This window comes from Lepidochelys kempii, chromosome 1, assembly GCF_965140265.1.
Source record: "Lepidochelys kempii isolate rLepKem1 chromosome 1, rLepKem1.hap2, whole genome shotgun sequence".
Taxonomy (NCBI): Eukaryota; Metazoa; Chordata; order Testudines; family Cheloniidae; genus Lepidochelys; species Lepidochelys kempii.
The window spans coordinates 267,782,344-267,926,522 of NC_133256.1; the positions used below are offsets into that span (position 1 = coordinate 267,782,344).

Sequence of the window (144,179 nt, forward strand, 5' to 3'; positions counted from 1 at the left end):
TGTGGGTAAGAAATATTTAGTGAGCCAGATGTACTTTGCAAGAAAGCTATTTACTGAGTTGTGACAGACCATTAAGGTTTACAAATGAGGGTCCTGAGTATCCAGAGCTGGAGCATGAGCAGTCAGGCCTCGTGGTTGGAGCTGGAGTCAGAAACCAGGCAAGGAGTAAGGCTGGAGCAGACCAGAGCAGGAAAGGAGCAAGGCTGGGGGGGAAAGGGGGGGTCAGGCAGGCACAGGAGCGATTGCAGCTGCAGATGTATGCTTGGAGCAGCCAGTCACCTGCTACTGCTGCTAAGCTTCAAAGCAGGCCAGCTGGCTCCCCTCCAACAATCAGGCAGTTCTGCTGTAGCTCAGCTGTTGATTAATCTGCCTGGAGGCTGAGCTAATTAGTCCCAGGCTCAGCTGCAGGCCCTTATTCCTGACAGTACCCCCACTTCAGTGGTGCCTTCTTAGGGTTCCCAGGTGTCTGGTTTTTAACTGGAAAACCTGGTTGAAAAGGGAGCAGTGGTGGCTCCGGTCAGCACTGCTGACTGGGCTGTTAAAAATCTGGTTGGCGGGGCTGGCAGGCTCCCTACCTGGCTCCGTGTGGCTCCATGAAGGGGCTGGCATGTCCCCACTCTGACTCCTAGGCACAGGGGCAGCCAGCGGGGCTCTAGGCACTGCCTCCACCCCAAGCACCAACTCCGCAGCTCCCATTGGCTGGAAGCCACGGCCAATGGGAGCTGCAGGGGCGGTGCCTGTGGACGGAGGCAGCACAGAGCGCCCTGCCCCCTCCACCTAGGAGCCAGAGGGACATGTCCCTGCTTCTGGGAGTGGCCCAAGGTAAGCACCGCCCGGAGCCCACACCCCCTCCAATGCCCCAACCCCCAGCCCTGAGTCCCCTCCCGCACCCAAACTCCCTCCCAGAGCCCGCACTCACTCCTGCACTCTGAACCCCTCAGCCCCAGCCCAGAGCCCCCTCATGCTCCCCAAACCTCTCATCCCTGGCCCCACCCCAAGTCTGCGCCATCAGCTGGAGTCCTCACCCCCTTCTGCACCCCAACCCCCTGCATCAGCCTGGAAGCCCTTCCTGCACTCCAAACCCCTCATTTATTGCCCCACCCCAGAGCCCACACCCCCTCCAACACCCCAACCCCCTGCCTCAGACCGGAGCCCCCTTCTACACTCCAAATCCCTCGGCCCCATCCCCCAGCCCAGACCCCCCCTCGTACACGTCAAACCTCTCATCCCAGCCCCACCCCAGAGCCCACACCCTCAGCCAGAGCCCTCACCCCTCTTGCTCCCCAAACCTCTCATCCCTGGCCCCACCCCAAGTCTGCACCATCAGCTGGAGTCCTCACCCCCTTCTGCACCCCAACCCCCTGCATCAGCCTGGAAGCCCTTCCTGCACTCCAAACCCCTCGTTTATTGCCCCACCCCAGAGCCCACACCCCCTCCAACACCCCAACCCCCTGCCTCAGACCGGAGCCCCCTTCTACACTCCAAATCCCTCGGCCCCATCCCCCAGCCCAGACCCCCCCTCGTACACGTCAAACCTCTCATCCCAGCCCCACCCCAGAGCCCACACCCTCAGCCAGAGCCCTCACCCCTCTTGCTCCCCAACCCCTTGCCCCAGCCTGGTGAAAAAGAGCAAGTGAATGAGCATGGGAGAGAGCACCAGAGGGAGGGGGATGGAGTGAATGGGGCTCCATACAACCAACGCCACATGCATAAACTGGAACTGAGTTCAGGGAGCAGAAACCAGGAAATGAACAGGAAGCAGGAAGGCAACAAACATATACTAGTTATCACACCAGGCAGGGAGCAGGGCTGGAGTCATAGGTGCCGACTCTGTGGGTGCTCCAGCCCTGGAGCACCCATGGAAAAAAATTAGCGGGTGCTTAGCACCCACCGGCAGCCAGCTTCCCCCTCCCTGCAGCGCCTGTGCCTCCCACCCACCAGCGGCCCCCCTGATCAACTCCTCCCCTTCCCTTCCAGCACCTCCTGCACACCGTGGAACAGCTGTTCAACAGCGTGCAAGAGGTGCTCAGGGGAGGGGGTGGAAAGAGGCAGAAAGGGGTGGGGGTAGGGCGGGAAGAGGCAGGGCAGGGGTAAGGCCTTGGGGAAGGGATGGAGTGGGGGCAGGGTCTGGGGTAGAGCAGGGGTGGGAAGAGGCAGGGCAGGGGTGAGGTCTTGGAGGAAGGGATAGAGTGAGGGCAGGCCTGGAGCGGAGGGGGGGGTTGAGCACCCCCTGGATAGAGAAGAAGTCAGCACCTATGGCTGGAGCGGGACAGGAACAAGGCAAAGAGCAGGGTTGGAGCAAGGCTGGGAGTTCAAGGCAGGCACAGGTTCAATCACAGCTGTGTTGGTAGAGCAGCCAGCTACGTGCTGGCTGAGTTTAAAAGCAGGCCTGGTGACTCCCCTCAACTAATCAGGTGGTTCTACTGTAGCTCTGCTGAGCTAACTAGTCCCAGGCTCAGCTGCAGCCCCTCATTTCTGACTAAAAAAGGTTGAGAACCACTGCTTTGGAGAATAATTGTCTTGTGAGTTATATGATCTTCTACTTTTAAGGGCCCAATCAGCCAACCAGCTCTAAAAAATGAGCAACTAAAACAAAACTGTTTTGTGTGTAGTGTGCACCAATGTCCTGCCTCCCCCAGCCCTGCCAAAGCACTGCAAAACAAGAGGCTATCATTCCTGTCATGTGAAGCATCCATAGTTAGAGGCCCTGAACAGATAAGCATTGTACATTTCCATCCCGCAACTACTGTATATTTATTTAAATGCATTTTTATGGCTCACATCTGACCTCAAGGCAACTGAATAACATGGGAAGCTCAGTGAAAATATTTTTGCTTCCTATGGCCCAGGATGATTACAGAAGTAGCCAGAGAGGGCAAACGGCCCGTTATCAGGCTGTCTGGTTACTGTAGAAGGCTATGCAAAAGAGGAGGGGAGAACACAGATATTTTGTTTGTGGATACAGAGGGCACACCTGCCAATGGCACTTGACAGTAGCACGTGGCAGGCTTATGCAATTGTTAAGGTAAAGACATTACATTGGCCCACTCATTCTCCGTTTGGTGGCTTCGGTGGGATCCACTTTCCAGTGTGTTATGCAATCTTTCCTTTTATTCCTTCCACTGTTTCTGTGCAGTGCTGTACAATGGTGTTCCAACAGTGACATTACCAGTACTATAATGCATCCCCCCTCATCGTGCTGTCATAGTAGATTATGCTGCAGTTAGTTTGCTCCTCTTTCTTGGCCCCCTCCTGCTCTCATTCCCACTTCTCTCTCTTTCTATAATCTACTTGCTGGCTGCTACCCTTCAGAACTATGCAGTGTAGCTGTAGCCCTGTTGGTTCCAGGGTATTAGAGAGACAAGGTGGGTGAGTTGATATCTTTTATTGGACCAACTTCTGTTGGTGAGAGAGACAGGCTTTAGAGCTCCACAGAGCTCCACCCTTCAGAACTGTAACTCATATGTGGTGCTGTCTTCTGACCTCTGTGCTGCAATATTCCCTAGTGCCAGGATGGTGCACGCTGCTCCATGCCTAAATTAAAGCAGATATTTCCTGACTTTTGAGCAAGGGTGGTTATAATCCAAAAAGTGTCTATGGAAAATGGTACCATCCTAACTGCCCAGATAAGTTTTCTGTGCTTACTCAGTCTTATTTGCTGGCCAAAATAAGACACTACTCTGTTGGATCATATTAAAGAAGTTTTGTATTAAAATCACAAATGAGTTTGATTCCCCATAGTTTAAATTCCAGGGTATTACTAATTAAGAGGTCTCTTGGTTTTTGGTACTGTTTCTCTCCCTCTATGTGTGAAACTTGCAAGCTGCTAATTGTGTTAGTACATTCTAAGACACAGTCTGTTCTCAAACCAATTCTTTGTAACAATAACTACTCACACAGAGAGAGACTCAAAGCAATACTCTGTAACAACAGAAACAGCACCCAGAGACTCCCCGCCCTTTTGTTGTATTCATCTCGCTTTGTTAACAATTGTGATTAAAATAGAGATAAAGGATGTATGTGGATGGATGCTTGGTGTGGATAATAACTGAATGATCAGGGAGGTGCCAGCCTAAGAATCCAGTGTCCATCGGCTGAAGAAGGCTTCAAGTGGAAATAACCAGAGGACCCCCGGAGGGCAGACTGGAATCCACCCAACAGCCTCAAGAATGGGAGAACCAAAGAACAAGATAACATCTGGCAGCACGGAGCCGTCAGGAATGTGCCATCTGCTGATTGATTCAGCAACAGCATGATGAAGCAATTCCCATAGACTGGCATAGGAAGATATTCCTGTAACAATGGACTCTAGAAAGTGAGAACTTCGGGGTCTGATTCTGCAAACCAACTTCCAGGAGCATCAGATGAGTATCTGACAAGGCCCTGCTCCCTCCTCATGTCCAGGCCACCTGGCCAGTGGCTTGGCATGAGCAACTCTAAGGCTGGTAACTATGATAACAACCTTGCAGAACCTGTGTGTGTGTATGAATGAATGTGTGAATAAATATGAGATTGAATGGAATGTTATAGCTATAACTAACTGCTTACTATGATTCTTTCTGCATTCACAATAAATGTGGCATTTTGCCTTTTCCCCTTTAATAAGATCCTGCTGGTTTTTATTTTATTGGTATAACAACTCTTTTTGGTTTGGTTTGGTTTTGGTTTATTTTACTTTTGCAGACCCTGCAGACCAACACAACTGAGAGACAGTGAGCTGGATTCTATTAAATTGAAAGATTGAAAACTGGGGCTAAGTCTTCCTATGAGCATGTACAGTGTCTAGCATATTTGAGGAATACTGCAATATAACAAAATAAAAATAGTAATCCTTCTTATGCATCATCAATAGATTTGTTTACTAAGTGCCATCTAGTTACATTTGTGCAAACCTATTAACAATAATTTAAATGAAACCTGACTGGCTGATGAAAATTCCAATCCTTAAATTATATCCAGGCATCGGTGCTGGGAGTGGCTGCTGCACCCTCCCCCCACCCCTCCTGCCCTAGCTTGAAGTGGTTTCCATTATATACGAGGTTTACAGTTTGGTTCAATGATTCTCAGCACCCCCACTATATAAATTGTTCCAGCACGTCTGTACCCTCATTCTCAGTCAAATATGTCACTCTGACTTTCCACATATTTTTCAGTTTATTTTTTTAATTTGGCAGGTTCTAGTGGTAGACTTTTTAAATCATTTCAGGGACAGTAATTTATTGAAGTTGATTCCTTAAGTATTTTAAAAATAGAGAGTGCTTGTGGTCCAAACCATCCACTTTAGTTCTTTGCTGCTTTTCACAAGTTTGGGGACTATTTAAACTTGATCTCTATGATCCACTTATGTTGAAGTGGGTGGAGTGTTGTAATATATGGAATCAGTCTGTCTTAAACAGGAGGCATTTATTAAACACAACAACTGCTTACAGACTCAACAAACAGACATCCACATAACTTGAAATCCAGTTTTGTCTCCTTTGTTTACCAGGGACCAGAACCCTGTCTGGAAATCTAAACAGTACTTAGAGACATCAAGTGATTAAATAATACACTTCAAGTAAATATATTATTACAGAGAGATTCCAGGAGAGGCTGCTCGTGGGCTGGCCTTTTCCCCTTCTGGATGTCCTCCGCTGCTGCCTACCACTTTTGAAATTAATTGAGTCCAGACCCAACACTGACTACATATCCTTCTGATATTTCCTCTTTATATGACTTTTGCAGGACATTGATTTCAAAAGATGCCACTCCCTGTAGAGGACTGAGTGGCTCAGTCCTATACAGGGAAAGGTATCTTTTAAAATCAATGTGGATCAACTACACAGTTAAAGAAATGACTATTGAAAATACAATCTGACTTGTTAAAAAAACAAACCAACCACTATTCTTGATTCTCTATCATTAAAAAGTCTTCCTCTTATTTATTTCAAGTCTGTGTCTGTCACTTCAACTGAAATAAGCAGTCACTCCTGTTACCAACATGGCCAGCAGGGTGCATATCACAGTTTGTCTAGCATATGATACCACCAATAATGTCCATTACCATGTATGACTCAGTGACAGAATCATTAGATGTAGTCTTCTTAATGTCACAGAGAAGAAAAAACACAGGGAAAACACTTCTTATTTAGGATTCTGGCCTTCCTTATGCATTACAGGCCTGCCATCTATATTAATGGCAACACTCTCATTAACTCCAGTCATGCATGATCAGGCCCCAAATAGCAACTTTCCATAGCTAGTAGTTGCATTACTCATTAGCACCCCAAAAAGGGTGGAGGTTATACTTTTAAATATAGAGGTGATTTTTTTTTTATTCCTGACATTTAGATCAATTTAAAAGGAGGATCAAATTAGCCAGTGACCAAATTAAGAGAGAAACTGTAATTGAAACACTGGAAATGTTTCTTGTTTCATTGGTTTCTGGTTACTCTGACAGATTATGCAGAAGAACCATGTAAATTTCAAAGGTTTTTCCTACCTTCCTAGAACTAATATGCCATAATATAATTCATAGATTCTAAGACCAGAAGGAACCATTATGATCATGTAGTCTGACCTCCTGTATGTCACAGGTCATAGAGCCTCACCTGGTAATTCCTGAATCAAGTGTATAACTTCGGTTTAAACTACAGCATAATATGTAGAGAGCTCGCTGATCTTGATTTAAAGACTTAAAGTGATGGAAAATCCACCCTGTCCCTAGGAAAGTGGTGCCAATGGTTAATCACCCTCACTGTTAGACAAATTTAGATGCACATTTTTATTTTCAGTTTCCAACCATTTAATCTTGTTATGCCTTTTTCTGCTAAAGAGCCATCTACTATTAGTAATCTCTTCACCATGTAGCTACTTATAGCTCATTCAGGAACAAGCTATTTCTTAACCTTCTCTTGGATAAACTAAGTAGATTGAGGCTCTGAAATCTCTCACTATAAGGCATGTTTTCCAGACCTTGAATCACTCTTGTAGCTCTTTTCTGAACCCTTTCTAGTTTTTCAACATTAGTAGAATGGAATAGATCTTTGAAGAGGAAATACACTAGTAGGATATTATTTGCCTGGACTTTTGGGGTGGTGTAGTGGAAGAGGACAGTTGTGGTGTGCTATGTGAAAGTCTATAGAGATACTTTCTGGACCCATCGTTTATGGTGGAGGATGTGGGAATATTCTTGTAGCCCACCAGCCTTGGCTTTTCACAAAATATATATTTTTCTCAAATAATTACCTTTTTAAGTTTCAATTTCTGATGTTCATTCTCAGCACAGGAGGGCTGGAAGAACCAGCGTGGAAAGCTTCTGAACAATCACCTTTTTTAATTACTTGAATCTAACCTGGAAAGTGAGCATGTTGCAACCGTTACGAAATTTTTCAGCCTTTATTCTTTGCACTTTGAACTTGGATAAATTTATTTTAAAACAACTGCTGTCATATTTAGATCACCTTTCAGCATTCCCCTTCCCAGATAAAAACTGCTTTATAAATATCGCTCCATTGATCATAGGTTTTATAATCCTCATGTGTATGGGCTATCAAAATGCCTCTGGGAGGTATCTAGTCCTGTTATCATCCATTCTGATTGTAGAACTTTACCATTTGCCCCTGAGTATTCAATTATCTCTATTTCGGTAACACAACTAGGCTGATAGTGTTTGAATATCTAATTTTCAGTGCAGATTTACATAACACAAGAGGAGGCTTCTCATTTCCATTGCTGATGTCATTTTCTTTAACCCTCAGCTAGACAAGTGCAGTATGCAAGTGTGTGTCTAGACAGGAACTCACTGTCCCATATGCACCAGGCTAATCTCTTGTGTGCTTACCACTTGACAGTGCTGCAGACGGACTGTCACCTCTCTGAGAGGACTGGATCCAGACTTCTGTGTATCATCCAACTGATGGCTGTTGAGGAGACGGAAAGTCCTAATGATTTCTAGTTCACACTTAGCAGAAGGGGAGGTGAAATGCTGGGGTGGGATGAAGGGAATCACTTACAGGTATGTTATGATGAGCACTGTTTTATGTTGTCACTCTGGTGCAGGGATTATCACGAATGTGTGTGTGTTTAAAGCACAAGCAAGCAAATGGCTTTCAGGGCAGTGCAGTCTCCAATCCAGCCCTACTCCCCCTTATGTCAAATAGGCCCCAGCCGTGTTCAGGTGGGTGCCTAAAGTGAGTTGTCTCTGCTTCATGGGCCATTTGACACAAGGGATGTAGGACTAAAGGATGGCTAAGCTGTGGGGCTGGGGCTTTGGGGGGAGGGACAAGGGATAGGGACTGGGAAGCAAGAGGGGGTGACTGGGAAGGGGGCTGGCTGATCTGGATAGGAGAGGGAAATTGCTGGGGCAAAATGGCTGGAGCTAGCGATGGCTGAAGGAAGGAAGGGGGTGGGAAGGATAAGTGAGCTGGAGACAGATGGTTGGGAGAGCTATTGGCTGAGAGGGAGGAAGGATAATGGGTGGCAGAGGGGATGTCTGGAAGGGCGAAGGGCAGGAGGGCTAGCGGGGCTGGGCGGGGAGCAGGGGGCTAGCTGAGCTGGAGGGGGAAGGGGAGAAGGGCTAGCTGGGGCAAGGGGAAGAACAGGACTAGCTGGGCTGGAGGGGGGAGAACAGGACTAGCTGGGCGGGGCGGAGCGGGACAGAGGGGAGGCTGGAGGCTGAGGCTGGCCGGGCGCCCCCTCCCCGCCCCCCCAGGTTGCTGGCCTGTCCATCTGACTGGGGAGGCCCCTGGGCACGCTCGGGTCTGAGGCGGGCGAGCCCGGGGCTCCCCGGAACGCTCCCGCCAAGAGCTGGCAGTCGGAGCTAGCCGCTCGCCCCCGGCCTGAGGGAGGCTGCTCCTGGGGGCACAGGGAGGCGGGGTGCGCGGCGGGCGCCGCTGGAGGAGATGTGGCTGGGGGCGGTGTCAGCCCCCAGCCCCCTGGAGCGGCAGCCAGTCCCTTCGCGCTGGCTGGCTCCGTGCTCCCTGTGCAGCACGGCGAGGCTACAGGCTGCAGAGCCAGGGGCTGTCAACGGAGGGGAGAGCCAGCGAGGGAGGGGGCCCGGGAGCCACAGGCACAGAGATCGGGATCAATGCAATAAAATGCACCTCCTGCAAGTGCCCCTTGGGAGGAAGCAGCCGCAGGCGGCGGCGGCAGCCGGGAAGTGAAAGGTCCGGAGAGTTCAGCTTGCCATGCCCTGCACGGGAGCAGCAGGAGCCCGGCGGGTCCCCGCGGGGAAGTGAAATGTTCTCAGCGAGGCACGCGGCTCCCCGGGGGCTGGAGGAGCCATCAGCTGTCCCGCGATGTCACTCCCCGGGGGAGACTCGGGGGCTGGAGCCTCCCTCCTGCCCTTAGCACGCCAGTGAGTGGCGAATGAATGACCTGCCGGGAAGGATTTGCTCTGGAGAACCGTCTTCATGTGCAGAAGAGATTCCAGGCTCCTGGTCCTCCTCCTTGATTCATGCACTTTGACCAGGAGTTTGGCCATGGAGAGCTGGGTCTGGCTCATTGTACTTCTGGGCTGCTCTGCTGTAGCTGCAGGTGGGTCTTGATGTATTTTCATTCCTTCTAAACCTTCTCCCCATTGCTTAGCCTCTAGGAAGGAATAAAGCCCGAAGCTGCTGGGAAGCACAGTTTCAGACTATGAAATCGCTTCATATTCCCTATCTTCCTCCTTCTCCAGCAGTAAATATATGTAAACCGATGGTTAAGGGCAGTATTTACCCTTAACGATCAAAGTTTATCTTTGTAGCCCGATTATCATTTTCAGAGCGAACAAAGAAGGGTTTTACTTGCAATGTGTACACCACCGTGTATATCAACAGACACCCTTGGACTTTTCCCGAGCAGGTTTCGGATCCTAGTGATCCTTCGTAGCCTCTCAAGTAAAAGATGTAACATTCGCTTTTTAAAAATGTGACCGTCTCTTTAACAAGCTCATAAGAGAGTGTGAAAAGTCAAGTGGACTGGGAAAGCCAGGGAAGACATCAGGAAGGTGCAGTGAGTTCAAGAAGGAAAGATGACAATGTAGCGTACTGATTAATGCCATTAAGCAGCGTTTTTAAACTCAGCCCTGCTTCTGCGTAGGGCTACAGGGAACAGGAGCTTCCTGAGCAGGAAAGAGAATAACCAGCTTGGATTATTTTAGCTACAGCTGGAATGACCTGTAAAGGGGAAAAGTGCTTCTTCCATGGTCAAGAACAGTCAGTGTTGCTGAGAAGTGTCCATTCACACCTCAGGTTCTTTTGTTTGGGTTTTTATTGATTCCTCAGAAAGGGGTAGAATGTCCTACGTTCAAGTCACCTTTCTCCCCCTTTTTCACCTTCCTTTCCCGCTAGTTCCTGGACATACTATTGGATGTATTTCCCAAGTCCGTTCTCGTTTTGCCAGAATTTATTTTCAGGAATGCAAATTAAATTCCACATGAGGCAGCTTGTCACACTGCTTCCCATCCAACACTGCAGATGCACACCAGCCGTCTTGTGTCCATCTCCTCAGTCTCAGCTGTAAGGGGAGTTTTCAAGGGCTAAATAGGTACAGACTGGCTAAGCAACGTCTTAAAGGGGACATAGTGACTGTCTGGAATAGTTTGGAGAGGGATATAACTAGGAGGTAATAAGAATGAAAGTGGAAAAAAAAGGAATATTTAAACAGAACACCAAGAGAAGCTTCCTGACACTGAAAGTATAGGAAGCTCCCCAATGTGAGACAGCCAAAATTAGACTGGGCAAAGCACCAAACAGTGCCCTGTAGCTGCCCTGGTAGGTGACGGAGTGGGTGTTCTGATAAGTGTTTTCCAGCTGTAATTTCTGTGTGCTATCCCTTTATCACATCTGACTCAGAGGGAAAAGTCAGACGCGTGCATTCTTTCTGAAGTAACTGCTATTTCAAGTTTATGCACAAGAAAAGCAATCTAAAGATCTCAAATAAGATAAACGTGCCTGGACTTTACTGACCCTTAGAGCTGACACCCCACAGTGCCTACGCTCATGTTGCTCACAGCACCTTTACCTGAAATAAAGATAAGATAGATTTCATTCACTCCCTTGGGCTGGCTTATTTATTTAGAAGCTCCTTGGTATCAACATCGCACCACTGAGATTGTTCCTTACTGATTGTTCTGAGTCTTACCAGCTAAGATCTACAAGATAATGTAGCTCTAACAATCTCGGTGTCAGTTACTATCCTTGTGGTGTGGAAACCATTACTTCAGTATTGGAAGGGAATGAGGAGAGCAGAATTCACAATGTAGTAAATAAAGTTTTTAGTCATGCTTGTAATGATCTTTGCAGTACTGATGGCAAAACTAGCACACAGATAAACCAAAGCTTTAAACCCCTTTCCCACCCCTGCCAAATGTATTTAGTATAATAACCACTTTGCACTTGTAAGAACCTCAAAACACTTCACAATTAGGCTTTAATATTGTGTTCAAATATTAATATTTAATATTAATATAAACTGTTTATATAATGTTTTCTTGGAGCGTTTTCCAGCTGAGGGCTGATTTTTCTTTTTGAACAAACCTCATTATTAGCTTGTTATAGAAAAATCATATAATCAATTGCAAGGGTGTAAGTGAAATGTTACAAGGCAAGTGTGTCAACTGAAAAAACGCTTAAACAGGAAGCATATGATAGGCCTGGATATTTTACAGGTGAGTCATGGTGTACCTTGTGTGCTCTTGTCCATTATTAAAGATTGCTGTTCAGTGGTATGTACAGTATATAGGGTGTGAAATAGCATAGGGTTAAGCATAACCATTAAGGGGTATGGAGAGGCACCTCTTTCTGGTAATCGAAGAGCTGACGTGAGTTTGTGGCTGACAATGCGAAAATCTTTATGCTCCAATCTGTCAATTTTGCTGCATTCTTGTGGTAAACAGCACTAAGCCAGAAAACTGTCACATCTCACAAATTGCAACACTCTGCATTGATCTTTCTAATTTTTTTTTCATTTGAAAAAAACCTATTATTCAAAGGCTTTGTTTTTTCCCCCAGTGTAAGAGGCAATGGCTTGTGAATTCCAACAGCCTGAACCTGTTCCCATTGACTCCAGTGGGAGAAGGATCCACTCCCAAATGAGGAATGAAAACTATGGGCCTGATTCAAAGCCCCTGGGAGCATAGAAGTTAGGCTTTGATACTAGCAGGTGCTAACCACTTCTGAGTTTCCTCAAATCCCATGGACTTTAATGGGAGTTGTGTGCTCAGCATGTCATGGACAAGCTCAGACCTCTGCAGGAGAGACAGGCCTACCAAAGGACTACAGAAAGTGTTGTATTTACATTAATCCGTTTGTCAATTTAAATATAATGCATTTGCCTCTGAACAGTTACTGTAAGCTCCTTGGGGCAGAACTTCTAGGTGAAATCCTGGCTCCATTGAAATTCCCATTGACTTTAGAAGGGCAACGATTTTAGTCCATGTTTTCCTCTATATACTATACAATACTGAGCACAAAGATAGTACTTGATCAATATGGATATTAATTAAAAATCATATTGAAGTCCTGACTAAGAACTGACTTATTTATTTAGTCACAAAAGTGCTTTCTATTAGAGGTAGTAATTTGAAATGTAATGGTGGAGGGTACTACAGTAAATATTCACCTGTTTGTTTAACAGGTAACTTCACTACAATAATGTAGCTAAAGAATCCAAGAAAGCAGCCAACACATAAATTAAGTCATCCCATGGTAGACCTAACTGATAACGCAATGGTAAAATACTTCCCTACCTCTCAGGAGAGCTGTGTAGATTAGTTTATGTTTGGACAGTGCTTTGAAAAGGATCTCTATAAGGGATAAGTGTTGTTCTGTGAATTTTACAGTTGTGTTTATTCACTGTTATAGGTATAAGTGTATTTTGTAAATTTGAGATGAGACTGTCTTATTTTAGTTATTGCCTGCAGCTGTCCTTTTTAATGCACTTAATTTCTTATCCCTGTAGGGGATTCATTATTTCACAGAGTATTTTGATCATTAAAATCTTTCCAAGATATTTTTAGCCAATGCAGTCTGCCCATTTGTAAGTGCTTTATAAACAATGTTCCACAGCTTTTCTGAGTAATCTGTATAAAAAACCTGCATAGATCCTTGGTATTAGAAATGGGGGGGGGGAGGAATCTATCAGATCGTTAAGTCTACCCCGCTGCTAATGCAGGATAGAACTCCAGTGCAACTACTATATACCAAAGCTGAATAACAATAATAGCCCCCAGATAAAGGGATGTATTGGCTATTAAACCAAAATGACACTTGAACTTAGCAAAAAGATCAAGAAGAAATCATAATCATTAGTGCATAAAGCTTATTGTGTATGTTTGGCCCAGTGATAAAGAACACATTATGCACCTCAGATGTTTTGGCATGCCCATTTTCAAGTCATCAGAGCTGTTTTGTTTATTTTTTTTAAGTTAAATGGCTATGGGTCATAAAATACAATCTAGTTCCTGACTGACTGCCAGCTTCATTAATAGGTGGAAAGTTTATAATAAAAATTACTAAACCATGACTGTAACTTTGCTAAAGGTTTCATACTGAACCCCTGTGGTGATTTTATTTTCTGTGTAGACACTGTAATTGCATGAGTTTTAAATCAACAAGACTTCTAGACAAACCTGAACAAAAACCACATAGACTAAATTGCAGGGCAACTTGCCAGCACCATTTCAACAGTGGAATTTTTTCTTTACACACCATTAGTGACAAACTTCCAAAATATGAACCAGTGTACTGACTAAATCCTGACCTCTTCAGCACCTAGGGAGGGGATGCTTCAGTGTTCCTACTGTGCAAACAACCTCCAGGCTCAGTAGGAATACTGAAGCACCTTGCTTGAATATCCCTCCACAACTCATCTCCCTGTCTCCTACCGAAAACTCAGCTACCTCATCTGCCCAGTAAGCCCTAGCACCACCCAACCTCCACTAGGGTGACCAGATGTCCTGATTTTATAGGGACAGTCCGGATATTTGGGGCTTTGTCTTATATAGGTGCCTATTACCCCCAGCCCTTGTCCCGATTTTTCACATTTGCTGTCTGGTCACGCTAACCTCCATGCTACTTAGTGCTTTCTTCATGGCCTCCTCCCTGTCCTGTGATGGGATGGGTCTCTTTCTGCAGTCTTGAAGAGAGGGGTTGTATGGCCATACACTGAGATACGAATATATCTTTGTGGGTATTCAGACAGGGTCACTGCCCCACTTTAAATCCTCAGGGTTTTCTGGGATAGCTCATGAAGCAGCTTGGTTTCCCCTAACACAGGGCAGCAAGAGAAGGGAATATTCCCTTTGCCCACTGAGGTGGCTGCGATACCAGGGAGTGCTCCATAATGCTTATTGTGGTAACTAAAAAGCTCTCAAGGTTCCCTAGAAACTACCCAATAGGACTTTTTCCTGCATGTGGTTTCCAGGGAACCCTTGAGCGTTCCTTGATCTACCACACTAAGCATTAGGGGGCATCTACTGCCCCTGGGCTTAACGTAGCATCCACTGCAAAGGGAGAGCGAGCGAGGCTGAGGCAAAGGGGCTCTAGTGGAATAGCCGGGGACATATTGGGACCAGGAGGAAGTATGGCTGGGGATGGCCTGTGCTCCAGGTTTTCTCTGGCTTGCAGGGGCCACTGAAACAGGTGTAATCCTGAGGGCACCCCTAGTCTACAGCAGCTCCCTTCAGCTCCTGACTCTGGGCTTCTCTCCTTGTTCTCTGTGTTGGCCAGTGCAGGATTTAGCTCCACTTGTGTTAGGGTTACACAGGGAGCTGTTTCACATGGTAAACTGAATGCAGTTGTCTGAGAGCAATGCCGTTAAAGATAAATTGCTTTAGATTAACACGTACTTTCCTCCACCTAGGACTGAGCAGTGTTGTCGGAGTTGGGTCCCATTGCGAAAAAGCGTGCAACCCTCGAATGGGAAACCTAGCCCATGGACGAAGATTGTGGACAGATACCACATGTGGGCGCAACTCCACTGAGTTTTACTGTTCATACAGTGTGTATGCAGACCTGACATGCAAGCGGCCCAAGTGTGACAAATGTAATGCTGCTCACACCCATCTGGCTCACCCACCCTCTGCAATGGCCGACTCTTCCTTCCGTTTGCCTCGCACATGGTGGCAATCAGCTGAGGATGTGCACAAGGAGAGGATCCAGCTGGATTTGGAAGCTGAGTTTTACTTTACTCACATGATCATGGTGTTTAAGTCAGCAAGGCCAGCAGCCATGGTTCTGGAGCGATCCCAGGATTTTGGGAAAACATGGAAGCCTTACAAGTATTTTGCCACTAACTGTTCAGCAACTTTTGGTCTAGAGGACGATGTGACAAAGAAAGGAGCAATTTGCACTTCAAGATATTCAAGCCCATTTCCTTGCACTGGGGGAGAGGTAAGTTCACTGGCATGTTAAAGGGATACTGTCAAGTAATGTTGGCCCTGAATTCAGGCTCCTTATAATCCTTATAACCTTTACTCCAGAATTTATATTTCTCATCTTAAAATGCCACTGTCAACTTGAAATCTAGTTAATTTCAAGAAATGAGTTAAAAGTAGTTGCAAGTACTACACCTGTCCCTGATCCCCTCTGCCAATCTCTGAGGTTTTACAATCACATTTTCCTACTTTTAAAAATGTTTCTCTCTCCACTGTTGCTTTGTGAAAGACTCACACAAGCAACAGGTGAATTGACTATACTGGAAAAATGTTGAAACTGGCAAACACACAACGATATTGTTAATTTCAGAAAGTAAACAAATGGAATGGAAGGAGAAAACAGAGAAAAATATTTTTTTCCATTCTCTTTCAGTTCTAGTCATTTTAAATGTTACTTGTAATAATAGGTCAAAATTTGACAGAAATGGGGTTATTTTTCAACTGATGGTGTCCATGTCCCTGTTAGATAACTACCACTGTCACCAACAAATTAAAGTAAAATAAACCAAAAAGAGCCACTGCTAACGTTGACCCTATAATTTTCCTGTAATTCTGTGGAAGAAGGACATACTAGTTAATTAAGAAACCCCACTCCCTCATATATGCTATGTGCATGGACGCTAATATGAAAAAAAGAGGTAAACAAAAGAAAAGTAGAAGGGAAAAATCACATTTGCTAAAAGAAAAATGACAGTATTGAAAAGAGGTTATTTTTATACATTACAAATAACAGAAAATAAAGAACATATGCCCAATGCACTGTTTCGCTTTGTTGTTTACACTGATAATTCAACTAGTTTTCTGAGAGATTCCCTCTAATGAAACCCTAATACAGAAATTAAGATCTGTTGTGTTGCTATCTCTGGGTTTACACTTTCATTAGTGGTGAGATATCCTCAGTGGACTGTTGGTAAAATCTGCTCCCTCTAGTGGTCTTTCAAGAGTTATATGATCAGTTTACAGTGCTTTTCAGATGTGTTTTGTTTGTTAAATCAAATTTTTGATTTTCCTTTGGAATAAAATAGAGAATGGAGTGAGCTATTAACAAAAAGAAAGATCAGTTTTATTCTGTAAGACAGTGTTGATTATTTTCTTTGAAGTAAGGCTCCCCATGCCATCATGCGGGAGATCAGTATACTGTACATCTCCAAGTAAATAAGGCTTGTCACTACAAAAGCTTTGTTGGTAAAGCTATGCGAGTAGAGCTCTCTAGTGTAGACACAGCGTATACAATAGAAGGAGTTTCTCTGCTGGCATAATAACACCACTTCCCTGATTACACTAGTTATGCCAACAGAAGCATTCATGTCGGCATAGTTGCAGCTACACTGGGGTTTTTGCCAACATAGCTATGTGAGTTAGCGGTATGATCCCCCCCCCCCACTTCTAGCCAATTTACCTGTGCTGGCAAAGCTTTGTGGTGTAGACTGAGCCTCAGTAAATCATCTGTTGATATACAGAATCCTCACAGTTTCCCACCCTCATCCCAGCAGTTTCATGATTCAGTTCATAGACATTTAGGGCCAAATTTCTACTCTTGGATATGTTCATGGAATTCACACTGAATTCAGTGAGAATTTTGCTCTGAGATAGCCATATGTGGTTCTCACTGAATTCAGTGAAAATCACATATAGATATCCCAGTGTAAAATCTGACCTTTAAATGAAAGGATCAGATATGAATAAATTAAGTTGTGATTTAGTTTCCCTCAAATTTTGCATTCAAAGGGAGGATTCTTTGTACAGTTTTTTTACTTTTTGTTTGTTTTCTTCACAGAAGAATATGTTAGCTCCATAGCAGGGCTTTGATAGTATTTGAATTTAAAGGGCCAGAACCTCAGCTGGCATATATCAGTGTTCCTTATGCCTGTTTACCCCAACTGAGGATCCAAGCCACAGTCTGAAAGCAATTGCCTTGCTAAACGGTCATAAGGATTGTCACTGTTAAAAATTAACAATACACGTGAAGAGTCAAACAATATCAGCCAACACTGGAGTTATTCAGAGTCAGCTTTCTCCAGGATTGGGCCCCGGTTTGGTTAAGAAAGGAATAAGGAGTACCTGTCCAAAGGAATACATAAGTCTATTCACTAAAATACATCTTCCTATGTAAAAAGTCAAGGGAGGGCAGCAGCTGTTCTGGTCTGGAGAGAAACTTTTAAGTGCATTCTTTTCATTGAAGGAATGAAAGCCTCTAGGCTCACTGAAGAGGCCGGTGTCCTTAGCACTTACTTTATTAATCCAATTAAGGGTTAAAATAAGGGGACCACAAGGGAAAACTGCTTCCTGCTCCCCCTCCTTTGGTAAAACCAGAGAGAGAGCTTCCCCTCATGCTGGGGTTGGGACTCACTAAACAAGGGAATCTGCAGTAGAAGTAGCAGGAGGTGCCAGGCTGAGGAGTTTCTGAGGCTCTCAGCATCTCCACCAGTTGTGTGCCATCTCCATATGGTTATGTAATGCCACATTACCACGTAATGTTGAGCTCTATGACGATAGCCACACCAGGATTGGTGACCACTCCCTCTCTAGTTTGACCACAGAAGAGTGTGATTTATGTTTTCTCATTCACACGATTCCTGGTGAGCCTTTCTACAAGTGATGCTCAGAGAGAAGAAATTCAGCACTGACTTCAGTGGGTTTGCAAAGAGTGTAAACCAGGGCAGGATTTGGCTCATCTGAGGTTGATTCTGTAGCCACTATGTGTGTATACAGTTCCCACTGAAGTCATCCCAGTAAAGTGTGTCCACATAGAGGTGTGCAAATAGAGGCCGAGTCAGTTTACATGCGTGTCAGTGGAATTTCTGCATGTGCAGCAGCTAGGGGATTGATAGCCCCCTGTGTGGACACAAAATTTGTTTCTGTGTCCGATCTGCGATCCGCAAACATGGTCCATGGATATCTGCAGGTTTGCTGGGCTCTGAATATAAAATTTGGATCCACATCCATCCTCAAATATGGTCCACGGACATCTACGGATATAAAGTGGATACCCGCAAATTTGCAGGGCTCTAAGGATTGAGACCCCTACATGTAGAAATCAGCAAATACCTTAGGTAAGGGAAGGAATTCAGTATTATTCCGTGTATTTCAGGTAGCATGCTACAAAGCAATCCATTCACAGAATGGCCTTATTGTTGCAGTGTCTAATATGTTGGCTTCATTTTATTGTAGTTTGTGATAATTGCAAAGAAAGGAGACCTCCAATTCCAAATTGTCTTATTATTTCATATTTTAAAACAAATGTTGAGTCGAGGGGACTGGAGTCCTAAATCATTTGGGAGTTTATGCATGTGGCACACTTCAGTTCCCTGCATTTAAACACCACTTGTATTTACGTGCAAAGTAATAACAGCAACTCTCTGGCAACCAGATGGCAAGCATGCATGCTTAGCATATATCACATTTAATTTATTACAGCGTGCTACATTCCAGCAATTACTTCTAACTGCCAATAGCAATGTGTATCTCACCTAAAGCAATACCAGAGTTTTGTGTGCTGTTTTGAATTATGCACTGCTGACTCCCACTAATCGTAGCACCTAATTTCAGACATATGGAAACAGTTTCAGTTGAAACGGTAGTTTCAAATATGCAGCCATCTTAAAATATCTAGCTTGAAAGGGTATTATTTAATTGCAGCTAAGTTGGGCCAGTATTCTTTAAAACATCAGTGTAAACTCTGAACTGCTAACAGGTCTCTTTAATATAAGGCAACTACTGTATAGCATGACAGCCAACTGCGCACAAGCCCCTTGGAGCACCACTTGAAAAAGTTTCAGTATCATATATAAAAAGTCAAGGTACAAAAACACAGGCTGTGTGCCTGTGTAAAAGCAGTGTGGTCTAAAGGTAAAAAGAAAGGGAATGGAAGTCAAAGTACCTGGGTTCTGTTTGTGACTTTATCACTGACAGATGTGACCTTGGACAAGTTACTTGGGGCCAAATGGTTAAAAGTGGCCTTTGATTCTGGGTGTGGCCACTCATATCCTGAGGCCTGATGTAGAGCAGAGATTGGAACCTGGGTCTTCCAGATGAGTGTGTAACAACTAGGCCATAGGCATTCGGATGTTTTCACTGGCTCAACGCCTAAAATGGAACAACTTCCGCAGGACAGCTTGGGTGCTCCTCCTCAGGCTAAACAAGTGGTTAGGGCACTTCTGTAGGAGGTGCAAGACCAGTGTTCAAGTCACTGCCCCACTTCAGGCAGAGTAAGGATTAGAATGTGGGATCTCCCACATCTGAGATCGGGGCTCTAACCTGTGGGATATTGAATTAGAGGGGGGTGTACCATCATCTCATTTTCAATGAGAAAGGCTTAGGTGTCTAACTCCAGGAGAGGGTTCTTGGCTGTGAATCTCAAGTGGAGTCCCCAGATAGGTGACTCCCAACCTAACTCCCTTTGACAGGTGAAACTTAAGACCCCCCCCCACTTCTTGGCATTTCCTACTGGGTAGCTTAGATGGCTTCCTGCTCAATGTGCTGGCTTTTGTGACTCCCGTTCTTAGGTGCTAACTCTCCAGTTCCCATCATTGTAGAAGGAGCCTACACACCTAATTTAGAGCTGAAGATTTCAATGGGCATCAGGGTGCCTAAAATTGGTCATGCCAATACCAAGCCTAAGTTCTCTTTGTGGATCTAGCCTTGAGTACCTAGAAGAAACAGGGATTTGTGATACTGTGTAAGAAGAGCTTGCCTGAAGGTGGTAAAATCAACAAGCTTTTCAACCCTAGATTCAGAAAACAGAACCAGGTAAGCAGTACGGGGGAGGGGTCAGTGAGAGGCTAGATAGAGAGGAAAATCAGGATCAGGCCTGGCTCAAATGGATTAGCAGATGGGCCCTGCCCTGAGGAGCTTACAATTTAACTGAAGATTCTGTGCACTTCCATGCTACGTAAATAAAGGATTTGTTTTTACTCTATACTTTTTATACAGGTGAAAGCCTATTCCAAGTCAATGTCCTGAGTATATGCCAGCGATGGCTTTAGCAACTCAAACCTTTGCACACTCATTGAACGTTTCTTTTTAAGGAGAATCAAGCAATTAATTGGGAAATACAGATTTTTTTAAAAGACAGGGCTCTATGAATAAAAACTGGGCTAGTAACAGGCCTATCCTGATTCTTATGTCAGAAAACCTCCCTTATTTGCATCTTTACCTTGATGCTGATTCTCAAAAGAGATTTATGACACCACAAGAGGCAAAATGCCAAGTCCATAGGTTCATTTTTAAGGCACAAAGCTCAACATTTATGGAGAAATAAGAGATATTGAATTGGCCCTGGGAGCTGCTTTTCATCTTTTTTCTTTAATAGAGCAGCTTTGTGTTTCCCTTTCTGGCACTGGGACTGGGAGCTGAGCACAGGGATGTTGAAAAAGTAACAGGACTTTACTAAGAAAAGAAGGCTGGGTAATGGATGAAGCTTCATTCTTGTTCCAACCCTGCTGGGTAAGTCTTGGGATCCTCAGATGTTTCTTGACTTTAGCAAAGCTTTTGATACGGTCTCCCACAGTATTCTTGTCAACAAGTTAAAGAAGTATGGGCTGGATGAATGCACTATAAGGTGGGTAGAAAGCTGGCTAGATTGTTGGGCTCAATGGGTAGTGATCAATGGCTCCATGTCTAGTTGGCAGCCGGTGTCAAGTGGAGTGCCCCAGGGGTCGGTCCTGGGGCCGGTTTTGTTCAATATCTTCATCAATGATCTGGAGGATGGTGTGGATTGCACTCTCAGCAAATTTGCGGATGATACTAAACTGGGAGGAGTGGTAGATATGCTGGAGGGGAGGGATAGGATACAGAAGGACCTAGACAAATTGGAGGATTGGGCCAAAAGAAATCTGATGAGGTTCAATAAGGATAAGTTCAGGGTCCTGCACTTAGGATGGAAGAATCCAATGCACCGCTACAGACTAGGGACTGAATGGCTAGGCAGCAGTTCTGCGGAAAAGGACCTAGGGGTGACAGTGGACGAGAAGCTGGATATGAGTCAGCAGTGTGCCCTTGTTGCCAAGAAGGCCAATGGCATTTTGGGATGTATAAGTAGGGGCATAGCGAGCAGATCGAGGGACGTGATCGTTCCCCTCTATTCGACATTGGTGAGGCCTCATCTGGAGTACTGTGTCCAGTTTTGGGCCCCACACTACAAGAAGGATGTGGATAAATTGGAGAGAGTCCAGCGAAGGGCAACAAAAATGATTAGGGGTCTGGAACACATGACTTATGAGGAGAGGCTGAGGGAGCTGGGATTGTTTAGCCTGCAGAAGAGAAGAATGAGGGGGGATTTGATAGCTGCTTTCAACTACCTGAAAGGGGGTTCCAAAGAGGATGGCTCTAGACTGTTCTCAATGGTAGCAGATGACAGAACGAGGAGTAATGGTCTCAAGTTGCAGTGGGGGAGGTTTAGATTGGATATTAGGAAAAACTTTTTCACTAAGAGGGTGGTGAAACACTGGAATGCGTTACCTAGGGAGGTGGTAGAATCTCCTTCCTTAGAGGTTTTTAAGGTCAGGCTTGACAAAGCCCTGGCTGGGATGATTTAACTGGGAATTGGTCCTGCTTCGAGCAGGGGGTTGGACTAGATGACCTTCAGGGGTCCCTTCCAACCCTGATATTCTATGATTCTATGATTCTATGTCTACTTGTCTTCCAGAGAGGAACACAAACACTTCCAGCCCTGTATTGTAATACACCCCAGCCAGGGCCGGCGCTAGGTTTTTTGCTGTCCCAAGCGCCAAAAAAAAAAAAGGCCCAGAGTACTGCCCCTTGAAAAGTGCCACCCCAAGCACGTGCTTGGTTTGCTGGTGCCTAGAGCTGGTGCCTAGACCCCAACCACTGCAGCCTGTCAGCCTTGCCACCAGTCCCTAATCTCCCTGATTTTGCAGCTTGCTCATTTCATTTCTACAATTGCATCCTCCGCTGATCTCATTCTAAGCCTTGTAATTGTTCTCTTCCTCTGTGTCTCTCCTCCTCTTGCTTACTTTCTATTCTGGCAATTACAAAATCACTGGATCTAATTCTTCACTACTTTGCATCTTGTCAATTTAATTACATCCACTCTGGAGAGACAAGGGTGGGACACTAGGGAACAAGCTGGAGAATAAGAGATGAGACTGGAGAAGGAGAGGGCAAAGTGGAGGTAAAATAAAGCTGATGAACGTTTTTTCATTGAGAAGCAGAGGTAAACGGCTTTCCATCGAAAACTGTCATAGAATTTTCATTTTTGATAATTTTTTGGTTTGTTTTTCATGAAAAACTGAAATTTTTGGTAAAATCTTTTGGAGTTTTTTTTAAACCAAATATTTTAAACAAAAGATGGAAAATTATAATAAAAATGTTTTTTGGAAACCAAATATTTATCAGGTTTAGATTTATTTATTTTTTATTAAGAAACCAAAACACTTCTGCAGGAAATTTCAGAGGAAATGGGGAAACAAATTTTTTAATTTCCCGTGAAAAGAACTGGTATATTTTTATCCAGCTGTAATGTAAAATGTTACTGCTGTTTTGAGTGGAGAATTTTAGTTTGGGAATGTTTTATATTCACTGCCATTTACACCTGTGCACAATGTATATGAAACACCACCAAATCAGAATTCTCTGCTCACACTGGTGGGAGCATTTCACGCCCATTTTGCACAGGTGCAAATGACTCCCAAAGGTGCAAGGCAGCAGAAAGTCAGATCCCTACCCTTGGAGATTCTTCATAGATTCTCCCTCCTCCCCTCCAGCCTCAGCTCTTCCTCTCCAGTTTGCTCCCTGCTCTGTCCAGGTACCAGTCTCCTATTCCTTTTCTCCCCAGAGTGGGTGTAACTGACAAAACAAGGTGCAAGCAATGAAGAATCAGGTCCAGTGCAACTCAAAGAAGTGAGTGCATTGGCTCTTGAAGTTCCGTGAGCACAGCCACTGCTTCACTCCTTAAGAAAGTACAGCATGTGGCCAGTGTAGAAAGTGATGGGGCACAGGCTCTGTCTCCTCCCCATCTCAGTTTGGGTAGCTGACACTGGTCTTGTGCAGTCCTTACACTCATATAACCAAAAAAAGACTTTATTTGTGCTCTGTCCCTATTTGGAGTAATAAATTGGGAAGCTTCTTGCTCACAAACTCCTTTGCAAAGGAGCTGGGCACAGTCTGACCTTGTGTGATTTATTGTAAACTATGTAGTTTACTCCTATTTGCACATGTAGACTGTGATAAACTGAAGTGTTCTGCAATACAGTTACTGTAAAGCAAGGCTACTTTCTAGAAGGCCTGGACATACAAGCTCACACCTGAAAAACCCTGAGCTGAGGGAGAGCAAGGGGGAGAAGATCTCAACCCTAATTCTAATTCCACCCAGTGCAGAGATGATGATCTGCAGACCTTCTATGACAGGAGCCCTGGAAAGGCATCACAGGGTGAGTTCTTGGGTCAGAAAGCATAGTCTAGGCATTTTGACAGAAGTAGTCTGGAGCGGAGGGACTGCAAAGGGTACACTGTTGGTGAAAATAGAAGCACACAATATTATTATTATTTATTTCTATACCACTATAGATGTGCATGGTGACAAATCAAAGAGGAAGTCCTCAAATATAGTGCCCATCTATAAAAAGGGAAATAAGGAAAACCCTGGGAATTACAGACCAGTCAGCTTAACTTCTGTACCCAGAAAGATAATGGAGCAAATAATTAAGCAATCAATTTGCAAACACCTAGAAGATAATAAGGTGATAAATAACAGTTGGCATGGATTTGTCAAGAACAAATCGTGTCAAACCAGCCTGATAGCTTTCGTTGACAGGGTAACAAGCCTTGTAGATAGGGGGGAAGTGGTAGATATGGTATATCTTGACTTTAGTAAGGCTTTTGATACTGTCTCGCATGACCTTATCATAAACAAACTAGGGAAATGCGACCTAGATGGAGCCTACTATAAGGTGGGTGCATAACTGGTTGGAAAATCGTTCCCAGAGAGTAGTTATCAGTGGTTCACAGTCATGCTGGAAGGGCATAACGAGTGGGGTCCTGCAGGGATCGGTTCTGGGTCAGGTTCTGTTCAATATCTTCATCAATGATTTAGATAATGGCATCGAGAGTACACTTATAAAGTTTGCGGACGATACCAGGCTGGGAGGGGTTGCAAGTGCTTTGGAGGATGGCATTAAATTTCAAAATGATCTGGACAAACTGAATATCACAGAGTAAGAGAGGGAGCTGTGCAGTCTTAAAACCCGTGGTCAGGAGGGAGAGAGATGTGGGTCTCCACCCAAGAGTGGTGATAGCTGAGAGCCAGAAGCCTAAATTTGGTGCCCTTGAACCACAAAGGCAAATACAGGTGCAGCTGCCTGGAAACTCTGACAGTCCTCTCTCTCTCACTTCTCTGCTTGCTTTACCCTGGGGTAACTTCATTGGCTCCTGATATGCACCACTGTAAGAGGGAGGAGAATCAGGACCTTGAAGTACAGTCTACTAAGGGCAGGTCTTTACTACCTGCTGGATCGGCAGGTAGTGATCGATCTATCGGGGATCGATTTATCGAGTCTTGTCTAGACGCAATAAATCAATCCCCGAATGCATTCCCCGTTGACTCCGGAACTCCAGCTCGCAAGAGGTGGAAGCGGAGTTGATGGGGGTTGACTTGCCACCATCCTCATGGCCAGGTAAATCGACCTAAGATACACCAACTTCAGCTATGCTATTTGCGTAGCTGAAGTTGCGTATCTTATGTCGACGCCCCCCCCCCACCCTGTGTGTGTGTGTGTGTAGACCAGGACTGAGAGAAGAACATTTGGAGCTTAATACAATGTAGATTATGTTAATGTGGTAATGATGAAACAGATTTCCATAACAATGGACAGCAGCCTGAATAATGTTAACATCTTTCTGTCAATTAATTAATGTATGTCTAGCGATCACAGTTTATACAACAGAATACTCCAAAATATACACAAAGGATGCACTGATGCATTATAAATAGGACTGCACAATTAAAAGTTAACCATTCTTAAAATATTAAATTTAGGAACATTAATGTTTGAATAAATGTTGACTGAATCTTCATAGAAATATATTGCATCTCAAGGGGTGGAATCAAACTGACAGTAAATTCAGTTTCTTGTAGAGAGTCATTATTAGGCACTTCATTGTTGTCATGATGCAGCTTGCATTTTGCGGTTTAATTGCTTGCTTGCAACATATTTTCATGGGCTTTGCATAATGTCCGATTGCTCTATTTTGCTTCAGCTTGAAAAACTATCTGCTGATTCTGAAGAGTTGTTTATACTTAATCACAGCCCCCAAAGAACATGTGAGTACAAAGGAATAAAAATCCCATGTGGACTGATCCATTATTCTTCAATATAACTTACCATACAGCCACCTTTTATTGAGTGTTGACAAGAAAAAGCTGTCCCCTTTCTCCTGGTTACTGACTAACCTTTTCATGCAAGAAACATATATTAGTTAGTTTAAAGGGACCTGTTGGTTAGGCATGAAATTAAGCAAGTATTGCATTTTCTTCATTTTGGTTCCATCCTGCAGTAAATGAGACCTTTTTCTTGTTTATGAAATATAGGCCTTTCAGTAGAAATATTCAAAATCTCTAAGAATAAAGTCTCACAAAAATGATAGTAAATGGAGTTTTTTGAACCAAGTTGGCATAATTGCACTGATTTGGAACTCACTGATTTCACAAGCTGAGGAGGGTGGTGTGGGGGAGAAAAGCAGTAGCACTCAACTGTGAAAGCATGATAATTATGGAGACTGTCACTGATTAGCTCTTCATGTTAAATATGATTGCTGAAATAAATAAGACTTTTTATTGATCTGTAAAATTATAATGAATCATAATCTAATGAGGGCAGAGGGCATATTCTGATCTCACTTATATCACTCTAGATCATCTTAACGCCAGTGAAGTCAATAGGGTGAGTGTGGAATCATTGCAATGTAAGGTCCTGATTCAGCAATGCACATGAACACATGCTTAACTTTAAGTGCACATTTAAGTACTTTGCTGAATAGGGGTGGACTTAAGCATGCACTTAAGTCCTTTCCGAAATTGGATTCTAAGTGAGAACAAAATCTGGCCTTCAATTTGGTAGCGTGTGTTTCTATTTTCCCACTTCAGTCTGGTCTCAAATAAAGAGGAAGTATTTCACGGGCAAGATAAAACAGTGTATGCTCTAGTGAGCCAAGGAAAGTGTTTTAACTCCTTCTTAAGGAGAAAAGAATGGAAATACGAAGAGGTAAGTGGTGGCCAGCTCCTGCACAGAGTCCACAGATCCTCTCTCTTCTTGTGTACCCTGTGCAGGAACTTGTTTCAGTTGCAGCCCTTGTACTCTTCTGGAAGTTTTGCATGAATAGAAACTGAAGGCCAGATTCTCCTCCTCTGTAAGGGGAATTTTTGGGACTCTACAACCATTGTTCCATCAGACCTGTGCTACCAGGGAGCAAGAAGAGAGGAGGAGCCCTGCACAACTGGTTTGGGCTTCCATCAGATCCCAGAGATCTGCCAGTTTGATGGATCAAACCTCTGGCCAATTCCATGGTGGGTGCAGAGGACAATCTCTGTCCCCAGCCTGGAACAATTTGGTTAAACTCTGTGTGTGGAGGGAAATCTCTGCAGAGTTGCTGACCTCCAATCCAATGGTCTTTTTTCATGGGAGTGGGAAATGTGGCCTTGGTAAAGTGTTCAAGTTTGACCATACGTTATACTTGTAATAAGATTAGTATAAGGAGCCAGGTTCTGATCTAAATCATGCTAGTGTGTTGCAAATCCAGAATAACTTTACTGCCTTAAGTCAAGCTACTGCTCGGTTACATTGATGGAGATTGGAACTGGATGCTGCAGTCAGAGATAGTCAAATACAAATTAAAATGTATTTCCCCAAAGACTCAGCCATAAAATCTTTCAGTTGCATGTTCAGATTGAAAAACCATCTCTAGTGCACATGAAAGTCTTTTTCTCCCCCTCCCATCCACTCCTCTCGCGCCCCCCATACAGGGTCATATTAATACTTCTTAATTATGGTTCTCATCTTAAACTTATCCTAGTCCAGAGCTCAGCATTAAGATAAAAGGCCTCAATGTAGCTGAGTTCCCACTACAGTATTTTAATAAGTTAATAACTTGTATATAATTGTTCATGAATTCATGGGGGTGCTAATAAATCACTTTGAGAATATTACTCATTGTCACTGTGTGCTGTTAGAGAGACTCTTCGGCAACAAATATTGACGCACTAGCATCTTTTGAAGCATCACATATGCACATTTTACTGGTGTGTGTTTGTGTCTTTGAATGGTTGATTAATATTATATATCTGCTGTGACAGATTAGCCTTCAGATGATTTCCCTTGTAGCATTATTGCATCCAGCCGGTCTTCATTCCTCATGGATTTATATACCAGCTCCTACAGATTGTTCCTGGAACTAACTCTGATTAGAACAGAGAACAAAAATAAATGGTGTCCATTTACCCAAGGGCTTGACGCTGCAAGGCACTGGTCACTTTTAACTCCCATTGGCACCAGTGGGAGTCCAGAATGCTCAATGGGATCATGTTTGGATTACGTAAACATCCCACTCTTACCTCAAAAATATTTGCCCATCTCTTAACCCAAACTCGTACCTTCTTTTAGGCTTTGGAAAGTTTGCCTAAGAACCCATCATATCCCTTCTTAATTAAATCCAAATCTCATGTGCTTTGGGACACACAGGCCCCTAGGGCATGGCGAATTTGGATTCAGTAACTTGCCGGACTAAAATGAGCTGTGCAGAGGAGAGGTGGATGTGGCCTTGAAACAGGTGTGGCCTTCAAACCATGAGAGGTTTGCTCATCACTACTAACATTTCTGTTGGCCCCATTTGCTTGAGTTTCCCTTGGCAGCTGGACAAACCCAGAAGACCACAGCGAATGTTAACATGTATGAAAGGAAACGTGTTTTCAAATGTCCCCAGTGTATGCTGGTATTTCACAGAAGAATTTAAACTCACTCTTCCTGATCTTCCATCTTTGGAACAAAGGCACTTCATGCACTACACAGAGGTGACATTACAGGACTGGACACAGCACCCACTTGAGTCAATGACAGAATTCCCCATGGTGCTGGAGCAGGTCTATTTACAGGGTAGTCCTGACTAGGTAAAAAGTAGCTGGGGGCTAGGCACAGCACAACAGTGTTACATTATACCAGAGAGACCAATAGAGGGTGCAGGTACTTAATTCATTTAGAAAAGACAGGGACGGACATAATGATTTTCTAGGAAAGCGATGAGGGGGAGGAAGACATTGAGCCTGTTTAATGGTGTATTTGTTTTCTCTGTGTGAAGTGCCTTGGATGCTATTGACAGACAAGTACTTCGGGCCAGGTGGCGACAGGGCCTATACTGCCCTCAGCGACCTTGGAGCCCATGCTCCTTTGTTATACCTCCAGGGGTGCCCAGGGGAAGAGGCTGGACTATGCCTCACTTGTGGAGAGCAAGCTGCACCATCTAAAGAACAGTGCATCCTGCCCAGTGCACCTTTGCAAGGGGCTCCTCAGATAGGGATTAGGCCTCGGGGAGTCACAGTCACCTTCTAAGCTCTGCCCGGGGCAGTATGACTACACTGCTCCCTACCTAGGCCACTGGCTAAATGCACCTGATCTTCCCCAGGAGCGACCCTCTGCAACTTCTGTTGTACTGGCCTGCAGCATGGTCTTTTTGTCCTATTCTATCCCTGGGTTTTCTGGCATGCACCCAGGTTTATGGCTCTTGGAGTTTGGCCCTTCACTTTACCAGCTGTTGAAATGCAGCCACCTCTGGGATGGAACATGGTAAATGTGTGACTGTGTTCAGCCACACTTACCCAGCGTAGAACAGGAAGCGAAGAACATTGTATCCAGCTGAAACAAGCCCTGATCCCGGGACTACCACTGACAAGTGGCTTGGAATTTTCTACAAGAAGTCAGGCCCTTGGTTTTACATCTCATCTCATAGCTAGCATCTCTTGCAATGTTGTGCGCCAATGGTCCAGTATTACCACACAGGGAAGACTGATTTGCCTATTCAGATTTTGACAGCACACTAATTTAACTTGGAGGGCTCCCACTTTGTAAGATCTAGTGAGATGATAACCCAGATTTTACTGCTGCTTCCCAACAAGACCACCAGTGGGCTGAAGTAGGACCATATCCTGCCACCAAACTATGTGCAAAACTCCCAGTGTTCCACATCCCATGTCACCACCTATGTCAGCAGGTTGGAAGATGGTGGCATCCCACTTCTTTAATACATTTTCATTTTTATCCTTTCATTTGCATTTAACATTTTTTCCTTTCCTATATTAGATGTCACACACCATCAACTGGATGATTCTCAGACTTGCTTTAATCCTGCAAATTATAGTCACAAAACTTCCAATTATATGCATTGACATTCTATATGATATTTCCCAGACCTGAAGAAGAGCTCTGGGTAAGCTCGAAAGCTTGTCTCTCTCACCAATAAAAGATATTCCCTCACCCACCTTGTCTCGCTAATATCCTGGAACCAACATGGCTACACCAACACTGCATATTATACGGACTAGCATATTAAAAATATTTTGGGAAAATGTATTACTCTTGGGTTGCAAAGGAATTCCCTTGATCCCCTGGTCCCCTTGCAGGTGTTCTCACTGAACCTCTCTAACTGAACACCCTATCTCGCAGGCTTGTGAAGTTGTGTGTCATGCTCGGAGGTTATTCTGTGGTTCTGGGGAGCGAGCCAGTTTTTTTTAATGGCACTGTCTCTGAACAAGCAAGTGCAGCTCTCTATCAGTCTCATTCTTGGGATGAAGCTCCAAGCTTAGTTGATCTCACATACACTAAACAGGTACCGCAGGCAGGCCAAACTTGAGAACATAAATCTTACTGGGGGAGGGCAGGGAGGGAAGAGAAAGCTGCCTGAGGGAAGAATATTTAAATATCATTTTTCTTGCCAGGAGACCAAAGGGGTTCTTCTGTGTCTGTTCTTTTTCCTATGCCATACAGTGCAGCCTTGAAAATTGTAACTTTTGAAAAGAAGACTCTGGATTAAAAGACTAACTGAAATTAAAACTTTGCCTTAATTGGTGCATATCTGATGATGCTATATATCTAAAGGGATTTGCAAGACAGGAAACTAAACCTAAGTGTATCTATATGTGTTTGATTTAGTCTCACGACAGTTACAATAAAAAGATCAAGCATTTTTATTTATTTATTTATTTATTGTAATAGTGTCTTGTAGGAAATTCTTGATTAAGCAAACTAAGCCATTTTGGGAACAAACTCTTTGTTCAAGGAGCAACAAAACTTAATCTGAGGTGAAGAAATCCAATAGTTTTGAGCTATCTGTACTGAACTGATATTTCTGTGGTGTGAATGTTATTCATATGTGCAGTGTTGTAGCTGTGTCAGTCCCAGTCTATTAGAGAGACAAGGTGGGTGAGGTAATATTTTATTGGACCAACTTCTGTTGCCGAGAGAGAGAGAAAGAGAGAGAGAGAGGCTTTCAAGCATACAGAGCTCTTCTTCAGGACTCAGTCCTGAAGATGATCAGACCTGAAGAAGAGCTCTTTGTAACCTTGAAAGCTTGTCTCTCTCACCAGCAGAAGTTGGTCCAATAAAAGATATTACCTAACTCACCTTGTCTCTCATTTATATACGTAGCATTTGAATGAAGACTAGCATGATGTAGCACTGTGCTATACTGAGATTGTACCAAAAAACCAGCGTGATCTTGAAAGGAAGGGATGAAGAAGAAGTCACCTATTATTACCAGGTTACAGAGATTTCTAGGGAAACCTTGAGGATTTTGTGTAGCTTTTACTCATGCGTTCCTCAGGCAAATCCCTGTTTGTTTGTGTGCATGTGTAAGGATTTTCAAGATCTGACCCATAAATGTTATCGTCTTTGAGGCTGAAAGTACTTTGAGTTTCATAAACGGCATATGGGGTGGTCCTTAGTATGAGTTGCATATATTATTTCTGCTTATTAACTCACCTTGTTGTGACAGCTCCTGATTGACCCATTGCTGACCACCTACAGCCCTGGACAGCTCTGCAAATATGTTATTTATGATACAGAGCATCTGTTACCCTAGATATTTATTTACAAAGTTGAGATATGTTAGTTCCTTAAAACTATGAAAACAAACAAATTCAAACACACAAACTAAATAAATAGAATACTGTGATGAATCTTCTAAAGCCACCGGAAAGATGACTTATTTCAAATTTATGGAATTTGCATCTGATTTTTGTTAAAATTGTTTAACATTTAAATTGTGAGGCAGGAATTATGGTTTGTTTGCCTATTTTTATCTCTGTGTTATAAAGGTTACAGAAGGGATTGGTGGGAGTTGTGTGAATGGTCGTCTTTGTCATTGGATTAAGCAGCCACCTATCATAAAGACCACAAAATGTGTCATCTCTATGGTGTCTCATTGACGGATTTCAACGAACTGCCTTTGGTCATGCAATAGGAATTCTGCTGTGCCGTAAATAGGGGTGCCTGCAGAGATCTAGTGCTTTCCATGAGGCTACATTTATGGTCCACAGTGAGCTTAGTGATTTCTCAAAAAGTGCAATCTGTATGATTAATCAGTCTTCTGATTTTTTTCCCCATGGTGTCCGATCTCTCATTAATAATGCTGAGGTGCGCAATGTGAGTGTGCAAACACAGGTAATATTAATACTTTTCACTGGAAAAAGAGAAGCATCTCTCCTGTAGAGTCCACTTTATCTGACAGGCCGGCAAATAAATCCTGTATTAGAGGAGGACTCTATGAGCAATACCTGCCCACTTTAAGCTCTCTAAACCTCACACATCTTGTTAATCATTTACAGCTTCTGCCAACATTTTTTTTTTTACCCATGATGTACATTGCATAAGTTTCTCTTTTAGTTGCATTTAAAGTTCAGGTGGATGTACCAAGTTAGATAAACCTTTGGTACTTGCAAAGAAAAGTTAATTGCTGAGTGGGAAATGTTATAAGTATTTTATTAATATCAGCATTATTAATGAGAGCAGAAATTCATTAGGTTAAATTTTTGCTAAGACAAAAATGGTTTGACAGGAAAGAACTAAACCAATGTAAAATAAAACTGTTGAGAGATGCTGTTGAGTCAAGGGCAAGATCTTGGCCCTTATCTTCAAAGTACTCAGTGACCTGGGCCCAGCATATCTAAAGTTTGCCTAATGTTCTAAGATGACAACCATGGGTAGGCCCCATGGAGCTTTCAGCCATAAGGGTGAAGCTTGTCTGTGCAGGAAACAGAGTTCTCAGGGGCCGGTCTGAGACTGGAACAAACTCTCCCAGGAGCTAAGGACCATCACAAATCTCACCACGATCTGCTCCAAGGGCAAGGTGTACTTCTTCAACCTGCCTTCTCTAATGTAAACAGTTAGCCAGTATGTACCTTTTAAAAAAATATCCAAACCCTCCCACAATGAAACGCTTCACCTCTGATACCGTGGTGCTGAGAGTAATATAAAAACCTGTGTAAAACAGAATAGAACTATGCTGGAGGAAATCATTTGGCTGCTTTCTAAGAGCCATTTTGGTCTATGGTCAGAACAGGAGACTGACAGTGAGGATGCCTGGGTTCTATTCCTTGATTTGGGCAAGTCACTAAACTTCTGTGAATCAATGTACCCATCTGTGAAAAAGGGAATGATCATCTATAATTCACAGGTGTGCTGTGAAGGATAACAAATTAATACTTGTCAAGCGTTGTGTGATGCTTGGATGAAAGGTGCTCTACATATGTATCCATTACTATGTATTATTACTACAGTGGAAGTCTGGCTCCTGGGGACAGGGTGATGCAGCAGAACTTGGAAGTCATGCTGTTTACAGAAGATGTCAGGATGTCCACTTCCTTTAACAATCCCAATGGAGACTATCATAGGCTTGCTCCTAGGTAAATACCTTACCCCAGCTACATAGTGACCAAAGTGTATATTTTGTGATTGGGGAGATATGTCAGTCCCTGATTTTGCCAGGGCAGAGAAGTCTGCAATTCTTGTCACCCATGATCAAGAAAGATTAATTTAAACTGGAACAGGCAAAGAGAAGAGCTACTAGGATGATCAGGAGAATGGAGAGGAAAGAGGTTTGCTTGTTTAGTCCAGCAAAAGGACAGCTGAGAGGGGATAGGACTGCCCTCCATATTAGTGGGTAAATACCAAGGAAGGTAAGAACTAATGTATATAAGTTGGCCATGAACAAATGCAGGCTGGAAATTTAGAAGAAATTTTCTAATCATCAGCGGGGTGAAGTTCTAGAACAGCCTCACAATAGGAGTCATGGGGGGCAAACAACTTAATTAGTTTTAAGAGCAAGATGAACAAATTTGTAAGTCCACTTGTATGACGGGATTGTGTGTGATGGTAGCAGGGCTCTATAGCCCCAGCTTACTTCTGGTTTATGTCTTATGTTCCTACAAGTTCATGCTTCTGGGTTTCAGGTGGCCACCTGCAGGGGTCAGGAAGGGATTTCTCCCTTCTCCCCCCATCCTTTGTCCCTCCCATGTATTCAGGGAAGGGTTTTTTTTAAATCTTCTTCCTCTGAAGCAACAGGGATGGCCACACCTAGATATGGGACAATGGGCACGTGGGCCAAGTTTCTGAGGTGGCTTTCTCTCGCTCAGGTGTTTGATTGGCTGGTTCTTGCTCACATACTCAAGGTCTAACTGATTGCCATATGTGGGGTGGGAGGGAATTTTCCCCTGGGTCACATTGGCAATGACTGGGCGGGGCGGGGGAGGGGGGGATGTTGCCTTCCTCTGCAGTGCCTGGGTGCAAGTCACTTGCCAGCATTTTCTGTGTACACTCACTTAATCATTTTGCTGCCATTTCAGGGGCCTGAGGCACTGGTGCAGCTCCATTCCTCGTATACTCTGCCTGGGGCACATAATAGCCTAGTTGCCTGTGGACTGTAATACTTTGATCTAATTTCAGTTGTTGGGTTTAGTGTGTGATGCTGGTGACCTGTGAGATACAGGAGGTCAGACTAGATGATCTGATGGTCCCTTCTGGCCCTAATCTCTGTGACTCTAAGTCTCAATTCTTGATTACCCAGAGATTTCCCACCCCTTATTTACAACTGTATAGTTTCACTTTTGTCTTTAGTTAATGTGCTGGTAGGTCTATGGTCGTAATTACCGCTAACAGCCAGGTGCAGAGAGAGGAACATGGAAACAATCTCACCTGTGAGGCTATTTTGCGTCTATACAAGAACTAAACAAGAAGCACAGATGTGAGGCCAAACTTACATTTTAATTTGGGGAGGGGTGCAGTAGAGGGGACAGGAACCCCTTTGAAGTGAGACTGCCTGATTGGGATGGGTTTCCCCAGTGTTCCCTCACCATGGTGGCTAAGCTTACATTTTACTTTCTATTTAAAAAGCTTGATCAGTCTTTTTTCCCTCTCGAAATCCAATTTCTTTGATGAAAGTTGAAAGCAGCCACTGCTGCAGGCTCACATTATGTAAAGTTCCCATGAGCACACAGGTTGCACCAAAACAATTACTATTTCTACAAATCACCTTAATTACCAGCTGGGAGATTTTCCATCACGCGCACCCAGGGAGGTGATTACTTTTAACTTTTACATCTCTTTTTATAATAAGAGTTCAATTGGTCCAATAAAATCTCCTGTTTAAGCTTTTTCAAATAAGAAAAAGTAAAGGTTAAAAGCAGTTGCCACTCTGGGCTGTTGCTATGGGGAAACTTGCGTTATTGTAAGAGGAGCTCTGGGATGGGGGGAGGGTGGTATCTGTGGGGCAGCGGCAGAGGAGGTAGTCTTTAGGGTGCAGAGCACTGGGAACCTGATTTTTAGAGGAGCTGAACACCCACAGCTTCAGATGACGTCCTTGGCCAGTGCCTTTTGATACACTTGTGAAGCCCAAGAAGACTAGGATCAGGTGTTTATGGGATTAGCATCAGGACAAATCCAGAGGAAGAGTGCATAGGAGAAAATGGGTTTCAGGAGGAAAACCATGAATTACCATAGATTACTGTGAATTAAATGGAAATACTCAACTTGCTTGCCGGGGCACACTGGGGTGTCATTTATGCTGGTGTATAGGCAGTTTTGCTATAAATTTCCCATCATTGCCATCACTGGTGGTCGTGCCGCTGGTGGGAACACTAGTGTAGAAAGGGCTTCAGCGGGGCGCTGACACTGTAAGCCCCATTGTAATTAACCACATCCACCATGGTAATTAACATGCTGGTGGCTGCGGGTGCCGTGTGCATGGGCTCATCCTAGCAACCGCTGGCAGAAGCAGCAGTGGGAAATGCATGGTAAAAAATCCTAGAGTCGACCTGACCATGCTGTAAACCTGTATTTTTATTGCGGAATGCTGTTGGTATCATCTAAACTACAAAAAAAAAGTCTTGAATAGAAATAATAACCTTACTTAGGGCAAAGCCTGCCCCTCTGTATTGGGGCCTTGGATCGCAGCCGAGCTGCACCAGTACTACTAAGCAGGGAGTGGGAGGATGTGGGGGTGCATGCAGGGGTCTGCACACCCATTCACTACCGAGGAGTCGGGGGGCAGGCCAGGAGGACAGACTTGTGTGCAAAGTATTTGCACTGAACTGCAAGCTGCGTCAAATTTAGCCTTATCTTTACAGGTTTGTGCATTCACAAACTCAAGCTTATGGCAATGCACAGACATAGGCTGGTGCTGTTCACACAGCTGCAGATCCTGTGGCCTGGGGGTAAGGATTCCTTCTTCCCCTGTCCCCTGCAGAATTCCTTAGCACATGGCTGACTTAGTTACCTACTGGGGCTATGTACAGGGCTCAGGGATTTAGGGGGAGATTTTTCAAGGCCTGAAAGGGAGTTATGTGTCAAGTACCCACTGAAAGTCAGTGGGAGATGGGTGCCTAATGCCCTTTCTTTGCTTTGAAAATCTTCTCCTCAGCCGTTATTGCTTCACATGTTCAAGCATTACACAGACTTTAACTAAACTAGAGATGTCACAACAACACGGTGATTAAATGCAGCCCAAAATCGTGGTCAGGTTAGGTATATTTATTCCTAATGCCAGGGTACCAACAAAAATGATAGATTCCTGTAATGTAAACTTGACAATTTTTGTTAAATAATTTACTGTACATTATATTCCCTCTTATTTTTTGGTGTATGTTTCTTATTTCTTCTCTCAGGCCTGGTCTACACTTAAAATTTATACTGGCATAGCAAAGTCAGGCAGGGGTGTGAAAAAATTACACCCCTTAGTGACTCAGCTATGCTGACAATCCCCTAGTGTAAATGCAACTGTGCCAGCAAAAGAGTGCTTCTCTCTGCATAGCTAATGTCATTTGGCAAGGTGGTGTTTGTACACTGGAAGAAAAACTTCTGCCTGCATATGCTGCATCTACCCTGGAAGGCTATGCCATCATAGGCTCTGTTGTGTAGACATCGCTTCTCTCTCTCTTCTGAGAAAATAGAAAATCTTACATACTTTTTTTATTGCAGTTTTTTCCTGTGTTCATATAAGATACATAAAAGGCAATAAAAAAAGAATGAAAACTAAATGGGATCAGCATTCAACCGAACCAAATGCCAAGGATCCAATTGGGAACATCTTTAGTAGAACAAAGTGTTTATATTTAAATTTTCAGCATGATCTTTGTTTACTATTTGGTACAGGTGAGATTACACAATGCTGGCACTTGCCTGCATCCTTTTGGATCCTGCAGCATGCTCCTCCCCATTTATATGAAATACACTGATATGTGCGCAGTCTCTCTCCATTGAGTCTACATGTACAGGACAAGTTGTGAAGAGGAAGGCGCCTGAGGGAGCATGCCGGTCTCTTAAAGTGATGAATCCCGAGATAGAGCATGTGCATCCAAAACCTCAGGGCCCCCATTTTCCCCCTGTAGTATGAATTCCTCATGTTGGTTTCGATGGCAGTCCCTGATATCCTGCCAGGAAAGAATCAGGCCCCAGAAGGTTAGGTTAATGGACGCTCTGGTGACCTAAACACATCTATGATTTATCTGGAAAATCTTGCTAGCTGTACAGTAACTCCTCACTTAGTCATCCCAGTTAACATTGTTTCCTTGTTAGGTAGCTGATCTATTTGAGAACATACTCATTTAAAGTCACGCAATGTTTCGTTATAAGATTGTTTGGCTTGCCCCATTTCACCTGCCCGCCTGGCACTCCTGCGGGGAGCAGTGTTGGGGCATGGGGGCTTGCCCTGCTCCACCCACCTGACATTCCAGCAAATCTTTTGTTGTTTTTGTTGATTTCCTCAAGCGACTTTGACTTCAGAGCCTATTTGTTGTGTTCTCAGTGCCATTTTCCTTGCCACTATAAAAAGCTGCCCTGTTATTGCTTCACAAGTGTAAACATACTTGGATGCTTGCAAAAAGACTTTTATGTATTTGTAAATGGAGATTATTATGGTACAGGCTGGTTACTTGAATGTAGCACATTATCAGACATTGTTTTATTTATATGTTGGGCTGTGTTGTCACATTTGTGGAACTGCAAGTAGATAAGGCTCTTTGTCTATGAAAAAGATGAAATAATCATTAGCTCAAGTGTCACCCATTCAAGGGTGTGAGGGAAAGGGCTGCTCTGCTGCATATGTAAGTGGGGGATTGGTCCCGTTATTATGGGGAACTTTCCTGGCTTATACACTACCCTGGTGGAATTGGCTAGTGAAAGGATCCGAGTCCTCGCTCTCACTCCCTTTACCCAGAGGCCTGCCTGACGTCAAGGATTCCCCTGCCACTCTCCTATGTGGCAGAGTCCTCATAACCCCGACAAGGCTGGGTCCAGGATTCCTTGTGGGCTCAACTCCCAGTCTTGTTGTGGTCACTTAGGACATGGGCCAGGGTGTCCCCACTCCAGGGTGTTCTCTCCGCTCTGGACGTTTCCCTAACCCCCTGATGATTGCCAGGGGCGGCTGGTTTGTATAACCCATTGAGATTATGTTCTGGTCCAACTTCTGCCCCCACAGACTGCCTTGTAAGACTATATATAAATGTAAAAATGTGAGGGCTCTGGGGTGGGGCTGGTGATGAGAGATTTGGGGTATGGGAGGGGCTCAGGCAGAGGGTTGGGGTGCAGGGGTGAGGGCTGTGAGGTGGGGCTGGGGATGAGGGGTTCACGATACAGGAGAGGGCTCAGGGCTGGGGCAGAGGGTTAGGTGCAGGGGGATGAGGGGTTTTGGGTGTGGGAGGAGTTCAGGGCTAGGGCAGAGGGTTAGGGTGAGGGCTCTGCGGTGGGGCGGGGCTAGGGATGAGGAGTTTGGGTTGCAGGCAGGCTGCCCCAGGGCTGGGGCCAGAGAGGATGACTCCCCCCAGCCCTCTCCCCACCGGCAGCAGCGAGCTCCAGGGGAGGGGCCCCCCTATTTCCCCCTGGCAGCACACTCACCTCGCACCATTGTCACTGCATGTGCTCCTAGGGCCCCTCTTAGGCCCAGGAAGCCCCCTGGCCTCCCCTGTGGTGAGTGCCGGGGAAAGAGGGCTGCATCCCATGTGTACCTCCTCCCCTGCTGCTGCCCCTCACTGTAGCCTCACTGGGGGTGGGGATGGGCCTGCCCCTTGCCCAGCGTGGGGCAGGAGCAGTGATTGTGGGTGGGGGGCTCCCCTGTGCTGGTGGAGGGTCCCGCCGGAAAAGGAAATGGCCTGAGGCAGAAGGGCAGGGGCAGCCTGCCCTGGCACTAGTGGATGGGGGGCAATAGGACTCTGTGGCGGCAGTTGATGCTAGGAGCCAGCCAGGAGAGTGGAGGCAGTCCCCAGCTGCAGGGGAGAGGCAGGGATGCTCAGGTGCTAGGGAGAGGTGCGCAGGGGCAGCAAGAGGGGACCGGGGGACACTCGGGGGAAGTGCGCGGGAGTGGCAGGTGGGGCCGGGGGAGAGCCCCGACCCCAAACATTGGTGGAGCTGGGCCCCGTGCCCTGAATGTTGCTGGAGCCCAGGCACCACGGGCCCATATAACTCGCCGCCCTGATGATTGCATATAGTTCAAACAAATACAATTTATTAAACAGCAATCAATTTTTAAAAATAAGGGAAAAAATGGGATAGGTTAAAGGAAAACACATAATGCTGCTCTGTGGCACAGGAACGTCACAAACAGCTGTCTCTGGAATGTAAGGGCAGTTCACAGCCTGTTCCTCACACGTCCCCTCCCAGGCCTCCTTCCCAGGCCCCGGCTGTGCTGCAGGGGTGCCGTGGATCAGTCTCTTGCTCTGGGGGTGGCTAGATGCCTTCAGGCTCTACGTAGCAGGACCCTTCTTCCCAGTGTCACTCCCCCAACCCCCACTGGGGTATGATTCCCCTCCCCGGCTGCCGAGTCTGGCCTGCATGGACTCTTGGCTGGGGCAACTCCCTGTGCTGGGCTCTCTGCCCAGGGTCCCCCTCATTCTCTGTAAACTGCAGCCCAGTACAGCTGGGGTTGGTTAATTTCAGCTGAGCCTCCCTTTCTTGCCAGCCTGGATTTGAGCCAACAGGTTAGTGAAAGGAAGAGCCAGAGCCAGGGGGAAGAGGACATTCACCTGACCTGAGCTCGGCGCTGCAGGGAGCCAAGAAAGTAGGTTTAAAAACAAAAATCCGTTAGCCAGACCCCTTCCCCATCCCCCCGCTTCCAGGGTTTGATTTCTGAAAACAATTGGGCAGCTAACCCTGGCCAAGCCTGGGGAAGGAGTAAAGGGGAGCCGAAATCAAGCTAGCTCCACCTTTGATCCTGTAGTAAGGGCTTTATCTCTGAAGGCACGGTGCCCCCCGCCCCATTGGGCACATGGCCATGTCTCATCCCATTCCACCCCACCTTTCATCTGTGCAACTCTCTTCGCCAGCTAACCTGCCTTCCCACCCACCCCCCGCCCTTCCTGCTTCATTAACCATCTTTCCCTGTATCACAGGGTGCGCTACCTCCTACGGAGCAGCGAGAAAGAACACATTTGGGTAAAAACAAGCCCTGGCTAATGTGCTGCTCTCTCCAAAGTGTGCCTGGCTTTAGCAAAATATCTAATTAGCCTCCACAAACTTCTTTTCCTTGCCTGCAGATTATGGTGATCTCAACCCAAGAAGCCCTGGAATGCGATTCCTTCTGAAGACAGGCTCAGTTGAGACATAATGACATTGACTTGGTGTGCAAAAGAATGTAGTAAGAAGAGTGTGGAATGGATTTTATTAACACTATTGAGCTGCTTGTGAATGATTTTGTGACTATACTTGCCTGGGCACATACACATAGATACAATTCTGTGGAAATTTTGTTTAGAGACATTTTTGACTCCTTTGGAGTGCTTAAACAGCTACATCTAGCGACTTTTCAGGGTTTGCCTGGTGACTTCCAGCTATGTGGAATTGGCAACACTGCTTTCTCCTTAGCTCAGCCCCACTCTGGCCCAGGCAGTTTCAGCTTTCATGGAGATGGGGCCCTCCTGGCCTCCTGACTCCTTCATAACCTGCCTACCCTGTAAATCAGGCTGACCTGAAGCATTGGCCTCTCCCCATTGTCCCTGGGGACTGTCAGGGGCAACTCCCTGGGGAGTCCGAAATGCTGCTGCGGTGCATTATGGGAGTTGTAGTTCATGTTCCTGGTGCTCCCAGTTTCCTCTGTGGGCTTGGCTTCCCAGCTGGACTTCACCTACTCTGATGCACAACCTCCCCTCACTAAGAGGGTGCATCCTAGGAGATGTAATCCAACCTGGGAGCCTGGCCTATAGAGGAAAATGGGAGCATGAGGCACCAGAACTACAACTCCCATGAGGCACCTCAGCAACATTTCCAAATTGAAATATTTCAGGTTGTGGATGAAATATTTTGGATTTCAATTTTTTGCTGAAACTTGAATATTTTTTTCACTTTCAATAAAATACTCCCATGGGGAGGGGGGCATTTTCTGACCAACTCTGCCATGAGGTCTTTTTAAAAACAGGTTTTGACTGTATGTAGAGGTTGCTTCCAAGAAGATGGAAAATCTCATCTCAATTTCAAAGACTGCTGTATCGACATTGCTTTATATCTCATTTATAAGACTAATGATTCAACAGAAGAATTTCATGTGATGTGGGAGGAATGCATCTCTTATACAAAGAAAACACAGATGTTGAACTGACAGATGCACAAGATTCATTGATTTCCATGGAAATGCTCCAGATTTACACTGGAGGGAGTTCAAAATCAGGCCCCACAATAGGACTGACATGCAGGCAGGAAAGACTCTGCATGCCTGTACTCATGATCCTGGTGAATTCATGCCGCTGGGTTTACGGTTGAGGGTTACCCAATGAATTCAATTTTAATAGTTGCAGTTCTTGTTTGGGGGTCCAGATAAACAGACTTACAGACATGGTGAACGCAGTATTGCCGACCCCAGCTGTTCAAAAATCATGGGTCAGGAACCAAACATCATAAGATTGGTTTAAAAATTAAGAGATTTTTTAAAAAATAGTACGCTTGAGGCCTTTTGGTTTTTGAGCCTTTAAGGGGTACTCAGGTCACATTTCCTCTGCAAACATGAGGCCTGGAAACTTACTTTTTAAAAAAGAGAGTTGAGATTGTCACAACTTGGAGCTGAAAGCTTGAAGGAAAATACCTAACGTCACAAAACTTGCGATGCAATCATGAGCTTTGGCAACACTGTGAATGGAAATGTCTTTATGATAGGTTATATTTTGGGGAGTCTCTTTATTATTTATGTATTATGTGTTAGGTGCTGCACAAAACACAAACATAAAGGAAGTCCCTGCTCTGAACAGCAAACAATGTAAGGATCCAATCCTGCAAATACTATCTATGAGGTATAGTGCTTTCAAACATGAATAGTCCCATTATCTTCACAGTAATGAGCACTATACTGGTATTTAGTATTTACTGAATCAGAGCCTGAAAGACAGACACGCAAAGATGGGATGCATTGGGAAATACAGTGGCGGGCATGGCTTAATAGTGGTTTGGGGTTTTTTATCATTGTTTTAAATTATAAGAGCCCATCTTGTGGGCCTCACTGAATAAGCATTTTTAAGGGAGTCTTGAATACCAAGGCCACCCTTATTCAGAACTGAGTAATACCTCACCCCATGAGTAAGTTCCACTGAAATCAATGGGACAGTCCTCAGAATAAGGGACTATTTGATGTAAGAATGCCAATGTCTAGCTCCCACAGAATGGTCTTCTATGGCTGTGCCCCTTTATTACATAATTTCCCTTTTAATCACACAATAGCCATCATTGCATGAATGCTCGTGGGCGGGACCCATTCTCGTATTTTTTGAGATGGAAGGGTGATTAACCATAACTCCTGCAATAAGAGACTTGCATAGTGGGTGTGGGGAATTTGTTGTTCCTCTCCCATGTCTGGAACCAGTGGTGTCATCTTAGTCAAATACTGAAATTCTCCTGAGTAAATCAGCTAAGAATAGCAAGATTGGTGTGGAGTTGCACTGTTATGATTTATTAATACTGTGTGTTGTCCTGGTGATTGGGGTACTGTATTACTATATTGGGTTAACTCAACAGGGATGTTGGGAAAACAAGCAAAAAGTGGAAACAATGGTTCATAGTAAGCCACCCACAGTAAACACTTGAGGGTTGTTACAAGATAATGGCAGAACCATTGACTTTGAGGAGTCTGGCTTGACCTCTTGTGGAGCCTACAAAACTGGTTCAGACAAGAAGGACAAAAGCCTGGAAACTCACAAGAACAAAGGATCCCTGGTGGGTTTTAAAGGGACTCCCTCTCTAGAGTTGTTGTTGAGGAGCTGTAAGTCTGTCTATATGGGCATTGCTGGGGCATCTGAAGAAGTTAGGTCTGCCTAGGCTATCATGAGGCATGGGAAGCAATATAGGTAGACCTGCATGTAGATTGTTGTTTTAAAATCCTTTTATCTAAATGCTTTGTTTGTACTGTTGAAATTAAACAAGACTTTGGTTTAAGAAGGCTATGTGGTCGCTATACTCACTTTTGGTCACAAACTCTTGAAGGGGAAAACCTTAGGTGCCAGAACCCAATCAGACCTGCAGGGTAAGCACAGTCAATCCTCCGAATACTGAAGTCCAGGGCCCATTTTGCGAGTTGGAGAATCATATGATTCCATCCCAGAAGTGGTAAAGGTCCGAGGCCTAAGACCTGAGGGGGTGCACACAGAAAGATCAGGAAGGAGACATTGGAGCAGCTAGCCCTGAAAGTGTTACTACAATTACAGGTTTCAGAGTAACAGCCATGTTAGTCTGTATTCGCAAAAAGAAAAGGAGTACTTGTGGCACCTTAGAGACTAACCAATTTATTTGAGCATAAGCTTTCGTGAGCTACAGCTCACTTCATCGGATAAAGTCTGCTGCAGTTTCCACGGTATGCATCCGATGAAGTGAGCTGTAGTTCACAAAAGCTCATGCTCAAATAAATTGGTTAGTCTCTAAGGTGCCACAAGTACTCCTTTTCTTCTTACTACAATTAGTTATTAATGAGACAGGATGGCGTGAACCAAGGGGTACACTAGAGTTATTGCTGAGAGGTGATGGAATTTGTCAAGGAGCTTGACAATTGAACAGAAAAGTCCAGCCAGGAAGTGCATTCTTTTTCTTAATATACTGCATCTGGAGGTTCCAGCTCGATTGGCTAGCACAGAGAAGAGGATTACTGTTTATATGGCAATTTGGGTTTTATTTTGCATTTTATTACAATGAACCTAGTAGTGGGGGGTGTTTATTAAGTTAATGATTTTAAGGCCAGATCCACTAGGATGCGCCAACTGGTCTGCACTGCTCCAATGATGAAAAGCAGCAATAAACCTGGTGTAACTGGCCAGTTAAGCTGAGTTTATGGCTGTTTTGCATCACTGAAGCAGCACAAAGCAGCCAGAGTATACTGATGAATGTGGTCCTTAAAGTCTACTGGGAATTACAGATAGGAGATCATGTTTAGCATCACTATACTCAAGCAATCATAAAAAGAAATGATTGTAACCTTTTAAGAACCAGGATGAAATACTGGCTCCTCTGAAGTCAAAGATAAAACTCCTATTGACTTCAGTTGAGTCAAGATTTCACCTAATAATGAGAGGTTTTTTCCCTTTTAATTGTCAGTACTACAGTTGTAAATATTGACCACATGCTTGGTTTCAAATGGGCTTGACAGGCAAGAATAATTGAAAACGATGGGAATAAAGAACCATGCCTATAGCTACGTCTAGGATGAATTCATATTTTCCTCACTACTCTGATCTGAACCAGAAAAGACTTTCAGAAGCTATTTGTGTTGGTCTTTAATCATGAGGAACTCAGTGTTAGTTTTTACTGAAAATTCTCAGCCTGCTTTTTCCATCACCTCAGCTAAAAGGAAATGAATGTCTAGAACCTGGATGTTTTCCAGCCAATTTTCTTTCCATATCTGAAGGCATCTCATGTTCATGAAGCCCCTAAAATGCTATTGTGATCAAAATTAAACAGTTTTAGATTTGGGTAAATAATAAATCCTGGGGATGTGTGCAGGTCTTGACATTGGGATATGTTTGGGTTTGTGTTCGTACCTGCCTGATTTAGTTTTTTCTTCTGGAGGAGTGTAAAAGAGGTGGGGTCTTACTGAAAGAGAGACAAAGGCCTTTTGAAGCGTGTAACTAATTATTTATATCCCTTATCCCAGGCTCAATGCTTTTACTCATGGTGAGCACAACTCACCGACCAGCCTGTCCTCCCACTGCCTCTCCCACCCTAAACCAGTCCCTTTCTTATGGTCTGTTAGGTAAAGGGAATTAGGTGCTTGACTATCTTTAAAGCTGCCAATTGGATGATGCGTTCAACTTAGCACAAATGTACTCTAGACGCAGAAGCAGCACACGCACCATTGTTCACTTTGCACTTGTCAAAGCCCGAGCTGTGGTATTATGCACTTTCTAATGTCCAACATCAGGCACCGGGATGTCCAAATCACTGCTGTTACCAGCACACTGATTGCTGCCACAAATGGCACGCTGACAAGGCGAACAAAGCACACTGCTCAGAATTGTAAAGAGCTCTAAATCTCCTTCCATCCCCTGACAAGGCTTCCTCTGGCTGGAATCTGGCAGTTCTGGAAAAGTGCCAGGTCATGGCCAGGAAGGGAGCCCAGGCAGAGTCTAGAGATGAGAGAGCCAGGAGAGGCAAAGCCAGCAGTCTCATGAGTCGGCAGCACCAGGAGCCAGTATTATTATTTTCTGCATAAAGTCATTTTAAAGTTACAGTGAAACCCTGGTTAGCTGAAACAACAATGTCCTTCAACAACAGTACGGTTGTTTTTTTAAAAAGGCATGGATTATCTATATAGCTTGTTAGCTGATTCTCAATTATCCATCAAGGGTGGAGCCCAGGAAAAAGAGACGGGACCAAGTAAGAGGCAAAGTGCCAAGGACTGTGGGGAGAACAATTTAGCATCTGGCGTACCTAAAGTGCTTCAGCTAGATTGCTCCTCTCATGCATCTTGTATTCTGCCTCTTCTCCAGCTTCTTCCCCCTGAACTCCCCCACTTCTGGGTAATAACATACTTCATGTTTACAGTTGGGGAAGCTGAGGGTTAGAGAACTGTGCTTATTTCCCAAAAGTCACACAGGAAATTTGTGGCATGGCTGGGAATTGAACCCAACTTTCTTGATGCCCAGCTCTGTGGTTAACTGTAAGGCCTCCTTGCCTGAAACCTTCAGAGAATCAAGATCATACTGTACATTGAAAGCTGATAATAATATTAAAGAACAACAAGCTTCTCCGTCCTCTGGGTTTACCCGTATGTCTGTCTATGTCTGTCTAGGTTAGGCCTGCAGCTGTTGGTATGAAGGCTAATTGCTACATACACATGGACCTCCATTGATTTCAGTGGGGGTCCATCCAAGCAGATTAGTCCACGTACATAGGTGCTATCAATAGCAAGATCAGGATCTGTGATTGTAAGGTCCCTGGGTCAGGTTCTATCTCACATTACATCTTGTCGAGTGCTGAGCATATAGTCAACACTACAGTAACGACAGTGTTCATGATCACACTTTATATTAAGGGTATATGTGGACATTTATGAATGGTTCATAAACGACTAATATCTTATAAGCACGACACATATAGGGGTAGTAAAGGTTATAGATGGTATAAACATATCAGTAAAAAGGTTTTTAGATTTTATAAACAATTGATAAACGATTCATTCAAATATTATTTTTAAAATATTATTCATTATCTCGTTATTTAGAAATGTACCCTTAATATAAAGTGTGATATCATACCAATAGTAATCAATTAATAGATTAAATACCTTGCATGCTTGCTGTTTCTGGTATCACACTGTATAGACAACTACGTTAACAAGTTCCAAATAAACCTCTTAAAGAAAACTAGTTATTTTTATCTAGTGCTCTCCAGTTAAACCAATTTTTGCCTGTTCAGTCCTGTTGAAGTTAAAATAAAGTCTAAATGGTATTTGCTTAAACCTAAAAGGCCCCCAATTTTTCTTTCTTATCTCAGTCCTCTGGGTTATCTTCTTGCTGTCATTACTCACCACACATAATCACTTTCACACTAGGAAGCACCATGGGTCAGACATGAGCCAAATATTTGGAAATCTGCTTTATTTGCCAAAAAATACACCCAGTTTTGGGAGTGGGAGTTAATAAGCCAATGGACAGAAGCTTTTTACATCCTTTTTACATCCAATGCTCATGGTAGTGCTTACTGTTGTGAGTAAGCCCATTGACTTCAATACTATTCATGGTAAAGTACTATGCCAAGTAGTAAGGGTGAAATCCTGGCCCCACTGAAGCCAATGGAAAAATTCCCATTGACTTCAATGAGGCCAGGATTTCACCCTAAGGGTTTGTCTACACTGCAATTAAACTCCAGCAGCTGGCCAGTGTTAGCTGACTCGGGCTCATGGGGCTTGGATTCACGGGGTTGTTTAATTGCAATGTAGATGTTTGGACTCAGGCTGGAGCTCAAGTTCTGGGACCCTACCCCTTGTGGGGTCCCAATGCCTGGGCTGCAGCCCAAGTCTGAATATGTTCAACTCAGTTAAATAGCCCCTTAGCCTGAGCCCCATGAACCCAAGTCAGCTGGTACAGGCCAGCTGTGGATTTTTAATTGCAGTGTAGACATGCCCTAAGTGTTTCCAGGATCAGGCTCTGCCTTTTTAAAAAGATGAACAAAAATGCTTCTCCTCTGGATAAAACTTACTTTGCTACTCCACTTTCTTGTAGACAGGACAGAGCACACTGGGAATCTCATTACTCAACTCATTACTTTCTTTCATGCACCATGGGGGACAGCTGTTCCATAACATAACAGAGGGCAACCTTTCCCCAGGTGTGATCAAGCTCTAAAAACCTCATCACATCTTACTGTCATATCAATTCCAGATGTCACAGACAGTCCTGTAAATCAAACCAGAGGAAAACTTTTCAGAGAGTGCAGTTTGCAGACAATACACTTCAAACCTTTCAAAAGACTCCAGTTCACATCCCCAGTTCTTCTTTATTTATTTGTGTCTGCTTTTCTTTGTTCAGGTTATATACCGAGCTCTGTCACCACCGTATTCGGCTGAGGATCCGTACAGCGCTGAAGCTCAGGCACAGTTGAAGATCACCAATCTTCGAGTGCAGCTGCTTAAGCAACAGGCCTGTCCCTGTCATGGCAATGACCTGAATGCAAAGCCTCAGCAGTTCATACACTATGCAATCTACGATTTTATTGTAAAGGGAAGCTGCTTTTGTAATGGCCACGCTGATCACTGTGTACCTGTTGCTGGATTTATACCTGTCAAGGCGGCAGGAGTCTTCCATGTGGTATGTATGATCTGTGTAAGCTTTACCCTAAGAGAGACAAGAAATACAGCAGAGTTGCTTTTTGTTTTCTTGTTTTTATACATAATATTCATAGATTCCAAGGCCAAAAGGGACCATTGTAATCATCTTGTCTGACCTCCTCTATAACACAGGCCATAGAAATTCCCCAAAATAATTCCTACAGCAGATCTTTTAGAAAAACATCCAATCTTGATTTTAAAATTGTCAGTGATGGAGAATCCACCCCAACCTGTGGTAAATTGTTCCATCAGTGGTTAATTACCCTCACTGTCAAAAATGTACACCTTGTTTCCAGTCTGAATTTGTCTAGCTTCAACTTCCAATGTAATTTATTTGTATAACCCTAGTCAAATGGTATTCCCCAAAATCAAAACAAACTGAACCAAAGCAATGTTCTAATAAGGGATGGCTTAGTGATCTAAGCATCAGGTTTGAACTACTTTAACTTCCTGGTGCCATAGTTGAAAGCTGGGCAGGGTCGATTCAGATCCTCATCCTTTCAAAGAAGATAAATAACTTATCTGCAGTATATTATTGTGTCTCTTTCAGATGAAACCTTAAAAACTAAAGTCACTTCCCGCCCCCCAACCTTCCACCTAAACCCTTACTAAAAAAAGAGGAAATTAATACAATCCAACCAAATAAAACCTACCCAAAGCAGAGTTTAGACTCCACAGAAGACAGAAGAGACAGGGACTCCATGAAGTCTGCTTGGGATTTTGCTTTGCTATTACATGGAAGGCACTCAGATACTACAGTGATGGGTGACAATATAAAACCCTAAGACAGATAGATAAGCTAGATGCTGGCTCTATATAGACTTTAAAATTCATACAGTACTTCTTGTAAGAGTCAGATTTTTCACATTATTCTGCAGCAGGCTGTGCACCAGTTGGCTGCCATCCTCCATCCCAGAGATGGCTGCATATGTGTAGTTTGTGAAAGGTTTTGGGATCCTGTAGCGGCATAGGACGTAGCAAACAGAGCTGTAAACAGGGGAGTTTCAGTGGGAGTTTGTAAGGGGAGTTTGTATTGTGGTACTTGTTTGGGGTTTGTTTTTGCTGTGGGTGGTGGTGTTTTGGTGTGGTTTGTGTTTCCCAGATTAACAGGATTTAGGTGGGAAGGCTATGACAGATACAGAGGCAGCAGTGGGAGTGACTCATGTAGTGGAAGACACAATGAAGATGACTGGATGTGGAAGCTGCGGTATGTACATGATCCTGGAGGGGGTACCTGGTAAGAGTTTTGTCTGCATGAAATGCCATCTGATAGAGCTGATGGAGGAAAAGATCTGAGGTTTGGAGATGCAGGTGGAAAGTCTGGTTGAGTTTAGAAAGGGGTTCGAGCAGATTGTGGAGCAAAGACATGAGGTATCTGAAGGGGAAAGCTCAGACTTGCAGGTGGAAGCAGGACTGAGGAATTCTGAAGGGAGACTGAGTGAGGAAAGTGGTCAGTGGAAGCATGTGACTAAAAGAACCAGGCAGAGGAAAAGATGGGCTAGTGAAGGAGAAATAGAGCTCAAGAACAGGTTTGCAGAGTTGGAAAATGAAGAAGGGGCTCAGCAGGTAGTCACTGAAGGAGGACAGGCAAGGAAGAAGAGAAGAGTGGCTAATCCTATAGGAAAAGGGGAAGAGTCAATGGAGACTACATCAAATATGAGCCCCAGGAGGATACAGGATGGGTTCAAGAGGATTACAAGGGAGAATAGGAATGGAAAGAATTTACAGCCAGAGGGAACAGGGGATAGACTGGAGAATAGCACCGTCATCAGGAAAAGGTAGGTCTATGTGATCGGGGACTCTTTACTGAGAAGAATAGACAGGCCTGTAAGCAGAGCTGATCCAGAGAATAGAAGGGTGTGCTGTCTTCTAGGTGCTAAGATACAGGATATAGACCTGAGGTTGAAAAGGATCCTAAAGGGAGCAGGAAAGAATCCCCTAATTATCCTTCATGTGGGAACAAATGATATGGCTAGATTCTCACTGGAAAGTGTTAAGGGAGACTATGCTAGGCTGGGGAAAATGTTTAAAGAAATTGAGGCTCAGGTAATCTTTAGCGGGATTCTGCCTGTTCCTAGAGAAGGGCAACAAAGGTGTGACAAGATTATGACTATCAACACATGGCTTAGGCAGTGGTGCTATAAGGAGGGCTTTAGGATGTATGGCCACTGGGAGGCATTCATGGAGAGAGGACAGTTCTCTCGGGATGGACTTCATCTGAGTAGGGAAGGAAATAGACTTCTAAGATGGAGGCTGGCACAACTGATTAAGAGAGCTTTAAACTAGGAATTTGGGGGAGATGGTTGGGAGATGTCCAGGTAATCTCCACACAGGATTTTAGAATTGAGAGGGAAGAAAATGAAATAAGAAAGGATACAGCCATGGGTAGGAGAATGTACATAAGGACGAAGGGCAGTGTGGATACCAGTCTAATAGGTTATACTGGCTGTAGAATGACCGTGCCTAATAGGGTACAGAATGTGAGTGAGGCCAAACAGCAAAAATTAAGATGTTTGTACACCAATGCGAGGATCCTAGGTAACAAAATGGAGGAACTAGAGCTACTGGTGCAGGAAGTGAAACCAGATGTTATAGGGATAACAGAAACATGGCGGAATAGTCGTCATGACTGGACTACAGGTATTGAAGGGTATGTGCTGTTTAGGAAAGACCGAAATAAAGGTAAAGGTGGTGGAGTAGCATTGTAGATCAATGATGAGGTAGCCTGTAAAGAAATAAAAAGCGATGGAATGGATAAGACAGAGTCTGTCTGGGCAAAAATTACATTGGGGAAGAAAACTACTAGAGCGTCCCCTGGGATAGTGCTTGGGGTGTGCTATAGACCGCCGGGATCTAATTTGGATATGGATAGAGACCTCTTTAATGTTTTTAATGAAGTAAATACTAATGGAAACTGCATGATCATGGGACACTTTAACTTCCCAGATATAGACTGGAGGACAAGTGCTAGTAATAGGGCTCAGATTTTCCTAGATGCGATAGCTGATGGATTCCTTCAAGTAGTTGCTGAACCGACAAGAGGGGGATGCCATTTTAGATTTGGTTTTGGTGAGTAGTGAGGACCTCATAGAAGAAATGGTTGTAGGGGACAATCTTGGTTCAAGTGATCATGAGCTAATTCAGTTCAAACTGAACGGAAGGATCAACAAAAATAAATCTGCAACTAGGGTTTTTGATTTCAAAAGGGCTGACTTTCAAAAATTAAGGAAATTAGTTAGGGAATTGGATTCAACTGAAGAATTTATGGCTCTAAAGGCAGAGGAGGCCTGGGATTACTTTAAATCAAAGCTGCAGAAGCTATCGGAAGCCTGCATCCCAAGAAAGGGGAAAAAATTCATAGGCAGGAGTTGTAGACCAAGCTGGATGAGCAAGCATCTCAGAGAGGTGATTAAGAAAAAGCAGAAAGCATACAGGGACTGGAAGATGAGAGGGATCAGCAAGGAGAGCTACCTTATTGAGGTCAGAACATGTAGGGATAAAGTGAGACAGGCTAAAAGTCAAGTAAAGTTGGACCTTGCAAAGGGAATTAAAACCAATAGTAAAAGGTTCTATAGCCATATAAATAAGAAGAAAACAAAGAAAGAAGAAGTGGGACCGCTAAACACTGAGGATGGAGTGGAGGTCAAGGATAATCTAGGCATGGCCCAATATCTAAACAAATACTTTGCCTCCATCTTTAATAAGGCTAAAGAGGATCTTAGGGATAATGGTAGCATGACAAATGGGAATGAGGATATGGAGGTAGATATTACCATATCTGAGGTAGAAGCGAAACTTGAACAGCTTAATGGGACTAAATCGGGGGGCCCAGATAATCTTCATCCAAGAATATTAAAGGATTTGGCACATGAAATTGCAAGCCCATTAGCAAGCATTTTTAATGAATCTGTAAATTCAGGGGTTGTACCGTATGATTGGAGAATTCCTAACATAGTTCCTATTTTTAAGAAAGGAAAAAGAAGTGATCCGGGTAACTACAGGCCTATTAGTTTGACATCTGTAGTATGCAAGTTCTTGGAAAAAATTTTGAAGGAAAAAGTAGTTAAGGACATTGAGGTCAGTGGTAAATGGGACAAAATACAACATGGTTTTACAAAAGGTAGATCATGCCAAACCAACCTGATCTCCTTCTTTGAGAAAGTAACAGATTTTTTAGACAAAGGAAATGCAGTGGATCTAATTTACCTAGATTTCAGTAAGGCATTTGATACCATGCCATATGGGGAATTATTAGTTAAATTGGAAAAGATGGGGATCAATATGAAAATTGAAAGGTGGATAAGGAATTGGTTAACAGAGAGACTACAGCGGGTCCTACTGAAAGGTGAACTGTCAGGCTAGAGGGAGGTTACCAGTGGAGTTCCTCAGGGATCAGTTTTGGGACCAATCTTATTCAATCTTTTTATTACTGACCTTGGCACAAAAAGTGGGAGTGTGCTAATAAAGTTTGCGGATGATACAAAGCTGGGAGGTATTGCCAATTTAGAGAAGGACCGGGATATCATACAGGAAGTTTTGGATGACCTTGTAAACTGGAGTAATAGTAATAGGATGAAATTTAATAGTGAGAAGTGTAAGGTTATGCATTTAGGGATTAATAACAAGAATTTTAGTTATAAGCTGGGGATGCATCAATTAGAAGTAATGGAGGAGGAGAAGGACCTTGGAGTTTTGGTTGATCATAGGATGACTATGAGCCACCAATGTGATATGGCTGTGAAAAAAACTAATGCGGTCTTGGGATGCATCAGGCGAGGTATTTCCAGTAGAAATAAGGAGGTTTTAGTACCGTTATACAAGGCACTGGTGAGACCTCACCTGGAATACTCTGTGCAGTTCTGGTCTCCCATGTTTAAGAAGGATGAATTCAAACCGGAACAGGTACAGAGAAGGACTACTAGGATGATCCGAGGAATGGAAATCCTGCCTTATGAAAGGAGACTCAAGGAGTTTGCTTGTTAAGCCTAACTAAAAGAAGGTTGAGGGGAGATATGATTGCTCTCGATAAATATATCAGAGGGATAAATACCAGAGAGGGAGAGGAATTATTTAAGCTCCGTACCAATGTGGACACAAGAACAAATGGATATAAACTGGCCACCAGGAAGTTTAGACTTGAAATTAGACGAAGGTTTCTAACCATCAGAGGAGTGAAGTTTTGGAATAGCCTTCCAAGGGAAGCAGTGGGGGCAAAAGATCTATCTGGCTTTAAGATAAAACTCGATAAGTTTATGGAGGAGATGGTATGATGGGATAACTTGATTTTGGTAATTAATTGGTCTTTAATTATTCATGGTAAATAGGCCCAATGGCCTGTGATGGGATGTTAGATGGGGTGGGATCTGAGTTACTGTAGAAAATTCTTTCCGGGGTATCTGGCTGGTGAATCTTGCCCATATGCTCAGGGTTTAGCTGATCGCCATATTTGGGGTCGGGAAGGAATTTTCCTCCAGGGCAGATTGGAAGAGGCCCTGAAGGTTTTTCACCTTCCTCTGTAGCATGGGGCACGGGTCACTTGCTGGAGGATTCTCTGTTCCTTGAAGTCTTTAAACCACGATTTGAGGATTTCAGTAGCTCAGACATAGATGAGAGGTTTATTGCAGGAGTTGGGTGGGTGAGATTCTGTGGCCTGCGTTGTGCAAGAGGTCGGACTAGATGATCATAATTGTCCCTTCTGACCTTAGTATCTATGAATCTATGAATATGGATTTAAGATTTTTAAATGTGTGGATTATCATATAAAAGCATGTATCTGCCTTGCCTAGAGTGGAGTAGAACATGGACACACTCAAAACAGGTGACACCTGGATCTGCAAGTCTAACTGGACTCTTTGAATGTTAACTGAAGGTTAAAGTAAATAAGATGTTGTTCACCAGCATTTTAACTATCTTGTCGCCAAATTTAATCTGAAAACAGTGCATTAGTCACTAGAGGTCTGATCCAAAGCCCATGGAAGTCAAAGGGAATCTTTCCATTGACCGCAATGGACTTTGGATCATGCCCTTGCTGAGGATGCCCTCTGCTTGCTATCAACAGCACAACATCTCAGGAAGTATTAGTGGGGAAAGGCAGGTTAACCAAATTCTGTCGGTGAGGAAATCTGGCATCTGGCCAGCTCCTTGAGAAAAGAATAGAACACTCTCATTTGAGTTAAATTATAGCCTCAAACATGAAGAAGATGGCATGTTTCCCCATAACAGAGCTAGTCTTGTCATCTGAAGATCCACAAATCTAAAAGCACGCCACAGTTTGGTAAGTCTGTTTCAAGTAGCAATACTCTGGTCTTCACAGCTGTTTTTAGAGTGACATTCTTTGAAAGGAGCTGTTTCCTTGGGATTATTTTATTACAATATAGTTGTGTGGGAGCATGTCCAAAAGCATAGTTGAGAGTTATAACAGAAGTTGTAGCCATACACACTTCATATGTAAGCAGAGTCTGGATGAGCTCTCCCCTGACATCGAGTGGTGAGCTGTGGGAAAAAAAGACTTCAGAAGCTGATCTCATTTGCATGGACACATCCACCCGCCCTAGGTGCTCAGATGATGGGACTGCTTGCCCAAATGTTGGATTCCCAGTCTCCTTGTTATTGGGGCAGGAGTAATAAAGGGTTGCTATCCTTGTTGTGCGAACCAAAGGCAGCAGAACTGTACCTGGCATACCCCAATGGAGGGACTCACCCTCAACTGAACAGCACTCGCTAGGCAGGGGACATGGGTTCCAAAGCCCAATGAGTTGAGAGAAGGTAGGGACAGGTACTTGTATCTGGTGGTGTGGGCTCTGTTTAAGGGTTCTAGATACCACTTGACCCTTCCTCTCTCCATGGTATAATAAAAGAGCGAATTTAGACTCAATTGAGAGTCGTGTTACATGCTACAGAAATGAAATCACTCATACCTAGGTCTAAGTCAGAGGTGGGCAAACTACGGCCTGCAGGCCTGTCCTGCCTGGCTCCTGAGCTCCTGGCCTGGGAGGCTGATCCCCCTTCCCTGCAGCCACGCTGCCATGCGGTGCAATGCTCTGGGTGGCGGGGCTGCAGAGCCCAGCCTGACCAGGTGCTCTGTGCTGCGTGGTGTGGTGAGACTGCCTGTCCTGGTGCAGCCATGCTGCCGGCCACCGGTGCTCCAGGCAGCTTGGAAAGGGGGCAGGGAGCGAGGGGGTGGGGTTGGATAGAGGGCAGGGGAGTTCGGGGGATGGTCAGGGGCATGGATAAGGGTTGGAGGGCAGGGAACGGGGGTTGAATGGGGGCAAGGGTCCCAGGGGGGCAGCCAGGAAGGAGAGGGGGGTTGAATGGGGTGGTGGAGGGCAGTTAGAGGACTGCCCCCCCGGGACCCCGACCCATCCAACCACCCGGGAGAAGGGGTGGTTGGATGGGTCAGGGGTCCCGGGGGGGCAGTCAGGAAGGAGGTGGGGGTTGGATGGGGCCGCGGGGGGCAGTTGGGTCGGGGAGTCCGGGGGCGGTCAGGGGACTGAGAGCTGGGGCGGGGGGGTGGATGTGGCACGGATCCCTGGGGGACTGTCAGGGAATGGGGGGTGAATGGGGCAGGAATCCCAGGGGCGCTGTAAGGGGGTGAGAAGCAGGGGGGGGTCGCATAGGGGGTGGGGGCTGGGCCATGCCTGGCTCTTTGGGGAGGCACAGCCTCCCCTAACCGGCCCTCCATACAATTTCAGAAACCCGATACGGCCCTCAGACCAAAAAGTTTGCCCGCCCCGGTCTAAGTATTAGACCTACTTTGGAACAGTGTCTCTATTGCAAGAGACTGCCCAGTGTGCACCTTCAGTGAGGCTCCCCTGCTAACAGCTGAAATCACTGAGAGCTGTGTTAAGTGTGAGGGTGGGCCCTGAAGACATCTTACCAAGTGGGCAACTGGTGGAGGGGCGTGGTAAGCGCCCAGCAGAGAGGCTGGTGGAGAGAGCCAGAGCAGAGCCCCGCAGAGGTGTGGCAATCAGCCATTGGGGTGATGAGTGAGTGCCTGAGCAGTGCATCATGTAAGGTGCCTCCTGCCTTCCACACAGGGTGGGAAGTGAACTCTGTGGATGAACCTCTGAACTCTGGGGCTGCACTGGCCAAGGACAGCAACTTTGAGTGGGGTACAGAGAAGGGACAGGCGCATTAAAGAGACTTTTGGATTGCTGGACTTCAGACCCTGAGGAGAAAAGGACACTGCCCAACTTACTTGGGGTGGGTCTTTTGCTCATGGTTTGTGTTTATGAGCCCTAGTTGTGGTGTTTTCCCAAATTAATGTTGAGTTAATTCCCTCCTTTTATTAAAAGTTTTTGCTACACTCAGAAGCTGTGCTTACGAGAGGGGAAGTATTGCCTCTTAGAGGCGCCTGGGGGTGGTGTGTAATTGTCCCAGGTCACTGGGTGGGGGCTCAAGCCGGTTTTGTGTTGAATTTTTGAAAAGGAACCCCTAGATACTGAACCCTGCCCTTGTTGCTGCTGGCTTCACCTGGCAGAAGGGTTACACATATATAAATATATTCTGTAGAAATAATAGTGCACAGGTAAACGTGTGTAATAAGGGAAGAAATCAAAGGCCAAACCAGAAGAACACCTCCCCACAAGTGAATGGGACATTAAGAGCTGGTCTTCACTACGGGGAGATCGACACTGCTGCAATCGGTGAAACAGGGATCAATTTAGCGGGTCTAGTGAAGACCTGGTAAACTGATGGCAGAGCCCTCTCTCTGGTCGACCTGGTACTCCAGCTCTCCAAGAAGATTAAGGTATGTCAATGGGAGACCGTCTCCCGGCGACGCAGCGCAGTGAAGACACCACAGTAAGTCAACCTAAGCTATGTTGACTCCAGCTACATTATTCATGTACCTGGAGTAGCGTAACTTAGGTTGACTCACCCCCATAGTGAAGACAAGCCCTAAATTGACCATTTAAATACACAAATGTCAGGAAATTGAAATATAAAGTTCCTACAGCAAAGTTAACTCTTAGGGCGTATTTTATTAGTCCATTCCAGCCAGCATAGGAGCAGCCACAAGGCTTGCATCAGGCACTGTTTCAGCATCTGGCCAGCCTAGGACAGGGGAGTTGAAAAGATGGTTTAGAAGCACCCATGTGTTTCCCACCAATAAGACCAGTTCAGTTGAGAATTGAGCCTCATGGGCCAGATCCTTATCTGTGGTAAATCAGTTGAGTTCCAAGGACTTTAGTGGAGTTACATCAGTTTACACTAGCTGAGGATCTGGCCTTGTGTTTAATTTTAATATTTCAAAAGGGCCTGGTGTCTGAGAGATTACCTCGGGTGGGTGCGGGAGAGGGGAGGTTTGTGGGGTCTGTGGCTCTTTAGTTAGAACCCAAAGAAATATCAGGAAAATAAATTCATGGAGAGGAAGCATTTTACTTCAAAATGTAGACAGAAAGTTTATGTATGCTCTGAAGAGTTATTGTGCCAAATTAGAAGACAAAATTCAATCATTAAAGTTTGAAACAGAGGGATGTCAGTCCTGCTTTCAGTGCAAATCTTAACACAACTTTAGCCTCATATTCGTCACTAACATCTGCATGGTAAAAGCAGTTACCAAAAGTGAAAATATAGAGGCTTTAGTTTTCCAATAGTACTGCAGAATTTGACACAAAAGCTACTTGTCACAGCCAGAATGCTCAAAAGGGGATGTCTGGAGTTAGGGACCTTCATCCATATTTCCAAAAAGTTTCTTCTTAAGATAAAACTTTCCATGCTTAGAATCTAAGGTGAAGTTTTTTAGGAAGGTTCATGTAGAATCTATTCAATCATAGACATCAGGGGAAATTATACTCTTGCTTTAAAATATTTAGTTGACTTGGTTACACATATATCTTTAAAAAATGGCAAAATTTTAAAACTTCAGACTTCACATGAAGCTAGTTCTCAATGGGAAACAGCTGTTTGGCAAGTGTGAATTTTTGTTTTTTAAATAACAAATTTTAAATTATTTCTAAACTGCTTTTTGTGACTGTGCAGTAAACCATTCTAGTAAGTTTTTTACTTACATTTTGTCTGATTTTATATTATGTATAATATATGTAGTGTAGTGTTTAAATACGCATGTGAATGTATATATCTGTAAATGCACAACATAGTACAGTACTTACTTATATGTTTATGACATGCCATGCATCAGAGTGGTTCACTCTGTAATTGTGTCTGCTGCTGGAAATTGTCAATGGTTTAATCTCATCACCATTAAATCAATCCCATATAGATTATATTGATGAAAATGGGAAAGAAACATTTTCAATTCTACAAACATCTAGGCTTTGTTTCAGCTCCTAGCTAATTATGGCTTTCAAAGCTGGACAGTGATAGAGCAGGATGTGGTGCTGGCAGTCTCTGTTCTGCAGTTCAAGGGGAGTGAACAGAAGAATAACAAATGTGTGTTTTGGAAGCTCAGGGTGTATTTAACAGGTCTCAGATAGATCTAGCAAAGCAAGTTGAAGTATTTCGGTCATGTCACACTCAGCAATCTGGAAGAGATGATACTACAAAGCTGAATTTCAGATGCATGGGAAACTGGTGGACAAGTGCTAAGGATGTAGGTGAAGACTAATATTTGAATTGGTCTGGGATTTGATATGGGACGTGAGGACTAAAATTCAGATTGTTAATATTCCAGTGTGGCTACAGAGCTCCTCCTTATTCCCTGAAAAACCCTTTTTTGTGGCCTCATGAGTTGGGAGCCCAACTTAAAAAAAAAATCTTCTGTGTAGGTGTTTCCTTTTTTGGCTAGAAGGATGGCTGGAAGACTAGCTCAGGGCCCTGGGGGTAGGAACAGATATTGTCAGTACCTGGGTCATGGACATACAAAGTTCATTTCACTCTTGATTGAAGCAGATGTAATTCCACTGAAGTTAATGGAGTGACATTTCTTACATCACAGCTGAATCTGGAGCAGAATAGACTCTGGGTCACTTTTCTACATCAGTCAGGACAATTGACTACTAAGATGGCTAACATGGATATCTGATAAGCTGCTCCAAGAAAAATACTTTCAAGTTAGCTTCTAATATATAAAACAGTAGTCAAGAATGATATAGAACAAGAGGCTGTACTCACAGGTATTCATTTTTGTCTATATGCAGAGATCTGTATGTTCTTCACTGGACACTCCATTAACTTTCACTTTGTGGGTGTTGTGGTAGCCATAAGTTTCAATAATTACTTACAAATTTACCTTACCCAATAGGTAATTTCTCTGACTGCAACTTGGATCAGCTGGTTAGTATTATTCTGCATTCATCTGCTTCTGCTTGCTCATGTAGGGCAACATCACAGGAAGACCTAGGCCTCTTAAAGAGACTTCCATTTAGGTAGAAAGGCTAAGGTGAAAGGCTTATGGTAGATGTACATGTACATAGTAAATAAGAAATAAAGTTGGATATGAAACTATTAGGTCTGTTTGGGATTTAGAAACAGCTTTATTTCAGTCTTAGCATCCAGGACGGCTATGGCTTTGACATGCAGATCAGTATCATGATTTTGGTCATAGGAATGAAGGAGTGTCAATTGATTACTTAATTATTTACCATTAATAAATTAGACCTAATGTCAAATCTGGTTACATTATTACTGCAGATTGACTAATGATTATACGTCTCAAGTAAGTGGCAGTTTTTTTGTGCTGATAATTCTTAATTGTTCAAGCTGACCTATTGATTTTATGAATTATCTTCAATGGTCTACACATTCTTAAAGCAAAGTTGTTCATATCCAGTGTGTACATTTGCTATTGCTCCTACTCTGTTTTTAAAAAGCCTCTGGAATTACATGGAATTACACTCAAGTTTTACCAAATAATCATGGAACTTAGAGACACAAGAGACTTGTTAGGTTATCTAAGTCATTCCTGGCCAATGGAACATAGTTTCTGACAGCACATTTAAGTGCTTGGCACAGTCTAGTTTAAAATAATATAATAATACCTGACTCTTATAGAGTGCTTTTCAACCAAAGCTTCAAAGCACTGGGCAAAGGAAATGAGCTCAGCCCAGGCTCTAGGAGCAGAAAATTCTACAGCCACAAGCCCATCATCAAGACCAAGCTGGACTCAGTTATTATAATGTATACCCAGGGCTCCACCAACCAAAGGGTCCCTGCCAGTTGGATCTGCTATGAGAACCAGAAACTGGGCCTCAGCTTGACAGATAATAAGCAATGAAGAACATCTCTCATCGGTGCTTTGTGCTCTGCATTAGTTATCTGTCCACTCCTGGGTCCTGTTCAAGGTACTGGAGTTCTCATCTGCAAAGCCCTAAATGAACAAGAGCCCAACTGTCTCAGGGACTGTCTTATTCTCCATGATCCAGCACAGCAGTTGCAACTTCTGAGTGGCCTTCGGGGTTAGCCCAAGCTATCAGCCTCCAGAGGTTGGATTTTTGACATGTAGTTGTCACGCTGTCTGGAGTGATTCATGACCATGAGTGCCAATCTCAGGGCAGACTGTCAAAAAAACAAAGCAGACACCCCAAACTGGTGGTATGTTCTATAATTAGATTTCACCAGCCCAGTAACAAATGTGAACTCCTGAAGGACTATTACAGTCTTACCACAGAGTCACAGACTGTCCCCTTGGGCATTCCAGTCTAGCTTGCCACCCAGGCAAGTTGGACTAGAGATAGTTGGTTGCCATGCACCAAAGATCGCAAAATGTTCAGCTTGCTTCCAATCCCAAGAGCCGGTAGTCACTTATCCCATGTCAATTTGTACTTCAGATCTCACACCAAAGACAATGCTTGTAGCCAATCCTGTAGGAAACTAACTAAGGATTTATTAATTAGGAAAAAGAAATAAGAGTTATTTACAGGTTAAAGCTGGCAATGTTTATACACAAATGAGCTACAGTCTATGCTTATAAAGGGTGACAGAGTTGTAGTAATCTGTCAGCACTGAATGTTTTGTAGGGCTAACCCAGGTTGGCCTGGCGATCTCTGCTTTTGTTTTTAGCTCTGGCCCTTGTGAGAGTCCAAACAGCAAAGAGAGAGAGAGAAAATTTTTGTGTGTCCATGTTTTATCCCCTTCTTCCAGCATTCAGGCTGATGGGAGGGGCTTTCTTGCACATAGCACCTTAATAGGTGTGAGAGGGCTATTCACCCCATCTTTGTATCATGGTGTTCAACAATGGCCCACTTGATTTTCATAGTCCTTGGTGGGCGGGGAGCCAGAGCAAGCATTTTTACAGTTATAAAACAAAACTTATATATTACCTTATAGCATGGGAACAGACGTTACAAGTAAGATTAATGCATGCGGCAACTTACGAGCATTTTATAAAGTCTAAATACTAAATACATCTTTACAAGTCTAAAGACTATCTTGAACAATACTATCATACAGATGAACTGGTCTGGTTTCCAGCTGGAATCTGTCTTTGATGTGAATTACAAGGGCCAAAAATCCATCCTTTCGTCAAGTCAGTGATCCCCAAAGAACAAGCAGGATTCCAACCTAAACGCAGTTGTTGCAGCTGAGTTTTGGTCCTTGTAATGCACATCAAGGCTGGATTACAGAGGAAATTTAAGACCAGTGCAGCCTTTGTAGACCCGTCATCAGCCTACAATATGGTCTGAATTAAAGGCCTGATGCTGAAGCTTGCAAGGATCATCCCATGCCACAAAACACGATGCCTGCTACGGACGATGCTGAGCAAGAGGCAACTACATGTCCACTTGGGAAACAAAGTCAGTTCGCCCCAGTTCCTCAACAATGGACTTCCATAAGGCTCAGTACTTGCAATGATGCTTTTCAGTGTTTATATGTTCAATGAAGTCACGCAAATTGGCATATGCCGATGATCTTACCCAGGCAACACAAGCAGCCACCTTCAGCGACATCGAATCCACCTTGAACAGGGACCTAAACACCGTGGAGGAATATTTCCAGAAATGGAGGCTCAAGCTAAATCCTTACGAAACAGCAGTCACTGAATTCCATCTTGATAACAGGAATGCTGAGCACATCCTGAAAGTGACCTTCTGTGGCAACACTGTGCGACGTAACCACTCTCCAACCTATCTCAGAGTGAAGCTGGATCACACTTAACCTTCCAGGACCATCTGAAGAAGGTAGCTGCCAAGACAAAGACAAGGGTCAACCTGGTCCAGAAACTGGCAAGCACAAGCTCAGGAGCATCGGTGTTACGGACATCAGGGATGGCCCTTGTGTACTCCGTAGCCTAGTACTGTGCACCGGTATGGACTGGAAGTAGCCATACTTGACTTGTTGATGTCCAGCTGAACACTGCAGTGCAGTACATCAATGCAGTACATCAAGTGTACTCCAGCACCTTGGCTGCCAGTGCTATCGCACATCGCTCACCATCCGTTCGCCACGATGCCGCAACCCTTTGGGAATTCCAGAGGACCACGGAAAGTGAAGTCTTCCCATCCACCAGGGCCTTAACAACATCCCTCAACACCGCTTGAAGTCATGTTAGCCCTTTTGGACCCAAGCATTTAACCTTCAGCAATGCAACTTCAACCCTGCTGGAGCTTCAAAGCCAAATGGAGTTCACAAGAAGTCACAAATAAACCCTGCGTGAAAGACCCAGCACAGAAGATCCCTGGCTTTGATTTCCCACAAAGCTCATGGGCAACCCTAAACTGCATCTGCACAAACCATGGCAGATGCGGATACTTGCTGCACAAATGGAAAATTAAAGGCTCTCCAGTGTGCAACTGTGGTCACCCAGAGCAGACCATGGAACACGTCATGACTCCATGCCCGATTCACAGATACGAAGGAGGCATCACAGCGATACGCTCTGCTACTCCAGACACAATTCTCTGACTTAACCATCTAAATATAAAATTATAGTTGTTGCTCTACATCTACATCAAGCATATCTACATATGCAAGCTAGCTAGCATAAAAGAAGAAGTGCTCACCTGATGTCTGCAGGTAAGAGCTGGTGTCACAGTAGTGTTTCCAGTGTTCCTCCCCACACAAAATCAGATACCCTTTTTCTTGGGAGCCAGTATTATCCACCATGGTCATCCCTTCCTGTAAGTGCTGCCCATCATCCCCATCTTCCCCTGCATTGCAGTGGGAGAGTAAACAAGGTGGATGTACAGATTTGTTCTCTTATTGCTTGAAGAGGCATCTCTAATAATGTGATATAGTATTTTTATATTTACTCTTAATAAGAGAAATGAGAGACATGCACACGCACAGGATCAGAACAGAGTTTGGCCTTACAACAGTTAAAAATTAATGGTAGGATGAATAATGTACGTTTTCAAAGCTATAATCAAGGTGTTGACCTCATAGCTCTGCTTAATATTCTGAGGCACTATGTCAATCTACCCCAAGGATTTTTTCAAGATGTGTTTCATTTTCAAAGTTGAGCAGAGAAACTGACAGCATCTTTTGGTCTGTCAGCGAGCACAGCTTGAAAACTGCCTGACTTGACAGGTGGAAGCAAACCTACATGTAACACAACAAGGAGCATCAAGCTAGCACCACCCAGCATATCCTAATAGTGAGACACTGAGGGCAGATCCTCAGCTCGTGTGAGTTGGTTTATTTCCATTGAAGTCAGTGGAGCTATAAAATTTCACATCAGCTGAAAATCTGCCCCTAAACCACTGAAAACATGTCTGTTCCTCTGCAAAAGGCTCTTCATTTCCTAGCGAGAACAAGGGAGGCTGTGAGAATTAGGGCACTCTCAATAATAAGTTTAGTTGCATGGGCCCAGGTCTGCCAAGGCTCCTAACTTCTTTCAATGGATCTGGGCCATGGAGTTTAGATGCCAACAATGTAGGTGTCTTGCTAAATACTGAAGATGGATACAAAACCGGAATTGGGTCTCAAATCAGGTCCCGTGGTGATGAGCTAATTATAAATGTCTAGCTAGACTAGACTAGGATAGAGGTCAGAGAATAATTTCAGTAAGTGAACAGATTATAAAACTGAGTGGCACATTAATTAGTGTAAAATGTACAAAAATAAAAGCCATGTTGGAGAATGACTATGTGTTAAACTCTTTTCCTCTGCACTGGCATCTTGCCCTCTTCCTGCAAAAAAAGATATACATTTAAAAATTAAATAAAAGAAACAATCTATTAACGTTTGTTTTCCCTCCCATCCATTGTCCATCTTATCTATTTTGATTGTAAGATCTTTGAGGCTAGGATTTTCTCTTACCATGTGTTTGTGTTGGGCAATGTAAAGTTGGGGCTCTGATCTTGGAGGCACATCTAGGCACTACTGTAGGTATATCTACACTGCAAAAAAAGGACCCACGGCAGCAAGTCTTAGTGCCTTGGTCAACTGACACAGGCTTGCACTATAGGGCTCTCACTTCAGGCTAAAAATAGCAGTGTAGATGTTCCCAATCCCATAAGCCCAAATCAGTTGACCCGGGCTGAGACTTGTTGCCAATGGTTTTGGGTTTTTTTTCAGTGTAGATACAGCCAGAAATACAAATTAATAAATAACAAGTGACCTGACACATAGGTTACTTGTAGACAGCACTTTCTTTTTGCTCACTGCAGTGAATTCTGGAACGTAATAAATCACAGAGAAAGTATTTTATAAAGATTTACCAAAACACAAGCATATTTGCAATCTGAAAAGAAGCATTGGAAGGTATTAATTCATCAACAAAAGGCAATGGATGGAAACATGCCCTAGCCACTGTCTTTGTGCATAGAAATCAGTCGCTCGTTTATCTTACACAAGTCAACTTTTGTAATACTGTTTGCACTGTCTGGCATAATGAGTGACATTACACAGAGCTGTCAAGCTAAGAAGGGAAATAGTGTGAAAGTGAACTAGGACATAAAGACTCCAGGACAGAAAGAAAAATAATGGGAAAAGGAATTTCTGGTTAAATGAACCAATGACTGTGTGAATGCTTGAAGCAGTGAAAGGTATTGAGATTTGTGTTTGTGTATTTAGCAATGCTCCATAATAATCCCAGATGGAAAAGCCTTATAGTTGCAAATGGGTCAGCCCAGGTGTAAGGGGGGAGGGTGTTGTTAGGAATTCTAGTGCTATTAGAGCAGATAGATGAGTCTGGAGGCCTCTGTTTGTCCACAGAATTGTACCACACAGGAAGGACAAGCTTCTCTGCACTGCCGTCCCTGATCTGAGGGATGATCCCTAAGGGTGATCATAGAATATCAGGGTTGGAAGGGACCTCAGGTGGTCATCTAGTCCAATCCCCTGCTCAAAGCAGGACCAATCCCCAACTAAATCATCCCGATAAGGATGATAAGGGCCCTTAAGCCCTTTCAGCCGTTGGCCTTTCAGCTGAAATTGCCAATGGGGGCTAAGTAGTGCCAATTGTGTTGGTGTTTTTGGTAAAGTAGACCCCGGTTCATGCCAAACTAGACAGAGCCCAGCAAACTCATTTCACTCAGGCCCCCAAAGGTGGTAAGAGCTTCCAGTCTCCACTGCCCTGAGCTGGATTTGAAGAACAGATGTTCTCATTTGGAAAAGGGATAATGTAGGGGTGGTGGGAAAGTCTTCTTAAGATGCTCATTCAGCACAACCTGATAAGTCTTGAAAAAGGGGATTGCATGGCAATATGCCCCTGATGCCTAAAGGAACCCCCAAAAAAGGACTCACTGGGAGGAAATAATGGATTTACAATACGGGACAAAGTCAGGACCCAGGGGCACAATTTGAGACTTAGAAGTGTGGAGATTTTAGTGGCTATCAGGAAAGACTTGGTGTGAGATTGAGTTCACCTTGCCACATAGCAGGGGCTGATAGTGTCAGCAAATGTCAGTGGGAGTGGCACAGGTGAGTTAGGGCGGTGTGTGGTCCTACGTTTTCTATGATCTAAGACAGGGGTCGGCAACCTTTCAGAAGCGGTGTGCCGAGTCTTCATTTATTCACTCTAATTTAAGGTTTTGCTTGCCAGTAATACATTTTAACGTTTTTAGAAGGTCTCTTTCTATAAGTCTATAATGTATAACTAAACTATTGTTGTATGTAAAGTAAATAAGGTTTTTAAAATGTTTAAGAAGCTCCATTTAAAATTAAATTAAAATGCAGAGCCCCCCGGACTAGTGGCCAGGACCCAGGCAGTGTGAGTGCCAATGAAAATCAGCTCACATGCCGCCTTTGGCACGCGTGCCATAGGTTGCCTACCCCGATCTAAGATAACAAGTGAGCTCAGCAGGGCTTGGTGTTTCATGTTTTGTTCTGAGACACAGGCACAGCAGCAGTGTGGCCGAAACAGCAATTCCATTCCCCATTCTTTCTTCTTCCTTTCTCCCTTTTCCCCATCCCACTTTCTGGCTCCCCTCCCTCACCCTAGTACCCTGAAAAAGGGTTCCTCCTTTTGTCCATGGAGAGCAGGGCATCAAACACTTTGTCTTTGCAGTCTCACAGCTGTTCTCTTTCTGAGCTGGTGTCACTTCTGTCTGGCTGCAAACAGCTGACCAGCATTGTGACCTCTGAATCCTTCCTCTCTGAGCTGCTGTAATGTCTTGGTGCTTCTGCAGGATAGGCCAATGCTGGGCTGTCACTACACAGGACGATGCATCCCTTGTGCTAGTGGGCTAGTTAAACTGCAACAAGCCTCCAATAAACACACGTACTGCACTGTGATGTCACCGAACAAATCAGGCAGCAGCAGGAGTCTGCTATAGAAGAGAAAGCTTCCACCTCTGGTTAATCAGACAGAGAAAGCGCTGCCAGTGCACCTCAGCTCTCATCAACAATTCAGCCTTTTGCCTCTGTTGTTGCAGTTCTGGGGCTGTCGGAGGCTACTAATTCTACTTCGTGTGGTACTCCCACTGCACCCCCCACCACCTTTCTTCTGTAAGGCATTGTTCGGCATTACCGTTTACCACACAAGAGAACTATGCCTTAAAAAGGAAGTCGGTCACACGGGAGTCGTGCGTCTACTCTGCCACTTTGTCTCTATCTGAACAGGAGTTGTGCCAATTATACCACCTCAAGAGCTGGCTCTTCTGGGGTGCTCATCACCATAGCACCTGAAAGATCACAAAGCAGTTCTCATGACTGCAATAGAAAGGCCCTCACACTTGCTCCTAGCCCTGGTATTTTACTCCTTAAACTAAGGTTGAAAGCTCATTTAGAAACACTGTAAGCGCAATGAGTGCAAAGTACTTATCTAATGAAGCCATTCAGAGAGCTCTTCTAAACATGACCTGTTTATCACTCTGATCACAACAGTCTCTCTCTGTTATACCGAGGTTTTATGACTGCGCACACTTTCCTGATTAGAACCCTTTTCTCCAAAGGTCAAGTGCAAAGTAATTCAGTGGTTGGCATTCTTGCTACATATACCATATAAATGGACAAGTATTGGGACACACAACCCCATGCTGTTTATCTCTGCCCCTTCTTTCCTCATGTTCTGGCAGCATAATGTAATGTATTAGAAGACACTGACACATACAATTTGTTACAGAAAGGGGGTGCTATACTTTGGGTCCACCTGTCCTTTTCATGGGGGTGGGTGGGCATGATATCTCTTTGTTGAAGTTCAAGGGTGCTTGATCCTTCCCATTATTTGTAACTGCTGTTTTGCTCTACTGTTGTGAATTGTTGGCTGATTGTTTGAGTTGCCACTTTTTTTTTTCATGGCCAATGGGCATGGGAAGAATTGCTGAACACTTAGGCTAGACTGTGGCTTTAGGCACAGCCCTGGGCAAGGTGTGGTACCTCAGGATTATGTGCCCCAGGAGTATCAAGGAGGCATAATGTCTCAGAGACAAATACCAGCAGCAAACCGTGACACTTCCCTACAGCAGCTCAGCCGTGCTGGCTGGCAAGGAGAAGGTGTGTAGCCAAGGCTACACTCAATCTTCACCCACTCCCTGACTGCTAGATCTAGAGAGGTGAATGCTCAGACTGCCCAGGTAGGAGAGTAAGAGAGGTTTTTACACCTTAGTTTCCTGCGCAGGTGTGAAGTCCACGTCAGAATCTAGCCCTAGATAAGTCATCCTCATGCAGTGTATGTTTGTAAAGGTCTGTACGCTAGCTCAACAGTGCTAACCAGCCAAAATGTGGCATCGTGGCTACAAAAGTCCTACAGACTCATCATGCAAAGAGTCTAATCCTGACTCAAGAGACACTGTTCTTTTACCACAGCCACAGAACAGTAGTTTCTGTTATTTCTCTCCCGCCACCAAACACATGCATCCACAGATCTTGTGGCTCCCTCTTCCTTGATAGCTGTATGAGTCACATGAGGAACTCCACTAAACATACTCAAGGATTTCTTTGACACAATCATGGTCTAAGAGGTTAGTTACAGTCTAATTGTCAAACAGTCAAAGTCTTACATAATACTCAGCAATAGAAATATCATCAAAGTGTTACACACTCAAACAAAAAAAAACACAGCCACCAGATCCAGGTAATACGTTTCTCTCACTGTGCAGCTGGATATTTCTGAGACAAACAGTATTTACATAATACCTGCTTGCCCATTCCGTGTGTGTGCCAAGCAGGGGTTGTTTACAGCATGTTCAAGGCCCCTTTCTGATTAGTTTCTTTCAGAAGTACATAATAGTTCCATGTTTACATACACATTTTTCTCCAGAATCTTTTATTTATTGTGAGGCTCAGTGGCAAACAGTGCACTGAGAACTATGGTTATAAAAGCACAAACAAAAGAGTTTAAGGTACCATTTTACAGCAGTAATTAAAAACATATTCAGCTATTAAGCCAGATTCATCAGCACACTTTGACTGCTTTCAGTTGCTCCTGCGACCTAAAGCAACCATAAATCTGGCATAACTAGCCAGTCAGGCTGGCTTTGCAGCTGTTGTGCAATGTTGGAGCAGCACAAATCAGCCAGAGTGGACCAGTGAATCTAGCTCATTATCTTAATAGGAAGTAATCTGAGCAAGCTCATTTGATTTATTAGCTTCTGTTCTATATAATTTTAAGTGTACCTGAAGAAGGGAAAAAGCCAAGTAATTAGGTGGTGTTCAACTCTCATTTTGAGCAAAAATGAAACATTGAAAGATCTTTTGAGCTTGGATATCAGTCAGACATCTGAAGAAAGACTCTCATTTGAAATGCCCTGAATACTGTTTTACATTAATTTTTCTATTACTGCTCTTGGTAAATTTTTATTTAAAAATAAAACACCTCTGTTTGGTCAACTCAATTTAGATACTAGGAGGCCTTTACAAATTTCATCATATGGAAGTTAGGAAGGGGTTGCAAGCACCCTGGAAGACAGGACTAAAATTCAAAACAAGCTAGACAAACTGGAGAACTGGTCTGAAATCAACAAGATGAAATTCAATAAAGACAAGTGCGAAGTACTATACATAGGAAGGAAAAATCAAATACACAACTACAAAATGAGGAATAGCTGGCTAGGTGGTAATACTGCTGAAAAGAATCTGAGGGTTAGAGTGGATCACAACTTGAATATGAGTCAATAATGTGATAGAGCTACACAAAAGGCCAATACCATTCTGGCATGTATTAACTGGAGTGTTGTATGTAAAACACAGAAGTCTTGCTGTACTAGGCACTGGTGAGGCCTCAGCTGGAGTATTATGTTCAATTCTGTGTGCCACACTTTAGGAAAGATGTGGACAAATTGGAGAGAGTCCAGAGAGAGCAATAAAAATGATAAAAGGTTTAGAAAGCCTGACCTATGAAAAAAGATTTAAAAAACTGGGCATCTTTAGTCTTGAGAAAAGAAGACTTAGGAGGAACCTGATAATAGTCTTCAAATCTGTTAAGGGCTGTTATAAAGAGGATGGTGATCAATTGTTCTCCATGTCCCTTGAAGGTAGGACAAGAAATACTGGGTTTAATCTGCATCAAGGGAGATTTAGTTGAGATATTAGGAAATTTTTTTGACTATAAGCACTGTAACCGGCTTCCAAGGGAGGTTGTGGAATCCCCATCATTGGAGGTTTTTAAGAACATGTTAGACAAACACCTATCAGGGCTGGTCTAGTTTTATTTGGTCCTACCTCAGCACAGGGGCTGGATTTGATGATCTCTCAAGGTCCCTTCCAGCCTACGTTACTTTTATTCTAAGTGCTCCAAAAAGTATGTATTGATTACAACAGCAAAGTCCTCATCAATGTTTTTTGATAACATGGATGATTGATGAGGTTGCTTCCCATATTAAGAGATATGCCTGGCACACCTGCAACCTCTTGCAGATCACCTTTGATTCATGGGCTGGTTACAACTGAGCACCACACCACATTTTCAGTTTGCAGGTATTTATAAGGCTCAAGTCTTGTTTAACATGTGTCTGACTGCAGTAGCTATCAATGGGCCATGCTGGTATCTGAGCCCTCGTCTACACTACGGGGTTAGGTCGAATTCAGCCGCGTTAGGTCGATTTTAAAATGAATGTGTCTACACAACCAACCCCATTCCATCGACCTGAAGGGCTCTTAAAATCGACTTCTGTACTCCTCCCCGGCGAGGGGAGTAGCTCTAAAATCGATCTTGCTGGGTCGAATTTTGGGTAGTGCAGACGCAATTTGGTGGTATTGGCCTCCAGGAGCTATCCCAGAGTGCTCCAATGTGAGCGCCCTGGACAGCACTTTGAACTCTGATGCACTAGCCAGGTACACAGGAAAAGCTCAGGGAACTTTTGAATTTCATTTCCTGTTTGGTCAGCATGGCAAGCTCAGCAGCACAGATGACCATGCAGTCCCCCCAGAATCGCAAACGAGCTCCAGCATGGACCGAAAGGGAGACACTGGATCTGATTGCTGTATGGGGAGAAGAATCTGTGCAGGCCGAACTCCGATCAAAAAGAAGAAATGCTAATATGTATGCCAAAATCGCATAGGGCATGGTGGAGAGAGGCTACAACAGGGACACACAACAGTGCCGCGTGAAAGTCAAGGAGCTCAGGCAAGCCTACCAAAAGACAAAGGAGGCAAATGTTCACTCTGGGTCAGAGCCCCATACATGCCACTTCTATGATCAGCTGCATGGCATTCTACGGGGGGACCATACCACTACCCCACCACTGTCCGTGGACACCTGCAAGAGGGGAGTCTCACCCAACAGGGAAGAGGATTTTGTGGAGGAGGAGGAGGAGAAGGAGAATGCGCAGCAGGCAAGCGGTGAATCCGTTCTCCCCGGCAGCCAGGACTGTTTCATCACCCTGGAGCCAATACCCTCTGAAGGCAGGATCCCTGACCCTGAAGCTGGAGAAGGCACCTCTGGTGAGTGCACATTTGTACCTACACTACAGGGTTTAAAAGCAATAGTTTTTAATGTTTGATTTGCCCTGAAGAATTGGGATGCATTCGCAGCCAGTACAGCTACTAGAAAAGTCTGTTAACGTGTCTGGGGATGGAGCGGGAATCCTCCAGGGACATCTCCACGAAGCTCTCCTGGAGGTACTCGGAAAGCCTTTGCAGAAGGTTTCTGGGGAGGGCTGCCTTATTTCATCCTCCACGGCAGGACACTTTACCACGCCAAGCCAGTAGCAAGTAGTCTGGAATCATTGCTGCACAAAGCATGGCAGCGAATGGTCCTGGGTTTTGGTTGCATTCAAGCAACATTTGGTCTTTATCTTTCTGTGTTAGCCTCAGGAGAGTGATATCATTCATGGTCACCTGTTTGAAATAGGGGACTTTTTGTAAGGGAACAGTAAAAGAACCCCGTTCATGCTGGGTTGTTTGTGCTTCGCTAAAAGGGATCATCCAGGAGAATAGCCACACAGCTGGGGGGAGGGGTGAAGGGATCATCCCAGAGAATAGCCACCCAGTGAGGTGGGGGGAGGTGTGTGCCTCACATCCAACCGAAAACCGCAGCCCCTCCTTTTAAATGTGAAATCCAACCGGCATTGCTTGCTATGGGAAAGGATGGCGCTGCCATTCCCACATGTTATGAAGGCGTAAGAACCCAACCCCACCTACCAAAAGGCTTACCATGGCTGCCTGGAAACCAAATTCTGTTGCCCAGCCGTTTATGATGTGTCACCACACCGGCAGGCGCTCAATGTAAAAGGCAAAATGCAACCTTGTACCTAAAGCACATGTGCTGTCTGTTGTGAATTGCTTGGTTCACTGTGAAAGAGTCTCCCTTTTGTTCTCAGAAATGTATCATCTTAAATTTTACTCTCCCTTTTTATCTCCCCCCAAGTGCAAATGTTTCTAGGCTCCCCCTATCATCTCCGTCCCTGAGGTTATCGCAGATTAGAAGGCGAAAAAAACGCACTCGCAATGACATGTTTTCTGAGCTCATGCAGTCCTCCTGCACTGATAGGGCACAGCTTAATGCATGGAGGCATTCAGTGGCAGAGGCCAGGAAAGCATTAACTGAGCGTGAAGAGCAGAGTCAGGAGGTGATGCTGAGGCTAATGCGGGAGCAAACGGACATGATGAAGCATCTGTTGGAGCTGCAGGAAAGCCAACAAGAGCACAGACCCCTGCTGCATCCATTGTGTAACTGCCTGGCCTCCTCCCCAAGTTCCATATCCTCCTCACCCAGACACCCAAGAACGTGTCGGGGGAGGCTCCGGGCACCCAGCCACTCCACTCCAGAGGATGGCCCAAGCAACAGAAGGCTGTCATTCAAACAGTTTTGATTTGTAGTGTGGCTACAATAAGCAATGTGGCCTTGTCCTTCCCTCCTCCCCACCCAGGCTACCTTGTCAGTTATCTCACTTTTTTTTTAATTAATAAAGAAAGAATGCATGGTTTCAAAACAATAGTTACTTTATTTCCTTTGCCAGCTGCGATCGAAGGGTGGAGAGTGGCTGGCTTACAGGGATTAAAATCAACAAAGGGGGCGGGTTTACAGCAAGGAGAAACACACACAACTGTCACACCGTAGCCTGGCCAGTCATGAAACTGGTTTTCAAAGCCACTCTGATGCACAGCGTGCCAAGCTGTGCTCTTCTAATCACCCTGGTATCTGGCTGCTCAAAATTGGATGCCAGGCAATTTGCCTCAACCTCCCACCGTGTCATAAATGTCTCTCCCTTACTCTCACAGATATTATGGAGCACACAGCAAGTAGCAATAACAATGGGAATGTTGGTTGCGCTGAGGTCTAACCTAGTCAGCAAACTGCGCCAGCGAGCTTTTAAACGTCCAAAGGCACATTCTACCATCATTCTGCACTTGCTCAGCCTTTAGTTGAACTGCTCCTTAGTACTGTCTAGGCTGCCTGTGTACGGCTTCATGAGCCATGGGAACAAGGGGTAGGTTGGGTCCCCAAGGATAACTATTGTCATTTCAACATCCCCAACGGTAATTTTCTGGTCTGGGAAGTAAGTCCCTTCTTGCAACTGCTCGAACAGCCTGGAGTTCTTAAAGATGCACGCGTCATGCACCTTTCCCGGCCATCTCTCGTTGATGTCGGTGAAACATCCCTTGTGATCCACCAGTGCTTGCAGCACCATTGAGAAGTACCCCTTGTGGTTTACATACTGGTTGGCAAGGTGGTCCGGTGCCAAGATAGGGATATGTGTTCCATCTATTGCCCCGCCACAGTTAGGGAACCCCATTGCAGCAAAGCCATCCACTATGACCTGCACATTTCCCAGAGTCACTACCCTTGATTGCAGAATGTCAGTGATTGCATTGGCTACTTGGATCACAGCAGTCCCCACAGTAGACTTGCCCACTCCAAATTGATTCCTGACTGACCGGTAGCAGTCAGGCGTTCCAAGCTTCCACAGGGCTATCGCCACTCACTTCTCAACTGCCAGGGCTGCTCTTATCTTGGTATTCTGGCACTTCAGGGCAGGGGAAAGCAACTCACAAAGTTCAAGGGAAGTGGCCTTACGCACACGAAAGTTTTGCAGCCACTGTGAATCATCCCATACTTGCATCACTATGTGGTCCCACCAGTCTGTGCTTGTTTGCCGGGCCCAGAATCGGCGTTCCACTGGATCAACCAGCCCCACTGCCACCTTGATGTCCCAATTGCCACAGCCCGTGTTTTCTGGAATGTCTTTGTCCATGTCCTCATCACAATCGTCTTCATGCTGGCGTCTCTTAGCCCGGTTCTGCACATACTCCAGAATAATGCGCTAGGTGTTTACAATGCTCACAACAGCAGCAGTGAACTGAGTGGGCTCCATGCTTGCCGTGGTAAGGCATCTGCATGGGCAACCCAGGAAAAAAGGTGCGAAAGAATTGTCTGCCATTGCTTTCACGGAGGGAGGGAGGGAGAGGAGACGGACGACATGTACCCTAAACCACCCGCGACAATGTTTTTGCCCCATCAGGCATTGGGAGCTTAACCCAGAATTCCAGTGGGCAGCAGAGACTGTGGGAACTGTGGGATAGCTACCCACAGTGCACCGCTCTGTAAGTTGATGCTAGCCACGGTATTGAGGACACACTCCACCGACTTATGTGCTTAGTGGGGACATACACAATCAACTGTGTAAAATTGATTTCTAAAAATCGACTTCTATAAAATCAACCTAATTTCCTAGTGTAGACATACCCTGAGAATAGTCACACCAAAGTGGTACTCTGGCCACACCCGCTTTCCCTTGTTCACACCTCCAACTTGTTCCCTATGCTAGTGGCTAGAAGAGAGGTTGGTAGAGAACTGACTTTACATCATCTGAGGGTTCCCCTTGCACTAGGCTTTCCAGCTGTTATGCATCACTGGAGCAGTGCAAAGCAGCCTGAAGGGCTGCAGATCTGGCCCTGAGTGTGTACCCATACCTATGACTTTCATATAATGGCACATGATAAACTATGGGAGCTCAGAAAGTATGCTAACTAAAACTACTCTGTATATTAATAATCTATCTGTTCTAGGGTTTTATACTGTCACCCGTCACCATGGTATCTGTGCACCTTCCACATTAAATCAATAGCCAGAGCATCCTGAGTGCATTTCACAGCATCTCTGGTTCTTCTCCCTTTGCAGATAAAAACTCTGCTTCTCTCTCTCTCTCTCTCTCTCTCTCTCTCTCTCTCTGTGTATGGTGGAAAGATTTTTTTCAAAGAGGAAAGTTCTGGAGTGTTTTCAAAAGCCAGTCAGACTCGGGCTTCACCTAATCTCCTCTGGAAGTTCATTCCATAGCCAGAGCCCCTCAACGAATAGTGCTTTGAAAATCACAAGAAGAGTTTGGGATGTTATATATTGGTATATATGGTTGAAAGTGCAGACTATTTACCCAATGACTAGGTTCAGACTAGTGAGGCAGACACTATGCAGGCCCTTTTTCTTTTTTATCCATTATTATTTAACTATTGCAATGGTGCCCAGAACCAGGGTCAGGACTCCATTGGACTAGCTGCTGTACAAACACATATAAAGACACGGTCACTGCTCCCAGAGACCTTGCAGTCTATGCTGTGAATGATCCTGGTTCTGTTTTCCTTCACTAGGTCCATGGAAGGTGCATGTGTAAGCACAATACAGCAGGCCACCACTGTCAGCTCTGTGCTCCACTCTACAATGACCAGCCCTGGCAGGCTGCAAATGGCAAAACTGGAGCCCCAAAAGAATGCCGATGTAAGTAACTGATTGATGAAAGTGCCTCAAGACTGTCAGCATAAATGAAATTCCTTATCACACCCCTTTCTCTGATATTTCAAAAAGGTACCCAATAGCCAGACGACAGACAGCTGTTTGTGAAGTAACTTAGTGAGTAGAGAACCAACGCCAGCACCCACCACGTGTTTAAACATTGGTAACTGCTCTGTTTGCAAAGCTGCTAGCATGTAAATTCTACCAAGAACATGTTAGGTATTTGCTTAGCTTTCTTGTGGAATCAAAGCATAACTACTTGAGATGCTGAGCTTCTATTGCAGGCACAGTGCCGTTAAATAGACTGTACTGGACACTGGATGAGAGACAGAACTACAGATAAAGCGTTGGCACAGCTTTCAGTGTCTGGCTTTTCAGTATAAAGTAGAATCAGCCACAACTAACAACTGTTTGTATAATACACTATAAATTAATGAAGATGTACTTTTGTTGGGGGGAGGGGAGGCGTTATTTTTCCATTTTAGGTATTGCCAGGAGATTTTAAATGTTGGTATTTAATATCTAATGTTAAAGATTAAGGCCAACATTGTTTAAAGTGTCCACTAATTTGGTGTGCATGAAGTTCTGGGTGCCTAACTTGTCACTTTTAGGGCTGGGTTTCAGAGTTTCTAAGTACTCGTATTTCCAAATGAAGTGAACAAGAGCTGTAGGCACTCAGCAGCTCTAGCAGAATCAGCTCTGAAGTGTCTTAGCTGGTGCCACTCAATAAATCCACAACTCTAGTTGTTGCTATATACACAGGGCGTTCTCCAGAAAGGCCTCAGGGCTTCGGAATGTCCTCCTGCCCCTGGTCTGAAATAGCTCAGATTTGCCATCTTGCATGTTTTCCCTGGCTTTTGAAGGCATTGGGGTAGACTGAAATACTGGCCAGTGTGTTGATGTAGTATTATTTGTATTTAGAGCTGCTCCTGGATAGAAGGGTGAGCTGACTGCAATTTGTGTTTCATTTTGGAATATTCAATGATTGGCGGATTTCTCAGACCCTGTGTATGTGTAACCCTTGTGCTTTATACTGCAGTCGTTTATTTTTCAGTCCAAAGTTTCAAAGCCAAACCTTCTGCCCGTGAATCATGTTCTCTTCCTCCCTCCCTCTCAGTCGCTCTTGTATTTATAACATTTTCTGCTGAGCTCTGGTTGGCTCATGTCTCAGACAGAAATTCTGTAAGACCTGCCTGACCATAATGATGACTTTCTATGAAGATTTAAGAAATCTACTGAATATGCTCAGTAGATACCACATGCTTCTGGATGTCTCTGGACATCTGCTCTCTGAATATGTGCAGAGACACAGATAATTTGGACATATCCATTCACCTTGCCAATGCTACTCTCTTTTTCTTTGGACTTAAAAATAAGATGTTACTTTATATAGTATATACTTGCATTTGGGCCGTCTTTTATTGTTCTAAATTGAAAGAAAAAATAAAATAATAATTAAAGAATTTGATGAAAGTGTCATTCTCTAGAAGTAACAAATTCGTGATTGAAAATCATAAAACTATAGAAATGTAGGGCTGAAAGGGACCTCCAGAAGTCATCAAGTCTAGCCTCTGTGCTGAGGCAGGACCAAGTATACCAAGACCATCCCTGACAGGTGTTTGTCCAACATGTTCTTAAAAACCTCCAATGATGGGGATTCCACAACCTCCCTTGAAAGCCAATTCCAGAGCTTAACTATCTGTATAATCAGAACGTTTTTCCTTACATCTAACCTAAATCTCCCTTGCTGAAGATTAAGCCTATTACTTCTTGTCCTACCTTCAGTGCACACAGAGAACAGTTGATCACCATTCTCTTTACAACAGCCCTTAATAGATTTGAAGATTGTTATCATGTACCCCCATCCATCTTTTTTTCTCAAGGCTAATGTTACCCAGTTTTTAAAATCTTTTTTCATAGGTCAGGCTTTCTAAACCTTTTATAATTGTTGTTCCTCTCCCGGGACTCTCTCCAATTTGTCCACATCTTTCCTAAAGTATGGCACTCAGAACTGGACACAATACTCCAGCTGAGGCCTCACCAGTGCCTAGTACAGCAAGACTCCTGTGTTTTACATGCAACACCCCCGTTAATACACACCAGAATGGTATTGGCCTTTTGTGTAACTGAATCACATTGCTGACTCATATTCGAGTTGTGATCCACTCTAACCCTCAGATTCTTTTCAGCAGTATTACCACCGAGCCAGCTATTCCTCATTTTGTAGTTGTATATTTCATTTTTCCTTCCTAAATGTAATACTTTGCACTTGTCTTTATTAAACTTCATCTTGTTGATTTCAGACCAGTTCTCCAGTTTGTGTAGCTTGTTTTGAATTTTAGTCCTGTCTTCCAAAGTGCTTGCAACCCCCCTCCACCCCCCCCCCCCACATATCTTGGTGTCATGTGCAAATTTTATAAGCATACTCTCTACTCCATGATCCAAGCAGGGGTGAAAGTAGCACAGAGGACTTACCAGTACAGGGGCCTGGCTCCGGGCCCTTGGAAGGGTTGGGGCCTCGTGCGGAATGGGCGGGGCTGGGGTGGTCAGCCTCCCCCAGCCAGCCCATCTGCGCTGCCTGGCCCATGCTGCCCGGGGTTCCGGCGGTGATTTAAAAGGGCCCAGGGCTCCAGCCACTGCCATGGTAGCAGCGGCAGCTGGGAGCCCCTGGGCCCTTTTAAATTGCCGGGCCCAGGGGCAGCCGCCCCTTTTACCCTCCAGGTCCCTACCAGCAGGGCTGCCGCCCGGGGTTGTGTGGCAGCAATGTTAAAGCACTGCTGCGGTAGCACTTTAACATTGGCAGCATACAGGCCAGTACCGGCAGCCCCTTCTTACCGGTACTCCCAGCCCCTACTGGCCTACTTTCACTCCTGTATCCAAGACATTATGAAAATATTGAATAGTACTGGACCCAAGACATCTGTGAGATCCAACTAGATATACCCTCCCAGTTTGACATCAGAACATTGATAACTACTCTTTGAGTACAGTCTTTCAAACAGTTGCGCACTGACATGATAGTAATTTCATCTAGACCAGGGGTGGAAAAACATTTTGGCCTGAGGGCCACCTCTGAGTATAGAAATTGTATGGTGGGCCATGAATGCTCAGGAAATTAACAATTCAGAGATATTCAAATAATCTTTATTTAATAAAGATACATTTTAGTGGAAATAAACATTAAACCTCACTTACTATTATAAATATACTGTCATAAAGTATTACAATAATTAAACCAAACTTACCTCCTTTCCAATCCCTCTTTGATTAATGTGAACAATGCAGCCTGCACTCCCTGGCCAACTACTCTTTGGTTTATCTTCAACAATGGAAAATTAACACTATTAAAACAGCAGAGTCACCTAAGCCAACAAGTAGCAGACACATGGGCTTGCACCTTCCAGGCTCTGGTAGCACGTTTGGGTTGTGCAGCTGCAGTAACATGCATTCCCTCACGTAGGTTCCACCTGAACACGTGGGAGCGTCGGGCAGGCAGAGCGGGGCAAGCCCCCGACCCCACTCCCTGGCAGGAGTGCCTGAGCAGGGCCAGCTCCTGACCTCGCTCCCGGGGGGCCAGATTAAAAGGGCTGAGGGGCCGGAGTTTGCCCACCTCTGGTCTAGACCTCATTTTCCTAGTCTGCTTATGAGAATGTCGTGTGGGACTATGTCAAAAGCCTTACTAAAATCAAGATATATCACATCAACTGCTTCCTCCCATCCACTAGGCCAGTAACCCTGTCAAAGGAGGGAATTAGGTTGGTTTCCATGTTTTGTGATAATGTGAAAGTTCTTTATATATTTGAATTTATGAAGTTTTTATAAATGAGGCCCATTGTTCTAACATTTGGTTTTGAGTGCTTTATTTTTTATTTGCAAGGACCTTCAGCATACATCAGAATCCATATTATTTTCTTCCATGAGCATTCTGCATGTTACTCAAAACCATATCTACCGAGCCTGAACATAATCCGGTTAAATAAGAATAGGTGTTAATTTTGTAAATTTAAAGAAGTGTACCTAAGAAAATGAAGAAAATAAACAATATTGACAAGATGTTGAAGGACTTAAATTTTATTAAAATATGAATCCCTAATTCATTAGACTCAAACCAACATAACTCGCCTATGGCCCCCCAACAGGGCATGGGTCTCACTTGCAAGATTCCGTGAACAATTAGTTACACTGGAAATGCAAGTGCTGGTATAACTGGGTACTTTTTTTTAAAGACATCTGCTGGCCTGTATGTACATTTGATTTTCTTTGTTGCTTCTGCTACTGCTGTACTGTATGTTCATTTTTCAGCATTTGCATTAATCTTTTATACACACCACAATCTTTCCTCTTTTTAATGAGTCTTTTTGTTTCCTTTGGCTTGATCCCAGCATGTAAATGTAATGGGCATGCTGACATGTGTCATTTTGACATGGATGCATGGCTGGCCTCAGGGAATCGCAGTGGCGGAGTCTGTGATAATTGTCAACACAACACTGAAGGGCAGCATTGCCAACGTTGCAAGCCAGGCTTCTACCGAGATCTCAGAAGGCCTTTCTCTGCCCCAGATGCCTGCAAATGTAAGTCACTGTCAATTAACTGATAAAATACCAACTGAAACTTGAGGGTTAAATACTAGAAGACAAGATCCTCCCATCTTTTATTTGTGCTGCTTTAGCAGAGGGCTATAAGTTCTTAACAGTATATTTATTTCTTCATCTTTGGGTTTGTTTAATGCTATTTACAAAAACCAGTAGAGTTTGCCAGACTAGGGGTCAGCAGATGCTGTTAACAAATCAGCACTCTGGCTCTCTGTAATTTAGTATTATTTATACACTGGATTGGCTGACAGCTGCCTCTTCACTTAAATGAGGATTCCTGAGCATTCTCCTGCTGGAGAATTTTGGAGAACAGATCTCCGTATCGGCACATCTTCTTCATTAATGTTGGCAGAAGCCCTGAAATGGATGGTTTGACCAAAAGTGGATGGAATTAGCAAAAACCAACAACCCTAATTCATCTGACTCTCAGAAGCAGGTGGATCTGAAGGGGGAAATTTCCGTGTGAGTTAACATTATTCCAGCAAGTTTGACGCTGGTGGGACTCCTGAGTTATATAGTCCACAGGGAGATCCAAATGCAAAAATCACCCAGGAACATTCTGAGGATTTGTGACTTGTAGAGAACTTCAAATCCACAAACCACATTCAATGGATTACACTGAGAGAGAAATGTAGTGAGCCAAGTAATGCTGTCAGCTACACAGCTACAAACTCCACTGATTTCACGAAATTTACACTGGCATAAGAGAGCATAATCTGGTGCTGTCAATTCATATGTGGCAGACAGAATCTGGCTCCTGTACTGTTAGTGTTGTTTAAGGGAAAATTGTATCCATCTTCTTCAGAAAGCACTGCAAGAATCCCTTCTCAGAGGAGAGAAATTGGCAGTATCCTTTGAAACTGTAGAGTTGCATTCTGTGGTTGAATATGGCATGTGGCTCCCATTGGCTTCACTTGGAGTTGTGTGGCAACTAACCTTTTCATCTCACTGGGCACTTACTTGTTCCACTGTGGCTTTCTGCTGCCCCAGCCAGCTAGCAGAGGGATCTAGTCTCCTCTGGATGTTTGATTTCACTAACTGGAGAGATGTGTGTCTAGCCCAGATAATACACCTTGTATAGTTTACCAACCTGATTCCTCTTAGAATACATTTTATGAAAATGTATGTGACCTCAATCCTTCATTACACAGGTAAATAATATTTTCATGTTATAATATATAGACAACACATTTCTTAAATACTTTTACTTCAAATATTTTCCTAGTATCCCTTTGCCTACTTCCATTACCTACTTTGCAGTCTCTAGTCTCTTCATCTGTGATATCAGATATTTTTCTTCAATAATTATTGCCAGGTCATATACAAGGGTGTTTTTGTTTTGTACTCCCATTCAGAAAGTACGGGTTAGAACCCTGGATTCAGCCACTCACTTTCTAGGGGTCTTTTCCAACTCCCATCTTCACTAGGAAAAAAGGTGCATTCTTACCTCATATTAACTGACACATGGCAACTATCACGAGGTAAAATCCATGAAAAGGCAATTTTCAGATGACAGCAGATCACACTAAATGCTTTGGGGGAACCTAGGATTTATGTTGGCCTGATGTGTTAGAGGTACAACTGCCATGTCTTCACTAGGATTTTACCTCATGTTTGTTACCACACCTTTTTTTCTCGCGAAGACAAGGTCACTGAAGCCAATCTAAGTTTTTGCATTGACTTCAATGGGAGTTGAATGTGGCCTTGGGAGCACTGGAGAAGCAGCAAAATCCACCTTGGAGATAGAAGGAGTGGGTTGTATCTGTACACTGGTAGTGCCCGTTGCTTGACAAATCTAGGAACTGAACTGAAACGTTTTACAAAGAGAGTATCATTCAGTCCTCCCAGGTCTAATAGTTCCAGTGCAAACCTTGCCTAGTTTGGGAAGGGCCATTACTGACTGGGGTCTAGCACAGAGAAAACCTGCTTGCAAAAATAAGTATCAGTGTAATTATTGGAAAGTTCCACTCCAAAATGGAGATCATGATTCAAATGGAAAAATTCCAGTGTGTATAGAAAAAATCAAACTAACAATCAACCGTCATGTCACAGAATTAATTATCTGTAAGTATTACCGCTGACACTAAATCCTAAGAGACTGCTAAGATCCTGGCTAAAAAGCTTAGCAATCTTGGCAGGAGGCAGACTTATGCAGATGATATGATTAATGGATATTTTTACTGACACAATGGTGGACATAAGCCCTATGTCACGTCAGTCACGTCAGTTTCCTTCATCACTGACCCTAACGTTCTACTTTTTTCATGCATTTCATTTTTAAAAAGTGCAAAATGTTATATGCCTGACATCAAGGCTAGGATTTTGTCCCCTAACATTGTCTCTTAAAAAATGTCTCCAGAAAATCCATTTAAAGAACCCTCTATGTTTAGGAACTCTGTGGTATTTAAATCCCAAAGATAATGTATGTTTAAAATAACCCATAAGACAGCAATTATTACAGTAAGACAAAGTCTTAATAATTTACCTTTTTCATTAATAGTGTCTACTTTGCTACTGTTATTATTTGAGAACATATTAGGGCTTGTCTACATGGAGATTCAGGAAAATTAATCCAAATTAACTAAAGGTGTGAATTTGAAGTGGATTAGTTAAACCACATTAAATCCCTGTGTGTCCTGAATGCAGTTTCGTTTATTCACTTTGGAAGTGAATTAAGATAAACTGAATTAAGGTCAGTTTATTTCTGAATGACGGCGTTCACTCAGGGGTTTAATGCAGTTTAACTAATCCACTTCAAATTGGCTATGTCTACACTACCACTTAAATCAGTATAAGGGCTAATCTACACTGGCAATGCTAAAATGCTACCACAGCAGCGCTTTAACGTGCCTTGTGTGGTCGCAGCGCAGCGCTGTGAGAGAGCTCTCCCAGCGCTCTAAAAAACCCACCTCAATGAGGGGTGTAGCTCCTGGTCACTGTCTACACTGGCACTTTACAGCCTTGCAACTTGCTGTGCTCAGGGGCGTATTTTTTCACACCGTGAGCGAGAAAATTGCAGCTCTGTTAATTGCCAGTGTAGACAAGCCCTAATTTATGTCGCTCAGAGGTGTGAATAAGCCACCCTCCTCTGCGGCATAAATTACACCAACCTAAATGCCAGTGTAGACAGCACTATGTTGGTGGGAAAGCTTCTCCTGCCAACAGAGCTACCGCCGCTCATTGAGGATGGATTAATTAAATCGACAGGAGAGCTCTCTCCCATTGACTTACAGCCGCTCCACTGCATCGATGCAGCTGTGCCACTGCAAGCTCTCTAGTGTAGCCATAGCCTTAGTTAATTTGGATTAATTTTCCTGTGTAGACAGGCCCTTAGTTACAGAACATTGAGTATTTGTTCAACTCAATAAAATAATTTTGACAGAATTAAGCTGATTTCATGAAGATTTATATAACTTTAGAATGTTACACTTCACATAGGACATTACAACAAACTCAAATTAATAGGGCAAAGGTGACTTTATTTGGGGGAGGCAAAGACTTGAAATCTCCTATAAATGCTCTTCTGGATACCCCACAACTCCAGATTCCCCTTAGTGCTTTCCTTTTTGACCTCCTCCTCTTGGCCAGTTTACTTTCCATTCCAGAACGGGCCACGCAGCTAGAGCTGGGCAGGAAATTATTTTCCCCATCCTGTTAGAGTTTGAGATTTCAGATTTTTTTCTCTCTTCCGGAATGGTACGAAAATCAAAATCTCAGAACTTTTCACTCACTGATAATCCAGATAACTAACTAAATAGATACATTTGGAGTGGATCAATTGGAACATTGTGTTTCAATAATTTTGAAGCATTTTGTTTCAGTTTTGACTTTTTAAACTTCTTTAGAATAAACTACAATTTTAAAACAAAATCATTTCAAATAAAAAAACTAAACTTTTTTTTTAAAAAAATAGAAATGGGGCCTTTTTGATAATTTTTAAACTTTTTTTTTAATTGAAGCAGGAAGTTTGTCAAAACTGACCCTTTCTTGCAAATAGTTTTGGTTTCGATGAATCAGTGTTTTCTGACAAAAAATATTTCTTTGGAAAATTTCCAATCCTGTCTCAGCAACTCCTTCTACGCCCTCCATTCCTGTCTTCACACCCATCAGAGCCTTACAAGCAGCCATCTTCATCTGTGGGGAGCTCACAGTGCAGTACTGGGGGATGGGGGACACAGAGAGTGTAATGTTTCAGGTGAGACTGGTGTTTCCTGTATGGAATATTTCAGTGCCCCAAAAGTTTTCAAGAGTCTTCCTCATAGAGGGTTAGTGGTATTTTGGTTAGCTCCAGTGAATAGCAAATGAATGAACATGGTTAGATGAACCTACATAATTCTGATTAAAGTCTGTGCATGAAACGTTTCAAAGTCTTGTGTTGTGCATGGTTTGTAGTAACAAGGGACATGTCTGATAACCTTATATTCTTATAGAGAAGACTGTAGAATGCTGTACTTAGCTCAAATCAACATTATTGCTCAACCACAGAGTAGCAATGAAAATTAAAACAGCACCAAGGTCAAAGTAAATAAAGGAGTTGTTAGGCCATAATCTTTAAAGATACTTTTAGGTTAGTAATGTATAATATTTGCTCAGGAGAAGGTGTGTACCAGATAAAACAAGGCATTCTACCATTTAACATAGCAATCTGACTGAAGGTAACTCCCTTTCCCTTCCCCTACCTCCAGTTTTATTTTATATCCCTCATGGATTTTGAAGTCCCAGCTACAGTGTAACCAGGGACAAGAAATCAAGTTTCATAATTGCTGAGTTTCTTTTTGCTTTTGCAATACAGGGCTTTTAGGGTAAATATTTGGTGTTTCCAAAGGTCACTGGCAGCTCCAAAAAACAAAACCTTCATTCATAACACAGAGCTAAGGAGGAACTCCTGATCCTCATTGAAGTCAATGACAAAACTCCCATTGACTTCAACAGGTGCAGGATTTCAGCCTAGATGTTTCCCCACACAATCCTATTCCCATACAGCACCTCCCAAGCAAAGACAGGCAGCTGATTAATATTTTCACTTTGTAGATGCTGAGCTCAAAGTATTCTTATGTATTACACTGTGTGTTGCTATCTCAATGCCACTACGTTTGAATATGAGGAAGAGAATGCTCTGTCTCCTGGTGTATTTCGCCATAGCTAGCCCTGGAGCACAGACTGACAGTCTTGTTGAGGGGGCCAGGTCAGATGACCTAACAGCCTTTTCCCCTCTCTTACTTCCATGATTCTATGGTCCTTTGCATTGTGCATGGTACAGTCTCCGCAATGTGAAAGCCACATTTTACCCGTGTGATAGGAATTCCCCTGAACCATCTCTCTAAGGTTATAAATATATTCTCCAGGAAGCAGCATCCAATCTACCCATGTCCACAGATTCTCACTGCTCCATGCTCCAGTGGCCTCTGCTGCTTTATTGTTTTCCCCAGCTGCTTCAGCTTCTCCAACAGACTTCTGTATTTGGGATAGGATAGTTGGTTGGAGAAAACAGAGTCCAGAAGCAGCTCTAAGAGGAGCAGATCATCAGGCCACAGACAGTAATAGCTGTAACTGCCAAGCTCCAAGTCATCAGTATTGCTTTAGAATTAATTTCCTGCTGTGTCCCAACCCTACACATACTGGGACATTTACCTTCTTCTTTTCATGATGTCCTTGTTTTGTCTGGATATTTAGCTGTTTGTTTGTCTCTGTAATGTGAAGTGTCTCATAGACTCATAGATACCAAGGTCAGAAGGGACCATCATGATCATCTAGTCCGACCCTCTGCACAACGCAGGCCACAGAATCTCATCCACACACTCCTGCAATAAACCTCTCACCTATGTCTGAGCTATTAAAGTCCTCAAATCATGGTTTAAAGACTTCAAGGTGCAGAGAATCCTCCAGCAAGTGACCCGTGCCCCATGCTACAGAGGAAGGCGAAAAACCCCCAGGGCCTCTTCCAGTCTGCCCTGGAGGAAAATTCCTTCCTGACCCCAAATATGGCGATCAGCTGAACCCTGAGCATATGGGCACGACTCACCAGCCAGATACCCAGGAAAGAATTCTCTGTAGTAACTCAGATCCCACCCCATCTAACATCCCATCACAGGCCATTGGGCCTATTTACTATGAATGTCTATTGCATTTATTCTGTACCGTTGTGGGGTGCACTTTATTTCTTTATGGCATTTCACAGTATGTGCCTATCCTAGGCTCTAATCACATATACATTACACACAGTTATTGTATTTTCAGAACTACATGCAAACTATCCACATTAACTCAGCATCAGCCTTTGTGTTCCCCCTCAATATTGAAACCAGCTGGAAGCTGATTAGGCTCTTAGTGCTACATAGAACAGCTTCAAAGCTACTCTAAATTGCACCATCTGCTCCTGTCCAAGAGAACATTCTGGGATTTAGCCTACACTAGAAAAGTTGGCCAATCTAGCTGTCCTGGGAAACCCTCATACTGTAGACACACCCTTTTCTGGCAAAGGATGGCTTTAGGTAGCGTAGCTTGTACCAGTTTCCCAAACATGAGCTGTGCCAGCAAAAGCACCTTTTTGCCAGTATAAATGCATGTACATTAGGGTTTTTGCCAGTATAAAAATACCATAAAAATCACACACCCCCAACTGACCTTGGTATGCCAACAAGCAGTCAGGGATCATCAGAATGATGGGACAGTAAAGCCTCATCCTCTTTCCCCCAGTCACACCCCACAGGCTGGGCTCCAGCATAGGAGATGGTGTAGCAAATCCCCAGGTAGTGGGCTAAGCCAGTGTTATAGCTGCTTTCCACTACCAAAGTGGCAGAAGGGGGCCATAGCAGGACCAAGGGTCAGATCCAGCAGGTGTGAAAAAATATTACCGACATGCCAAGGAGGCAGAAGAAGATGTATCTTGGAAGGTAAAGAAGAAAGCAACTAATTACCCACCTCCATTTTATCACACACCTTCCTGTTGCTTTTCTTGATAACCCACCTTCTCCTTCTTGGCCCTGTAACTTACTCATTTTGTGCAACTACTGGGCCAGACCTTGGGGCTCACTTTTTGTGCACCTGGTGCAACTCAGGAGGAAAAGGGTTACAAAGGATTGTAGGACCCTGGGTGGGTGCCAAGCATAACAGAGAACAGCCTCCTAGGCCAGGCCTTTCCAGCTGGGAATCACCAAGGCATACCCTTTACACTGGGGGCGCTAGCAAGGGGGTGGCTTACGTCACCAGTGAATTCCCCTATGCATGGGGAATTCTCAGGGGGCCTTTCAGATAGGTCTTGTAGCTGTTTTGCACTGGTACGCTGGTACAAAGCAGCCTTAGCAGATAACAGGCCTGATGGTCTGACTCCCTGAATGCCAGATCAGTGGACTTTACACTATTTTCCTGCTTACATCATTTTCTGACCATATTACATGCAACGTGTAGCTTTTGCACAACAGTTTGCTTTCTCCACTGAATTTGACCCTAAGGGTTCTGTGGGAGTTGCATCCAGTTACACCAGGTCTAAATTTGGTCCCATAAGTATGTAATTACCTTTATTCTGTGGTTATAGTAGCGCTGATCTTCATCCTAGTTAAGATTAGCAAAGAATAGTGTGAATTTGCTTGAATAATCTTTCTGGCCCTTAGTCTCTAGGAAATGAAAATATTTCGTTTTGTGGGAGAGGGGAAGTTGAAAGTTTGCAAGGCCTCTTTTATAATTTGCATGGCAGTTTCCCCAGCGTCTAAAGGCAACTCTGACATGTCCAAAAGAGACTTTTAAGAGAACCCTCCCTCAGGTGGCTAAAGGAAAAATGATTCTGCAGTCCAGCTATACTTCTGAGCTACAGTGTCAAGAATACTTGTGAATGCTGATTTTAGGGGCAAATTGCCAGGAGCTATTTCCAAATCTCAAAATATAAATGCACAAAAATGTAGGTGAGCAAATGTGAGGATGAGGGGTCTTTGAAAATTTGGCACTTACTGGGTTGTAATATGGAAGTTAAAAATAAAATCATCTAAATGTGCCTCTCTGATTCAGTCAAGTTCCCTCTTATGCTCAGACTGGATCTTTGCTAACAGCTTTCGAAGGAGTAATTTTAGCTGCTAGCCATGGTATTGCAGAGTCCATTAAGTGATGGGAACTGGGTCTCCAAACTGCAGCTCTTAGGAAAAAATGGAGAAAATTTTGGCTAAAATGTAACATACTCGACCAGATTCATCCCTGGCCTAAGGCAGTACAATTCCATTGACTTCAGCAGAGTTGAATCCATGTATGTCACTGGTAAATTTAGCCCATTGAGTGCATGAGACCAGAAGAGTGTAGGACACTTTCTTTCCCCCTAAGGGGGTTGAGAAATTCCATAAATATCCATGGCATCAAGTAAGAAAATAGCACGTTCGGATGCATGTGTCAAGTGTAAAATACCTGACAGCCTTGAGGAGAAAGATATGCGAGCCTCAGTGAGCACTGCTGAAAACTATGCTATTAGAGGTACTGGAGTCTATTGCCTGCAGCTAGTTATGCAGTTTGTGGAGAGGATTTTTAATCTTATTTTCTATAATTATATTTTGTTTGGGAAAGAAGGGGCGGAGCGGGGGTTATTTTATTTATTTTGGCGTTGTTGGGTTTTGGGGTTTTTTTTGCAAACATGCTGGAGCCACAGTCAGTACTGTCAATTGAGTGCCAATATTAAAGGCTGACTTAGTATGTTAAAACTGCAGTTCAGATACGTCAAAACCTGGAATTTCTGGAAACCACAAAAACGTCATCATGTCAGAATCAAAGATACGTGCATAACAATAAGTGTTCTAAGGCAAAGCATGGCTGTGCTCTATATAGTGCCTTTCTTTGTGCTGCCTCCACAGCAGAAAAGGAAAAACCCCTTGGCTGGTTGAAAACGTTCTGCCCAAACTGTTTTTGATAGAAATTTGCGGTTTTGGATAAATGAAAATTTTCACTTTCTGTGAAAAATGTTGATTTTTTTTTGTCAAAAAAAGAATGCCTGAAAACTGAAATATTTAGCTTTGGAAATGATACTGTGGTGCCTAATGGATTTGCCATTCGGTTGACTCATGTCCCAATTCTCCTGTATGGGCTGGGCTCCCTGGCTGGACTACATCTCCCATGGTGCACCACAGCTAGGGACTCCCATGATATACAGCCTCCCCTCTCTCAGAAGACTGTAATGCACCATGGGACTGTAATGCATCTGACCAGGGAGCCCCAGACTACAATGGAGAATGAGAGCATGAGGCATCCAAATGACAAGCCCCATGAGGCACCCCAGCCAGGTGTTTCCAGATCAAATTATTTTGGTTTTCAGCCTAAATTTTTTGGTATTTGAATTTGCACCAAAAAAAAAACAAAAAACCCCTTGAAAAAAAAATCCCCTATTTAAAACTTTTCCAGCCCTCTGTATGTTGGATGCCAGCGACAGCAAAGGGAGGCCTAGATTACAGATGGAAAAACATGTTAAAGGGGAGAAGAAGTCCAACCCCTTCCTATGTAGAGTTTCCTCCAAATTTTTTCATTCTGGAATGTGGGATTTGTCCAAACCGCCCCCTCTCTTTCCCCAAGAAGAAAAACGTCACCTTGCTCTCTAATAATCCCTGTGGTTGCCACATTGACCCACTCTGATGGTCTTCAGAAAGAGCCACATCTAGCTCTTTCCATGCAAATGGAGAGAAGCTGCAATGTGAGGCTGTTTAGCAGGGAAGAGGAAAATGGAAGAAGAGTGAAGAGGACCCTTTCCTTGTTCAATAATAACAATGAGTCTTTTCAGTTTTTTGGCAACAAAACCTTACACAAACGCAGAAAAATCCATGTTTAAAGGTCTGTACAAGAGCTGGATGGCGTTTGTATACAGCCTGACCCTTTGTTATCAGTGCCCTAATTTTTTATTCAGCATTTCAAAATAGCCACTTTGTTTTTAAATGCCAGAAAATAACTAAATTTTACCCATCACTCATCTAAGTTAAAATGACTTTTTCAAAGCTTCTTGCAGCAAGAGAATCATGAATTGTTACTTAAGAAAGCAGTTGTGTTAGGATTCTTTTTTGTAGAATATACAATAATGATCCAAGTCCTGATTCAACAAGGTACTTCGGTGCAAACTTTAAAGTTAGGCATGTGCTTAAGTACCTTGCTGAATTGGGGCCCTGGAGTTATAAGCTAACTGACGTAGTACTTTTCACTTTTGGCAAAACATGACACGAAACCAAGCTAGCTTGACTAATTATAATACAACAGAAGTTAAAGTCTTGTCATTTCTAGAGGGAATTCCTCTGGTCAGGTTCATACAAGTAAGGAGAATAAAGTCCAGAAACAACATGATTATTATTAGAACCGCAGGAGGTTTGGCATGTGTCTCACACTATTTCAAGCAAAAGTTTTGTTTTATTGTCAGGTCACATTTCATGTAATGATTGGAAAATGTCTGTGTTGTGCCAGTCCAGCAACTCTGGGTAAACTTTCAGTAATGTAGCAAACATATTTCCTCTGGTAACTATGTCAGCCTACTAGTCCTCGCTCCCCAGTAGTGTGAAATAATAAGCACATCCAGTTCACCCATGCGTTGGGTGAGCTAATCTGTTTGCTCTGCATTCATATCTAGCATTGCTAGCTTTCCAACACCAATACTCTTACATGATGTACCTGCTTTGTACTGCAGTGTGTTCCTGCCACCCAGTTGGATCAGCCATGCTTCCTTTCAGCACTAATACCTTCTGTGACCCCAGCAACGGTGACTGCCCCTGCAAACCTGGAGTGGCAGGTCCTCAGTGTGACCGGTGTATGGTGGGATACTGGGGCTTTGGAGAGTATGGCTGCAGACCGTGTGACTGTGCTGGAAGCTGTGACCCACTCACTGGTGACTGCATCAGCAGGTGCGTGGACAGACATGCTATTTCTCTAGACTCACAAATGCAAATAGATCATGGACCTTCATATCCCAGGTATGTTCAATAAGTGTTGATTATTTTAGATAGACCTTATTGTTTGGATTGGTACTACAGAAAACCTGATGTTACACACAATTTATAAATGGATACTGAGCCAGATTGGCTTCCTCCTATGGAGACACCTATTGGACAGAGTCAGAGAAGACTAAATGCTCCATCTGATTACCTGGCACAGTTTCCTGCGAAACATCTCATGGCGTTTGATGGGAGGGCTTTTGCTGTCTGCAGGGTTAGCAGGGGACAATACCTTCCAAGACTTCAGTTCTAGAGGAGCCACAGGGAAGGAGCCATCTAGATACATGGAAGAAGAAACTATCTGCATGGATGGCTGCCCCGCTGTGTTTCTTTACTGGCCCAACTATCCCCTTGTGACAGCAGGGCAGTAGCTGGAGCTGTGCTGCCATTGTCTGGGTTGCCTTGCTCTATAGCAGTCCCAGAGGGGAGCCAGAGAGTTAGTAGAGCAGGGCTGAACATGGGTGGTGCTGTAAAACTTAGCCAATCCTTGACTCACTGGTGCCCCTCCTGTGTCCCCTCTTCCTGTGCCCATGTGGAACACAGAGCCCATGGATGACCATCAAAGTAGTTTCCATGGAGCCCAGGAGGAAATCCGTCCACCCTGATGTGCATATGCACAGGGGATGTACTGCCCTACCATATTTATATTTATTATATTGTAGGGCCTCAGAGTTCAGCCAGTCACAGTTTTATGGGATACGGAAGCAGGATCTTGGGTTAGAAATACGTTTAAGTTATTAACAATAATATGTCAGGAGAATGGCCCATTTTATTATAGTATCATGGGTCATGACTAAGCCTAACATTTTGTCACAGATATTTTTAGTAAAATTCATGGACAGGCCACAGACGAAAAAGAAAAATTCAAAGAAAAAAGAAGCCGTGACTGTCCCTTCAATGGGACTTTTACTAAAAATATCTGTGACAAAATGGGGATCTGTGGATCCCCATACCGCCTGAAGCGGGGGAAGCTGCGCAGGGGCTAGGAGCCACCAGCAGCAGCTGGGGACTGCGGGGTACCCCCACCACCCACAGCACCGGGGGCCGTGGCTGCTGGGAGCTTGGGAACACTGCCGCCAACAAACTCGGGGCTTCCCCTGCCTGCCGTGAGCTCAGGGATACCCCCACTGTCTGCAGTGGCCAGGAGCTGCAAGGGTTCCGCCACCCATGAGCTCAGGGGTTCCCCCGCCGCCCATGCTGCCAGGCGCTCAGAGGTTCCCCCGTCACTGGTGCCAGAAAGTTCAGGGGTTCCCCAGCCGCCCCTGCCACCTGGGAGCTCACGGTTTCCCTGGCTGTCCACAGCCACTGGGCGTTTGGGGTTCCCCTGCCACCCACAGCGGCCGGGAGCTTGGGGTTCCCCCAGCCACTGCAGGGTTCCCCCACCGCCTGTGGTGGCCAGGAGTTGCGGGGTACCCTACGGCCTGCTGCCAGTGGGCAACCCTGCAGTTTCCCACCACTGAAGTCACAGAGGTCACTGGAAGTCACGGATTCTGTGACTTCCACTGCCTCCGTGACTAAATCATAGCCTTAGTCATGACATATGACTCCCCTTCCTGACATCTGGTGCTGGTACTTTCAGGTTCTTAAAATTTTTGTGCGGTAGGGGGGTTCCATACATTTGAAGGAAGATTGAAGTCCTGTTCCCATTAAAGTTAATCACAAATGTCTCATTGACTTAAATGGACCAACGTCAAGCCCTAGCTTGTATGCTAGAGAAGAACATATTTTAAATCAAACCATCTCAGGAGGCCTAGGTTACCAATTGCCATCTCTAGGCCAGGCTGGCTGGTGTCTGCCTGGTGGGTCTTGCCCACATGCTCAGGGTCTAACTGATCCCCATATTTGGGGTCAAGAAGAAATTTTTCCCTGGATCAGATTGGCAGAGACTCTGGGTTTTTTTACCTTCCTGTGCAGCATGGGGCACAGGTCACTTGCAGCTTTAAAGCAGTGTAAACGGTGGAGTCTCTGTAACTTGATGTCTTTAAATCATGATTTGAGGACTTCAGTAATTCAGCCAGATGATATGGGACTAATACAGGAGTGAGTGGGTGAGGTTCTATGGCCTGCATTGTGCAGGAGGTCAGACTGGATGATCATGATAGTTCCTTCTGACCTTAAAGTCTGTGAGTCTCTGAGCTGTACAGACAGATCCTTCTGTGGACCTTGTATATTCACTGAGATTATATATTACATACAAATTCTTAAATATATATTTTATACCAAATGTGGATCCATAACACAAATCTGGGAGTTTACAATGATCAAGCTGTCACTGTCTAAAACTATTCATTTTTGTGTGTTTTACAATACCAATAAATCTGGAGAAACTTCATGGTAAATTTCTGAAAAATGGACTATTCATTGTGTGTAATAATTTTCTTGAATTTGTGGTATTTTCTATTGATTCCATGAGAAATGCCTCACAGTTTCCCTTTATTACAACAGTGCAGACATAGTCTGGCATCATGAAATTTCTGATTTCCGCTCTGTGTTTAACGAGAGTGAGCCAGCTTGGGGATGGGAGGACGAACAAGGATTCTCTGCTCTCCGGCATTCAGGTGAGATAGCTGATTCAAACATATTTCTTATCTCCCCTCCTATTACTAAGAGATTGTTCCTAATGAACCAGAAAAGGGTCTTTTAAAGTGATTTGTGAAAATGCAGCAGAGCGTTGCTTTGGATTAATGCCTTAGCAATGGTGGTAGCGAGGAATGTAATGTCCAACATTCAGTACTGTTCAACTACCAAAAAAAAAAAAGCCTAAGGAACATTGAAAGACTGACTTCGACCCACATACACAAGGATATCTAAAGTCTAGGCAGACAGTCCCATCTTAAAATCTGTGTGTAGGGGCTGATAGCTTGTGTAGGGGTTGATAGTTTGAGTATCTGCCTGGGTTTTCATCCTGAGCTCTGAATTCTCGGGCTTTTGCACATTTACATCAGAATACTTTTAAATGCTCTTTTCTTTTACTTTGTTTTTAATAACTCCTTTATGTGATATTTTCCCAGAGCTGTTATATTCTGTTGGGTAAATTGATGATAAAGTTATTTGAAGAATATGATATTGCCCAGATGAATTAGATATGTAATTAGGGAGTTTCTAAAACAAGAGTGACAACACAATAATTTTCTCAGACTATCATATGAAGTTTGGAAGCTGTTGTGGTTGATGACATGGTTACAGACTACCTCATGGTCCAGCTATGATTTCAACTGGAGAAGTTATTTTCCACTTGTCCTCCTAAAAAGTGTTGTGAAACATTGCTGGACCATATGAAAATTAGTAGGCAGTGTGGCCTGATTGTGCATCTCCTCTGCCTGTGAGCACTTATTCACATAACTAGTCTTAATGACTTCAGTGCACCTACTTTTGTGAGTAAGCATTCACCAGCAGAAGGTTTCCACAACTTGGGCCTTTGTGTTTTGCAGATTGACAGTACACCTTCTTCCTAAAGTCATTCTATCTTATCAAGTTAGTGCAAGTGCCACTTTCTGCATGTGCACTGAATTGCATGATAAAAATTCTGAGGACACATTAAGTGGGGAGAAAAAACCCTAGTGTCTGTCAATGAGACTTTTAAATAATTTTTTTTATTTCAAGAGCACAATAGCAATTAATCAGCCAAATACAGAATAACCATCTGCAACATTTTATTTTAAGCAAATTTTGACTGGTACAAATGCAAAGATAGAATCAGAAAAGACTCACTTCTTATTTTTATACTGTAATTCAAAATAGAAAGGTGGTATTTTTTCCCCTCCCATCAGATTTTATGCAAAAACTACTTCCTCTTAGGCTAAGATCTTCTGAACCTGGAGCTCAGTTTTCTAGCTGACCTCCTGAAACCCAATTTTCAGCTGACCTCCTGAAGATAGGGGGTTGGGCCTTGACCAAGAAAAATAATTAAGCGCTATGCTTAACTTTGAGCATGTGATCAAGTGTAGTTGATGTCAATGTGGTACTACACACAGGCACAAAATTAAGCTCCTGCTTAAGTGCATTGCTGGTTCAGGGGCTTAAAATGAAAACCCTGGCAAACAAATGGCAGCACTATAAGACTGTACTGCAGAGGAGCGAGCTATACTGGGAAGTCCTTGGGCTCAGGACTCCTTGCCTCACTCCTATGGCACGAATGGGGTGGATAGCTGGTGGATCTCCCCAACTGAGCATTCCTTTGGTGCAGGGGAATCCTTGTGTGGCACAGAGCCAGGGCCGGTGGGAGGTTGGAGAGTTTATATTATTAAAAGGTAAAAGTTGGAAGATTCCAATTTTAAAATAAATAAACTTGACATCTAATTAAAGGTAGCTTGGATGTTCTGAAAGACGAGCTTGTGCGTCCATCAAATGAGTGCTTTTCAAAATTGGGGAGATGGGCATGTGCTAGGGAAACGGATGCTCAGTTATGTCTCGCCTGGTGTTCTGTGGGTGTTTTCAAACCTTGTTATGGGCAGAGTTGTGTTAATGAAAATACAAGTAACCATTTGCCCATGCGGTCTGCCTGGGTCTGGCGCTTGGTTACCAATGCCTGCAGCCTTTGCGTTTTCGCTCCCTGTACAAGGCTGCAAATGGTGGTGGTGAGTTGTTCTTTTAAGATGTGCCTCATGTCTGCTGGGAAGTGATGGAGCCCTCAAAATCCTCTCACAAAAACCACTGAAGAGGCAATCATTGGGTAATGACTTTGTTGGCCTGATTCTCCTCTCACTTACTCAACTGTGAAGCAAAGTCATTCAAGGGAGGTCAATGGAGTTACACCATGTAAGGCTAGTGTGAGAGAAGGACAAGGGATGAAATCCAGGCCACAGCAAAGTTAATAGCAGAACTCTCCCTAACTTCAATGAGGCAAGGATTTCACCCCAGTCCCCGTCTCTACCCACTCAGGCTGATCTAAACAAGCAGTACTGGAGTGAAAGGCTCTATATCCCATTAGTCACCCCTTGGTCCAGTCCATCCCCTCCCTTTGCTGTACGTTTCAATCTTTGGAGTACCATCCATGAGACACGTTTGGTTTGGTTTGTTTCCACAGGTAAATGTGAATGCAAAGAACAAGTTTTAGGGAATCCCAAGGTCTTCTGTGGAATGAAATACACATATGGTGAGTTACATATTCTTGTTGGGTTGGGTTATTGTTGGCACATAATGGGCAGTTTGAGGAGTCTGTGTAAGACTGTAAGAACAGCATAGCTGGTGCTTAGCCCATAAAATGAATTAAAACAGCAAAAGCTGAAGAAAGGATGTCATAAAATTTACCTCTCTTATTGCAACTTACAGGAAAAGCCAAGTATCAGAGGTGGATTCCCATGAACACTCACTGGGCACATCACTTGGCAGACACCCAGTTTGCCTGTGTTCTGATTATACCCAAGATAATTTTCAAGGAGCAATTATAGAGAAAATTACTTGTTTATTTACAAATTTGGAACTCTACCCGGCATGTCTTGATTTTCAGTGGGAGGACTGGGTGCACAAGAAACACAGGACAGGAGCTTTATTTGATGCAAGTTGCCTCAGTATATAGGCAATGCACAAAATATATAATTATAAACACACACACACACACACACCCTCATATATACACTATGCATAACGGCCAAGCATAATCAAGTGTCCTACTCTATTATCCACCCACTAACCACTAGAAAATCCCCTTGGCTGAAGGACCAATACTAAAAGGAAGACCTTGTCCAAAAGGTCCACCCAGCACCATTGCTTAGAGGCCACCAGCTCTGAGCTCTGATAACTCACAAGAGGGAGTGATTTCCATGGGCACAGACCATTCACTGAGAAGACTCTTCTGCCAACCCTTAAGCATTCACTCCTAAGGACTGGCACCCTCTCAACAAGAGCATTTGTTATTGAGACTTAAAGGAGTAAGGAGAAAACGTTGTCTATGGTGAGCCGTGCAGCTGAATACCAGTGAACTGTCTCCTTTATACCGTGCAGGGGAAGGAATTCTTTGTATAACACTCCCTTCATTTCATGAGCTTTCAAACTTTTTTGCACCTGCTCTGTCCCGTGCTAGAGTTTAAAATGCATTGAGAGATAATCCATGCCATTACAGACTGCGCAGTGACCCACAAAGAAAAGTTCAAGGGGCCGCATGTCACTGAAATATGGCCCTGGCTTAGCGGTATTAGAAAAAAATCCATCTCTGCTTTGCTTTGCTTCCTGACTGCGATAGTGACAGTGTTTAATCTAGCCAAAGATAAGAAATAAAAGCAAAAAAACAACTTCATAAATCTTATCTGAAGTGCACTCAGGCCTCCCACCCTTTCATTACTCAGTGTTGCAGGGTGTCAGCTAAATTACAGAGACAACAGCTGAATTGTAGGGTTCATCATAAGCGTGAAGTGAGGGGCTGCAGTGTAGAAGGGGGATCTTCTTATATTTTTTAATATGGTCTCTAAATAAAGCAACATCATAAGAAGCTGTTAAATACCATCCCCGGCATCACGGCTCTCCTAGAGGTCATTTCTGCAGCAGCCTGCGTAGCATAGCAGCAGGACTGTACGGGTATGTCCACACTGCAGCTGTAGGTGTAATTTTCAGCTCGGGTAGATGTACATGAGCTAGCTTTGATCAATCTTAGTTCACTGAAAATAGCAGTGTATGTGTAGCCACGGCTGTGTGGGCAACAGGATGGGCGAGCTGCCCAAGTGCCATCCTGACTGAGACCCTAGGAGTGTACTCAGGCAGCCAGCCCAACCCCCCACCTGCACTACCATGACTACACTGCTATTTTTAGTGCACTAGCTCAATCAGAGGTAGTGCGGGTATGTCTACCCAAGCTGGGAATCACACCTCCAGAGCCTGCAGAGATATACCCAGCAGGTTTTGTTCACAACACAAAGTGCAGAAAGAGAAACCGGTTCACAGGTATGGAGACACTGCTCTGCATTGTACGGCTGGCAGACATCCATCCCAGCCTCCCGGCTCCCCAGTGTAAGAGGAGAAAAGATCTGCTGTGAGAAGAAAGTGGGGGTGACTCTGGGCATCGGCAAGCCCAAACGCCAGTGGGCAGTGGCCCTCCTGTTTTAGTTTCATTACTCGGACATGTGCAGGAGCGTTGGTAGCTAGAGATGAGCAGGATTGTTGGGGTGGGGTGCTGTTCAGACACCTGTCATTCTACTTCGTGTGCCTCGACCAAGGTTTGCAAAAGCAGGAGCCTAAAGTTTGGTTTCTAAAAGTATATTGAAGCTGAACAAAAGTGCAGAAAAAGCAGCAGTTCCCACTGACCTCCATGGGAGCATTTCGAAAGTCAGGCCACTCAGCATCTCCTTACCCCCTGGTCTTCAGGATGGGCGGGCATCTGGCACAGTTACTGTTCAAATAAAACTAACCCAGCGTTCTGTCCAGCAACTGCAAAGTATTGATTTCTGCATGTCACTAGTCTGACAGTACGACTTGCAGGGTACGGCTACACTACAGTCACAGGGTGTGATTGCAGCTCAAGTGCACACACCTGAGCAAGCTTTAATCTAGCTAGCTCAAGTCCTGGAGCAGTGAAATTAAGGCAACACTCGCTTTGGTGAGGACTAGCCTGCGAGAACTGCTGAGGGATCTTGTTCAGCCGCAGCTGAAGCCCATGCAGCTGCAGCTTCACTGCTACAGCTATCCATGCTAGCTAAATTAAAGCTAGTTTAGGTCTGAGCTGCAATCACACCCTGCGACTGCAGTGGAGACAAACCCACACAGTCTCAGCCTAAATATGTAAACTCTCGGGCTAATTCTGCAGTGTAGAGTCACTTTAGCTGTGTTACTCAACACTGCAGTAGAAAGAGAGGTGGATGTGACCATTTTATCTATTGCTGCTTTTGAAATTGTGCCCTCCCAGTGGTGAAAGCAAAGATTTTATCAGCCCACGACAAAGGCTCCCATGCAGAAGTAAACGTGAAGATCAAGAAAGTATTGAAATCAACAAAGTTTAAGATTCTGCGAGGAAAGCGAACTCTCTATCCGGAATCCTGGACTAACAGAGGCTGCACCTGTCCAATTCTTAATCCTGGTAGGTATATGGCTTTGACTCTGTGAAAAGTATGTCCCCATCAAGTTTATACTGATTTCTTCCTCGTTCCTCCACCCCATCCTTCAGTGCATTTAATTTATAGTCCTGCACTGAGACACTGGATTTTACTCCATCATTTAAACCCCAAGAGCAGTCTCAGTGGAATACTTTTATTTGGTATAGAAAATCCTTATTCACTTCACATGTTGTGAAGTGTGAAACTGCTATTTGTAAAGCAGAATTACAGTAGTACAGCTTTACATAGCTAATCCACAGTCACTCACTGCTCTCACTACTGAAAGCAGCTGCATGTTGAGCCAGGCACCTACAAGATAGAGTTCTTTTCAAATCTAATTTTGCTTTAGATCCATAATAACATGTTCAAGTTTTCAGTTCTAGATATGGTCAAATTACTGTTCTACTGTTATAGCTTTCTCTCAAAGGAGCGCACACCTAGAATGTCTTCTTCAAAAGTAGTGTTGAATTAATTTAGGCTAAAATGACATGGAAGAAGCTCTTTCTTTTGGGGGTGAGTGGGAAGCTTTAGCTTCATCATCTTTGCTCATCTTCTTTCAGTGAACAGCTGTTTAGGTTTCAAATGAAGTGTAATCAATGCTGATAAAACAGTGCATTGATCATCACAGGAATCAAGAAATTCAGAGGCAGAATTTTTCAGTAGAGAGAAACTAAAATCCACCTAAACTATCTTTTTTACTATTCAAGACAAGCGATCAGCTAGTAACTAATTTAAGGGAAACATTTTCTTTTTACAATGTTTGCATATAATTTTAGGGGTTACCTGAACAAAATGTAGATTCCAATACTGAGGATTCCTTTACAATAGGAAGATTTAGCAATAGGAAGATTTTTCACTAAGTGAGAAGAAGGTCATCTGCAAGATTATTACTGTAAGACATCAGATCACTCAAAAAGGATACCTTGTGGAGATTTTTGCAATCTTTTGTCGTCGTTAGAAATATTGCTCAGTGTTTGGCCTCGAACCTAGTAGACAGAAGGTGGGAGAGATGTACTTAGGAATTCTTTCTAATATACTTCTCATGGTACAGGGGATAGGGTGAATCAGCATCCCTATGCTTAAGTTTATTATTTAAGCACATAAGACCTTGGATTGTCGCAAAAATTCATAAACATTTTAATGCAAGAGATACAGGTTCTTAATGTTTCCATATGCAAAGCAAAGGCAAACAGGAAAGGCGATTTTCTGATCTCAGCTCTACTGGTATAAAGCTGAAGAAACTCCATTAGGGTTGAAGAACAAAGAATATTATAGTTCAGATACTCAACTGGTGTAAAACAGTGAAAATCTATTGACTTCAGTGAAATGTTACTAATTCATACCAGCAGAGAATCTAGCTCTGTATTTCACCAAATTAAAGGCCAAACACAGAGTGAATTAATATAGCTGCTACTCAGACATCTAAGAAGAGTCGGAGATGCGTTCTCTGAGGCAAGTATTCAAAAACCTGCATTTGGTACACATCAATTGTAAATTTATGTAAATGTGCAAATTGCTCTTACCTATGTTAGTTTTCAATAGGTGAAGCTTAGTAGCAATTAAATTGCTGCATGCTGAAATAAGAACTGAGAAACATCTGCTCACTCTGGGGATGTGGTCTGTCAGGGAGAACCATTAGACAAATACCTCTGTCATCTCTGATAGCACATTCACTTCAGCTACTCTTGTGCCCCTTTTGTGTTCATCTTTATGGGAGCATTTGAAAATTTTCCTATCAAAAATGTTTGTGAAAAGCAAAATGAGTGTACGCCCATGGAAACTACGCTTTAATTTTGCACACACGTATTTGTATATACTTCCAATCATGGAACAGAGCCAATTCTATGACTTATGTGGCCAATCACAAGCAACATAGCTCAGATTTTCAGTTTTGTGGCCCTGATCCACCACTGTCCTACTCCAGTTTTATGCAAGTGTAAACCTGGAGTTACACAATGACAAACCATCCAATATTGGGTGAATTGTTTGCAATCCATCCATACTGTAAAAACACTTTTTAAAATTAATTGAATGAGTTCAAGTAATGAATAAATTTAAGGAAATAGTGATATACTTACAAATATTCCCTAAGCAGGAAAAGGGTCTAAGGCCCTGATTCTTCAATGAGATAGCATGAGAAGACCCTGTACCAACACAAAGCTCTGCTGCAGGCTCAGGGATCTGCTTCCATGGAGCTCATCACTGGATCAAGGCTTTTATTTGTAGTCTTGTGATAGCTGATGTTTTTCTTAATGCCCCAGCTCCTGGAGTCCTGTGATTGCAAAAGAATCTCAGCTTTCATTTTAAAAATAGTAAGTTTCTAGCCCTCATGGTCATGAAGAAAAACTTGAAAGCATGAACCAAATGCACTGTTCACACCCACAAACTAGAAGGCAAGTAAAAAAGAATCTGAAATTTAATTTTTGGCCAGTTGGCAGTATTGCATTTGTAAGTTAAATGACCCATTTACTCTTCTCTTAGTGTAGGAACTATAACCTTCAGATCAATAAAAACCACGAACAGCAGGACAAAAAAGTCAAAGCAGACATGAAATGATTTCCTCACAGATAACTTCTCAGATAACAACATCTCCTAAAACACGAAAGAGATCGAAGTAGAAAGAGAGAAAAATAGTGTAAAAATATCATGTTTTCATTCTGTCCCAGCAATACGGAGCAGCGGCTTGGATCTTAGAGTTTCCAGCCAGAAAATCTAAAAACACTCATCAAATCGCACCACCCTGGTGCTCAGATGATAAGCTAGCTGAGTTCCTACAAGGAATATTTCCAACACACACACAGAAGTGAACTAAGAAGACAGTAAACACAGAAGATTTAAGTGTCTCAATCACCTTCAAGGAAGCAGACTCCACTTCCTAATTGCAGCACTGCCAAACATAGGAAAATAACAGAGTTCCTCACAACTAAAAGCAAGGAATTTGAGATGAAATTCACAACCTTGAAGAACAGAATGAGACATCTAAGGAAGTGTTTTTGTTTTATTTTTGTATTTGCATGAAGACAGCTGAGCAGCTTTTAAAAAAAAGCAAGTCTACAACATCAACTGCTAAATAAAAAAAAACTTGCTCCCATACTCAGAGCGTCATACCAAGCTGCCTCCTCTAGAGAGATTTTATGATCCTTTGAAAAATGATGTTTCTAACAAAAATGTTGATACAGCCATAGTGAGTGCTCTGCAAATAGCCATACTGTGATATGTATCCTGTGTTTACCTTACAGAAAGATGACTGCCTTTGCCCAAAAACTCAGATGTAACAGATAGTAAATTGTATCAAATTATATAAATATCTGTGTCCCCTTTACTTGTGGAATTGATACTTTTAAAATGGTCTTCGCCTGTTAAAAATAACACTATCTACTTTGGGCTAAATCCGCAGCTGTGCCTAGGGAGTTATAGGTGGCAAAGATGGCTCTAAGCCAGCTTTCTCTTGTCCGGATCTTGAGGCTGGCTGGGACAAGTTAGAGCAGCCACACCCCTGACATTCTACCTTTGGAACACTCCCTACGATGGTTGGGGGAGCCAGGAGAGTCTAGTGCAGAGCCCACTATGCCATCTTTACACTAGCTGTAGCTGTCCATTACTCTGTGTTGTACAGCCCCTAGCACAATGGGGTCCTGAGCTTGGCTGGGGCCTGTGGGTGCTATCATAATATAAATAGGAATAATCATCACCATCCCCTGACTCCAGGAGAATCCTCAGCTACCCGGCTAGGACAGCTTTTAGATTCCTGTGTGCCCTCAGGATCTGGCCCAGTGTTTCTTCACATAACTTGCAGCCTTATATGAAACAGCTAGGGCCTCATTCTGCCCCCACTGGCCCTGACTCAACAAGGTATTCAGAAAGCATGTGCCTAGCTTGAAGCATGTGAGTCACCGCATTGAGTTCAATGGGACTGCTCCCGTGTTTAAAGTCTGGCACGTGCTTAAGCACCTTCCTGAATCAGTGCCAGAGCCAGTAATCTGGTATAAATTAAGCAATTCCACTGCAGTGAACAGAGTTACACCTGTGTAAAATCAGGTGAGTTCAGAATCAGGCCTGTGGCATCAAAAGCATGTGATGGAGCCATGTACCAGGATTCTATGTCACTGCGTTTCACTGGATTTTGGAAGCATCTAGAATTCAGGCAAGATTTTTGAAGGACGCTGCTAACATATCTCTGAAATGTCTGGGTGAGGCAGAATTTAATGAAGCACGTTTTGGTTTGAATGCAAGCCCTCAGGCACCCTCCAGGTGCTCATTCCAGTTCTTCTACTAGCCCCATTGCCTCATTTGGAGTATCTCATAGCTAATTGGGTTCCTAAAGGCACTTAACCTGCAGCTGTGGATGTCCATGACAGGAGAGGAATACATATGGAACTTGCCTTACTGATCTGCAGCAGATCCTGTATTTTTAAATATCTAAAACCTGATAGATAATTTCATTCATTATTGGTGAGAATAACTGCTTTGCTAGGCTACACTATTCTAATCTGTTTAAATTATGAGCCTTAATTCACCTTTAGCTGTAGAGCTAAATATAGTGGCATGGAAATATTTACCTGATTTTCCCCTTTAATGCCACCTTTATGACATGTATACACACACACACACATTAGACAAGTTGTACACATGCCGTGCCAGCTTTGCATGGGCAACTGGGGCTCAACAGGAATGAAATCTGCCCCTGTGCAGAAGAAGGTCAACATGAAGCCTGTGGATCATTTATGTCCCACATATGCCCTAATTTGAGAATTTAAGTGGGGTCTGAGTAATGCCTAAACCTTATGCTGGCTGCGCAGGAGTGAATTTAACCCAGCAACTTCTATTAAGTCTGTAAAGAGAGGGTATGAAAATGAGCACCTTTTACCCAGCACCTCCTCTATCTCCACAGCTCTTCCCACATGCCACTTGCCTATATAGTGTAAGTCACCACCAGATTCAGAGCTTGACAACAGCATCTCATGCAGATCTCACTGTCAGTTGGGGCACAGGGCTGACTTTGATGCATCTCTCTATATATACAGTATTTCTACACAAATGTAGGGTTTTTTTCTTCAGAATAGCTACTTATATTAACTTTCAGTGTAGATATCTTTTTAAGCATTCTGCCATACAAACCCTGACCACTTTGATGATTTGCAGGCTTGGAATACCTTGTGGCAGGGCATGAGGAAGTACGGACTGGGAGACTGATAGTCAATATGAAAAGTTTTGTACACCAGTGGAAATCAGCTCTTGGAAGAAAAGTCTTGGAGATTTTAAAAAGAGACTGCAACTAGAAGTGCACAAACAGGTAGGGCATTTCTTTATGCACAAAATGCAAACTTCACAGACAGAAGACCTCTGAAATGAAAACTGGAATGTAAGAAAATAGTGCCCAATTTGTAGAGTGGTGTTCCGATTCATAGGCTCTGTCTCGTTTAAGCCTTCCAGGTCAGTGTTGGTGTACTCTCCTGGAACTGCTTTGGAAGGGTGCACATATGAGCCAATGTTACATTCAAAAAAATGTAGGGTCTGATTCTCATCTCACATACCCCAGTGTAATTGTGGAGTAACTCCACTGAAGTCAGTGAAGTTACACCACTATAAAATTGGCATAAATGAGAGGAAAATCATGCCCACAAACTAAAGAGGATGGACAAAAAATTGCTGCCAGTCACACCAGTGTAAATCCTGACTATCTTCAGTGAAGTTGAGGGCGTTCCCTGTATTTACACTGCTGTACTGTGACTGAGTCTTGACTGCAGTCATTGGGAGTGATTGCAGCTCAGGCCAAAGTACACAGCTAGCTCTAATCCCCACAGCTCGGATCCTGGAGCAGTGAAGCTGCAGCAGCTCATGCTGCACAAACCTGTCTGCAACCCTGGATTTGCAGGGCTAACGACACTGAAGCCTGCCCTGCCGTGGTGTCACTACTCCAGTACTTGAGCTAGCGAGATTAAAGCTAGCTTGGGTACATCAACTCAAGCTGTGGTCACATCCCATGATTGCAGTATAGCCAGACCCTAAGATCAGACTTTGGCCCACTACTTATAACAGCTTTCTATAGAACTGGAAATATTGTTTGTATCAGTGGGAGAGCTCTGTTGGCAACATGTCATTTGCAGTTACTCTGTAGTAGCACAAGGTCTGATGAGGATGTGCCATCATCAAAAACAGTTGTGCATGCTTTTAAAGGAATGTGTAGGATTTAACTTAGGGCCAAATTGTTTTTTCACTTACACCAGTGTGAACCTGTCGAAGTCAATGGAATGACTCTGTGTTTACACCAGAATAACTAAGAGCCGAATCCAGCCCTTTGTCAGCAATGTTGTTTTACTAAAGAGGTGCAGCGTATGTGAAGTTTTGTCCACAAAGTGTTAAAACTGATCCTATCCAAATGTAAATATGTCATTGTATAAAGCACTTTACTACCTGCCGCTTCATGGTGTGGCAAGTTTAATGTTGTTTGAGAGAAAAAGGGGTGAAGATGGCCTACAAACAACCTATTGAAACAGAAGCACTCCAGAAGACCCCTAAATGTGGACAACATTAATGGTATAAAGGGAATAGTCCTCTTTGGTCTTGGCACTGACCGCTCAGAGAATCCAAGGATGCAATCTGAAAGATAATGTACTTGCACTGAAGTCCCAATTTCAGACCAGAGTTTGAACCCGATGGGTATAGACTATAATGAGACTTCACAAACAGCATAGAGAACAAGAGACTAAGAAGCAAGAATGCAATTGCCAGAGGATAAGAACTCTGCCTGCGGACAAAGAGATGGACTTTTTAAGTGAAAAGAACTCTGTTTCACATATCACAGCCCCGTAATTCATGGGAGATCTAGAGCTTATTTTATTTTCGATGTTAGTATTTAAAACTGAACATTACATTTGTTTTCCCCTGTGTTTTTATTTACGGTATATATGACCATTTTCCATTTTAACAGCAATTTATGGGACATATCACAGTTATTGCCATTTCCAACACTAGATTATACCTTTTCTGTAACCCATCTTTAAACTTCAGTACATAAAGTGTATTCTGTTTATGAGCATGAGGGGAAAAAAGAGGAGGAACTGCAATGCCATAAAAAAATTCAAGTCTGCCAATCTGCTTCACAAATGTATTTCTCTTTCAGGGTCGTGTTGACTCACAAAAATGATGCTATTTTGGTAATTTGTTTTTATATCTCATGTATGTAATAAATATGATATGATTTCAAAAGCCTGATCTTTCACTCCCATTTACATCTCTAGTAATATTGTTCTGACACCCGCAATGCAAGGAAAAAAGAAAGCCATTGTACAGCAGAATTTTATTCTCTTTGGTTTCAGAGTAGCAGCCGTGTTAGTTTGTATTCGCAAAAAGAAAAGGAGGACTTGTGACACCTTAGAGACTAACAAATTTATTTGAGCATAAGCTTTCGTGAGCTACAGCTCACTTCATCGGATGAAATTCATCTTTGGTGAAATTCAGCCCTTGTGCAAAGAATCAGCACAAGGCCTAAGTACTATGTAATTCACATTTTTGTCCTATTTTGAGGGGTGTCAAATGTAGGCCCTCTGCACAGGGGTTATTTCATCCTTAATGTCGTTTAGACTTGGCCAGAATCTGGTACTCACAGAAAAGCAATAGCCTGAGTTGGAGAGTGGCTACACATGAATACCAGGCCAGTGATGATCCAAATCACGCTAACCCATTGTCCCTCCAGCTCTCATTTGAAACTGAAAGGGGAAGATGCTGTGGGAAATTAAAACCAAACAAAAAAGGCCTACAGCTAACAAAACAAAAGTAAAATCATTCACAGGTACTGAAAAGGAATGGCCAGAAGGCACAGGCGGTGAACTACTCTATAGGTTTCAGAGTAACAGCCGTGTTAGTCTGTATTTGCAAAAAGAAAAGGAGTACTTGTGGCACCTTAGAGACCAACCAATTTATTTGAGCATAAGCTTTCGTGAGCTACATCGGTGCATCCGATGAAGTGAGCTGTAGCTCACAAAAGCTTATGCTCAAATAAATTGGTTAGTCTCTAAGGTGCCACAAGTACTCCTTTTCTTTTTATTCTATAGGTAACACCTCCTCCGTTAGATATACACATCCTGGGTGTACTCTGTTAATCAGAAACCAAAGGGTTAATTATCTCACAGTGGCACTGATTTCTCTCCTTCCAGTTCTTCCCCAATGGAAAAACATAGAGGACTGGGGTCAGGTCTACTCTCATGAGACTGGGTTTGCCTCACCCGGGAAGAAGTAAGAGTTTTAGCTTCTGGAACCCAGGGAGATCTGCATGGATCTTTGAGTGGGGGAAGATCCCTACAGAAATATGGGGACTCCACACCAACTCTCTTCACCCTTCTGGCTCTCTTGCCCATGAAACCCCATTCCGGCTCCAACGGAAATGTAACAGAGCCTCAAACTATATTAGATTTTCTGCAGATTCTCTGAGCATTGGTGGGGGAATTATATACTTCCCTTTGGACAGCCCCCTTCCTGCACAGAGCTGACCATATGGTCAGGAACAGGGACCAACAGAGCCACAGAGGCTACTGAACCTTTCTCTTCTGCGGGGGCAGGAGAGATGTATGTGCAGAGACTACCTCCACCCACAGATCAACATAGAATGAACTGGCCTAGTTTATGCACAGGGACTAAGTTAAACACAGTGCAGATTGCTGTGTTCGTAGTGGCTCGAGGGCTTTGGCCACAGTAAATGGTGCCCTATTGCAAATGACAATCAAACCAGCCCTTGTAGTCTCATTAGTTAGTCTTCAGAGTAGCAGCTGTGTTAATCTGTATTCGCAAAAACAAAAGGAAGACTTGTGGCACCTTAGAGACTAACCAATTTATTTGAGCATGAGCTTTCATGAGCTACAGCTCACTTCATCGGATGCACGGCATGCCGTGCATCCGATGAAGTGAGCTGTAGCTCACGAAAGCTCATGCTCAAATAAATTGGTTAGTCTCTAAGGTGCCACAAGTCCTCCTGTTCTTATTAGTTAGTCTGGAGACAACTATGCCACTGAGTGGCTTGACAGCACCTGCAGAGGAGGGCTTTAGAGCAGGTGAGGCTGATGGTTAGATCTCTTTTACTCTTCAAAATCCCTTTTTATGCTTAAGGAAAAGCGCAACATTTCATTAAGTGTGTCCAGTAACTAATGACTATATTTACATAGTATTGGTACAGCATTTTAAGTCTTCAGTAAACAACCTGCTTAAATCTCGAAAACGAATTAGAATGGCTGGAGAGGCAGAATCTGCTGTGGGGAAGAGAGATGTCTGCTTACAGTGTATTATCTGGGCCTGTGATTGAGGCAGTCTACCCGTGAGGGCAGGGAAGGATTTATGTTTTAGGGAAGATAATTAGCTTTCCCCTGTGCCTGCTTCTTGCTTAATATTTGCACACACATCAGTTATAGCACAGAATTTCTGTAAAACGCATATAAAGGTCCCCAAGAGTGGGTGAGGGAATATCTTTTATTGGCCAGCTTCTGTTAGTGAGTGAGACATGGTTTTGAGCTTACACAGAGCTCTTCTGCAGGTTTGAATATTTTCAGTCTCTGGTTCTTTGTTGATTGGACAAGGCTTTTGACTGGATTACAGATGTTTCTACTTCTACTGCCAGCCTTCATTTCCCCTCCCAGCTCTCACCTTCCTTTCTCATTACTATGACATCATACCCAATGTGCTTTCACTTCTACTCTCGACTCAACTTAGCTGCTTCTCTTCTATCGTCCCATTGGAATGGTAAGTATTAGGTGACTGGGTGGCCCAGGAGATTGATAATGGCTTACAGAACATTTCCCTTTGCGATCACCAGTTTAAATCCAGCATGGAGCCTCCTTCTCCTTGTGCCTCATCAACAGGCACCAGCCGCAACTGCACTCCTGGTGCATGTGAATGCAAGGAGTCGAGAGAACATGGGTCCATGAGACCGCATCCCCTCTGCACAAGCCAAAGGTGTTGATGGGCCATAGACAGGAGTGCCCATTCCTTAAAGAGTGGCAGAGTGGCCATAGTGACTTTCATGCTTAGGAGCTCCTGGGGGTCCCCAGCAATGGTCTGTGCCTTTGTGCCCCCACTTTGGTTGCTATCCTCACTGTCATATTAAAAGTCCTGTGGCTCTTCCCCATTGTGGGCCCAGTCCTGCCCCCAGCGAAGCCATTAGCAAAACTCCCATTGACTTCAGGTGACCATATTTCCCAAAAGGAAAACAGGACACTGCTCAGGGCTAGCCCAACCCCTTCCCACCCCCTGGCACAGGGCTGGGGTTGACAGACTGAGCCCCACCACCCGGGGCTGGGGCTGAAGTCTGAGCCCACTGCCCATAGCTGATAGCCCATGTCCCTCCCCCGCTGCCTGGGACTTGCCTAAGCCCCTCCTGCTCCCGGTGCAAGGCTGGTCTGAGCCCTGCCACCGGGGGCTGGGCTGACAGCCCGAGGCCTGGCCCCTGGCACTGCGGTTGCCCCCCGAACGTTCCTCCCCCCCTTTTTTGGCAAAACTGGGAATTTTGTCCCATTTATGCTTGCCAGCGATGATCAGTCAGCAAGAGCAAATGGGAACAAATACCCAGTTTTGCCAAAAAAATCAGGATGTCTGGGACAGAGCTTAAAAAAGCTACTGTCCCGGGCAAAACAGGACATATGGTCACTCTGCCATTGACTTCAAGGGGGGCAAAATCAAACACCATGTCTGTCTCAGCTGTCTGAAAGGTTGCTTACCCCTGCCCTCAGCTACAGAACAGTGCACGTTTTATTAGTGAGGGAGGCATTTGTGTAGCACTGACTTCATGTACTGGACTCCAGCCTCTGCTGTACCCTGTGTTTGCGGGGCACAGCAGAGGAGGGGAGCCACAAAAGAGCCCGTGTGGTGCCCTGATCCTGAACACAACCAGGAACCAGTTCAGCCCGCAGCCGACTTTAGAGCAGCCCTGGGGCTGCTCTGAAATATGTTCCACATTCAGCAGCTTCCAAGGGTCCGTCGGTCAGCTGGTGATTGCTAGAGGACAGTGTGTTCTGGCCATGTCCCTTCCTCCTCCTAGCATGCTCTGTACACCAGAACTGAAAGGGGGTGGCATGGGGCAGCTATCCCCCAGCTTTATATCACCTAAGGAGCTCCCCTGCCCCTGATGAATTACCCATTTGGATGTTCAGTCCCAGCTAAATGGCCCCTTTGTGCCATGGGAATTGTAGGAAGAATCCACAACAGGGCTCAGGATTGAGCCCACTGGGTGAGCTTCTGAAATAAACATGATTCTTGTCCCTCTGACCCATCACTCACAATGGAGGAACATGATCTGCCATTTGCAATGGAAAATTACAGGCATGTTTTAATATAATTACATTAGTGGGCTAAATCTTCTGGGATGTGACCATGTTACTGAAAATGACGGATCATTTGGCACTACAAAACTGTCTAAATATAAATCCAAGCTGGGTCTGGCAAAACATAACTTTGGAACAAATATCTACAGTGTATTTTTAAAATAATTTATTTTTAGTTATCCTATTTACTTCCATATCAACAGTGGCTAGTTTAAAAATCTCAAAAATGTCCAGTGGCTGCTCCCACAGCAGCCGATAAGCAGCTAAGGATGTCGTCAGTCTCTAGGGTTTCTCTGCTGGTGTGTTGATTTTTCAATGACAATGCGTTCTAAAATCTAACCTTGCCCAGAGGTCAAAGCTACGCACAGCTTCTTTCCCACAGTTCAGCATGAAAATATTTATGAATGCACTTAATTGCTTCCAGGAAGGGGAGGGCTGCCCTGAGAAAAACAGGCTGAAAGATGTACTATATATGGAAAAACTTCATGACATATTGAAAATATTACCATGATCTAGAGATGAGAGCACCAAGATTTCTATTTTCTTGGCCCACCTCTGCCATTAACATGCTGTGTGACTTTTGACAACTGCCTTGTTCTGCCTCTCTATCACTTAAGTGCCCATCTATATAATAATAATCCTTAGCCATTTCAGAGATGTGTTGTTAGGCTCAGTTCACACATGTAAACAGCGAAATACCACACTGTACCTGCTTTGCAGCAATCCATAGTTTAAGCCATTTCCAGTATTTTCTTGGATACTTTCTCAATATTCCAGAAGAACAAGCAGAAAACATAATTAGGAAGGCAGCAATCCCCAGTGGCCTCTTTGACGCTTAGCTGCGCTGCCTCACATCAGTTTTAGTTTCTTCTCAACAAACTATGACGTTATTCCAACCCTCCATGTTGCCCCCGCATTTACAGTATTTTCTTCTTAAAGTGGACTCTCAGTAATACATATTTAATGCTTAAGCACACTTAATTCTTAAATACAAGGCCGGAATTTTAAATCAGTTCTCTTCATTTTGGAAGTCTTGCTGCCAGTTGTCACTTTAACACATCAACTCTTGACGGAGGGAGGTGGGGAAATATTTTCTGAAACTGAGACTCAACACAAGCTCCATGAATTGATTAGCTGTGTGCATGAGTAGGAATGCAGCCCTCACCTTTACTTGGAGATTAAACACATCAAGCCTAAAAGCCAGCTAGCCCCTTCCAGCCCAGGGTTTGGGACTCCTTGTGTGTTTCAGAACACCACACAGCCAAGGGAGAGATCAAGATAAAGTAACCGTTCACTAGACTGACAAGTTCTGGTGTTTAACGATAAAGATTGCTGTCTCCATCACCCAGCTCAGTGTGTATGCACCATGCCCATGTATCATCTCTATATGGGTCAGATATGCATATCTTTCAAATATGCTGCTGTAGAAAAATTATACAGAGCTGCCATTGATAGGCTCTGGTTCTCCTCTCATTGGCGTAAATCAGGAGTAACTAAAGACCAGATCCTCGAACTAAGGTGCTTATGTAGCCCCCATTAATGTAAAATTTGAGCACTTCCCAATCATTATTTCTCTTTATCTGCATATGACCCATGTGAGGTAGGCTAGTACCATTTTACAGATTGGAAACTGAGGCACAGAGATGCTAACGTTGGGACTCCACAAAGGTACTTACATTTAGGTGCCCAAGTCCCAGTTTTGACTCCACCGTGATCAACAAAACTCCCTCCAAACCCTATAGGTGCCTAAACTCACTCAAGGCCTAAGCTCGAGCAGGAAGAGTTCCCTAGGCGTCTAGGTTTTTCTTCGTTGAGTGCTTGTTCACGTCCATTCCAATCAGGTGTGCGCGCGTGCATGGCCACCAGAAACTCTTCCCCAGCAGCATCCGTTGGGTCAGCCTAGGCGCCCCCTGGAGTCGCGTCTTCATGGTGCTCAAAGTAGAGCCCTGCCGACCCCTCACTCCAACAGAGGAGTAGGAGGGTGGGTATTGGAATGGACATGAACAACACATCTTGAAGAACAACACTTACGAGAAGATGAGTAACCGTTTTTTCTTCTTCGAGTGCTTGTTCATGTCCATTCCAATCAGGTGACTCACAAGCCTAAGTTCAGGGGGTGGGGTCGGAGTTGTCCACTGATTGGAGCACTGGTCTTCCAAAGGCTGCATCGTCTCTGGCCTGCTAGGTGATCGCATAGTGTGTTGTGAAAGTGTGTATGGAGGACCACGTCGCTGCTCTGCATATTTTCTGGGTGGGAACCTGCACCAGGAACGCCGTTGAAGGGGCCTGAGCTCTGCTGGAGTGCGCAGTGATTGGGGGAACAGGCACAGCTGCCAGGTTATAACACTCTTGGATGGAGGAGGTGATCCACAACGAAATTCGTTGAGAGGAGACTGGAAGACCTTTCATCCTATCCGCCACTGCCACAACCAGTTCAATGGACTTCCAGAACAGTTTCGTTCTTTCAATGTAGAAGGCCAGCACTCTGCGGACGGCCAACAAGTGAAGCCTCTGTTCCCTGCCTCTTGAGTGCAGCTTAGGATAGAACACTGGGAGGAAAATGTCCTGGTTGATGTGAAACTGGGAGACAACCTTTGGGATGAAAGCCGGGTGAGACCTGACCTGAACTTTGTCCTTATAGAACACAGTGTAAGGAGGTTCTGATGTTAGGGTCTTGAGCTCAGACACCCTCCTGGCTGAGGTTATCGCTACTAGAAACACCACCTTGTATGAGAGACAGAGCAGAGATCACGTTGCCAATGGTTCGAAGGGCGGACCCAGGAGTCTGGAAAGGACCAGGTTGATCCCAGGCTGGGACAGGCTGTCGGACATGTGGGTATAGCCTGTTGAGACCTTTAAGGAAATGGCTGACCATAGGGTTAGCAAAGATTGACTGGCCCTCTGTGCCTGGGTGGAAGGCTGAAATGGCAGCCAACTGGACCCTTATTGAGGACATGGCCAACCCCTGCTGCTTGAGATGGAGAAAGTTTCCGGCTGCTGTGCACGCAGCACGCACACGACTGATTGGAATGGACATGAACAACGCATCTCGAAGAACAAGAGTTACGAGAAGGTGAGTAACCGTTTCTTTCCTCAGCGCATGGGCACTGCTGCCTCCCTCTAGGCATGTGGGCCCCTCTCTCCTGCTTAAACCCCAGAAGTATTCACAAACCGGGGAAGACAGGTGTTCGTCCACCTAAGCTGCATGTAAGGATTGATAGAGTAGGTGGCCTTTGAGTACACCTGAGAGGTTGCAGCTCCCTATTCAAATTCCTTCTCCTCATCAGGCAAAGGGGGGTCCTCCCGCATCCCAGGTAAGAACCCAAACCTCTGGGCTACAGGTTATAAGGGATTCCAATTCTGCCACCCTCCCACCCTGGCAGCTGTTTTGTTTTGGGCCCCACACATGCCTTAAGCAGCCAAATGCCTATCTTGCCCAGTTCATGGAACCCAACTAGAGGTAGGTGCTTCCTTGCAGCCCGCACTCAGGCCCCTATCTCTGAGGCACGGGCAAGGCGTAGCATGCACAGCACACCCCTCTCGTTGGCATCGCCCACTGGTTAGCTTAGGTGGCTCTGTGCCTAGCGTGCTGGCTTTGTGAAGCGCAGTCGAAGGTGCCTCTCTCCCCATTGGTTGTGGAGGGAGCCTAGGCACCAACTCGGCGTTGTGGATCTGGGCCAAAGTGGCTTGCCCAGGTCACACAGGAAGTCTGCAGCAGAACAGGGAGTTGAATCCTTAGCTCCTGATTCCCAGGCTAGTGGTCTACCCTGCAGGGCCATCCCTAGCTATTCTGGGGCCCTACGCAGCCCCCACGTTGTGACCTATCCAAGATCACACGCAGCTCTGTGGCAGAGAGGGAACAGAATCGAGATCTCCTGCCTCTCAGTCCAGTGCCATAGACTCTAAACCCCGCTGCATCTCTCCCTGACTTTGGAATACTGGAATTCACTTGGGCTACCAGCCAAATATTTACTTGGTCAAAAGTACCCGGTCTGTAATTTCCAGAGATTATATCCTTCCTGTTCCTCAGTTTCCCTTGCTACAAAATGAGGAGAATAAGGCTTATCCACCTTTGTAAAGTGCTGTGAGATCTACAGATAAGAAGAACTGTATAGATGCCAAGCATTATATCATTATTACTATGCAGTCCATTCTTCACCTTTACTCTGTACTAGTGACTGTTTAACTTGGACCCGTTAAAAGCAATAACCACCAAATTCTTTTAAGCAAAAAGCATTTATACTTGGATAATGGCCACAAAGTGCCAACTGCTTGGTTGCCAAATGCCTGAAGGAAACCACTAGAATTTTTCCACCCACAGACCTATTATGAAACTGACAACGTCTTGCTCCATGCAATTCCCATTAATTTTACTGCTGGGCTTAAAGATTTATGACAGCTTTGTTGGACACTCACGTTAGACAGGTATTGTTACATGCCAGTTGAACCCATGGAGCAGCAAAGTGTTGCTCTCCACAAATGACTGTATCCCAGTCAAGTCACAGCAGCTCTGGAAGTGTCACCTGCGTGGGTATAAGCAAATAATAGGTTATAATAATACAAAATCCCATTCTTGCTCTCAGCCCTTAGGGAAGTCACACTACATTCCAAAGAACGGGAATCAGAATTACGCAGCAGTAAGGACACTTTCTCAAACAGTATATGAACTTAATCCCTGAAAATACTTTAATGCCTGTCGGATCATCTACACTATGTGTGTATTCTGCCTTCATATAAACAGCACCATCCAGGATTTGGAAAAAGTCAAACATGTATTCTGTACATGATCCTGGCACACAGAAGACATGGCCACTGGGAAAAACAAACTCTCACGCATCTTCATTTCATAATCTGCAATATTATTTGTTTAAAAATATTAAAATGGTATCAAATAGGAAGAAAATGAATACATACAAATAAAAAATGGTTGTGCAAGTGTCTTCACCTCTGCAGCTCTTGCCATATTAAACAGCCTTCTGGTATCTGTCCACTTTCTAGCTCATATCAAATCTCAGTTAAGATCTTTTCTTCTTTGTCTTCTAACTTGTTTTGTCCTCTGCTATTATTTTTGATTTTACCATTGTAGCTTTATTTATCGCTGTAAAGTATTTTGGGACACAGTGTGTCTGAAGGCACAATGCAAAATAAAATGGCATTGTTTTCTAACTGAGGTGCAGTTGTGAAAAACATGGCCTGTATGTATGTTTGCTGATGGGCTCTGCAGGTAAATCACAATGACTCTGTGACATCACTATGCTGATGCAACAGCCTCATTCTTATTTGTCTGACAGTAGAGTCTAGCGGAGTCCATGCCTCAAAGAATGTCTGATCTAAAGGTGGGAGAAACGGCACAGAGAGCTTATATGACTTGTCCACAGTGACTCAGAAAGTCACTGGGAAGGGTAGGAAACCGCAACTCTCACTCCAGTGCCCTAACCATAAGACCATCCTTCCTCTCTGATCTCCTACCCATTCCAACAGATTCTATGATATTTTTTTCAAGCCCTTTCTGCTCCATAACCCGTATTTTTCTCCATAGTACCTAGCAGCTAAGTGCTGAACAGGAAATTGAGAACCTGATCCAAAGTTTATTAACGTCAGTGGGAGTCGTTCCCTTGATTTCAGTGGGCTTTGGATCAAGCTCAAAGATCTGTAAAGCATTGGCCATAGCAATTGGCCAGGATGGATTCTGTTATTTTCCTTCCCAGGTTCTATTTCTTCTCTGGCTTTGGGGTTTTTTCCCTCCTATAAAAGGGGCGAATGGCAATCTTCCTATCTGTGTAGATGCCACTAAAAATGCGAAGGCTGGTCTATTGTTTGTGCACAGTCATGTATTAAATCCCAAAAACAGAGACACGCTGGATCCTACTAGCTGTGGCTCAGCGATTTTATTCTCATGAGTAGCAGGCTGTTGAGCATTGACCTCAGGTCCACTCCTCTCCTCAGCACCTCTTGGGTAAACACCATAATAATGATGAGCAATAAAGGAGTATTAAAGACCATTCCTTTTGTTCAAGTCAAGGAAATGAATTGGTCAATTAGCTGAAACCTAACATAATTCATAGGACAAAGATTCCTGCCAAGGAATCCACCTTAATCAATTCTGTTACCCATCATAAACCAAGCAATGACCTTCAGGTATTAATACCCAGACAATACACCATTTGTGTGTTTTCTAATTAGCATATTGCTCTGTTGCTGCACATTCCCATAGGTTACATTGTTTTCCATCAGACTCGGAATCACGCTATGTGAGTCCCGGGAATTCAGTTGATTAATCTGACCTTTTCTCATCAATGAAAAAACAATAGATGCTATTTTTTGACATATCTAATGTCCCTTCATGTTATTTTTTCCTTGGTGTTCTCTTATAACAATGATTACTTTATTAAGCGCAGGGAGCAAATTACAACAGTAGGCCATTGTGCTCAATATTGGCAAACAAAATATTTTTTTTAATGTAAGAGGCCTGCAGTAAAAGAAACTCTGACTTTGTCCCGTATATTATGCAGCAAAAGAAGACTGATTACTCAGAAGTACGTAAACTGATGCCACAAACAAACAAAATTAAACAGTCAATAAAACCCTCAGTCTGACTTTAGTTACTCAGGTCCAAAACTTGGGAATCCTCTTGGATCTTCAGCTACTTCCGGGTGTTATGGTAGCAGCTGTGAGAAAGACAAGTTTATATCATTGATGCTTGACCAGGATAGTACGACCTTTTCCCTCTGATGCTGACCTTGCTACACTGGTCCACACAAAGTCATCTCAGGTCTTGATTACTGGCATGTGTTCTACATGGGGCTAGCCTTAAGACCATCAGAAACCTCAGCTGGTGCAGAATGCAGCTGCCCATTTGTAATGGAACATTTCCTGTTGTGAGCACATTATACCTGTGCCCTGCACTGGCTTCCAGTTTCATTTCTGGGTACAATTCAAGGTAATAATGTTCGCCGTGGGGTCTCAGCCTGGGGCCCATGACTTCCAGAAGGTTATAGCTAAAGAGGAGGTTGGTCCCAGGTAGAAGGAAGGGGCTCTTGTTATGGAAGAGGTTAAGAATCACTGTATTAACCTATACAATTTTAAGCAATCTCAGTGTTAATAGTAGAGGTAAGTATATTAACAATGCCCATATTATCACTATTAGCACATTTAGGAAAAAATATCCTTCCAATGCTGTGACATAATAGCCTAGAAGAAGTTTGTGTTGAGCAGTTTAAATATTCAGCACCTGATCCTGGGATGTGTTGAACTTCTGTAACTCCCATTGATTCCAGTTCCAAATCTTCAAATGTAGCATCTTGAATGTTTGTAGTGCAAGAGTTGGAAGCATTTTCTCACCATTCACAAACCCAAACTATCTGGAGGCAGGAAGCAGCCAGGTCCTGTTTCTGTTCTCACTTACCCGGGAGTGAACCTGGAGTAGTTCTCATAATTATAATAGCTTTGATGGAGTTCGTCTGGACTTGCATCCAGGTAGCTGAGAGCAGAATTGAGCTATTTGTGCTCTGGACCGTGCTATGGTTCTGGAAGGCTAATTATAAGTTTCTACTAGGCACTCTGCAGGAGGCATGGAACGTGCATACATTGCCCTGCTATTTGCATTTAAAGACTTAATAAAAATTCCATGTTTGTCGGAAAGCTTCCATGAAGTTTATAACCTTGACGTTTTTATCCCCTCCTGGTTGTTTTCTCCCTTTTCTGACCAACCAAACCAATACAAATCAGTATTTTAAAGTATGCAGTTACCAGTCTGCTACTGGAACTATGTAGTTCTCTGGCCGCCAAACTTCACAGGAGGTGAAACAATAAAGTACAAAGGAAAGAATTCACTGCACCCATATTAGCCTTTAGGACACCCATATTAATGACTGCTATTTAAAGGAGAACATTTTCCCTATTTCTTTGTCACCCAGCTTGCTGGGAACAAAAAGGTCAAAACAGAATTTTATTGTAGTGATCTAATAGCAAAAAGACAGGTCAAAAGGGAGGGGCCTAAGTGCCCTAGTTCTCAGCGGTGCTGAAATGAAAGGGAGCCATTGGTGCTCAGCAAGTCTGTAAATCTTGACACATATTTAGGTGTCTGTAAATGGGTTTAAGGCCACAGTTCTGCAGAGTACTGAGGACTTCAGATGGAGCATGCTCAGTTCCTGTTAAAGCTCATGAGAGCTGAGCATCCTGCAGGTTGTGGCCCTAAGGGTCCAATTTTCAAAGGTACATAGGTGCCTAAAGATGCAGATAGGTGCTTAGTGGGCTTTTCAAAAGCTCCTGACCTGCTTAGCCGCCTAACTCCCATTGACTTCAATGAAAGTCAGGTGTCTAACCTCTGTTAGGTATGTTTGAAAATCCTACTAGGTGCCTATCTGCATCTTTAAGTGCCCAAATACCTTTGAAATTCTGCCCATCAGTGCCTAACTTTAGGCACATCTTTTGAAATCTTCGGTCACCAGTTCTCATACACTGACTACTCACATTAGTTCTCCATTTTTAACCAAACTAGTGAAAAAAAGACCCTACACATTTTGCCAGTGTAAGTTACTTTCTGTGCCACCAAGAAAATATGCTCCTTCCTCCCCTCATGTCTCTAGGAATTTGTGAGCAGAGTCAGAAACTTTTGTATTTCTCTCTTTCCTGGGAAATGGTAGCATCAACTCTGGTGTGGTCATTTCACGTTTTTTAATTTCATCTGCACGCCGTTGTCCTGAGACCTTGGTGAACCAGGCAATCAAAGTCTTCCCAGAAAAGCTCCTTCAGGGTGGCATTGGCAGTTTGAAAGCTGATGTGAGAGAGTAGCATAGAAACAAATTTAACTTTGGCTATTTTAACTCACACTTAACATTATGAAATATGCCTGTTGATGAATCCTAGCGGATCTTAAACATAAAAAAGAAGCTTACAAGAAGTGGAAGGTTGGACATATGACCAGGGAAGAGTATAAAAATATTGCTCGGGCATGTAGGAATGTTATCAGGAGGGCCAAATCGCACCTGGAGCTGCAGCTAGCCAGAGATGTCAAGAGTAACAAGAAGGGTTTCTTCAGGTATGTTGGCAACAAGAAGAAAGCCAAGGAATGTGTGGGCCCCTTACTGAATGAGGGAGGCAACCTAGTGACAGAGGATGTGGAAAAAGCTAATGTACTCAATGCTTTTTTTGCCTCTGTTTTCACTAACAAGGTCAGCTCTCAGACTGCTGCGCTGGGCATCACAAAATGCGGAAGAGATGGCCAGCCCTCTGTGGAGATAGAGGCGGTTAGGGACTATTTAGAAAAGCTGGACATGCACAAGTCCATGGGGCCGGACGAGTTGCATCCGAGAGTGCTGAAGGAATTGGCGGCTGTGATTGCAGAGCCACTGGCCATTATCTTTGAAAACTCGTGGCGAACCGGGGAAGTCCCGGATGACTGGAAAAAGGCTAATGTAGTGCCAATCTTTAAAAAAGGGAAGAAGGAAGATCCTGGGAACTACAGGCCAGTCAGCCTCACCTCAGTTCCTGGAAAAATCATGGAGCAGGTCCTCAAAGAATCAATCCTGAAGCACTTGCATGAGAGGAAAGTGATCAGGAACAGCCAGCATGGATTCACCAAGGGAAGGTCATGCCTGACTAATCTAATCACCTTTTATGATGAGATTACTGGTTCTGTGGATGAAGGGAAAGCAGTGGATGTATTGTTTCTTGACTTTAGCAAAGCTTTTGACACGGTCTCCCATAGTATTCTTGTCAGCAAGTTAAGGAAGTATGGGCTGGATGAATGCACTATAAGGTGGGTAGAAAGCTGGCTAGATTGTCGGGCTCAACGGGTAGTGATCAATGGCTCCATGTCTAGTTGGCAGCTGGTATCAAGTGGAGTGCCCCAAGGGTCGGTCCTGGGGCCGGTTTTATTCAATATCTTCATAAATGATCTGGAGGATGGTGTGGATTGCACTCTCAGCAAATTTGCAGATGATACTAAACTGGGAGGAGTGGTAGATACGCTGGAGGGGAGGGATAGGATACAGAAGGACCTAGACCAATTGGAAGATTGGGCCAAAAGGAATCTGATGAGGTTCAATAAGGATAAGTGCAGGGTCCTGCACTTAGGACGGAAGAACCCAATGCACAGCTACAGACTAGGGACCGAATGGCTAGGCAGCAGTTCTGCGGAAAAGGACCTAGGGGTGACAGTGGACGAGAAGCTGGATATGAGTCAGCAGTGTGCCCTTGTTGCCAAGAAGGCCAATGGCATTTTGGGATGTATAAGTAGGGGCATAGCGAGCAGATCGAGGGACGTGATCGTTCCCCTCTATTCGACATTGGTGAGGCCTCATCTGGAGTACTGTGTCCAGTTTTGGGCCCCACACTTCAAGAAGGATGTGGATAAATTGGAGAGAGTCCAGCGAAGGGCAACAAAAATGATTAGGGGACTGGAACACATGAGTTATGAGGAGAGGCTGAGGGAGCTGGGATTGTTTAGCCTGCAGAAGAGAAGAATGAGGGGGGATTTGATAGCTGCTTTCAACTACCTGAAAGGGGGTTCCAAAGAGGATGGCTCTAGACTGTTCTCAATGGTAGCAGATGACAGAACGAGGAGTAATGGTCTCAAGTTGCAGTGGGGGAGGTTTAGATTGGATATTAGGAAAAACTTTTTCACTAAGAGGGTGGTGAAACACTGGAATGCGTTACCTAGGGAGGTGGTAGAATCTCCTTCCTTAGAGGTTTTTAAGGTCAGGCTTGACAAAGCCCTGGCTGGGATGATTTAACTGGGAATTGGTCCTGCTTTGAGCAGGGGGTTGGACTAGATGACCTTCTGGGGTCCCTTCCAACCCTGATATTCTATGATTCTATGATTCTATGAAGAGACTTGAATCTAAACAAGCCAGTCGCAATTATTGTACAATAATAAGTATTCCCGAATGGTTTGTCTCAATATGTAGGCACATAAGCAGAACATTGATTACATATCCACAGGCAACATCTGAGGGGATGAAGCACATTGAAAGTGCCTGAGTTCAATCTTGAGGAAAAAATGCCACATGAGCCAAAATGAAAATCACTTTGCTTTGAAGACTGAGGTCAGGAAGGATTTCAGGGTGATTATCACAGGCACCCTTATCCCTGTTTTAACTGCTTAGGCATTATAGCAGAGGAGTCCACTATGTGGGTGGTGCTTCATCTGCTCTTGCTCTTGCTCTATAACAACAACCAAAATTGAATGTGACAAACGTCTGATATAAACTGGCTCACTTCATGGCAAAAAGTTAACTATGGCAAAGAGCTGCTTCTTCCCCTCTTTTAGTTGAATCTGTGAGCATTCAGTGAATTCCTGTGGGAAATCGCTACCTGAATATACTCACAATAAGCCCAAGCCCAAATCCAAACAAAACAAAAAAATGGTTATGTTGTAGGATCCTCAGAAACCCATTTCAACTGTATCAAAACAAAATGGTATGAAGCATTGCTGGGCAGCAGTGTCACTTGGCACTGCGATAGACCTCACAAGCTAAGCAGAGTCAGGCCTGGAGGGGACACTTCACGCACTGGTGATTCAATAAGTGACACTTTTTCTTCCACATCTAAGCATCTTCCACATCCACATGTAAGTGTCATCTCTGTACCAGGTTACTTCCAACATGCACACTTTTCATACAAGGTGTTCTGGTCCCTTACTGTGTAACAGCGGCATCCAACACTGGCTTTGATCAATGTGAGGTTTATTATAGCAAAAATCCACATAACAATCCATAAACATTCCCATCATACAAACAGGTCTGGTAATGCTTTAATTCATAAGACTCAGGTATCATGTGATTTCTCATGACCTTCTTGATAAGTATAAGGGTTGGAATTGGTAATATACAGTGACATGCAGAGTGACATGTTCCTGCAGGTCACTTGATGGTTACCTTTGGTAGCTACAAAATGAAATCATGACCTCAAAGGCAGAAATAGCCATATGGTTCCTGCATAATTTCCTGGCCTGTAGCCATACACCTTGAGCTGTAGTCTTAGGCTGAAAGTTAAAGATACTTCAAAGGGAGGTTTGCTCAAAAATGGTGACAGAATTTAGCCCTATGCATGGGCCATTCAATTCCACTGTAAATGGACAGCAGGCCTTAATTCTCATCTCCAAAACACAGGCCTACAGCAATCATAATGCTTTACAGGGCATCAAAGGACCACAACCAGACAGATTAGACTTATTTCACAACTCCGGACACTTCCCAGAATAGCAAGTTGCTTTCAATATGGACTGTAACTCACCTCTGACAGTGAAAAACTAACAATGCACTTGGAAAAGTACAAGTATCTTTGACCCAATGAACACCTGCATTTCTGAAATATCTCCTCTCACCAGCAATTTAAATATATGGGACAAAAACAGCAAAGTAAAATAGCCTCTACTTTTAAGTTTTTAAATCAGTGCCTATGAGTCCTTTCTAAATGCCTTTAAAAAACAGGTATTTATCACTGAAAGAGAATGTGGTTGTATTTTATTTATTTCAATTTAAAATATACGAAAAGGCCTTATCCCAGACTCTAATTGTCATAACAAAATATTAGAAATGCAATCCATGACAATAAAATGCAGCAGAAAACCATTTTAATATGATAGAAAACCAGCAGCAGAACCCACCAGGCTAGATGCTGTGTGTTTTTCTGCATAGAAGGGAACAAAAATCCCACCCGCCAGTAGCCCTAGAATCCCCTACCCACCCATATGCCTCAGTGATTCCCAAAATCCTCCCTAAAAGATGAGCTTTTCAGCATGCCTGGACAAAGGGAGAAAACCCTGTCAGCAGCTTCTTTGCTGTAAACCTCGGGCACGCCAACTAAAACCTCGGCAATCACAGTTGCACTGATGTCACATAGGGTTAGAGGCAGGATCTCAAGCAGGCAGGGCAGAAGCCATTTAGAACTTTTGAGCTCACAACCAACACTTCAGACGCTTAGCTAGAAGCCGGCACTTCACTTAAATAGAGCATCACATTCTGCAGTAGCTTCAGCTTCTAGAGCGAGCTAAGCAGTAGTCCCATGAGAGCACATGCTGTAGGCCTAGAGTGACAAAGGCATGACTCATGGAAACAAGGTCCATGTTTGAAAGAAACATTTGCAAACTCCTGACTAGTAGGGTTTTTTTAAACACATATATTTGCTGCATTCTCTGCTTCTGCAAATGGGTCCAGCTCCATTGATGTCAGTGGTGTTTTACCCACTTAAATTTACCACAGTCGCTTACTTATTGTCAGAAACTGGTTCTAGAATCATAGAAATGTAAGGCTGGGAGGGATCAGTATATGTATCCAATATTGGCAAAATGCGATTTTCATTACAACCATTCAACTTCATTCAAGTTAATGAGGGTTGTCCAATTGTTGTAACTGAGAGCAGAATTTGGCTCTAGACATAGAAATTAATTATAATCACAACTGCACATAGCAGTGTACAGAAAACATTGGTGACTTTGACTCCACTTCACTACATATGGACTTTCCCCCCCAAATTTATTATAAGCAGGTTCCACTGTACAGCTATTACTAGTCCTAAATGAGAGTCAAGAGAAGAAGCACAGCTTATCGGGATGGAAGAGTTGAAATGGGGGGGGGGGTTGGTTGGGTTTTTTTTGTTCTGTTTTGTTGCACCACAAATAATTATGTCCCCATTGAACATTTTCAAAACAGTAAGATTTTAAAGTGCTTTTCTGTGGGAATTCTTCACAGATTATCTTCCCTTTTTTGTGGGATTTATGCTTCTGAAAAAGAAAATAAATCACAGGATAAAAGCTCCATCCATCTAATTATACCCGTAAGGGGGCTGTAGCCCATCAGCTGTGAGACTTCGTGTTTTATGTCTGGGAAAGACCCTGCTGTTGTTGGGACATAACAGCATGTCTAGTTTTAACACACCCTCAAAATAGTGTTCTTTCACCGGGTTATTTATACAATTTGTGCCAAGCGATTTAAGGAGCAGAAAGTGATAGGGTACATGTGGGAAGGCTTAGTTTATAGCTGGTTTAGCGAAGATCTGTAAATTAAGCCACCACAAAAAATAATAAGGCCTTTTCTTTATTTATCTATGCAACCATGGGGCAGAAAGGGCAGAGAAGCTTAAAAGACCTATTCATGCGAACAGAGCTGGTGCTTTGAGTCAACTGTTTACACATTGCAAATGTATTTCATTCACATTCACACAACACTGAGAAAAATGGATGCAAATGAGGTGCCCCCATCTCCATGGCAGTATAGTTCAAAAATGCAAATAGAGACACTGATTTTTAGTGCCTGCTCCTCAGAATGGAAAGCTCACCTAGGTAAAAGTACGGTGTGATTTTTCTAAAACTGATGCAAACTGATGTCTAATTTAAATGTGCCCTGTCCACAGCAATCTTGGATTTTATTTTTAAATAATTAAATATATGAGTCCAATATTAAGGAGAAAGATTTCCCAGATTAAAAAAAAAAAAGAAAAGCAAACATAGTTCAAGAGACCTTATTAGCATTTGCAAGGGTTCCTGAAAAGCCTCAGTTCTCTTGTTCTTGCCAAGTAAACTTTGTTTCGCTGAACTTCAGCACTGCTCCGCCCACTGTTGGTCACTGTTATACTGTTGTCATGGTCAGACATTATTGCTCCAGCTCTCTTTTTGGTGAGAATCTTGCTACAAATATGTACTGACAGAAAAAGCATCACTCTTCTTTGCATGCTAAGTATTAAAGTATTTTTAATAAAATCACTACACTGTAACTGTACTAATGCACCATTTCCCCTAACTAGATCTCTACAGTAAGTCTGAAATGAAGCCTGATTTCAGGAATGAATGCATTCACAAATATAGGCCTGCTTCCCTTGCGCTTGCAGCAGCCTGTGGATCCAGCTGAGGTCAGAAAGACACGATACCGCTACAGTACACTTCCTTTTTACTCCCCAATCCCATAGAAGCCTCTCTATGGGGTTCAAGCGCCAAGAGCCAGAAGGGACAGGACAGGGGCCAGGCAATGGGGATGGCCGTTGTCCATCGCTTCATTCCGCCCTCACACCTGTGGGCCTACCCAGTACAAGCACAGCACGGACTGACTCTGAAAGCCATTTGGAACTGCCAGCAAGTTCAGAACACAGCCTCCTACTTTCTGAATAAGGTACCCCTCCCCCCACACCCCCCAGGAGCACCTCACCCCCATTCTTTGAACTGGCTGCCTGTCAATGGCTGGCTGAAATTCAAGTACCAGTCACGCAGCAGAAAGGGTCAGATTCTCAGCCGAGATTAAAGAAAAGGCGGGGGGGGGGGGGGGGCAGCAAAGGAGCTGGTTGTAGCTTTCTTAGCCTTGGACCACTTCTACGCCGGCCCTGCATCATCAGACTTGAGAGCAGCCTTCGGGTATGTCTACACAGCAGCTGGGAAGCATGACCCCTTAGCCTGGGTAGACAAACACATGCTAGCTCTGCTCGAGGTGGGATGCTTGTGGCTGCAGTGCCATGGGCTGTGGCTCAGGCTCTCTGCCTGAGTATGTGCCCAGGGTCCAGTGGCTTTGTACTCGGACAGCTACCCTAAGCTGCTGCCCAGGCTGCCGCCGCCACACTGCTATTTTTAGCATGTTCACTGGAACAGAGCTAGCATGCGTCTGTCTACACGAGCTAGGAATCGCACGTCACCACTGCTATGCAGACGTGGCGTAAAATACACTGGCTAGTAACAGCGCTCAGGGGGCTGCCCCCCAGTTGGTGATTTCTGGAGCACTGTTTGTGTAACCCACACACCTCCTGGGTGTGATGTTCTGTCCCATCTAGTGGCACCGAGACCACTGAGAGAGAGATTATGAGTCTGCTCTACAGCCTTAGCTAACAGCCAGTTGGCTTTTAGTTCATGTGGTAGAGGCTCATGCACTAAACTCCAGAAGTCCCGGTTCGATCCCACCCACCGACGACTGGGGCCTGTCGGCATTACATTTGCTCCAGCCATGCCCTTTCCCCATCCCTCACTGCCCCAACACCTCCCTACACTTGGGGTTGAGGGGCAGGGAGGGCACAGGCCAGCTGTACCCCAGCAAAGAACTACCCTGTGCCAAGGGAACCCCACCTAGGGAGCTCTTACTTTTTGTGCTGCCACTTCATGTAGCCAGAGCCGGACAAAGCAGGCATGTGGAGATCTGGCCCAAAGCCTTAAATGGATTAAGCCCCGACTACCCTAAGAACTGCCTTGCCATTTCTGATCTCCCATAAAATCTATCCTTATCAGGAACTCTGGGACTCACTATCCCAAAGGTGGAGCTCAGTGCTACTGGAGGGCTTACATTCTTGCTCGCTGCCCAGTATCTTTGAAATTTGCTTACTCCAGAGATATGCTGAAACACAGACTTGGCCCTCCTTAGGAGAACTGCAAGATACATCTCTTTGCCCAGAACTTTCCAATTGACTAATGATGAAATCCTGCTTTTCCAGCTGACTTCCCAAAGTCTTCTCTCATGCCAACAGATTTCAACAAAGGACACGCATTTAAAAGTAATAAAATGAAAGATGAAGACTTCCCAACTGCCTCTTATTGATTATAAATCAAGCCAACCAGTACCTACATTGTTAATAGTGCATCAGATGTCTTAAATGGACACTAAAAATGTTAATACCTTATGCAAAGGACTGGAATTTCTCCTTCAAGTATGATGCCTTAAGGTTATTTGTGCTTCACTCACAATTGCAGGTAAGGGCTTGTTAGGTTGGCAGAAATGTACATTTAATGAAATGTTATTTATAGCCTTATTATATGTAGCAAATAAGGCAGCTCAAAAGACATTTAATTTTAACATGTCTATTTTTCCTCAAAATCTTTTCCTTGGAGTAAACACTCAGGGCCAGATCCTGGCCCTTGTGAAATCTGCTTTATCTCGCTATGGCCCCACAAAGCAGAAAGAAAGCTGGCCTGACCTGTCGGCTGAGGAGTGCTCTTACATAGGGGAACTCTCTCAGTGGCATAGAGCCAACGTGTCCGATCCTCCACCACACTCCCTGCAGCCTCCAGTGAGGATGGCACAGCAGGGCCACGGCTGGAGCACCACCCCTCTGGTGAGTAGCCCTTGGAGGCAATTACAGCCAGACATAAGCCTGTGTGGGAGGGGAAGCCTAATGATGGCTTAAAACCACCTTTGCCTCCCCTCGCAAGCCCTGAATCAAGACCAGTTCAGCTGGAGGCTTGGATTGCAAGGTAAAGCTGTGCTAGCAGATCGTACCCCAGGACCCGAGCCTAAATGTCAATCATTGGCCATGCTGTGCACAGGCCCCTGAAGGCAATGAGATGCTACATAGGTGCAGGGTCCATGCTAGCTGATTGCACTATACGAGTGGGTTTTGGCCAAATTCTCCTTTTAGTTACCTGGGCAGCCCCATTGACTTGGATGGGACCACACCAGTATAACTGAGAGGATAATTTGAACTTTCATGTCTGAATATGTGACATCTATCCAGAAATGGGACTATCATGTTTCCCAAATATCCGGTAAATATGGCACATCTCAAGCTCAAATGGTCATGCTAGTGAAATAACAAATCTCCTGTACGAACCATGGCTCTGGATTAATATGCAAAGAGAAGGAAAGATATTAACTAACTCCTCTATCTCAGCTATTTGGTCATTTCACCTTGGAAGCTCAATCACAGTGAAAAGGAACCCAGATCTCTGTATGATCGCACCAGAACCAAAAGGGTTAACAAGATACAAAGGTGTGACTGCTCCAGTGAGCCCTTTTTGGTGTAAATGGGAGGTAACTCCACTTATGTCAGAGGAGTTCACTGCTGTAAAGCTGGTGAGAGCACCATACGGTGTGTTGCCTTTACCATTCCATTCTATTTCCTGGGGGCCAGATTGTGCCATCAGGAGACAGCCGTGGGTAGCGTAATTGGAGCTGCACCAGGCCAGAGATACTTCTGGGGGCATTGTGCCTAAGGCTACAGCTACACTAGCGAGCTTACAGCTGCCCTGCTGTAAGCTCTCTAATGTAGCCACTCTAAGCCGACAGAAAAGAGCTCTCCCGTCAGTTTAACTACGCCAGCCTGTGCAAGCAGCGGTAGTGATGTCGATGGGAGAAGCTCTCCTGCTGACATAGCGCTGTCCACACCTGTGCTTATGTCTGTGTAATTCTGTCGCCCAGGGGGGTGATTTATTCACCCCTCTGAGCGACATAAATTATGCTGACATAAGCTGTCATGTAGACATAGCCTTAGAGGGCCTGTAGTCCTTTCTATAGTCAGCCAGTTCTAAATTACTATATTTTATCATAAAAACTGACCTTTTAAAAAAATTGTCCCTAAATCTAAGATTCAGAAGTCGTTAGCGAGATTGGAGTAGACCTATCTTGCTAACAACCCAAGAAGCGTAGATTTAGGGACAATTTAAGAAAGAAAAAAAAAACCAACCCAGTGGCATGGGTCTTTCTTGTTTAATTACGGTGGTGATGCATCTCAAGAATCTTGCCAGGAATAGTATACAGTGTACATGTTTGAGTACTGTGCATGTCAGAAACAGAGATGGGAAAGAGGAAAGAAAAACGAATATGTCACCATATTCTCATTACCAAACATTTCTGAAATTTGAGAAACACAGAAGGCACAATTAAAATTAGAGTTGGTTCTGAACCAAGGCTTCACACAGACTTTGATGTTCTAACGCAGACCGTGCAGGACAGGCCAGCTTCCAACTTCCATCAGAAATACTTAGTTTACAGCAGTGACACTTATTTAACAGATACCTTCGGCTTTAGTGACAGTGGGAGAATAACTAGGATTATATGGTCATAAAGACGCACCATTCTTTAACAATTTCTTCCATGTATTAGACACAGGAATTTTTCTTCAACATCTGGGGCCAAATTCTCCCACAGCAGGGTAAAAGTAACTCCCATTCATGGGTATACAGGTTTTAGGCCAAAGATCTTCTGATTATGATCATCTGATTCTACTCTGACTTCTTATGATGTAACACAGGCTAAAAAACCTCCCCTGTTGAATTCAATGAGAGTTGTCTCCTGTTCTGCAGCTGGGGACTAGGCACCAGCTCTCCCTCTCTGCCACTGTCTTTTGGAGAGAAGCCTGCTTCAAGACATAAGAGTTCCGGAGTTACTGGCAGCATTTACTGCCTGTCTCCTTTAGCAGGTCTCTTTTTGGAGAAAACCAAGATGCATTATCTTCATCCTGCAGGGTGTCATGAAGAAAATATTTTTGGTTGAGCTAATGAGAATGAGATGTACCATGTTTTCGATAAAGATGATACTGAAAAAAAAAAGTTTTGTTCTCTAATAATACTTAGCACTGCATGGCCCTGATTCTTGGGTCTAGCTGAGCTGCTTCAGTGCATGACTCAAAGAGGGGGAAATGCTGGCTTCACGCTATCTTTCATTCCCCACCTTCCAATTCTGGAGCCAGCCTGGGGTTGGTTTGGCTCCCAGCATGATTCAGAGCAGTCTCCAGATTGCTGTAACCCAGGGGTGGGCAAACTTTTTGGCCTCAGGGCCACATCTGGGAATAGAAATTGTATGGCAGGCCATGAATGCTCACAAAATTGGTGTTGGGGTGTGGGAGGTGGTGAGGGCTCTGGTTGGGGGTGCAGGCTCTGGGGTGGGGTTGGGGATGAGGAGTTTGGGGTGTAGGAGGGTGCTCTGGGCTGGGACCGAGGGATTCGGAGGGCAGGAGGGGCAGGGGTGTGGGAAGGGGTGCAGGTTCCAGCTGTGGGTGCGGGCTGTGGGATGGGGCTGGGGATGAGAGGTTGGAGGTGCAGGAGGGTGCTCCAGGCTGGGATCGATGGGTTTGAAGAGTGGGAGGGGGATCAGGGCTGGGGCAAGGGGTTCGGGAGTGGGGAGAGCCTCAGGGGTGCAGTGGCACTTACCTCAAGCAGCTCCCGGAAGCAGCAGCATGTCTCTTCTCCAGCTCCTACGTGGAGGCATGGCCAGGTGGCTCTGCATGCTGCCCCATCTGCAGGGTCTGCCCCTGCAGCTCCCAATGGAGCGCCGGAGGGGGCCATTTGAGCGCATAGGAGCTGGAGCGGGGCCATGCCACAGCTTCCAGGAGCCATGTGGTACAGCCCCCGACGCAGTGCCCCGGCCGGAGTGCTGGAGCAGGGCCAAGCCGCATGGTGCAACCCCTGACCCAGCGCCTCAGCTGGAGCGGGGCCAAGCTGTGTGCCCCGCACGGAACACTGGAGTGGGGCTAAGCCGCATGGTGTGGCCCCTGGCCTAGTGCCCTGGAGCAGGGGAAGCCCCAAACCCCGCTCCCCAGTGGGAGCTTGCGGGCCAATTTAAAATGGTTTACGGGACGGATGCGGCCCGTGGGGCGTAGTTGCCCACCCCTGCTCTAACCTATGGTTGCCCCCCGCTCCAAATTGTTATTCCAGGAGCCAGGAATTACCAGTAGGCAATGGCATTCTAGCTAGACCCCCTTTTCCCCAGCTACATCCCCTATGCTGAGGAGTGGGAGGATGGTAGAAAACAGCTGCTATGCTGACTCTGCTACCTAGGGATTCCCCCATGTACCAAAGCAGCCAAAAGGGGACAAATTATAGAGTCAAATCTGGCTCCATATTTTTAAAGTGCAGTACAAGCATTAACTAATGGACACCATGCTTTTCAGGTAAGGTATTGTATCTGCTTTACAGATGGAAACCCTGCTTTCACTTCCAGACTCAGTCCATTAGCCCACATAGTGTTTCCTCTGAAGGGAAAATATTAATAATTATTTCTAATTGAAGAATACACCTGTGCAATGGTTAATCTCATTTCTATAGACTGGACATGGGAGTTTGCCTTTGACTTCTGTAGGTGCAGGACTTAGCCCTTCATTTTTGTTTGTCTACTAGGAAAGTCAGATACCGGTTGTTCTTATTTCAAGCCCTCTCGCTTTTACACTGGACCTCTTTAGTTAATAGAACAAACTCCTTCTAAATTTAAGACATGATGTTTTTTGGCAGAATGAATCAAGTCATAGGTTTGGTTTTCAACAAACAAAAATACATTTCTACATGGTAAAACTTCTCTGTGTGGTTATCCCAGAGTGCCCCCTTATGGCAAAACAAAAAACTCTAGAGTGGGAAATAAAACTGGCTTCTTCCGATTGAAGGGTTTTGCAAGCAGAGGTTGAATGTTGGAGGCGCTTAGATCACTGAAGAGAAATCCTGATTCGGTTCTATTTTATATAGGTTCTTATGCCATGCTCATCCCTGTAGTACTGAGTGTCTTCCAATAGTGCTCTGTGCCTAGCATCTGCTACAAGTTTGCTCTCTCATTCTTTCCCCAAGAGGCAGAAATGTGCCCAGTGCAGTGTTTTATATTTCTTTTTATGATCTATATACACATGAACACACGTTCCTCTGTGTTTGTTCGAGAAGGATGGTCAAAGAAATGAGTCTTGTACTTGGAAGTGAACCTGGTGAGGTTTGTAATGGCCCTTGGTTCCTGTGGGACTTTGTTCTGCAGTCTTGGGCTGGCCCCTAAGAAAACTCTCTCTCCCACAGCTTGACCCTCTTGGGAGAAAGTTCCGTTGTGCCAAAGGAGCAAAGTGGTTGACCACAGTCTTCATTCCAGACCCTTCGGTGATCTTTTAGATACCCTGTGCCCAGGTCATTGAGCACCCTGACACTAAGGCCAGAGACCTTGAATTTGGTTCTATATTCAATGGGAAGTCACTGTGGAGAGCAGAGGGCAGGTCTGGTGTGTTCCCAGTAGCCAGTGCTGCTGAGGAGGTGTACTGCAGTGTTCCATACTCACTGGCATTTCCTGAGTACTGAAGGGCTTCGTGCTCTGGTATACTGCCTTGCCAGATGACAAAAGTGTGTATAAGTGACGTCTGGTCATCATTTGCCAGGATAGAATGGAGTTTCCTAGCCAAGAAGAGATTATAGAAATGTTACTCCCAGGTGCTGCTACATGATACCTTACCATCAGTGAGGAATACAGGAGCACTCATAAGCGATAGATTGAATTGACCAGTTGTGGGTGTGTGCCTTCCACTGAAGGAGACATGGCTGCAAACGCTTCAAAGTGCTTTCCTCTGCCCACCAACATAATCGCTGACTTCCTCAGATTCAGCTTCTGTCAGCTGGTCTTCATCCATGAGCTGATCTCGTCCAAGCAGTGGGCCGTGGTAATGGTATGGTCATATCTGAAGGACCGGTAAAGGATTATTGAACAAAAAGAGAATTTCCATTAGTGGCTGCTGACTGAGGGCCCAGCTCTGCAGGTAGCACAGAAGTGAGGGTGGCAATGCCATACCAGGCCATCCTTATTTCTGCACTGCTGCTGGCGGCAGTTCTGCCTTCAGAGCTGGGCTCCTGGCCAGCAGCCACTGCTCTCCAGCTGCCAGCTCTGAAACCAACACTGTTGCCAGCAGCAGCGCAGGAATAAGGGTAGCAGAACCGCAATCCCCGCTACAATAACCTTGCGACCGCCCCCACAGATCGTTTTTGGGTCGGGACCCTTATAATTACATCACTGTGAAAGTTCAGATTTAATTAGCTGAAATCATTAAATTTACGATTTTTAAAATCCTATGACTGTGAAATTGACGAAAATGGACCCTGAATTTGGTAGGGCCCTATCTATAAAGATACAAAATTCCTAGATTTAATTTTGGCTTATTTTTTTTAAAAAGTGACCCAAAAATAGTCTTTCCTTGGCTACCGCAGTACATACTCTGCTAAACTTGTCTCAGCCAGAAGTCACCATTTGTGCATCTTACCTGTAGGGCCTATGCCTTCCACAGCTCCACAACCATGAAACAGGCTGAGGAATTTGCCACTAGCAGAGAGTCTACTTGCACATATCTCACCAGGCAGAGCTGAGAAATTGCATTAATCACACTAATTATGCTAACTGGTGACCTAGAAGAGAAAAGCTCCATATCTCATTACCAGTCCCCCTGAGCCCTCCAGTACCTTGGAGACATTTATGATTATATAATCCACAGATGTAATTATACCTCCCAAACAGCAAAATCATTTTTAAGGCAGAATTTTTACCTGATTATAACAGACAAAGAACTGGTGAAGAGCTATATAGACTCTGGAGGGCACTACAACCTGGCTGGAAAGAGTTATTTCCCCTTATGCCTGCTTTATCTTTTGCGAAGTACAGACGTAAAGTGAACACGTAATTGAATCATCTAATGTTGGTCAGTCAATTTGGCTTCCCAGTCCTCAGCATATGGTACTTTTACTAAAGTAATTTATTCCTGACATCCTTTCATTTGAACATTCAGTTTGGAGTAGCATTATCTCCATTTTCTACTTTTAAATGGGAGTCGTCTTGCTTGCACATTACAATCCTGCTCAGAATGAGAAGTCATCACACTTATATCCACAAACAACATTTCTGAGGATTGGGTCTCTGCAGGCTCAATAGAGATAAATTCAATTAAAATTAGAAACTGGACTGTGTAGCAGAATACCAATTGCTTAAATTAAAAATATAAAAAGTACATCACTGATACGCCATTGCAGTGAAAATGAAGCTTCAACAGAGTTAAGTCACTGTGAAAGCTAAATAAATAATAAGCCAATTTCTTGCTAATAAGCAGGTGTCCATGTTACAAAATTGACCCTCTCAAGAGGGTACTAAATTGCACCCTAATTAGCATTCTAATTAGGAAGTCCCGGATGACTGGAAAAAGGCTAATGTAGTGCCAATCTTTAAAAAAGGGAAGAAGGAGGATCCTGGGAACTACAGGCCAGTCAGCCTCACCTCAGTTCCTGGAAAAATCATGGAGCAGGTCCTCAAGGAATCAATCCTGAAGCACTTACAGGAGAGGAAAGTGATCAGGAACAGTCAGCATGGATTCACCAAGGGAAGGTCATGCCTGACTAATCTAATCGCCTTCTATGATGAGATTACTGGTTCTGTGGATGAAGGGAAAGCAGTGGATGTATTGTTTCTTGACTTTAGCAAAGCTTTTGACACGGTCTCCCACAGTATTCTTGTCAGCAAGTTAAAGAAGTATGGGCTGGATGAATGCACTATAAGGTGGGTAGAAAGTTGGCTAGATTGTCGGGCTCAACGGGTAGTGATCAATGGCTCCATGTCTAGTTGGCAGCCGGTGTCAAGTGGAGTGCCCCAGGGGTCAGTCCTGGGGCCGGTTTTGTTCAATATCTTCATAAATGATCTGGAGGATGGTGTGGATTGCACTCTCAGCAAATTTGCGGATGATACTAAACTGGGAGGAGTGGTAGATACACTGGAGGGCAGGGATAGGATACAGAGGGACCTAGACAAATTGGAGGATTGGGCCAAAAGAAATCTGATGAGGTTCAATAAGGATAAGTGCAGGGTTCTGCACTTAGGACGGAAGAACCCAATGCACAGCTACAGACTAGGGACCGAATGGCTAGGCAGCAGTTCTGCGGAAAAGGACCTAGGGGTGACAGTGGATGAGAAGCTGGATATGAGTCAGCAGTGTGCCCTTGTTACCAAGAAGGCCAATGGCATTTTGGGATGTATAAGTAGGGGCATAGCGAGCAGATCGAGGGACGTGATCATCCCCCTCTATTCGACATTGGTGAGGCCACATCTGGAGTACTGTGTCCAGTTTTGGGCCCCACACTACAAGAAGGATGTGGATAAATTGGAGAGAGTCCAGCGAAGGGCAACAAAAATGATTAGGGGTCTGGAACACATGGCTTATGAGGAGAGGCTGAGGGAACTGGGATTGTTTAGTCTGCAGAAGAGAAGAATGAGGGGGGATTTGATAGCTGCTTTCAACTACCTGAGAGGTGGTTCCAGAGAGGATGGTTCTAGACTATTCTCAGTGGTAGAAGAGGACAGGACAAGGAGTAATGGTCTCAAGTTGCAGTGGGGGAGGTTTAGGTTGGATATTAGGAAAAACTTTTTCACTAGGAGGGTGGTGAAACACTGGAATGCGTTACCTAGGGAGGTGGTAGAATCTCCTTCCTTAGAAGTTTTTAAGGTCAGGCTTGACAAAGCCCTGACTGGGATGATTTAATTGGGGATTGGTCCTGCTTTGAGCAGGGGGTTGGACTAGATGACCTCCTGAGGTCCCTTCCAACCCTGATATTCTATGATTCTATGATTCTCAGCAGAGAGATCAAAGTTTGAAAAGATAGTACCAATTCTGTATCTCCTCAACCCTGGAGGTGGTCATCCACATCAGCACTGGTGAGGTGAGGGGGAATTTTACTGGTGGGAAGTATAACCCAATTGGCAGAGCTCAAAAGAGCTGGGTTCCTTTCCTAACTGGTGCCAGGTTTGCTGCAGGCCCTTGGTCAAGCCAGTTAATCTCTGAGTCTCATTTTTCCTATAGGAAAAACAAGAATAATAACTACCTTTCTAAAGTGCTCTGAGACCCTCAGATGATAGGTTCTATATACACTGGAATTATTATCATTCTCATCTATGCTGTGCCTACTCCATGAATAAATGTAGAGCTTCCACCTCCAGGAATGATAGCCTTGGCATGCTTCACCAGCATTAGATCTGGAACAAAAAGAACCAAAACAATACAAGGTTTGAATATTAAAAACTAGGGCTGTCGATTAATCGCAGTTAATTCACATGATTAACTCAAAAAAATTAATTGCGATGAAAAAAATTAACTGTGATTAATTGCACTGTTAAACAATACAATACCAATTGAAATTTATTAAATATTTTGTGTGTTTTTCTATATTTTAAAATATATTGATTTCAATTACAACACAGAATACAAAGTTTCAGAGGAACAGCCGTGTTAGTCTGTATTCGCAAAAAGAAAAGGAGTACTTGTGGCACCTTAGAGACTAACCAATTTATTTGAGCATGAGCTTTCGTGAGCTACAGCTCACTTCATCAGATGTTTACCGTGGAAACTGCTCGGCAGCTCTCCAACACGAGTTTCTACAAGCCATTACCCTATGATCCCACTGAGAGTTACCAAAAGCAACTACAGCATTTGCTCAAGAAACTTCCTGAAAAAGCACAAGATCAAATCCGCACAGACACACCCCTGGAACCCCGACCTGGGATATTCTATCTACTACCCAAGATCCATAAACCTGGAAATCCTGGGCGCCCCATCATCTCAGGCATTGGCACCCTGACAGCAGGATTGTCTGGCTATGTAGACTCCCTCCTCAGGCCCTACGCTACCAGCACTCCCAGCTACCTTCGAGACACCACTGACTTCCTGAGGAAACTTCAATCCATCGGTGATCTTCCTGATAACACCATCCTGGCTACTATGGATGTAGAAGCCCTCTACACCAACATTCCACACAAAGATGGACTACAAGCCGTCAAGAACACTATCCCCGATAATGTCACGGCTAACCTGGTGGCTGAACTTTGTGACTTTGTCCTTACCCATAACTATTTCACATTTGGGGACAATGTATACCTTCAGATCAGCGGCACTGCTATGGGTACCCGCATGGCCCCACAGTATGCCAACATTTTTATGGCTGATTTAGAACAACGCTTCCTCAGCTCTCGTCCCCTAAAGCCCCTACTCTACTTGCGCTATATTGATGACATCTTCATCATCTGGACCCATGGAAAAGAAGCCCTTGAGGAATTCCACCATGATTTCAACAATTTCCATCCCACCACCAACCTCAGCCTGGTCCAGTCCACACAAGAGATCCACTTCCTGGACACTACAGTGCTAATAAACAATGGCCACATAAACACCACCCTATACCGTAAACCTACTGACCGCTATTCCTACCTGCATGCCTCCAGCTTTCACCCTGACCACACCACACGATCCATCGTCTACAGCCAAGCTCTGCGATACAACCGCATTTGCTCCAACCCCTCAGACAGAGACAAACACCTACAAGATCTCTGTCAAGCTTTCTTACAACTACAATACCCACCTGCAGAAGTAAAGAAACAGATTGATAGAGCCAGAAGAGTTCCCAGAAGTTACCTACTACAGGACAGGCCTAACAAAGAAAATAACAGAACGCCACTAGCCGTCACCTTCAGCCCCCAACTAAAACCCCTCCAACGCATTATTAAGGATCTACAACCTATCCTAAAGGATGACCCAACACTCTCACAAGTCTTGGGAGACAGGCCAGTCCTTGCCTACAGACAGCCCCGCAACCTGAAGCAAATACTCACCAACAACCACATACCACACAACAGAACCACTAACCCAGGAACTTATCCTTGCAACAAAGCCCGTTGCCAATTGTGCCCACATATCTATTCAGGGGACACCATCACAGGGCCTAATAACATCAGCCACACTATCAGAGGCTCGTTCACCTGCACATCCACCAATGTGATCTATGCCATCATGTGCCAGCAATGCCCCTCTGCCATGTACATTGGTCAAACTGGACAGTCTCTACGTAAAAGAATAAATGGACACAAATCAGATGTCAAGAATTATAACATTCATAAACCAGTCGGAGAACACTTCAATCTCTCTGGTCACGCAATCACAGACATGAAGGTCGCTATCTTAAAACAAAAAAACTTCAAATCCAGACTCCAGCGAGAAACTGCTGAATTGGAATTCATTTGCAAATTGGATACTATTAATTTAGGCTTAAATAGAGACTGGGAGTGGCTAAGTCATTATGCAAGGTAGCCTGTTTCCTCTTGTTTTTTCCTACCCCCCCCCCCAGATGTTCTGGTTTAACTTGGATTTAAACCTGGAGAATGGTCAGTTTAGATGAGCTATTACCAGCAGGAGAGTGAGTTTGTGTGTGTATGGGGGTGGGGGGGATGTGAGAAAACCTTGATCTATGCAGGAAATAGCCCGACTTGATTATGTAAAGAGTTGTCACTTTGGATGGGCTAGCACCAGCAGGAGAGTGAATTTGTGTGGGGGGGTGGAGGGTGAGAAAACCTGGATTTGTGCTGGAAATGTCCCACCTGTTGATCACTTTAGATAAGCTATTACCAGCAGGACAGTGGGGTGGGAGGAGGTATTGTTTCATGATTTCTGTGTGTATATAAAGTCTGCTGCAGTTTCCACGGTAAACATCTGATGAAGTGAGCTGTAGCTCACGAAAGCTCATGCTCAAATAAATTGGTTAGTCTCTAAGGTGCCACAAGTACTCCTTTTCTTTTTACAGAATACAAAGTGTACACTGCTTACTTTATATTATTTTATTACAAATATTTGCACTGTAAAAATGATAAAAGAAATAGTATTTTTCAATTCACCTCATACAAGTACTGTAGTGTAATTTCTTTATCATGAAAATGCAACTTATAAATGTAGGGGTTTTTGTTACATAACTGCACTCAAAAACAAAACAATGTACAACTTTAGATCCTACAAGTCCACTCAGTCCTACTTCTTGTTCAGCCAATCGCTAAGACAAATAAGTTTGTTTACATTTACGGGAGATAATGCTGCCCACTTCTTAATTATTTAATCTAAATTAATTACAGTGTCACCTGAAAGTGAGAACAGGTGCTTCCATGGCACTGTTGTAGCTGGCATCGCAAGATATTTACGTGCCATATGCGCTAAAGATTCATATGCCTCTTCATGCTTTGGCCATCGTTCCAGAGGACATGCTTCCATGCTGATGATGCTCTTTAAAAAAAAATGTGTTAATTAAATTTGTGACTGAAATCCTTGGGGGAGAATTGTATGTCTTCTGCTCTGTTTTACCTGCATTTTGCCATATATTTCATGTTATAGCAGTCCCGGATGATGACCCAGCACATGTTGTTTGTTTTAAGAACACTGTCACTGCAAATCTGACAAACTGCAAAGAAGATATTAATGTGAAATTTGTAAAGATAGCTACAGCACTCGACCCAAGATTTAAGAATCTGAAGTGCCTTCCAAAATCTGAGAGGGGTGAGGTGTGGAGCATGCTTTCAGAAGTCTTTAAAGAGCAACACTCCGATGCGGAAACTATAGAACCCAAACCACCAAAAAAGAAAATCAACCTTCTGCTGATGGCATCTGATTCAGATGATGAAAATGAAAATGCATCGGTCCACACTGCTTTGGATCGTTATCAAGCAGAACCTGTCATCAGCATGGATGCATGTCATGTGGAATGGCGGTTGAAGCATCAAGGGACATATGATTCTTTAGTGTATCTGGCATGTAAATATCTTGCAATGCCAGCTACAACAGTGCCATGCAAATGCCTGTTCTCGCTTTCAGGTGACATTGTAATTAAGAAGTGGGCATCATTATGTCCCGTAAATGTAAACAAACTTGTTTGTCTTAGCATTTGGCTGAAGAAGAAGTGGGACTGAGTGGACTTGTAGGCTCTAAAGTTTTACATTGTGTTGTTTTTGAGTGCAGTGGTTTTTTGTACATAATTCTACATTTGTAAATTCAACTTTCATGATAAAGAGATTGCACTACACTACTTGTATTTTATTTTTTACATTGCAAATATTTGTTATCAAAATAAATATAAAGTGAGCAGTGTACACTTTGTATTCTGTGTTGTAACTGAAATCAATATTTTTGAAAATGAAGAAAACATCAAAAATATTTAAATAAATGGTATTCTATTATTGTTTAACAGTGCGATTAATTTTTTAATCTCTTGCCAGCCCTATTAAAAACTGAAGTCTGGCTCACCCCATCCAACAGAAAAATTCAGGAGAGGAGGCTAAAGGAAAGGAAAACTCTGAGGTTCCCATTTGGGATTTTCTCTGATTGATCCACCAAGGGCATAGTTTGTTCCTTCCCCCACCCACTGATGGAGACGCAGGTCTACTCCCAAACCTGCAGATCCATAGGAGGCCAAGGCTATTTACAGAGAGGATCTTCAGCCTTCTCCACACCAGCTCTGGAGCTGGTGTTTTCCTCCACCCTCCCATTCCCTAGTAACAAGGCTCCAATGCAGCCATGCTATGAGGGATTATCCCTGGCCATGGCTGCCCCCATGAGCTGCCTGAAAAGGGGTTCCCTTTGTGATTCTACAGGAAACGCAGGAGAGCCACATGCTCCATATGTATTTACTTTTCCCAGGTAGTCCCCGCAGGGATGGTGCAGTGGGGGCTGTTTCCTCCTCCACCCACTGTTCGTCCCCACAGACAGCAATCCACACAGCTGGACAACTCTTCCCTCTTTCCATGTGGGAAGGGAGAGCTCTATGTAAGAAGTGTTCCTCCTGTGCTTAGATCTTAGAGGAATGACAGGGCACTACGCTGTCAGAAAATGCAAAAGATAAGTCCATTTCTTGGAAATTGACAATATCAGCCATGGCTCTGGTCTCCTTTGGTCTTTCTTATGTGTTCTGTGTCCTTATAAACCAATCTCTCCTATTTAATACCAAAATCCTTGTTTTTGATGAAAGAAAAATGGAACAGGCATACCCATACATAGCATAAATATTACACTGTACCCTAGAAACAGTTTCCAAACAGGTTCCTTATAGAAGTATCTAGGCAAGAAAGAGAACATCAAATGCTCGTGGACAAAATGACAAATTGCATTTGTAATTAATTCAGAGCTGGAAAACTGAATGGAATGTGGTTTGTTGCTGAGAACGGGGGGTTAGGTTATATTCTTTGTTACAAATTGAATTACTGTGTGACCTTGAGCAAATCAAAACCTGACCCTGCCTCAGTTTACCCATTTTTACTGGCATATTTACTTTTACGGGGGGGAGTCTGTGAAGTTTGAGAAATTAACATTTCTCAGGTGTCTTGATAGCCTTGGATGAAAAGTGCTACAGAAATGTGACTTATTAACTCCTTTAGTTGATTTGTTAAAGGCACTAACTCATATACTAAGTGGCCAGTGATCAAAAAGTGTGCTAATGCTTGTCGAAGAAAAACACAGTTCCCACTCTCAGGCTGGGTGCAGCAAATCAGATACACTTTATTACCTCAAGCAAGTGCACAAAGGGAGAGAGTGCACTAGGACACAGAGTTTCCCCCACCTAAACAGGTCTCTCCAAGATAAACAATTAGAGCAAGTATTTATACCTTTATTACAGACAATAATAAGCAACAACTGCAGTTTGTTTATACATATTCCTTCATGAGCTCTTATTTTTCTTACCGTTTCTCTCATAGTCGGCATTCTAGTCTTATCTAATACAAGGTCACAACAGCCTCTTTCACAGCTGTTTGCCACTCGCTTCGCACTATCCCTGCTTCTACAAATCTTGCGTTATTAAAGCTAGAGTTAGCCTGACTCTTGCTCAATATAGAGGCCTGCATCCAAATTCCCTTTATCTACTTCCACATGCTGGAGGGTCCACATCAATTGCCCACCTTCAACCTCCTAAAGTGATAAGTACAGCCATGTACCACTAGAGGCCAGACTACACCAGAAAATAACAATTCATACAAAATATATTTGTTTAATACATTGTACCAAAAAAGGGAAAGAATAATCACCTAAAGATGTTGAACATTAAAAGTAATCCAGGCTGTTAACTGAAGGAAATCTTTTTGTCACCAAGTACAAAAAAATACATGTATTTCCTGGCAGTAGGATAATTCTTTTCTTTCTCCCAGGGACCCTCAACATTTCTGTACAGGGCATGAAAACTCTCATTATTTCTCCTCTCATTTTAAACTGCTTGGTCTTAAAGCTCCTTATTGTAGTCACCATCCCTCTGAGCACAGAAAACTGCTATGGTCGCCATTAAAAAATTGAAGTTTACCATCAGTGACCACTTCAGTATCTAAGACCTCAATCCTTCAATTCATTGTATGTGAGTAGGCTGCTGAGCCCATGTGAAGGCCCCCAACAGCATGCCTAAGATACTGCAATATTTGCCTACATTACAATGGCTGGGACATTACACAGACCAGTGGTTTTCAAACTTTTTTTCTCGCGATCAAGTTGAGGAAAATTGTTGATGCCGGCCACCCAACAGAGCTGGGGATGAGGGGTTTGAGGTGTGGGAGGGGGTCAGGGCTGGGGCAGAGTGTTGGGGTGCAGGGGTGAGGGCTGTGGGGTGGGGCCAGGAATGAGGGATTCATGGTGTGAGAGGGGGCTCTGGGCTGGGGTAGGGGGTTGGGGGTTGGGGGGTGAGGGCTCTGGGCTGGGGGTGCAGGCTCTGGGGTGGGGGTGGGGCCGGGGCCAGGGATGAGGGTTTGAGGTGCAGGAGGGGGCTCCAGGTTTGGGGGGGGCTCTGGGGTGGGGAAGGGGGTTGGGGTGCAGGAGGGGTTCAGGGCTCTGGGCTAGGGCCGGGGATGAGGGATTTGGGGTGCAGGAAGGGGCTCCAGGATTGGGGGGGCTGGGAGAGGGGATTGGGGTACGGGGTTGAGGCGCAGCCTTACCTCAGGCAGCTGCCGATCATCAGCACAGCGGGGGTGCTAAGGCAGGCTTCCTGCCTGTCCTGGCACTGTGGACCATGCTGCGCCCCGGAAGCAGCCAGCAGCAGGTCCTGCTCCTAGGCGGAGGCGCAAAAGCGGCTCTGTGCGGCTCTCACCTGTAGGCACTGCTCCACCCCACAGCTCCCATTGGCCATGAACTGGCCAATGGGAGTGAGGATTCAGTGCTCGGGGCGGAGGCAGTGCGCAGAGCCCTGTGGCCAGAGGCCACTGCCTAGGAGCTGGACCTGCTGCTGGTCGCTTCCAGGATGCAGCGTGGTGACAGAACAGGTAGGGACTAGGCTGCCTTAGCTGGGCAGCACCGCCGATGGGACTTTTAACGGCCCAGTCGGTGGTGCTGACCAGAGCCACCACAACCCAGTCCTTCCATTCTGCGACCCACAGTTTGAAAAACACTGACATAGACTGTGGCAATCACCATAGATAGAATTTCCTTTCAAACCTTTCAAATTAATATTGCTCCCTAACCATCAGGAGAGGTTGCTGTTGAGCTACACAAGGAATTCTGGTTTCTCCAAGTGCTTAGTGTGCTGCAACAGTAGCATTTCAAACCCTGTGACTGCAAGTCTGAAGAACAAGAGCCGATACACCGACATCAAACACTGTATGGCTGGTCTGATGGCTATCAGTAGGCCACCAGGCCAACCCAGCACAGTAACTCCTACTAAAACTGCCAGTATGCCTTTCTCAAGGGTCTCCAAAGGCCTGTGTGATGTGGTCTGAAAGGTTCATAATGATACAAAAAATATGTTAAGCAGATCTACTTTATGCTTTAGAAGACAGTGTATTTATCTGTTTATTTCTTGGTTGACTCTTCAGAAGAGTAGTCTGTGTTCTAAAGATTAGATCCTAGAAAGTAACAGTGTTTTGCCCTTTCACCTGAGGATCTCTACAAGCTTTACACACTAAGTTTTACAACACCCAAGTGAAGTAAACATGATACCATTTTACAGATGAGTAAACAGACACAGAGCGTTTTGATTTGCTCAAGGTTGAAGAGAGAGTCAGTGGAAGAATTGGGAACAGAATCCAAGAGTCCTGGCTTTCAGTTCTCTGCTCTAATGATATTTTATTTCTAGGAACCATAATAATAGTATGGTTAGCACAGAGCCTTTTAATGACAAGGTGGAGAGAGAGAGAGAGAGAGGAACTAGTTTCAATACTTTATTCACAGGTCAATGGATAGTGCAAGGTAGGACCTCAGAAAAACACAGCAAGACATATTTGTGCAGGGCAGTTTTAAAAACTTGTACTGATTGTTTTGAAAACATTGAAGCTAAAGGGACACTATCAATCTGAAATCTAGTCAGTTTAAAAAAAATTAGTTAAAGGAGCTTCAGATACTATACCTGCCTGATTCGCTCAGCCAATTCTTGAAGTTTTGCAATCCTACATTCATATTTGTATTACATTATTTTTCTCTCCCCTGTTGGGTGAGTCTTTCACATATACAAAAGGGGTAACTGAGTGATTAGAGG

At 44.1% G+C, this 144,179-nt stretch overlaps 1 protein-coding gene across 2 annotated transcripts; it reads left to right on the forward strand.

Moving 5' to 3' along the window:
* Window positions 1-8,657: 8,657 nt before the first annotated feature.
* NTN4 (netrin 4) lies at window positions 8,658-106,382 on the forward strand. 2 transcript variants are annotated; one of them, XM_073327493.1, is made up of 11 exons: window positions 8,660-9,516; window positions 14,827-15,356; window positions 47,877-48,155; window positions 75,482-75,608; window positions 80,006-80,194; window positions 90,849-91,062; window positions 93,598-93,710; window positions 96,179-96,247; window positions 98,987-99,157; window positions 104,316-104,466; window positions 105,401-106,382. In XM_073327493.1, exons 1-10 carry the CDS (start codon window positions 9,393-9,395, stop codon window positions 104,450-104,452), a joined length of 1,953 nt encoding a protein of 650 aa, XP_073183594.1. In that variant the 5' UTR covers window positions 8,660-9,392; the 3' UTR covers window positions 104,453-104,466; window positions 105,401-106,382. The 2 variants fall into 2 exon arrangements, with proteins under 2 accessions (XP_073183595.1, XP_073183594.1); XM_073327494.1 differs by lacking the exons at window positions 104,316-104,466; window positions 105,401-106,382 and adding an exon at window positions 101,655-104,309 and having other exon boundaries at window positions 8,658-9,516.
* The last annotated feature ends 37,797 nt before the right edge of the window (window positions 106,383-144,179 follow it).

What these genes read in the sequence shown, in the direction of transcription:
- NTN4 (XM_073327493.1), top strand. Translation starts at nt 9,393, where the DNA reads ATGTGCAGAAGAGATTCCAGGCTCCTGGTCCTCCTCCTTGATTCATGC. An exon ending in CTGCTCTGCTGTAGCTGCAG is followed by an intron (nt 9,517 to 14,826) that starts GTGGGTCTTGAT and finishes TCCTCCACCTAG; the next exon opens with GACTGAGCAGTGTTGTCGGA. An exon ending in CTCTGCTCTCCGGCATTCAG is followed by an intron (nt 93,711 to 96,178) that starts GTGAGATAGCTG and finishes TTGTTTCCACAG; the next exon opens with GTAAATGTGAATGCAAAGAA.